The following is a 142,686-nucleotide window of genomic DNA, read 5'->3' on the forward strand; positions in this document are numbered from 1 at the left end:
ATAAAGGAGCATGAAAAGTTTAAAGGCATAGTTGGGTTCAAATTGCTTAATTGAATTTTCATGATTGGAAAATGTGATTTATCTTTGAGCTGAAGAAAACTAATCATAAATCAACATTAGTGCCTAAATCATGTGGGATTATAATCATATTTGGGAACAGTCTTTCTGAAGTATTTATGTACTTTCCCATGCAAGATGTTACTGATGTGGGCCCGGGTTTGTTTATCTTGTTGGGGTTATAAAGAGGACCAAACTTTAACTCTAACAACACAAAGTATCCTGATGCTTTGCACCTCTTTGCTATTTGCCTTCCACGTGTTAATGGGAGAAGGGTGGTCAGGGTGAGACTTAATGAAATTCACAAACTGACCTTTCCAGGTGAACATGTTGTCTCCTTTAACTAAAACCAAAGCAGCATGCCACTTCAACACTGCTGTATAAAGGTATCTGAAAAACATTGATGACAGTTAGACATGGTGTTCATTTGTCAAATCAACTTGGGGTACAACTTTGAAGACATTCCTCCCACACATGAATCTACAAGAAGTAGTGATAATAGCAATGCATCACCATCCCGTGAACAGAAAGGCGCGACTCTTTCACCAGAAGTTCACACAAACACGCTCCTTCTTTCTACTGTTCTCAGTGAAACTGAGGAAAGACTGAAGAATCTGCACAACAATTGGACAAATGCTCTCATTACATCACTCAAAGCTTAACAACCTGGTATCTGTTTTGCCTTTGGAAAGCTGCCAAACAGGTTAATTTGTGCAGCTTTAGGCGAAGTTGAAGTTGACTTTAAACAAGACTTTCAAACAGTTTAAAGAGTAGTGATAACTTGTTGCAGTATGAATACAACTAAAGCAAGAACTCTGTCTCAGTGCATGTGACAGAAATATTATTGTAATTTTATTTAATAAAACTAAACTTTAAAATGTTGAATGCTCTTGAACTCGTACAAGAATTTGTATTACATGCTCCCTGTTGGATTCATTATCCAATTGGTTTTGGTTGTTTAGAGGGGCTTTTCTTTCTTTTCTTGTTTTTATTGTTGTGTTCATTTTTTCCTATGCAGGGATCTTAAAATAAAAACAGTTATCACTCATGTTTAGATTTAATGCAAGACAGAAAGCATTACTGAGGAGACAGCGCCATCTTCTGTTAAAAAAGCACAGACAACACAATGTCTATAGAGAAACCTTGTTGAGCATAATGAGTCAGGATAAAAACGTAATAATAATAACAAAAGTTTGATGTTTTATGCAAATATCTAGTGAAATTAGCGAGGTAACCATTCAAACTGTATACAGCTCTCTGACAAGCACAAATATAATATTCCTGGTTTATTCAGTGTATATTACGACAAAGAAATATGACAACAAACAAGAGAGTACAAAAATGTATTCCAAAAACCTTGTTTCACAGGAATATTGAGATAAAACACATTTTCTTGCTCTTTATGGAGCTAGATCTTGATTTGATCTATTTTTCTGCTTCCTTGATACAAAAAAAGTTCTAGTTTGTCTCTGTTAAAGAAAATAAGATCGATGGTGTTTGTTTTCCCTGCTGGCAGCAGAGCTAAACAGTGACAAAGGGGCAGCAGCGGCTGAGTTTCACATGATGCAGAAGCTCTGGAATGCATTCCCAGGAGGATAACCACCATCCCAGCCAACCACCCTGCTGCACAGAGGACTCAAAGACATGTGGGGAGGCCTTAGAAAACCCCACAGAGTTATCGTGCAAGCGTCCAAAGCCCATCTGTCTGCAAGTTCTAGTCCTGTTGACCTAAAATGAGACTGAGAAATAAAGACACCGGCGTTGGTTGCTAGGACAGACTGTGGGTCAGTCGCTCACCACCTGAGTAGAGCGTGTGCAGGAAAGTGCCAAACAACTGGGCTTGTGTGAAGGGTTTTCCAGTATGATGATATATTATCAATAAACAGATGAATGAACTGACAATATCTTGAATTTTTAAAGGTCATTCAATGGAGAACTACTCGTGTGCTTTCACTGCTTGTCTCCAAAAATGTATGAAATGAAGTGTAGCCTGACATTGATCATATTCATCAAAGACAACTCCTTTAAAGAGCAAAGGGCAGCAAAAGCACACAAATATGTGGATATGTTTTTAAAATTCATGCTTTGTGATCTTCATTGAGAAAGCCCAAGTTTCCTGTGAAGGTGGGTCGATACCTGCCCCCTTTGTTTTTTGTAAAAGACACTGAAGTTCACAAACTGAAAAAGGCAGCAGTGTTAATAAAAGCATGGTTATAGACACAATCCCAAAAGGTGCATTGATATCACAAATACCAGGACTTACAAGGTCTCCTAATGGTTCAATAAAATGTGTAGATTGTGTATGATCACTGTTATTTTTAATAATTTGATACATCACAACGTAAGTAAGTAAAGGGCTCTCCTTATAAATATAACATAATTCCAAATGGGTACAATATCAGTGATTTCATAAGGGGAAGAACTGCGCTAAATATTAGGTTGAAATTTCTACATAAATAGCACCCTCTGCTGGACACTTATTATTTCACTACAGTATTGTGAACTACAGTAATATGAATGAAAAATAATGCAAAAAAGACACAGCTATTGACATTATTGCTGATATTATGAGCTTACATTTTTTTCAAGTTACTTTTCCTCTTCAATGAGCAGTCCTTATCAGTGAGGCTTGGTATGAGTCTAAAGATATTATCCATTCTTTCAATTTAAATGTGCTTGAGAAGTTGAGATTGACACATCTTACATTATGTTTACTGTCCCATTTCTAAACATGACTTTTACATGATTTATTTTTAGAAAAACTACAAAAACAGTTGTAGTCAATATAAATGGCATAAAATCACCACACATTTTCTTGACTGCTTTACCCTTTAAGGTTTACTGATGTGAAGGTTTTGTGTCTGCTGTCACACTCTTATTATATGTGTGTCTGCTGCTATTTAATATACTTATCATGGCTTTTCATAACAATATTAAGATGTAATTAAAAGGTATCCTACTAAGCCACGTTCTGGGATTCTAATCACTGGATTTAATTTATAACTGCCTTTATCATGGCCTTTAAATAAATTGTTTCACATTGATATACTAGACTCATCTTAATCAAAGAAATTTTGTATGATGAGACCAGGGTAAAAAGCCCAGGATGACTTTATATAAAAAAAGACTGAACCATAAGATTGATGGTGGCACTAGAGTTATCTATCTAACAGACAATAAACATTGTGCTTCAAGGACACCAAACCAATGTTGAAGTGCATACAATATCCCAGATACTCCTCTATTCCTTTCTTACCCTGTAAAAACTGCCTTTTAAAAAATTAAACATCCTTCCAACAGAGACTTGTCCTTGAAGCAGGGACATGTGTTCAACTGCAGCTATGGATACCTTCGTGGTATGTGTTTATTAGATTGCTGGGCAACCACTACACCGCTCAAAGCACACCTTCTTGCTTTTCATTCATGCAGTACAGACTAAAAGTCCAAATCTGGGTTAAAAATGTGCTATTTGCCCTCAACGTGTTGATTAATTGAAAATCAACTGACCCTTGCAGGTAAACATGAAAAGGCCAGACACTTTGATCCAAGGAGCATGCCACTGACACACTGACTATGAAGAAGAAGGGAAGGTAAACACTGTAAGCCTATAAACTTTTGGCCAATATGCAGTAAATGTTCTCCATTAGTTGGTAGAAGAGAAAAAAAACAGGTCATGACATCACTTCTTGGCATGTGGCCAAAATAAGCCTACGTCTTGACTGTTGAAGCCCATGTTTAGGAATTTCAAAATAGTCAAACTTTGTCAAATCATCTTTTGTTCATCACATTAGTTACAAAAACAAACGTTTAAATCCATAAAATATACATAGGAATTTTTATAACGACGCTACCTTGTCAATTGTTTGACGTGCAGAGGTGGACCCAGAGTCCCTGCGCGACACAGCAGTCAACGAATCGAACGCACCCTTGACTACTTGGATGAAGGCGGTGCTAGTGGAGCCCAAGAAGCAGGGCCTCGCCTTTGTGGTTGTAGAAAGAGAAGATGGCTCCCGTTCTGGAGAAACAGCTCCCGGGCGCAGCCGGGGCAGGCGACAACGACAACGAGGAGGAAGAAGGACAAAACCTTTGGCAAGTCCTGCTATTCTCTAAACAACTTTATGCTTGTCATGGCCCTCCTTGGAGAAGTATAACAGTAACGGTTCTGCTTTGTCACTGCCGGTTGCCCACAGACACCGGCCCCGGCTAGCATTAGCACTAACTGAAGCTGGGCGCTAGCTAACGTTTAATTAGCAGCCCAGCTAACGTCAGATAGCGGGCTGGGGTACTGTTGTTGGTTGTAAATATTAACATTACAGAGTTTAATTGATACAAAGGAAGTTGTTTTATTATCAACTTAAAGCGAGACAGTCATGCTGTCAGGAGCTTTGCCTGTTAATGTCAAGACAACACCTTAAACACTAGCTTCTTTATGCAGGACACAACAAGCTAACAGTAAACGTTAACAAGCTAACACCATAACCGACTAACCGAAGTATGCATGAAAATAATGTTTGGTTTTTAAGCCAGCACTCCTTAGTAGAGGTTGTGTTGTTATGGGGCTTCAATTTGTTCTTCAAGTCCTTAGCTACTTATTCCTAACGTACCGGTCAGTGGATATGACTTATCATTTCCTGCTTTTTTGTGTTGTCGTGGGCACATACTGGGGCTGACTGACACGGTGGAATCATATTCCCAGTCGTTACATGTAGCATATTGTTAAATTGTGTAACGTCAGCTGACCAAGAACCGTTTTAGTAACAAGTAATGTTTTGAGATTGGGAACTGTCAATATGCTACTTGATTGTCAATCTAACGACTTTTTGTTATCAGTTTTGTTGTTTTCTCATTGTGATTTGCTATTTCTTGTAGGACCTCAATACTGAGTGAAGTATCAAATACATCGAGTTCAAAGTTACCATCAGGAAAAAATATCCTGGTATTTGGTAAGTATTCCTTCAGCCAATTGTGTGACATTGTGTATGCTTCTGCATTTTAAATATGTAGCTTTCATTTGTGTTTCTTCCCACACTCTTAAAAGGAAGGCATAAAAAAACACAAAATAAATAGACTTCTTATGTAGGTTGGCCTTTGAACAATGTGCAAAAATATTTGTATGAGACATTGCATCCTCACGAACGTCGCGAGAACAATAGTGTAGTCATCCCATTTCAATGTGAACGATTGTAAAGGTAGTAATGATTTGGTAAAGACAGTAACATGAAATACTGATTCTTGGTACATCATGTCTATTTTAAACATAATATCAACACTGACATATGTTTTGACATTATTGTACTTATAATAATGAATAAAATACCTCGCAGGTGAGGATGGATCGGGAAAAACATCACTTGTGGCCAAACTTCAAGGAGCTGATCACAACAAGAAAGGGAGGGGACTGGAGTATCTGTACCTTAATGTCCATGATGAGGACAGAGATGGTGAGTTAACCTGCTGAAGCTTGTCTGTGGATTGTTACGCAGCAGTAGCGTTAACAAAACAGCAGTTGTTCAAAACATTTGTTTCGCCGATATTTACCTAGAATATTGTTTTTCTTCTTCAGACCTTACCCGCTGTAATGTGTGGATCCTGGATGGAGACGTATTCCACAAAGGCCTACTTAAGTTTGCTGTTTCAGCTCAGTCACTACCTGACTGTCTAGCTGTGTTTGTTGCGGACATGTCACGGCCCTGGACCATTATGGAGTCACTGCAGAAGTGGGCAAGTGTGCTACGTGACCATCTGGACAAGCTCAAGATCGCACCTGAGGAAATGAGAGAAATGGAGCAGAAGAGTGAGTAGTATTTGACTTTATTTACCTGTTGTGTCTACCTGTCTGTTTAGTAAATCTTCAATGAATTGTTTACTGACAAAAAACACAAAGCTTTCACTCTGAAAATGAATGTTTTTCGGTAAACCTAGCTGGACGCTCAAAACCATGTGCTCTTTTTTTCAAGGTCTTGTTTAGAGCTAAAAATCTCTAAACCTTAATTATATTGTTAATTAGTGCCCTGAAATTTGAATGTTTACATTTTTATCATGTAGTTAGCGCATTCCCTGGTGGTGCATTTGGCTAGCTCACATCATGCACTGAATTACTAACAATGTAAATCGAGCAAACGATGGACACTTTGAGTTAAAGTGTTACTAATTTCAGTCCCAAGTGTACATCTTGGCACTCCTCGTTCATGCCTTTTGTAAAGGTTGTTATAAGGTGGTGGTTTGTCATGAGATAGTCATATTATGTCTCATCATAAAAAAATCTGAGACATAAATACACAATATTACATGCACACATACATACATGTATTCTTTAGGAGAGTGCTGAAAGGAAACGGTACTCAGAATAGTTGCCCGAAGCATCCTAGGTGGAAGCTATGGATGTCTTGCATAATAAGAACCAGACTCCTTGCTGACTGGCTGCCAGAAAAAGGAGAGGTTAGTTGCTGCGTTGCATGGAAGGAAAGCTCTGTATACCATTACACATTGTCAGGGATGTTTCTGGGTCATCATCAGCTGATCCTCAGCTGTGTGCACTGGCTGGAGGCAAGTTCTGCAGATCAATGAGCGTGATGCACTCAGATGTTGTTCTCCTGTTAATTTTAGATCAGATCATCCCTCGCTTATGAACAGTTCTTTTGTGTTTGTAAAGATGCTTTTGGAGATGTTGGTTAGTTCAGCTTGTGTGATTTTACAGAAGGGTCTTGTATGCTTTCACAGCTTGCTTGCTGCTGTTGCTCTTACAAGTCTGAAATGACTTATTGAAACGAAGCCAAACTGTTAAATAATTACGGATGAATTTGACAGAACAGGTCTGTGAATGTTCTCAGCATAACATGCTTATATGGCGACAAGTGGTAACAAGTCGTCTGATCAGTTGTAAAAAGTGTGAAAAAGAAAAGGGAAGCTTGAAGCTAAGTGCTGTCTAAGCACATTGGTAATTACAAACCTTTTAACAGGGTAATGACTTTAAATGGATCCACATTTGAAACCTGTTACTGTATTAGTGTAGTATAGTTAATGGGATTTATACAATATAGTAGAAATGAAATATTGCCTGGAATTTCTACATTATACTTTGTATTAAGTAGATGAAGCTTGAGCAATGATCGCAGTTATAAGTTTGCAATTGTAGTGTTTGTCTGTGTTGTATTAGTAGTTCTTTCTGAGTCTTGTCAATATTTGAGGCTTAACTTTAAATCTGTTTCTTGGATTGCTGCTCTCTGGTTCCTTCTCCTTTCTCTCTTTGGCCAAACATTTTGACCCCACCCGCTGACATGACACAGATTTCCAGTTTAGCAAAGACATGTCATCCTGATGAAGCATCTTCAGCTGGGATGTCAGTAGCAGATTGGTGAGACCTAGTCAGATTACGTATTTGTGGATAAGAGCATGTGAGTGAGGAAGGAAGAGAGACAGGCTGACAGACAGACTGAAAGTCTGTGTGAGTGGCTTTTGTCCAGAGACTCTTGCAGATGTCTTGCATCATGGTTCCCTCCCCTTCAACTACAGCAGCGTCAGGGAAAGGAAGGGACGTAAACTGAGTAGAAAACAGTCAGTGGGCCGGACGTTCTGACTCCTTCTGTGCTGTAACTGAAGTAGGCTGGCTGCACGAGTGTCCTCAAGTCAAATTACAGACTCAACCTATTGCTGCCTGGACCAAACGATGAAAGGAGAAATATTTCACATTTTCTGTTGGAGGATGAGACTGCAAATATTTTGAGCAACAGTGTCAGAAAATAGAGTGAAGACAAACATGTCTGGTATTTTGTTTTGACTCTAGCTTTGTTTCACTTAAGTTAAAGGGTACAAGCAACTTGGCAGCAGTACAGATGTTTTAACCATGAGCAAGTAGCAGTAACCAGCAAACAATAAACATTTAGACATTTAGAAGTTTGCTTATTTGACATTTACCTGCCAGAAAATACACCTTTCTTTGTAGCTAAACATGAGCTTTGGGTTGGCCTAAAATATCTTAAATAACATTTTCAGTATTTAGAGTACAGTATATTTAGTTTATTGAAGGCAGAGCAGTCCTGATGATGTGTGCATATTGACCTCACCTTTGTTTGTGGAACAGATAAAATGGTCTAAGTGGGGCAAAGTCTGTCTGTCTTTGTCTCTTTCACTTTGTACTTTAAAGATACTCCAACCAAAATATTTCCTTGTACAATCCAACACTCACCCCCTGTAGGTTTGAAATCATAGGCTATTGATTGAACGTTTCATGGTAAAAACAAAGTAACAAAACACACGTAGAAATTCCTCAAATCAATTCTTTAGCATAATCATTGCTCACCTTCATTTATCAGGCAGTGTTGCGGTGGAGACAGGGCACCATGATGAATGGATGGCAGTGAAAGTAATGCTCTAGACATGTTTTTATTTTTTGCTAATAGCTATAGTTACGATATTAAAAATGTTATCAGTTACATATGTATTGTTTAAATTGATAAATTCCTAATTGTTATGTTTTCTTGCCTTTGTTTTCTTTGATTAAATCCCCAACTTGTGTGCCGCTTCAAGTCCCAGCAGACCCCCTGTGCAGCTTAAAATGCACTAAAAAAGGTTACGTTATAAAGTGACTTTTTTCAGCAGTCAGTAAGAATAAATGTCAAATTAGCTCTAAATGTCCTCCATAAATAAACTTCAGTGAGGAAAGAGAGCCCATAGATTTTTATGATTTTTTACCTCAGGAAGTTGTAAAATGTGCATCTTAAATTCCTGCTCTTAAGCACTAATGTAAATACTCCAACTTATTTGTACATATGTATTGGATTTGTGTAATCTTGTAGTCAAGAAGGGTTGCATCTTAGATTGCTTGTAACCCCAGTTCTTGCCCCATATACTAAATCCCATGTTTGAAAGTAAAGGAGGCTCAAAACGGCAAGTCAATCTGGCTTTGTGGGCTGTCCCTAACGGCATTCCCGAAGCTCCTGAGGAAGTAGGCCAAAGCTTCCTGAATATAACCCCCCCCCCCCCCCCCCCCCCTTTCACGACCACACACCACAGCTTTGTAAGTGTCTGGACAGCTGGGGCAGCGAAACAGGAAAGCGAAGGAATGCCATTTATGTATTCTTTTACTGCCTTTCACCCAAGACCTATTATGTCACTGTGGATATTTAGCATGATCAACACAATTTCTCGCATTGATCAATTATAGTAAACCATGCCAGTCCTAAAAAAGCATTGACTTTTTTCTGTGCATTTAATTTGCAATTTTCATACCAGTCAGTGGGCAGAGGCGGGGATATTGTAAAACACTGCTTAAATATACCCTAAGTACCCAATGAGACATTTTAAGGACATTGTTTAGCTGCTGTGGACAATAATTACACTGCGCTACAAAACCAGGTTTATAGTTCTGCATTATTGTGTTGCAGAGGCAAGTGGATTTGTAGCTTTACCAAGGGTTCAGCAAAGAAGGCATGCACCTCAAAAATGTATGTTGGGGCTACAGAGATGATAAAGGGAGACCACGAGAACTTGGAAAGCTCAGCTTAATGTTCTTGTGTTTTTAAAGTGTTGAGGATTTGCTCTATGTTGTAAGGAAACGCTCAGTTAAGAGGCGAGATAAAGACTAAGGCTGATTATTAATGAAAAGGGAAATATTGCAAACTGAAGTAAACATTTTTATCCACTCAACCAGAGCTGCATGTTCACCATGGTCTGAATTCCTATGTTTTACTGTCTTTGTCTTTCCACTAGTGGTGAAGGCGTTTCAAGAGTACGCAGAACCAGAGGATGCCACCCAATCCTCCCCACAGAGACGGGCCCCGACAGCAGGGGAAGACGAGACCGTTGTGCTACCACTGGGGGACAACACACTCACACACAACCTGGGCATTCCAGTGCTAATAGTTTGCACAAAGGTAAATAATTCTTGTTCTACTGAAATTCTTATATGTGGAGCCATAGTGTAACTAGAGAAAACTGATGTTTTGATTGGGTTTACCAGTGTTTCAAAACTGTTAAGGGGTGTTTGTGTTTTAGGAGTTCTCCAGAGAAGTTTAGATATATGAGATCACTTGGCAAAGCCTCGAAGTATTGTCTTGCCTATAGGTTCCTCTCTATACTTAGCTCTGAGTTACCAGTGAGTTACTGAGTTCGCAGATACATGAAGTCTTCTTCCTAACCTTAATTTATAAAGCAGCATGATCTAGTAAAAAAGCTGCCTTTAGAGTTGCTTGTTAACCTTTCAGGCAAAGAGTAATGCTGAAAAAAACAGTGTAGTCATCAGCAGAGCTTCACATGCTTGCCTTGACTAAATAAGTGAATGTAAATTTTCTAAATCTCTGAAACCTGTTTAGCTCTGGTCCCATAAAATGTGTTCAGCACAGAAAAATATTTTCTGTTAATCACTTTATGTTCGCAAAAGATACTTGATATATCAGAAAGGTGCTGTCACTGAGGTGATCATCTCAGGAGGCATGCCTGGTTTAGGGCTGTGACGATAACTAAATGTCTCTGTCATTTAGATATTTACCTCTTTCTCCCTCTTTTGTTTTACTCTACAGTGTGACGCGATTAGCGTACTAGAGAAGGAGCATGACTACAGAGAAGAGCACTTCGATTTTATCCAGTCCCACATCAGAAGATTTAGTTTAGAGCGTATCCTTTTGAGTCCAATTCTATTACAATAGTTGTTCATCTGTTATAAATGGACCATAAGTTTTTATTAATTATCAATCTGTTCATCAGTCTACCATGTTACCACATTACCCTAATTTCTGCCTTGACTGAATGGAACAGACGGAGCTGGCCTGATCTATACTTCAGTCAAAGAGGAGAAAAACATGGATCTGCTTTACAAATATATAGTACATAAAATGTATGACTTCCAGTTCACCACATCTGCCTTAGTGGTGGAGAAGGATGCAGTGTTCATGTAAGTTTACTTAGTGTTATAGTTTTCAAAGTTTCTATTTTTCTAAATGTATCATTGTTGAACTGCAATCTTTCTTTCAGTTGTTGTGATCAGTGATGCAACATATAAATGTCCAGTTTGACTGCACAGAAATACTCACATTATTTTCTCTTCCTGTTTCCTTTTTTCCTTTCAGTCCATCTGGATGGGATAATGAGAAGAAAATTGGGATTTTGCATGAAAACTTCACAACAGTCAGACCTGAAGATCCATTTGAAGATTTTATCACAAAGCCACCAGTACGAAAGGTATGGCAATACAAATACTGAAACACAAGCGTTAGGTTCCACATTACAAACCCAAACTTGAATAACCCCATACTTTCTGTTCTTCAAAGCTGGTTCATGACAAAGAGATAAATGCAGAGGATGAGCAGGTATTCCTGATGAAGCAACAGGTATGTTCGTCTTGCATAATTCATAATTCTGTCTTGTGCCAAAACATCTCCTCTGATCAAACTGTGTAATGTTTTGATAGACACCTTTTTTAGTGGTTTTATTTGTAGCATGATATATTTTTCATCCTTGTTACAGACATATCTCAAAATTAAATTAAATTTAGTGAACAGCTGAACTTAAGGTCCTTTAGTTTTTAAGATTTTGGTGGTGATCCTGAACAATGTGTACTCTTTACTTGTAAGCTGTTGAACATTCAAAACGTCCACATGACAAATAACCTCGTCTTCACTTCCTATTTTTTTGGAAATATAAACCAGGAAAGCAATCTATAAAAAAACACTCAACAAAGGCTTCAGTTTTGCACTTTAGGGAAGTGTACAGTGCTTATGGAGGTTTCTTTTTACCCATCACCCTCTGCTTTATCGGCACTGACTGTCCTTCCATTTATGGACATCTTAATAAACGTTTGTAAAGGAGTTGATGCTCTAACGCTACATGTTTTTAAAATGTGATAAATGGTATAATGTCTGTATGTCTGTTTTAAAAATTTCGGTTGATTCTTGGAATCGTAAACCACATCAACATGGAGACATTTACTTAGTATTTTTTTTCTTTACAGTCTTTGTTAGCAAAGCAGCCGGCCACGCCAACAAGGGGTCCATCGGTAAGTGTCTTAACATCCCTCTAATGTTGATACTTAGTAAAGGATGGATTTATTCCTTTTTTACTTTTTAGTGCATCCTTTTTCCTCTTGATAGAGGAAACAAGCTGTTTCTGACCGTAGTGTTGCTCGTGTTTCGTTGTTACAGGAGTCTCCAGGACGGACAGGGTCTCCCAGGCCTGCAGGTCGTGCTGGCCAACCCGCAAGTACCAGCAGCTCACCAATGACTGCGGTCAAAAAGCCTGATCCCAACATGAAGGGTATGCGTGCTTATTTATGTTCAGACCTCATTATTGAGAATCATACTGTGCACTCCACTGCTTCGTAGTCTGTCATTTGTTTTTATTCAGGGTTCTTTTTAATTATCCCCATTTATTGACACCAAAAAAACTGCTTTGATCAGTCATTTCTATTCATCTCTGATCCTTTGGAGTCTTGTTTGAACCACTTTTAGAGCAATGTTGCCCCCCAGAGGTAACCACTCAAATAATTCACATAACAAAGGATTTCTGCACACCTACTGAGCTGGCCACCCTAATGCAGAAATATTGCTTTTCTCTCCGTCATTAAGAACAGTAGGGGGTGGTCGTTTTCCAAATTAAAAGTAATTGAGTGTCGTGTTTAACTTGAGACTTTGAAAAGAGGTCTGCAAAACTTCCTCTGTTGGGGTTTGGAATTGCAATACAATGCAAGATGTTTTTATTTTTACATTTTGTTAAAGCATATCAGATCTAATGAAAAAAAGTTGTCTGAAAAAATTGTCTGGACTATATCATAGTTTGATCACCGCTGCGTCAACACATTTGATTTAGGAAAAACATGCGATTTAAGATAGCCGCACATTCCACAGTGCCCTTTGATAGGGGTTAAAGGTTTGTTTTTTTTACTCAAATTTACATGATGTTGTCAAGAAGTCATGGCCTTGTATTTTATAATGGATATGTATTTGAAAAGAAGTGACTTAAGCTACCCCAGACTGCTTATTTAGAATCACAGATTCATAAGATGTTGTGCATTAAAGCTCCTGTGAGGAGTTTTTCACTTGTTATGAAACACACTGAAATTAATTCTGATTGCTCTTTATGGGCTACAAAAGCAAACCAGACCATCAGTGACAAGATTAATTATTTCTATATAGTTATTTTTAATGGCCGAACCTGCTGGCAGGGGGTAAGTGTCAGACGAAGCAATTAACTGCATGCTGCCTTTGTTTACATTTTCCAGGGCAAACATTTTAAGTGAGTGATACATAAGACTGTTCAAGAAAGCAGGATGAGATTTTTTGTTAATAACCACCACTTAAGCATGTACAGGACAAAATCAGCAAAGAAATAAGAGGTACGGCTTTGTCCACAGGGGGCACCAAAATCAACACAAACCGAAGGTTCCTCACCGTAACTTTAAAGCAAGATAATTCATTCATATTCAGCGTTATTGTCATAAGTCAAAGAGTTTAGAAGGTAACTAGTGACAAATAGCAACTACTGGCTATTATCAAGTAGGAATGTTCAGTCTTTTCAACAATTGTTCCCTTCTTGTTTAAATTGACAGTATTCACAAGAAAATAAGTTTCATGCTTGTTTCTCCTGCAGCGGGGGCTGCCAATGAGGGAGTGCTGGCTAACTTCTTCAACAGTCTGTTGAGTAAAAAAACTGGATCCCCAGGGAGCCCAGGAAGTGGAGCTGTTGGAGCTGGAGTTCAAGGGTCTGCCAAGAAAACAGGTACGGACACCTTTTCCTGCTGTCTCACATCTAATCTTTCCCTGTTTTTAAACCTTTTTTTCCCTGCAGGTTAGCAGTTGTTTATTTGTAAAAACAGTTACAAAGCATTATTGTTGATTATAGTGTCCTGAGGTAAGGTCCATCACAGAGCAGTGGCTGCATGCAATCTTGAGTAAAGACAACAGAGGTTAGGAACAGGGCCTTTTGCTAATAGTGGCAACCATTTTGCTGTCTGGAGTTTTATCTCTGCAGCCTGAGAAAGAAGGTTAAAACAGGAGAAAGAAAAATTGTCCTCTGTGACTGAACTTCTGACATCTGAGGAAACTTGTGACAGGCCTGTATGCACCAAACCTTCAATCATCAGTGCTCTCATGACACTAATGTCTCTCACTCCACGTCATACCCCACTGCTCTCCTGCTCAACTAATGTATCTACCCGGAGTTATGCAGCTGTTTGCATGTTTTTTTTAAAGCTCCCGCTGTTTGTTTTTTTTTACTTTGTTTTATTATTAAAATATAACAAAGTCAAGTACTGTTTGTGAAATGGCTGAATGTACCCAGCGCGGGAAGCGTTGAATAACTCATCTCCCTGTCTGAGATAATGTACTTTTTTCCAGTGCTAAGCAGTGCTAACAATCCAACTGAATGAATATTGCATGAGTACATCTTCCTCTATGTCTGATAATTAGCTTAGCATGTGTGTAAACTGTGGCAGCAAGCCGCCAACCTCCAGCATGGGACAGCATCACCATCCAACCCCCCTCCATCCGCTTGCTGACCATAAAAAACAGTTATTTCTAAACACACACAGACGCTACAGGAGATTACTTTTGGGCTTTGTCTCCTGTTTTTCCCAAGGGCAGAAGCCGGGTTTGACTGACGTCCAGGCTGAGTTGGACAGGATGACTCGCAAAGACTCCATGGTTTCAGCTAACAACATACCACCGCCGACAGAGAACGAAGCGTGAAGGCAACAAAAACAGCTGCATCGTCCACTGCATTAATACTCTGGAAAAATACATGTACATGTGAGCAAAAAAAATTGACCAAATTCCCAAAGTCCATATCAGTCCGCACACGTGGTGGTTTCACCAAACTGAGTTCAGATGCTATCAGATATTTTGGATGGTTCTGGTCAGATGGGCAGAGTGAGAAAAGAGAGGTGGAGGTGTTAATGAGATGATAAGTGCTGAAGGCTTGGCTTTATTTCTGTCCTCTCTTCCACTTTAAGACTGTAAGTGTTATTTTTAAGGGATGTCAGTGAATGGAAACGTGTGCACACTCCCCGGCAGGTAGCCTGATTTGCTGCGCTGCAGGCCCTCCAGTTTCTGGGGTAAAACACTCTCTCCTCATGGGTTTAAAGAGTGAAAATATTACTGGTCCTGTGGTCTCTGGCTCAGCTTATCTCATGGAAGGAATTTGGTTGCGATTGGAAAGGTATTTAAACATATATACTCATTGAGAACAATAATTAAAATACTTGCAAACAGATGTAGTATGTAAAAAATGTTGGATATGATACTGATGTATTTATACAAAGTTCCTCCTTTTTATTTTATTTTGTGCACAATTTATCGGTTCAAGGAAACATTCAACTGTATCGCATAACATGTTAAAATGCCACTGACGTCATGACACTAATATGACCAGTCCAGATAGCTGATAGCATATCATATCATTTACCCTGATCATCTCGAAGGATTCTGTAAATATGAATACAAAAAAAATCTATTCAGGTTAACTTTGATTTTGTATAAAATGCAATTCTGTCCAAATTCTGAAAATAGCTTCTTTGACTAAATGAGACTGGTTGGGAATTGACAGGTTGAGAGGTTGCAACAGAATCGCTTCTTTTGCTACGAGTGTGTATATTTGGGGAGGGGGCTGGGCAGCATCTTTCCTACTATAACTCCTAAGTGCCTCGCACAGTTAGCTGTTTGTGTCATAGTAGAGGTGCTTGTCTACATAAGAGGAAATGCACTGTAGCATCATCGGTTTAAAGGTTTTTGTCCATTTTTTTTTTGTCATCCAAATAATTTATTTCGTTTTACATTTTTGTTAATGTACAACAAGCCTGTGGTCTCTTGTTATTTTCAGAAATAAGATTTCTGTGGCCTAGTTGATCGTGTTCAATAGAACAATAGATTGAATGACTTCATACAAACTGTAAAGGCTGCTTTATATTAAGAAACTAAGAAACCACATGTTGGAACCTTCGAGTCCCCTAGACGAACACTTAACTGTGGTTGAAACCACTCATTGTGCAGCCAAAAGACACGTGATGATTTGCTGTGGTCTGAACAAAAATGAGATATTGTATCCTTCAGTGTTAGACAGCACTGTCCTCCTTTTAGTTTCACGTTTTATTCACACACTGTACTTCACATGTCGGTTTAAACATTCCCAGTTTCTACATGAAGTAGTTGTAGAAACACATCCCTGTAGGTTCGTTCAGTCAGGTCTTTTTGTTCAGTCTCTCTCAGTGCCCATTTAAATGACGACCTTTGCCTTCAATGTACAGCTAACAGTTTGTCACTCTGGGCACCCTGCCTTCACAGGAACGCTCCTAATTAATTTGTGTGTCCTTAAAGGGTTGCTTAATTGTCTTATGTAATTGCTTTTTCTATTATAATTCTGTACCATATCAAAAATCTGTTATAATATTTATGGTTTCATGACACCATAATCTAATCAAATTAAGTAAGTGTACATTATCATAAGTCTGTATGCAAGGCCCTACTTAATCCTATGGATAGTGTTCATCAGTAGCTTTCACAGAAGTAATGGCATAAGTGTTGAAGAGAGCAGCTAATTGCTATTCAAATAATAGCAAGCAAGGAAAACTGGAGTGAATTGGAACAATGAACCAAAGATACATATTAGTCACTATTTTCTGCTTTTCTAGTTGGCAGTCATCCATAAGATTAACCAGCGGCCATGTTTTTTTGTCCTACTCTTGCATGGAGCCCTTGCATTCCAAACTTCAGATCTAACTATGAGCTCTTATTTTGAAATATAACCTATAAAAATGGTAGAAATGCCTTACTCCATTGAACCATATCTGTGGTAAAGAAGTCAAAAGAAAGATTGTGCGGCAGATTATGATCAATTCTGTTAACCTGTCCACGTATAATTTCATGTTTAAAAATTTGCTCTGTGCAGGAATAACCACACAATCATATTTGTGTACAGTCTACTTCATGCATGATTTGATTTGTTGTCAAAATGACGCCACACACCTCTTCTGGATTGACTTTTGATTTCAGAATGAAGCTCTTATTGTTTTTATTTTTCCTTTTATTTGTCCTTTTGTTGTGACTGGGTGGAATGTGCACCTGAGGGTCTGTGGCGGACGAGGATGAAGCACAATTTCTAAGAACAGCCAGGAGCAGTCCCGCCTCATGTTAAAATAAGCACTTTTTCCTTTGACACTCGTATCAATTTCCTGTTGGTACAGTTTAAGATACAGAATGCATATTTTTCTTCTCTTTGCCTTGCCTTTTTTAGAACGTTTAGTAATGAACCTAGAAGTTAACCTTCACAGTAAGACTTAATTATTTATCTGCATTTGCTGCTTAAGTTATGGAAGGTGCCCCTGGTGGTTAACTATGGAATAACCTCTTTCTACTGGTGATATTGTACATTTAATATCATTTAATCTAGAAATAACCTTTGCTAGGAATGTTTTTGGGACATCTTAAAGTAGATAAACCAAATACCATAAACTATTCATTTTCAGGTTTGTCCTTTTTGCCCATGAAACGTCCCCTTGTTTGTGTTTACGTCCTGCTTTTGCTTTTTTTTCCTTGTCAAACATGGCTTCACCCATAAACACTTCCTGTTTAAGAAGAATTTTCACCCTAGTTTGATTGAAATTTCTTCATTAAACATGGCCACACTTATAATTTGACTTTTAGCTGAGTGGAATGAAGTGCTCTCATGCTGCTTGGTTTCAAAGTTGCACATGCTCTTTGAAATGATTCGATGTTGCTCCCAAGATTGATCAATGAACAGATGTTGTTACTTTTCTACTCAGTCGTCAGTTGAAAGCGACTGCCTCCTCACATCCTAACTGAATTGCCTTCGACCACTATTGACAGTCTACATCTGTATGAGACTGAGCTTCTGCTTCCAGCCCTTTTTGTATTCAGGATATCAAGACATTGTAAGCACATGGCTGGCTGCGTTTTTGTGTCCTGATATAATTCAGAAGTTTGATTGTATGACTCTAACACAATTCTGTAGCCTCTAAGCTGCCATGTGGATTCTAGCTTCTTACGCCGACAAAGATAAGGAAAATGTTTATCAGACCCCTGGCTTCAATAAAAACCAAGAATCCAAACTTCACATCTTTGCATGTTTTTATACAGCCATGTGTTTATTGATTCATCATGTGATAAAACACCAAGGTTTGTCAGAAAATAACATTTTACCACTAACTCTGCCACCACTAAATAGCTAAACAACACAAAATAGTCACATTACTGATTATTAACAACTAGGTTGCTCATTGCTTAATTTAGTATAGAAATATACATTTAACAATGCCAGTTACCATTGAATTTAACAGTTAATGTGTGAAATACTGAACTATAATATTTGTCAAGTGTGTAAAATACACATTCATAAATCAAGATGTAACAAAATGTGCACAACTGATTATGTGAGAGCCAGAATAATTAATGACTGAATGAAATGTTTGTAATTCAATGTTCATTTCATGTTCATTCCCATACAGTACACTTTCTACTTTGTTTTCTTGTTTCAGATATCTCAAACCTGACCTGGTTTAATCTTTTATTTTTAACCTGGTCATTCTAGTTTAATTGCACCTTTACTGCTTCTGTCTATCCTACTACTCCAAAGTCCACATTTGTAGCCATACCTGTTTTAAACACTGCATATTATTGGCCGAGGCATTTTGAGGGGAAGCATTTTGTAGTGGTGAATCAGCACATTTGTTTTGTACACTTTGCACTCTTAAGGCTAATATTTGTAAACCTCCCAATTAGGGTAATTTTAAAAATGATAGAAATATAAATTAAATCTCCTGAACTAATAAAGAAATACTTAAAAATCCAGTGGCATCGTAACAAAATACCTGCATCTCTTTATTAAAGTAGATTGAATGCTACATTCAGGTATCAGTCTTTTCCAGCATCTCCATGCAATCACCTTGGTACCCTTGTAATACCTCCTAATACCGTAGGAGGGCAGTAAAGGACAGGAAAGCACAGTTTATTTCATTTAAAGAAAATTTGGCTTTTGCTTGAATTCTGGAAGTTTAGGCTACTTGACCTGATTGATGTGACATCTAATAAAATATATTTTGCTGTCATACCTTCGAAATCAAAAATGTGGCTGTAACCCAACATACAAATTACCCTTCAATGAACTGCTTGCCATCTAAGATAAAAAGTCCCCTATTTTAAGCCATCCTGCCCTACACAAAAGCTGTGACAAACTCTGTGTTTGGGGTTTCAAGGCCAAAAAGAATACGATCTTTATAGTCATGAGCTACCCCGGAAGAAAAAGTACAGTAAATGACAACAAAACTCCATACTGCAGCTACACTGGAACTCTCTAGAATAAAACATTTTTCAGCAGGCTTGGCTGGAGGTAATTTGCTGCTTTGCAGAGTCATATCGACAATGAGAAAAAGGGACCAGTCGAAGAGAAAGAAGAGGCAGAAAAAGTGCAGCACAGCTCTCTCCTGTCGGCGTGGTTCCGGCTGGATTCGTTTTGCAGGCTGTTTGGGAATAAAACGGGCGCAGAGCCTGCACAAGAATGTGCAGTTTTCAGAGGGGCGGAGACAAGCTCGCTTTGCATCCACAGCGAGTGAAGCGGTGCCTCACTGTAGCTGCTGCTGTAGAGAAGAATAGCACAAGTTTACAATAGATACAAAAAGGTTCTCTCTCGGTTCGTCTGGGCCATAATGGTGGATGTTTTTCGGTGGCAGAGGCGAGCCACACAGCCCGGTAGGCATTTTTGTCGGTACTGATGAACTAACCAGAATCGTCCATGGTGAAGTGACACTGGGAATCGAACAAGTGACCCGCCTTACAGAGTTATAAGTGCGGCTTTTTTGAGAGAAACGCAACGTTGTAACCAGGAGGAAGCACTGCAGGGTTACATTAAACGGATAGCAGCCGGATTTTCCTGCGCGTGATGTTAGAGAGCACCCTCCGCGGCTGTTTCCCCGTGGGGTGGCTCTGAAAAGTGGACAGTCTGGTTGGGTTTCTCCATCCACTTCCAGCCTGCATGGAACAAAGTGTGCTTTATGAAACATAACCTGGATCCAGGCGGTTTGTCAGCGTTGGTCTGTATGTGGTAACATTTCTATCCCAGGAGTCCAGCAGCGTAAAATCATCACCATGAGGACCACCGAGGAGCCGGAGGGCTTTGACGGCGAGGCCTCCAACACTTCCATGATCTCCGGGGCCAGCAGTCCCTACCAGCCCACCACCGAGCCCGTCCACGCGAGGAACGTTCTGGGAGGGATAAGGTGCGACCTGGAGTACCTCAAGTCCTACTTTGGGATTTTAAAGGTGGTAGAAGTGGTAAGTTGAGCACGAACACGCATCAGCTTAATGTTCAGAGATGTACAGTCTCTTAAAAGTGCGTAAAACAAACTATGACGCACCATTTACTGAGCAGCAGCTTAACATATGGACTGAGCAGCAACAGCTCTAACTTAACATTGTGAAACTACTGTACTGTTGGTCCGTTCTAAGCATAAATACCCTACTTACTTATATTTCTGTGGTAGTAAAATTGAAATGTTTAATCATAGATGTGCCCGTACAGGTCCTAGTTTACGCTGCACCACATCCCTAATAGTGGTCAGTCAGGTTTCTTGCTAACAGTGTGCCGGCCCAATGACATATGAAGTTACCTTAGTTACTGCTGGGAGGTTGCTTTGACATCCTTCAAGTAAACGTGCATTTTTAAGGGCTCTTATTTTGAAGGAACACCTTGGAAATTCCACACTATTTGCTGATATCATCAACAGTGCCTTTGTAGTGATATTGCTTTGTCTTGTAATTATTTTTTGTGTTGACTTTTATTTCTAAAGGGACTTGATTGGTACTCATGTGTGCTGCTCTCAGACCTTCAAATGTATTATGGGTCTACTCTACAAATCACCTGCAGATGCCTATGTTTTTGATTAGGTCCTGATTGCTCTTAAAGAAAATTATTAACACCTTCTATGTCCTTGTCAGGATGTAGATGTCAGTGAAAAAAAACACACATTCTCTCAGTCCAAAGCACCTAAACCAGATGTCTGAGCTGAGACCCAGGCATCAACAAAGTGAAATGAGGGCTCCCAAAGCGCTGACAATCCACCAGAGGAGGAAATATCTATCGAGCCAGAGACATTTCTCTTCTTCTGGTGCCAAAAAATGCAGACACAGGCCTGCTCACTCACACACATGAATGAGGCAGTGTGTCCACAGCTAGGACAAACCATGGGGTTGAGGAAACTAGCAATTACCTCTAACAGTGTTTGTGGAGAGCACAGGCAACTTTAAAGTTCAAACTGTTGGGAAGACAATACTGCATAGTTCTGGCTTCTCTTAAAACTTAAGTTTTACTGTAGGTGAGCTAGTCTTTGCAAACTATTTTGTGGGTTGCTGATTGTCCCACGAGTTTCACAGAGGAGCACAGTCAGCCTGTGCTGTTACACACACCTGTGATGTTTACCTCGGTGTACGTGGGAAGTCAGGATAAGACTCCATCTGTCATCAGCGTGGGAGAGGTTTGGATCAGGAAGCTTCACATTCAGTCTTCATCTGTTTTGCTGCAAAGGATACAATATTGTCCTTGAATTTAACTTCCGTATTTATTCAACATTCCTTTAACTTCAGAGGCTCCAAGCAGACAAAAATGTAACACAGGAAAAATCACATTCTTATTATTACTGTGTTCAGTCATGCTGGTGCCTGGCCTCATGCTTCTAAGGTGATTGCCCAATTCTTAAGCATGTAGTAAATATATGAGTAGTACGGATTCCTTGCCTGTAACACAATGGTGATATTGACCCACAAGTAGGGCAGGATTCCTTTTTAAAAGCTTGACACCTTAGGTAATACAAAACCTGAAATTCAGCATGTTTTGATACTGTGTAACACTTGTCAAAAAAACACCTTTTTATCACCAAATAAGCCAATATTAAATATTGTCTACAAACAAGCAGCCTTGCAAAATGGGGTTTAATAAAATACAGTTTAGAAATACCAAATAAGTAACTGAGATACTAACATTACAAGCTGATGAGACCTTTGATTCCATCATTCACTGCTTGATCATTTTTCACACTTTGTGCATTTTAGTCAGCACTGAAAAGTGTTTGGTTTAGTAACCAACTCCACAAGTGAGCTTTGGTATCTGAACACTTACCACCAATTCCCACAGGTGCCGAAAAACCCTTCCGACAGTACTGCAAAGACACAAATGTTATCCTACAGAAGTACATTGATATGCAGACAGAAATCCATGGATATGCCTTGAATTTTCTATATGCAGTAAAATATGGTTAATCTAGTGTAAATGCAAAAGTGCTACCATCATCTCACTAATACTTATCCTCTGTTTGTACTTTATATTGACGTGAATAGCTTGTTTAGCCCTGATACTAGCATTCCAGTTAGAGCGAGTCATATCTCCTGCACAGACAAGGACAGGGCTACTGAAAGTCATCCAAGTCAACATTCAGTATCTTAGAGGAGGCCTACATGGCTCGCTGCCAAACATTAATAGCTCCACTGGCTCGCACTTTTGCTGCTCTGTCCTCTAATTGTTTAACTCTGTGCCAGCTGAGTCTGTGTGATGATCTCAGATCTGATCGATGGCCATGCAAAGCTGACTGCGTGTGATGTAGTGCAAAAGTACCTAATGTGTCACAGTTTGTGTTCAATCTGTAAACACTTCTATGCTAAGGGGGAGCTGTAGTCATGTGGTGTAAATCATCGTCTTTGTGCAGGAATCATACGGAGTAATGATTAGCATCAGCGGAACATGGACTGGTACAGTGCAGGACATGCTGCTTGAACTAACTGGTTGACTGAAAAGCTATTTTAATGGTGTCAGTTTTGCCAATCATCACTCACAAGTTAGTGGGCCTGAGTGGACCCCTCCTCCCCCTCCCAGCAATGTCTTACTTCCTTATGACTTTGCCAAGGGAATGTTTATTATATTACCTCCACACCCAGGCCTTGTTTGCACTCATGTAGTAGTTGCAAACCACCAGTCGGACATTTGCGCTGAGCTAATTTATTTCCCTCTGAGTAGACACAGGGTGCTAAGTGGTGATAGACCTGTACAGTAGCTTCACACTGGAGCGCTAAAATGCATTTGCACAGGCTTTAAGAGAGACAGTTAACTGGTCATTGCAGAAACAACCCCCAGTCAGGGTGTAACCTGAGCGAGGTGTGTCCATCCTGAGAGCAGGTTTGTCTTTGTCTCTCTGCTGTGACGGGTCAACAAAGTCCAGCTGATATTCAACTCGCACCCCCTCTACACCGACGGCAATTTGATACCTTGTAGGGCCTGTCAGTGCATCAATCAAACTCTCTTTGTCTCCCAACAAGCCTCATGATGGTGCGTGTTGAAGTTCTCTGCTAACAAGTGGTTGCTAAATATTATTGGAAGGTGTGTTTTTCAGCCTGTTGATGTTGTGTGATGAATTTACCAGATGGTCCAAAATGTCAGCGAGCATTTCCTGTCATATGTTCCATTTTCTCTTCTGGTTGAAACATTAGCTATTCAGAGCTTGTCAGGAGGAATAAAGACAACATGAAGTGTGCATGCATGTGGGGAACCGTACAAAGCTTTGCCTACACACTCTTACCTTATCCTCTCGGGTGAAATATAACATGGGCTGCATTTTCCATCACATTGATGACTGTGGTCTGCTGCTGAAGCATATTAAACCTTTTGGGACCTCATTTTTTTGTGCATTGCATTAAAGTGCAGAATATAATGTTGCATGGTCCCGCAGCAGCGAGGCCTCTTTTCTCCTCCATTAATTTTCTCCCAACAACAGATGGTGTATAAGAAGGGGATCCAAGTCCAAGAGGTCTTTAAAGGCCACTAATAAAGTGCATAATCCCAGAGATAAGGATGTGCATGCATGCAGGAGAGAGAGGGGAAAGAGGGTGCATATTCATGCGCCTCGCACGCAGCATGAACAGGTTGCAGAAGGGTGAAGGTCGACATAAAATCATTACTTACACGATTATCCAGTATGGTGCTTTGTGATCCCCCCGCCTGCCTCCTCCCCTGTGGCTGCCTGCTGACACCTGCTACACAGGGACTCGGGGAAAAGCAATATGCTTTCTACTAGAGACATGACATCATCCCTCAGCTCGAGCAGCCCTGCTCTCCTGTTTGGGTGTAACCTCTTTAGCTGTGTTACAGTCACAGATGGACTGCTATCCAGCTAATGAGGCTTCAGCAGCTACACAGAAATGGAACTTTTGTCTGCATAATAGCTCGCAGAGCGGGTTTCGCTTTTGCTTGTCTTTGCTTTAGTGTGTCACAGTTGGACATGTCGTGTTCACAATGCACTACTTTTGTGTTTCCTTGGAAGTGATGTCTCTGCCAAAGAAGATGAACAAAGAGCGTGTCAGAAACAGGAGAGCTCTCCACCGACAGTTCAGCAGAGGCTGTCATTTCACAAAAACAGCAGTCAGAAGAGTACCTGATTGTTTAACTGCTACACGAGGTTGGCTGTTTAGTTGCTAAGAGCTAGGGGAGAGGAGGAGTAGGAGGAGGGGTCTTTTGCTAATGAGACTGTTTTTGATGGTCGTCACACACATTCGTTCAGTCGTGTCAAGCAAAGAGAGGCAACTAGCTGTGGTGGATTCAAGTCACAAACAATCTCGGTGTTCGGATTTTAAAAATACTTTTTGAAGATTTTTTACATGCACTCTTTGGAGGAAGATCATCTCCTTCAGTAAACAATATTTAAAGTTTAAAAGACAGATGTTTCTGCAAAATAAATATAGATATAGATATTTCTTAATTTCAATTCCAGTTGAATCAGTGATCATTTCTGGGTCTTAAGGCAGACTTGATATGAGTTTGATTGTAAATGTTACTCATCCAAGCTCAAGGTTGCCTGCTTGCCCGGAATAAAAGCTCTTCATATTATAAACCCTCCCTTTGTGCAGACAGAGGTTCTTTTTTATCCAGTGTTATATATGAAAACAAAAATGACTCAACACAATTCTTCCTTGAGGCAGATTAAAACGCAGAGCCACCCCCGTGCAATCCACATGCTGCTCTGCTGACGGCTTTATGAGCTTTATCGGAAAAATCAATATCATCAGAGACAAGATCATTACATCACAACATAGTATCAGATTAACACTGCTAATGAAGCAGCACTTCAGTTCATGGAAAAGTGACTGACTCCTGCAGCTTTTAAGAATATTTACAAGAGCTTTTACTGTTTTAAGTTTGTTCTGCACCTTCAGTGAGTTTAAAGAAAGTGTTACAATTATAATTTATGTTGTTGCACTTACGTTCAATCTTTCCCACACAGGCTGTGATTGCATACCATTTGTTGATTTTGATGTGGTGGCAGTTTTTTTAAATCAGCCAGGAGACTTTAAACGTAACTTTTACATTAACAGAAATGTCATTCTCTTCTAGTTAATTTTTTTTTTTTACAAATGAGAGCGTTAGGGGGAAAAACCTACCCACCATATCCTTTACAGCTGTGTTAACTTTCATCTGCTAATGCAAATCTGGCCCTTGTAGTTTGCATGAACATTTGTAAATCTCATTTAATCACTTTGCAGTGCAGTATCTCAGTTCATTTCTGAGCCCTACTTTAACTTAAAGACCAGCTCCAGTCATGTTTTAAGACATATAAAACGCTCTGCTTGAAATAATAAATTGTATCTGATATTTTTTTTCTGCAAAATATATTTAATAACCTTGTAAAAATCCTTCCAAGGCATGTCCTTCTTCTGTTAAAAATTCCTGAATCTTCATAGTCTCCACCAACAAGCATATTTCCAACCGCCCCCTCCATCACAAAAAACAAAACACGTCTCTGCCATCGTTTAGTGGCGTCTTGTTGAAACTTAGCTAGCTTGAAATGTTGTAATTAGTAGTAGTAACGTTAACGTTTGTAGTCAGTTGTGAGTTTGCAAAAGTTACAATGACCGTTACAGCTGGCTTGCGCATCGCCAAAGTGGTTGCCATAGGTTACACATAATGATATGCATAGCATCCCCCCGTCCATTAACGGGATTGGTTCCTTAGGTTTGTGACGTCTCCAACCTGCCAATCTGAAAACGTGTTGTTCAGCCTGTCCTTGTTACGCTGCAGTTTAAAAGCAGACAGGCCCAGCCATGGAGATGACTGCTTATGTTGTCCCTGATATGTCTTGTAGCACATGAAGAACACCACATGGAGATGTTCACAAGGTTAAACACTGGATTTTCTTGTATTTAAGTTTAAGGAGGACAGAGATACACAGGTAGTCGTACACAGGAGTCAGATAAAGAGTGAAAAGCTTAGCTTAGTAAATGTGGCCTTAAAAGGTTTTCATGGACTTTTTCATAAGGTTTAAGATCCAATCATCCCTCAACTCAAACCCATCATTATACAATTTATTATACCAACATTTAATGCAAAATTTCCAGCCTGGTAGACCAAGCAGAACTGGTCTGAACTGGTTTAAATTCAGCTTCTTCAGGCCTTAATGTGTCACAGAGGTATTCTCTTGGTTCTGTTATGTCTCTGTGTCTTGGACCGCTCCGAGCGCATTGGTAATCTGTGTGTGGTTTTGTTGGGATCTGCATGGCAGGAGAACACCTAAATAGCAGGATTCTTCCCATACTGTGGTTTGCTGATGGATGTTGGCTGGAGGGAGGCATCTTCATAGGCTGCCAGGAGCGGGACTCTTGAGATGGGCTCATGGCCTCGGGTCTATTCATAGGACAATCACTTCATCATCTGCACAGCTCGGAATTAACAAACACTCACATGAAGTTACACACATGGCCTGCCAAATGTTATTCATATTTATTACTGTTATTAGTACTGAAAATTATTGATTTTTTATAGACCAAACTGAAGGATAACTTTAAGATGTATCCAGATTCAAGTCATACAGATCAAATCTGAACGGCTGTTGTGTAAAGGTTTGACTAACAGTTATGTAGAGGCTAAGGCTTTGAATTACACAGTCTGCAGTTTACTAAACATGTCCCTCTACCTTCTTCCTTTCTTCTACTCTCTCTTCAGGTCCTCTCACTTATTAGCTTCATCTGCATAGAGACCATCATGATGTGTTCTCCCTGTGGAGGGGTCTACTTCTTCGAGTTTGTCAGCTGCAGTGCCTTCGTGGTGACGGGAGTCCTCCTCCTGATCTTCAGCCTCAACCTGCACACCAAGGTGCCCCACGTCAACTGGAGCCTCACGGTACGTACAGGGACACAAGTCATAGGACCAGACTTATGATGTTTAAATCAGTTTTTAAATGTGACCAGCGAGGAGACGTGCTCACAGTTGATTGTAGGTTTAAAGACTAGAGAGTGAAAGGCTGGGAAGTGTTAAATTAACTCTATTTACAGATTCTACATAGAAAAGTAGAATCTTTAGGCAGGGACGTGGATTTTAGGGATGGCAAGTGTTCTGGTTTGTGTTTCTAGTACGTTTGTAGTCCGAGTAATATTGACCAATCACGTATACGCAGGCTGCGGCGTATGCAGGAAAAACATTCAGTGGAAAGCAAAAGCAGGCGGAATGTAATCCACCATAACGCCATCCCAGCTCCCATCAGCGCTCAGCTGACGATGATTTGCCTTCTTTTTAATCTCTAGAAACTTTTTCAATTTCAACTTGAGACAAACGGGCTTGGCGCTGTGTCGTCAAAGTCGTTCAGAGTCTAGATTTCCATGACTTCCTCAAATGCATCAGAAATGATCGACCCGACCTTAAAAAGTTGTTTTCTTCTCCTCTTGAGGACAGACCTGACAAAGCTGCATTTTTACTTTTTACTAACCTGCATCATGATGTTGTCATTTCAGCAAACTTAAGACCCTTTAATTCCGTTTCTTTTTTTGGGTTCATAACGCTGAAGTAAGCCAAAATGTAGTCTCTGTCTAACTTAAACAAGAAATGATGCTGTTTATATTGCAGACATATCTGAAGGGGGCGAATTTCGCTTCACTTTGTTGTTAGACTGTAAATAATGCAGCGCACGGAAAAGGAAGTCTCCATCACTCCCAGAGGCTGTATCGTTGTCAGACCGCTGGGTTCCGAGGTTGATAATCTTTTAACATTACTGCACATAAGACAACAATAAGATGGACTCAGGCTCCAAGTATTTTATAAAAATGTTGAAGCGTGTGGAAGCATTTGGTTAAAGCAACAAGACAATTCTTTATGTTGTTTTTATATTGTATCAGAGAGCCATCATTTTCTCACATGTAAATCTAGCAACATGCTTTATCTTATTATAGAAAACTGGAAAGCAGTGGTCCAGCAAATGGTTACTATGGTTTCAAAGACCTTAAGCTTAACTTTGGCTGATATTACTTGAGTGGGTGATGTATAGCTGTATATCTATACCACTTATCCTGTTCAGGGTCACAGGGGAGCTGGAGCCAATCCCAGCTGTCATTGGGCGAGAGGCGGGGTACATCCTGAACTGATCGCCAGTCAATCACAGGGCTGACACAGAGAGACAGACAACCTGTCACGCTCACATTCAGGCAATTTAGAGTCACCAATAAACCTAACGAGCATGACTTTGGTCTGTGGGAGGAAGCCGGAGTACCCGGAGAGAACCCACACATGCAGGGGGAGAACATGTAAACTCCATACAAACCGGGGTTCGAACTAGGAACCTTCTAGCTGTGAGGGCGACAGCACTAACCACTGCACCTCCTTCTCCTTTAGTTATCATATCAATCACAGCAGATATTTCATGCTGTAAGTGTCATGGCAATAATACATATTTAATCTGATACAGTGTTGTGTATCAGACTAATGTTTGGCTGCAGTTCCTCCCTGCAATAAATGGATCCACCTGTACATCTGTACATGTGCTCAGTCCTGCACACAGAAGTATATAGGCCTGTTTTAATTATCAGGGTTACACAATCACATCATTCTAGTGAACCAGAGAAACTTCAGCGAGTCTGGAGCTGGTTAGGAGGGCATGCAGTTTCACTGTTACCACCATGATGTGCATTGTCAGCTGTAACAAACGAGCCGGTGGGTGTTCTCCAGCAGATGCTGGTTGTCTGCAGTATTTGCCTACATACACACGTTGGTGTTATGAGCTGCAGCCAAGTATCCTTTACAGAGAGGGGAGAGGAGAAAATGTGTTTCCACAGGCCACACGGCGTACACATCGTAGTAAAGCTGGTGACGTTAAGCCAGATGTCCAAATCCAACCACAGCTATCAGGTTGCATTATCGTATCCTTGGTGCACATATTCCACCTCAAACATGAAGCGTGGGTGTGTCTTTGGATTCTAGGAGAGGCCGTGCATATAATCTAAAATCCTCCTGTTCGATCTTTTGTCCCTTTCCTCCAGAGGCTCACCGGCCTCCTTATGTCTCATGCCAGCTCAGACTGATTCATCATTTTTTTCCACTCAGGTGATTAATAGTGTAGAAATGCGTAATTCACATTGTTCGTATGTGCAGGCGTGTGTCAGAGTAGGTTTGGCTGTGGGTAGCCATTAGACTCACAGAGGAGGTGGTTCTTCAAAGAATTCAGACTGTGGTGGGCTGTGGTTTGGCTCGTTGGCGTTGCTGGAAACATGCTGCTAGAGCCAAAGATATTGAGCGCTTTTATATCTTTTTAAAAAGAAAAAAAAAGCATATATATGTGGACGATATCAAATTGTGTATTTATGCCACAAAACCCTCTGTTGTTCACATTTGGTGAGTAAACTGCAGCAACGAAAGACGAACAGTAGGTGTTGCTTCCCACATTTCACAGTCTCTCTCTCTCTCTCGCTCTGCTTTGGCTCTAAATGAGCTAAAAAGTCCCATGATGCTCAGTTCCACACAGTCGTAGGCTCGACCCCACGCTGTTTATGTCTATCAAGTTCAAAGCTGCTCCAGTCACACTGAGCCCCTGGGAATTTCACCATGAGTAAGCATTTCAGAGTGTTAAGCAACACTTAACCCTTCGTGCCGCCTTCCTCTGTGTCCGAACTGTAAAGCTGAAGCAGCCGGTCCTCCTCTGCAGAGCGAGCTGTTTAATAACGCGGTTGAGAGTCTCAGAAGGAGGGTTTTGATCCTACAATTATGTGCTATGTGATCCCATCTCCTCCAATTCACCCTGTATGATGACTTTGGCAGTGCAGAGGGGGAAACACAGGCTCTGACCTCCACCCACCCCCCGCCCGTCAGCACGGGAATGAATGCAGTTACGGGACCTACTTTGAAGCCACTCTGGTGACTGTTAGTTTTTAAGTTAAACTCAGATTTAGCCTGCGTGATTGAGCTTGTTTTGCACAGCCTGGTAGAGATAAAGGCCAGGCATTCGGTGTATTGTTTTCCTCATTCACACAGCCAAATCACTGCGGGCCATGCTGAGGGGGTTTGGGGACAGAGATGGGGTGACCCTGAGGACATGCACAGCCCGAAAGGGGAGGGAGAGAGGGAGAAAGGGGGATATCTGTGTTGTTATTCTCCTTTTTAAAAAGAGACAACAGTTTGGGTGCCATGCCAGGGTGCCCAATACATTGTGGTTGTTTTGTTCTGGGGACAGACAGTATCTCATCCCAGTTCATGCATGAATGCACTGGCTGCTTCGGAGGGAAGACCAGTGATGGGTGCTGTTCGGACCTGTCACAGGCTTGCACAGTAGGCGAGGCACGCAGAGCTAATGTTAGTGTCTTTTTAGTAACAGAAATATCTCTGCTGGCTCAAGTTGTGAGAAGATTTAGTTACTTTAGTTAGTTAGATTTAGTTTTACTGTCATTTTACTTTTCCTGTGGAGTTAAATTTCTCCGTCTCCTAACTACGTCGTGTGTTGGTTTACATTTTTTTGGCATGAAAACTGCTTCAGCTTCGGCTTATAGTTCTTCCCATTTTTCTGAACCAGACCAAAATCACTAAGATGACTTTTTATACCGAATAAAAAAGCCAGAATTGGGTGGACAGGAGCTTACATTAGACGTTGTAATGGAGTGCTTGTATTTGTGTGCGATTTCCAATCAGATTGAAGTATAAAAGCATCCCTCTAGGACCACTGTGCACGCTAATGTCACTATAAGTCAACTAATCGATAATATTATAAAAAAAGAATTAAGATTCCAGGCAGTTTTCAGGATTTACCCCATGAACTCCACATCATGCATGTTGTCCACATGTACAGTACCACCGTGTGTTAATCCATCCTTGTTTCTCAGTTTGACCCCGCGACATCCTGCCGGTAATGATCCACATCTCTGTGCTGAGTCTGCACACACAGCTGAGGTTTGCGGTTATTATTAGCTTTAGCCATTAATCTATCATCAGGTCAGACCAGAGACCACTCTGCTCTTGTTTTATTTACTTTACCTGCAAGTGGAATCCAATAAAAGCTTTCTGGGTTTTGACAGCTGAAGTTTGCCACCCAGGCAGACAAGACAGGAACGCTCTCCTGCTATCTTTATTTGTCTTCCAGGAAGAATCGTGCCCGGATGTGAATCCAGGGAGATGTTTTATTCTTGCATGAAGCTTTTCTGGCCGCGTGTGACTCAATGCAAATGTCAGGGGAAGAGATTTTATAATTAGAGTTATGCTTCGTCCTCTAAGGTTTCCATAGCTGCAGTCCAATGAGGATTTCTAGCTCTATTATGAGCGCACAAAAGAAGAACCACGTACAAAACATGGAGCATTATGTGTATACAAAGCATTACCCCCTTTAAAAGCAGCCCCTTTTTGTGCACAAACCTTTTGTTTATTATAAATGTGGCCTGGTCTGTAAGAGAGCTGTAAGTCTTTTTTATTAATCTTATTATTTTCATAGGTATATTTTTACTGGTGTGTTTTGCATGCACTCTCTTCTCACAGGGCTTTGCGCTTTTTAAACGCTGTATCCGTAGTTGATCAAGGATGGACAAAAAACAACTGAATGCCATCCCAAGTTATGTATGTTAATGGTCCAGTGTGTAAGATGGAGAAATCTAATGATTTAATAAAATTTTTAATTTAATGAAAAAGTATATTATATTTCTAAGTATGTTTTCATTAGTGTATGAACACCTGAAAACTTGTCACAACTTGTTGGTCATCCCGGACTCCACCCTCTCATTAGAGTCACACATCAAATCAGCATTTTACCAAAAACAAAAACATTTCCAGACTCCGATCATCACTCATACATGACCCTCATACATGCTGTCATTACCTCCCATCTGGACGACTGCAATGGGGTTCTGTCCGGGATACCCAACAAATCCCCGGACAGACTATGTGCAGCACTGTGCTGTCAGGATTCTGACCTGCACCAAGCCCTGGCAACACATCACCCCCACCCTCATCTACCTTCACCAGCTCCCGGTCAGGTCCCGCATCTCCTATAAAATCCTCCTTCTCACCCACAAATCCCTCCATGCCCTGGCCCCACAGTACCTTTCTGACCTCCTCCACCCCCCATACCCCGTCTCAGAATCTGCGCTCCTCAGACACGGGCCCACTCACCGTTCCCCACATCCGCCTGCAGACTTTTGGGCAGAGAGCCTTCAGTGTGGCAGCCCCCAGCCTCTGGAACTCTCTCCCTGTTGAGATCTGCAACGCAACAACCTTTCAAGTTGTTATTATTATTATTATTATGAAGAGGAAGATCTGTGTTTTCCTCTCTTTAGAATAAGCTCTTTATCTACAGAGACAACAGGTCTGCTTCCACAGACATGTCTCTACAGTAGCCCCATATGGACAAACTAAACACCGGCCCTAGAGAGTGCTTTTTGCTAACATTCGGTTCCTCTTCATGCTTGGACACTAAAACACTATTTAGGTTCATATTTGTGAAAAACATTATATTTTGTTCAGTGCTCTGAGTTTGAGCATATAGAAAGACGGTTGTAAAACAATGATCTGAGCCAATTATAGAGCCAGCGGTTTGGTCCGGCCCCTGCTTGGTTATTTAGGTTTTACAGAGTGCTGGCCTGGTTAAAGTGAGGAATGTGGGAAAGAGTGAAGCGCAGGGACTGAACTGACTGCATGTTGAGAGAATATGGGCGCTGAAAGCTGCAGAAAAGCTTTCCTGCACATGAGCACAGGACACTGCAACATGAATGTGCAGCGTTTCCTGTTTGACCAGTTGGGCGAGATAGATGGGAGTGTGTGTGCATTGTGAGCGATGTTTGTTGTGTGTCCATCTGAGTGTGTATGAGTGTGTGTGTGCTGGTTGAGGTTATCGCTTTGTTTGAAGGTAAGGACTAACACTGGTGCACATTAACTGTGTTAGTTAGCATGAGGTGTTATGGTTCCATATCAGTGCGTTACTGATTAAACTGCAGATTACATTGTCACAGTGTTCATGCCCCCGTCTGCTCCCTCTGTTGTGTCTCTGTGTGTGTACGTGTTTTTCAGTGCTTGTGACAAAGCCATTATATGAGCATCGTGTGTCATATGAGAGACCATGTCAGCCATGATCACAATCACGCATCTGATCACGAGGGCCGTGCCCCAGTCAGGCTGAGAGCCCTTCATTATTAACCCTTCACTTACTGCTGGAAACATGAAAGGGCAGTGTCTCTTTCATTCTCCTCCTGTGTGTGTGTGTGTGTGTGTGTGTGTGTGTGTGTGTGTGTGTGTGTGTGTGTGTGTGTGTGTGTGTGTGTGTGTGTAAAAAGGTGGGGGAGGGTCTGAGATATGTGTGTTTGTGTGTAATATGAGGTGCTGGCTGGCTTTAAAGTTAGTGCTGTTGGCTTCTTTGCCCTCCTGCTGTTTTAAACCTCTAGTGAAGCACTAGGATGCAGTCTGGCTGCTTACATGAGAGTGAGCGCATCTTTGTTTGTTCAACATACAGCATCCAGGATGTCCTTCCTGGATGCGATACCAGCTTGTTGCAAAGAATAATGCAGGTTAAAATGATGTCTCGGGGACATTTATCTGTAGAGATTGTGACAATATTTATTCAGCTTGCCTGAACTTTTGTACTGCATTCATTTTATAATAAACTTCATGGTTACTTTAAAGGTTCCAATTACGTGATTTGGGGAAACAAACATCTTCAGCTGTGAAAATAAATGTTTAACAATTAAAATGCAAAAGACAATAATTGTAGAATTATCCCTTTGAATGCTATTAGTGTGTTTAGTTAAAGTATAGTATAATTAATAAGGGGCTGCACGGTGGCGCAGTGGTTGGCACTGTTGCCTTAGTTTGCCTGGAGTTTGCATGTTCTCCCTGTGCATGTGTGGGTTCCCGCCGGGTACTCCAGCTTCCTCCCAGAGTCCAAAGTTATGCTCGTTGGGTTAATTGGTAACTCTTAATTGCCGTAAGTGTGAGTGTGAGCGTGAAAGATTGTCTCTGTGTGTCAGCCCTGTGATTGACTTGCAATCAGTCCAGGTTGTAGCCTGCCTCTCACCCAATGACAGCTGGGATTGGCTCCAGACTATGATTTCTAATTCAAATCATGTTTTTAAACAATGTGTGTGTACAAAAAGTTTGGTAGGTTTTTTGACAGAAAAGAAAAACACATTAAAAAAACATGTAAATATTCCTTTAAAGCGAGTTGTATTGTTTTATGTTGTGACGTTTAAGTATCACGGCTGTGGTGCTAAGCTCACCATATGCTTTAATGCACAAATAGAATTGATGCACACACGTGTAGTACGCGGAGAAAGCTAGAGCTAAAATGCACCTAGGGAGGCTGGCCAGGTATTCCCAGGTGCACGGAAGCCACGCCTACCAGGAACCTGCAAAACAAGAGAAACAACCGGAAACAAGAAGCCCAAAGCAGGCCCTGCTGAAGCATGACGGCCGCCAAAATAGTTTGTTGGATTTCATGCTCTGCCGCTCAAAACATTATAACTGAAAATGTATAACTGCTGAATTACTGTTACGATTATTTCATACTTAGACCTATAAAAGTAGTATCTGGAGTCTAATGTTATGTTGTTTGTTTTGTGTCTCTCTGTAGGATCTGGTTAACACGGCGGCCAGCACCTTCTTCTTCTTCCTGTCGTCTCTTGTGCTGTCCTGCATCAACCACAACACTGGAGCTGAAATAGCAGCTGTGGTGAGTAGTCAGCCCTCTTTTGCCACAAATACAGACACAAAAAATGGCACACAGCTTCACAAACATCCTCACATTAGTCATCGAGTTTCCTATCGAAGATTCATACTTGTGTATAAATATACTGGTGCAATAGTTCTCATTTAAATACACTTACTGGTATTCTATTCTTCATATGCAGTTTAAAAAACTAAAGCCATTCAGACTCCTTCTGTTTGTCTGCACCGATTTTATAATCTGGTTCACATTTCAAGTCAGACATTGTTATTCTACTTCCTGTTTCCACTCGTCTGCAGATCTTTGGCTTCCTGGTGACAGGTGTGTATGGAGTAAACACCTTCCTGGCGGTGCGGAGGTGGCGCCTCGGAAACGGCTGTCAGGGCGCAGCTCAGACCAGCGAGTACATGCGAGCGCGCACGGCTTCACGTGGAGAGATGGAGGCGAGACCTGAGCTTGCATGAGCGCTGGTAGACAATCAGACAGACTAAGGGAGAGCCGCACTACTGGCAGCTGACTGAGATGGACACTACTCTGCCTTCAGAACAGTTCAACCATCTCAAGCTCACTACATGCTTTTGACTTCTCATCACACCTCAGCTGTGCTTTCTGCTACTCAGCCGAGGAGCGCGTCTTCATTTCACAGCCACGGATGAGCTCCGTGTGGCCCAAGTGACACAAATAGACTCTAAAGTGTAGAGCCGAAGGCTGAAATATTCTCTATTAAACTTTTCATGCACATACGTTTCTATATATTCATGAAGGATGACTTCCATGAAGAGCTCATGAAAATCAAGGCTGACTTCACTCCAACTCCTCTTCTGGTGTAGGTGTTGACTTTTTTAGAACACTTTTAGTGTTCCACTGTGAAAGAAGTCGAGTAAAAGAATGTCAGCTTTTGTACAGCTTGCTCGTTTCACTCCGCTTTCTCTGAATCTGTGGTGATAAAACGTGATCATAGATCGAGAAGGATACCAGACCAGCAACACGAAAACGTTTGATATTTCAATCTAAAGATGACACCTCCTGACAGAAACATTTCTTTCTCCTTTACGACTAACAAACGACCTTTGTGACCTTTAGCCGCTATAATACAGGGTTGTTCTTAACGGCAATAAAGAAGGGCAATCCAAGATATATTTCCACTATCATTCCTAAACTTTTAGCTGTAAGGGTTTACAACACTGTGAGACAGGAGGTCCGAGCAGAACATTATAAAATAACTGATATGTTGTAACTTTTGCACATCACCAAGACTTCATGTAACGCACATTTTGACGTTACATCAGAGAGACACACTTTGAAACTAACATCTGTAAGTAAAGACCAATGCCCCTCATGCCTCTACACTTAATCTCAGGTATTGACACACTCCTTACAATCTTTAAATCTACGAACACATTTGAAATGAAATCACAGGGTGCCTCGACATGAACGCTGTATTTCTTAATGCCTTCCTATTTATTAGACGTGACAGGACGATCATGGAAAACGGAATAAGATGATCATTTAAATAAAAAGAATGAGTCACAGGAAGTGGAGACAGGCGGAAATACGGTACATTTAGCGTCATTATCCCAGCTTTCACTTCTGTATTCTCGGTTGATGTCTGTATATTTATCGACAGTGTATTCTTACACACTACATGTATAACGATGATATCATTCCACATCGCAGCTGTTATAAAGCTTGTTTCCTGTTTGGCCAGTGTAACTGAAGAGGCTTAATCTTGACAGAAACTTAATGTTTGGAGTCTTATGTTGTTTTAATGCATTGAATTTACACTACAGCTGCACATTTGTGTGTTTAAGTTGTTCTTTCAGACCTCTTTATGTATATTAGGCTTGGATGAGTTTGTGCAGGGTCCAAATCGACTCTTTGGCTCCATCTCCTGGTCTACATCTAAAATGTACTTCTTGTGACGTCAGTGGCCTGACTGTACAGCCAGATAACTACAGTAGTGTGTGAGTAGGTGTGTGCGTGCGTGTGTGTGTAAGGGAAGGACCAGAAATGCTTTTGACTACAACATAAAAAAACTGTATGGCTTCTTAAACAGCTGCAGGAGTTTCCACGCTAACAGTACGCTTGGTTAATTTCTTTTTAATGATTTTAGTAACTTATCATGTACACCTGCTTTCTTTCTCCTGCTTCAGTGAACGAAGGAGTGTAAGGACTAGACAATCATATTTGTTGTTCTGTGTGTCGCGTACTTTGATGGATTTGTTTCTGAGTGATGTAATAAATCTCACTTAAACATTTGTACAGCAAAACTTTGCAACACAATCGTGCAGGTGCATCCTAATGACCTATGGTAATATAAACTGACCATCATATTTGTCACAAACTACCAGGCTGTGGCTCTTTTTGTACAACATTATTCTATAATAAGTTACCATCTATTTGTATTTATAGGGAAGAAAAGAAAAGCTCTCCACTGGTTTCCAGCTCTTCTTTTTCCTTTTGATTCTGTGTGCTTACAGGGAGGTCTTTCTTGAGCATCATTAATCCCAACTTGGCTGTAACTTTGTATTTAAAACATTCACAAAAGACAGTTTATAGTTACAGTTTAAATAAAGTGATTCGGACCTTATTGAAAGTAGCTCAGGTTTTTATTCAAACATGTTTTGTACAGATGGACCAAACAATAAAATCTCTTCAGCAGGGAGTCTAATGAATGAAATAATATAACAGTGTTCATCTTCATTTAAAGATGTTTTATCTGCTAAAGGAAATGGTTGTGTTCAGGTTCAGTCAAGTGAAAACCAATGTTGCTTTTTTCCGATTAACTGAAGGATCTAATGTTCCTTCTGGGTGAAATTACTTCAGTTGGATTGTTTGTAAAATACACAATAACAACAACAATTATGTGGCTGTTTTTGTTGGCCTGTAAAAAGTTGACATTTTAAGTGATAAATGGTTTTCACGTGAGGATGAAGACATAGTATAACATCACACAATGTTTGGCATCATTCAAGGCCAGTTCCTTTACTGCAAGGCCGCTTCGCACTGCAGATCGGTGCACACTCGTCTCCCAGCTGGTATAAAACCTTTTCATAATCTCTCAACTCAGTAAAAACATCTGCATAGTTCTGCCTTTAGGATAAACTTAATGTAAATGAAGCCACAGAAATAACAGACTATCAAGGCGCTACCTTAAAGGAACAACGGTTTAAAAATTATTGGATATAAATTTAACTTTAACTGGAAATACTTTCTTAACTTTTAAAACGCCAATTTCTCAGAAATCTTCACATGGAAATTTAAGGCCACTGGTGCACTTAGTCAACTTTTTTTTTTAATTCACAGTGCTGTTGTAACACCCATGTAGTGCAGAGTGTAATGCATCAACAGTCACTGTGGCATTCAAGTGCGTCTGATTTCTCAGTAGTGGCAGTGGAAGAACTGAGAATCAAACACACGTGCAGAAATGACCCCCCCAAAAAACATGAACACATAAATGACAACCAAAATAAGCAAAGACGCTTTTCAATGCACAACAAATATTCACATGTAGGACATAATAAAAATGCCTTTAGTGGCTTCAATGCATTGTGATGCACACACACACACACACACACACAGGTTGTACAGAGCACATACAGCACAAAATGTGAAAGAGGAGTTTGGCAAACTTTGGGTTCATTGAATAGATTTTCTGTTGTTGAGATTCATACAAACACTAAAATATAAAAAATAGTCATGTTAAATGATGTAACAAGCCAGATAAGGTTGTCATGCATTACAGCACACCACATGAACTCTGAAGACCCACACATCAAATTTAAAGGAAGTTAAACAAACACGACCTTCAAAATAAGATGACTTTGTCATAATAGGACAATTGGACAGTGGTTGTAACCAGCCAACCTGCAACCAACTTTGTTTGAGTACTTTGCTACAATACAACTTTATTATAAGTCCTCCAAAACATTTGTTAACTAAGGGCATTACTTTAGTGTTGTAGTTTAATGTCTGTAAATAAGGTCAGGGCACAGGCCCAGGAGTTATATGAGTCATTAATTCATATTTGAACATATCTATGCTCCCTCATAAAAACTTTTTTCACAGCTTTAAGTTTCAGATTTATGTCATTTATATTGTTCCCAAATCATCGAACACACTGGATATGAGTTTGGCGGGAAATAAACAGTTGTGCCTGTGGAGAGAAGGCTGTATGGAGAGTCTATAACCAACATTTCTATGATTTCTACTGCACACAGTATTATTGTGACCTTATGGCTAAACTTGCAGACCTCAGCAGTGGTCATTACTTTCTCCTGCAAAGTTTTGTCTGACCAAACGTATCCGCTGGTGAAGATCCCGGTCGTCTCAGTCTGAATCAGAGTCTGAAAATTCATCTAGAAAACAAAAGGGAATAACACAGCTGGTATCAGAGTGAGTGCTTTCTGCTCTGTTTCACACATCAGTCAAGCTGGGTGGATAAGTGCAAACTTTGACACATTAAACTTTGTTACTGCAAAATGCATTCACTTCCCCTGAGCAGTATCACAGTTTCATTTTCTGTACAGAGGTTTTGACAGGTTCATCACTGCAACTCTGTCACAACAGCAATGTCAAGTGTTCTGTGTGGTCTATGCATGTATATGTAATATATTACTTTTTTTTTTTTTTTTAAGATGGTGTTTTTTGGCTTTTGATGCCTTCATTTTAGAGACAGGACAGTGGATAGTGGGGGAAGAGAGAGTGGGGATGACACGCGGCAAAGGGCCGAGGGCGGGAGTTGAGCCCAGGGCCGCCGCATTGAGGACTGTAGCCTCTGAATATGGTCACCGATTGAACCGCTGAGCTAAACCGGCGCCAATGTAGCAGAATTTACCAGTTTTCTATGACCAATACATTTTTACAGATATACGTACATTAATATGTTTATATTTTCAAACATAAATGTTGATATGTGACAGTTGTGCCATGATTTACTGGGACATTTATCCATCGAGGTGACAGAGATCATTGCTGCACCAAGACATAGTTAAAGTAGACAAATATTCCTCTTTGTGCATTTGTTAAATCTGACATTTTTTACTATTTTTCAAAACAAACTGGGCCAAATTTTTCTAATTTATATCAAACATGCATGAAATGTATAGATTATTATATGTATAACCATATTTAGTTATAAAAGGAACATATAAATATCATATACTGTTTGTGAAATATATCGTTTTCTAGTTGAATATATGGATACAGTATAAAGTCCAGGATATTCAAACATTATACCAACACATGTATGCTTAAATTAATACTGAATTACTATTTATGTACTTAACTTTTTCAGCACATGCACTTTTATAAGTAAAAACAGATATTTGATCAAACATGTCCATGTATAAATACAGTTATTATTTCATGTTCTTGTAGGGTCAAATATCAGGTACTGTTTTGTTGTATTACCTTGCTGTCTCGATGGTTCGTCGTTGGTCTCGCCTCCTTGCTTTAAGAAAGTAGCCAGCTCATTAAAAATGAGGTAAAAATCTAAAGCGAAAACGATGGTGGCAATGAACCCAAACACCTGAGAAGAGAACATTTCATATCAAAACAGTGAAAAACTACATCTGGAATAAGTGGACAGAGGTCCAAGTGTGTTGCATGTAGTCAGTAAAACATAAATGATGGTGAAGTTGGCTTTGAGGAGATTAAAAATCGCCTTTACCCCGGCTGCCTTTGAGGCACCACCCCCATATTTGGACACTGCGATGATGGAGATGATGAAAAAGATGATGGAGGCTGTCACACATCTCATGAAGTCCTTAAAGAGAATATAGCAGTGATTTAGTGGGAAAATCAAACTTTTTATTCACTGCAGAATCAATTTAAAACATGCTCTTACCATAAGCGGCCAGAGGAAGCCTTTAAACCTCTCGTTGAATTTGGTGGAGTAAGCGAACAACAAGAAGAAAACGGCCAGGAACTCCAGCAGGGGGACGGTCACGAAGGCTGCCGCTGTGGACGCCGCGAAACACACGAAGCACACAAAGGACAGAGCCTGAAGAGACGATTAGAAACAGAGAGACAAAAGTAAATGAGCATGTAATGTATGTTTGAATGAAAAGTTTAGGGCAGAAGCCTCAGACAAGAAAGAAAGCACTTCTATCAGTTTCTCCCGTCTTGAACTCATGAATTTATTTTTGTCTGTTTCTCAGCAAAGATGCTTATTAAAGGCAACTGCCAAACATAATGAAGATGATCCCTCTTTTATCTTCTCTCTGTAAGATAATGTGTCACTGCCCTGAAGCTGTAACTCTGTGTGGATCACAGCTTCAGGCCCACTTCCTGTAAGGAGATACAGTTGTTAAAAGACAATGTTTATTCACACAGGCTTACACACAGCTACACTGTATCCCTCTGGTTGTCTCTACCGCACAAACACACTGTGCAAACACCCACAAACACAGAACTGTAATAATGAAAGAAGACGTGAAAGCGTGCTCTCTGTGGTCAACAGAGTCATGAGTGGTTACAACGAGCCTGCCCTGTGTTTGACGCCCTCCATTACACGGGCTGGACACCATATCAGTGCAAAGCAAGTCCAGACAGTGTAATCTCAAACAGGCCCGGCCATCTTGTCTTTGTCTCAGCCAGTCGTCCCACTCTGCCCCGAGGTTAGGAACTCCCCCTGACTGAATCCAGACTGCTGCAGCTGCTGGTCTTTGAAAATTGCTGCTACTGAGCAGTTTCCTGTCAGGAGTCATTAGATGTACCTGAAATAAGATCCGGCTACAGGTAACGCTCTTCTCTGAGATTTTCAACAGACCCTTGGGCATGTTTGGTTAAAGAGAATTAAGTCTGGGATGGTTGAATATTGCACTGAACAATTCAAACAGTACAGGATGAGCCGGCACAGTCACTACATGTCTTTGTGCTGTACAGAATCTGGCAAAAGATCACCTACTAATCAAACTTTGATCTTAAGAGGTATTGAAAGTTGCTCTCATTGCACACGTTTGCTTTTAAACTCACACGGCCACAAACACGTCACACACTGAGTTTAGAATTCTGACATTCTGTGTGGTTTTTCACTTTATACCACCTACAGACGAGGCACACTTTGCACACATTTACTACACCGTGTTTCCTGTATCAACATCTTGTTTGCATTCTGAAAATATTCCAAACTTAACAAGAATTGTGCAGCACTTTGAGTGAGCACGCTGTGATTTCACATTCCTCATCGGGCCTGTTGCTGGCTGCGACTGAGGAGCCTAATGAGAAGTGCACTGTGGTCTGACACACTGTGTATAATAATGCATGCTCAGCAGGATATGTGTCTGACTAATACTAACAGGAATGATGGAGCTATGAGCTGCGCTCTCTTTGGAAGACTCTTTTATAGCAGTTCAGTGACTGAGGGCTGATTTAACAGTCTGCCTGTGAGCTTTAAATTGTGTCCAAGAGACAGCACAGCTATGATACTTTACTACAAGTAGAACAGCTCCCCAGCTACACGAGGAGGTGTCAAAGTTCAAATGGCACATTACAGTTAACACAAGGTATATACTGTATATAAATAATACAAAATGAAAGTACAAAAACATGGCTAAACCTACAGCACGCTCTGGGGCACTTGTTTAGCTCAGTATGTAGAGCAGACACGCCCCATGTGCAGAGGCTACAGTCGCCCTCTGCCCTTTGCTGCATGTCAGTCCCTGCTCTCTTCCCCACATTTCCTGTCTCTCTTCAGCTGTCGGATCGAATGAAGGCAAAATGGCCAAACATGATCTTAAAGCAAAAACCTCCTTCACACTAAAGGCTTAAACCGTATTAATCCTAATTTACTTGTTACCATTCTGCTAGCTTTATAACTTAGACTTTAGTTTCTGAGTGCTCCAGTTAGCATTATAAAGGACCAGTTCACTCACATTTTGAGGTATCTAAACAGCAAGTTAGTCTAAATTCAATTAGTCCAGAATTAGTCCAGACTAGCATGGCTAGATGCAATAGGGAAAAAAACATAAGGTTACATATAGAGAAGTTTAACTTTACAACGCTCATATTATAATGCATCAATTTCATTCTACCTCTCACACACGCAACAGGTTTATTTATTGTCTCTGATTTTAGCAGAGGGGCCCTGCAGTGCATCACAAACATGCTACAGCTTTGACTCTTACCACTCTGTGCAAGTGTAACCCATGTGCACAATCCCCTCCATGCACAAAGCAGGACACACTTCTTCTGTCTACTGTAAGACGAGGCCAGTGGGTTTGTAGTTTAGTTTCAGAAGCGTTTTACCCCGGGGCTGAAGATCACAGTCACATTGTTAAGTAGCAATAAAGAGGCTGTATTGTGTGTGTGTGTGTGTGAGTGCAGCTCTGCATGCACTCAGTGAGGCAGAGTGAGGCAGACTGTGCTCCAGGCTACGTGTTATGGCAGCAGGGTGGAGGATGCGACTCTGAGGAAGATAACTGCTCTCTCTCAGCCTGACATGAGCTGAATGTCACATGATGGCACTTTGTGAGGGTTCATACAAAAGTCTTAACACAGTTACTGCGAGATGACCCCTCCTCCCTCATATCATGCATGATGCTGGTGAGGATGACCACTGACAGTCTTTTAGTTCCTGGTTTGTTGAAACTCAAATGAACAATCGATGAAATATGACCGTCTATTATCTATTACCTTTAATATCAGCTGATTTATACATGATGTATAAAGTGATGTCTTACAGAGATTGGGAGAGATTTAGACCGTTATTTAGCTTTAAAACTGACAGCGCAGAGGACAATGAATGTCTTCGTGCAGTGTGTCTATGATCCAGTAAAAAATACGTTTTCTGGGTTCCAGGAGTTTACCTCATAGTCTATATAAACCCGAACTGCTCCTCCCTTTACAAATGGAAACCTTGTGACGGGAACTGACTGACCCATATCCAAAATGACAGTAAAACAGTCTGCATTTCTAAATGTGGATGCAAGCAACACATTGCTACAGTAACCAAAACTATTTGAAACCGGCAAATAAAAGCACCCAAAACGCATCACGCGTAACTTTCGTGCGCAAACAGTGTTAAAGCAACAGTTTCATTCGTTTCAGAAGTGATTCCTTTGCTCATTTCTTACCACTTCAGCAATAAGCAGCATGCCTTTCCTCGAGGAGACGAACTCTTTGCTCGGAAGAAGCGAGGAGAGGACAGTCTGGCGCGGCCGAGTCGAGCTGGGAGCCTCGATGTCCCCCATGTTTGAAGAAAAAGTTTTAACTCTCCTCAAACTTCAGACAGCACCAAACTAAACGTAACGTAACGGATTCTAGGCAAAACAAGAGTGATATGTGGGGGCGTGAGGCTTCTCGGAGGTGGAAACGGAAACAATGACAGCGCGGAAACGCAGCGCGAGGCCAGCTCCAAAAAAGCGCAACATCTGCTTTCTCCAGATGTGAAATGCGATGCCCCCAGCTGCACAGCACACAGCCCGGAGCCACTCAGCGAAGATATCCCACTCATGATGTCACAGGACAAAGAAAATCTGTACTGATATATCTTGATTCTACGAGATTTATCTCAAATTTTTACAAAACATGTTTCAAATAGTTGCAGCTCAAGTTTGAATCACAGATGAAATCTGAAATATGCAGAAAGCTGGTACAAACTTTGAAAAGTCAAGAAACATACTGTACACGTCAGCCTGGTTATTCAGGTTTAATGGTAGGGGATATTATGTTTTTAATGCTCACGTAAAACAATAATTTTAATGTATTAATTCACTGCAGTTTATTGTTTCATTCAGCGTCTGGATTCACGGTTCCACGTCTTGGCCTGTTGAATGTGATGTTCTTGAAAAGCATGTAGCTGTCCGCACACAGCAGCCCAACCGTCAGGAAACCGACTATCTGCAAACAGAGAGCAAATTTCAAAATAAATACATCACAGTATATGACAGCACATCCGGTTTCCAGTGTGGAAGAGAGAGGGAGAGGGAGAGAGATGCTAAATCTTCCACAGGAATTTATATTGTTGGGTTACAGCACATAAAAGCAATGTTTAGATATTTAATTTCACTGACAGGAAAACACAACCAAGATGCAATTATAGATTAAAGAAGTTCTTCTCACCCCTCCGACCAGCACGCCTGTGACTGTGTATGTAGTCAGAGCCAGCAGGCTCAAGACAATAAAGTAGACCGCTGCAAACACTGAATTGAAAACATCCTGAGGAGATAAAAGAGAAGAGCTTGAGAACAAATATGCAGCATGTGAAGAAGGACTTTTTTTATCCCAGCACAAGGGCTGCTGTGGAAACATGTAGGACGTAATAATGTTGTGCTGTGAAACATCACTCACAACGAGAGGCCAGCAGAAGAAAGTCAGCCTCTTGTTGAGTTTGAGCATGTAGAGCAGGAGTAGAAATAAAGTGATCAGAAACTCCAACACCGTGGCTGTGATGTACGCTGGCGTGGATGCTACACTGAAGCACACGAATGCCACAAACAGAGTCCCCTGGAACAGAAAAACAGAAAATAAATATCTAAACAAATGACTAAATGCTGGCACTACTTGAGGATTTCACTCGACTTCCAGCACAGGACTTATTCTGATTCACTCATTGCCTTGAAATAAACATGCAGCACACTGCAGTTTTGTAAAGAAAGAGGAACTGAGTTTTTACTGTTTCTTCATCACTTTTTTTTTTTTTACACAAACAACTGATCCTGTTAGTCTTCAGCTTCTAAAATGCATGTTTATGCAAGTGCGGTTACTGCTATCAACAAAAGTAAACACTGTTAACTACAGTACATGACAGACATTTGATGCTTCTTTGTTATTTCCTCAAATGCTGTATCTGTAACACAGAGGGAACTGCCAGCTCGTCTCAGCAGCCGCAATACTTCTGCAAACTCAAAAGCTTTTGGTGATGTTCAAAGTTGTCTCACCATCTCTGCTACTTTCAGGATGCCCCTCCTGGATTTGAGAAAAGCCGTGTCCACCTCCATGTTAGTGTTCTTACTTTGATCTTCTGACATGACGATTTCATTCGCAAAAGAGAGCTCACTCTGTCTGCTTCCTGTTTTGTCTAATTTCCTTTTAAGTATAAAGGAAATGACTGCAAGTAAGAAAATACGCAATTTTTTCACACCAGCAGCTTCTGCTTAAACAAAACAAGTAAGTGCTCTGACTGTAACAGGAAATACACAGAGGCAAAGAAGAGGGCCTGTCAGGACGCCGTCAAACTGGATCAAAAGATTAATCTTATATATAAAACAGGGACTGAGGTGCACATATTCAGGATAATGTAAGTATTTCTATTACAGCACGATTAATAAAACAGCTGCAGCAGTGTCACTATGTATTAGACAACATAAACAATAAAGATAAGATAAATTAGATTTATTGTCATTGCACAAGTACAAATACTGAACAATGAAATGCAGCTTAGCATCCAACCAGAAGTGCATAAAAGCTTTAAAATGAGCAGTAACAGGCGTCTTCATATTGCACATGCAGCAGTGTAACAGTCCCTGAAGAGTTGTAATACAATGTCATAAAAATCACTTTGTAATGTAATCAACATGTTTTGCAGTTTGTTTAAGGGGACAGCATGAATCCCATAATCCAACATGGCACACTTTATTATTTAAGATATAACAGACATAAATACATTTCCCTTTTCTTTATCACTAAAATGAGATGAGACTAAAATCACTGTAAACAGGTAGATCATGTGTCGGCTCATTAAAATCACAACTGTAAAAGCTATTTGCATAATCAAAATATTTTTTTATACCAAGATAATTCCCCTAGTTTTACCCATCATCCTTCTCTTCAACATGGTACATAAACCGTTTTACAAAGAATTTAAAAAAACACTTCCTCTGAAATAAGAAGTTTGATTGTTGTTGTGCAGGCACATCTCCAGGTTTTCCTTCCTCTCCATCACGTCTGGCGTCTGGTGCAGCAGTTCTGCTCTCAGTGTGGCCAGTCGCACTTCATGGGCTTAGACTTTGGCACTTTGAGACACTTTCCTAGCTTCTCGCACCCAGCAGGAGCCCAGTTCTATAAAAGAGCAGCATCACAGTAATGTCAAGAATATGAAGTTATTAAAGATATTACAGGCATTTGTCTTGTAAGAGTTTAGCTGTTTGTCAGAGGGGGAAAGAGCACCAGGTCATTTTGTGTCCTGTCCTGTGCCATGAGGGTCTCGGGCTGTTAGATGGCCACAGTTTCCTGTCCTGTGTCTTTAATATTTGGTTCTTATCCTGTCCTATTATACCTAGATGCCTAATGGATGGGTACCTTTTCAAATTATGTAATAATAACATATTAAGCATATTTTTTTTTGTAAAACACTAATTGAGATGTTATTTTGAAGACCCATGTAATCCCACTAAATTTCAGTTGCTTCTTAGACACGTAGGTTAAAGTAACAATCTCGAAAATGTTAATTTATGTGCTCTTGAGCGCCTCCCACTGGTGATAATCAGTAATTACAAGAGCACTTTTCCCAATTCTGGTTGTAACGGTCCAAACTTTTGATTTTCCTCGCTGACGGTCGCTTTACTTTTTAGACTGTTTGCCTTCATCTGAGCGTCAAATTTGTTTCTTTGTCTTCGGATTTTCACTTACTTTTGAAGTTGTATCTGTAGTCATCGATCTTTTCTTTGTTTGTTCAGCCATAGTAGATTACTGTTTACTCGCAACACTTGCAGAGACCGGAAAAGTAGGCGCTTAGCTCCGCCTACTCTCTCTGGCAGACCAACCACTGCTGGGTGAAGGAAACGCGTCAATAACTGGGCACCGCTTGTGACTTCTTCTGCGAATGTCGCCACAGACACCCAGTCCATAAAAATACTATATACTGCAAATGCAAAGGCTTTCATCAGTCGGCCATAGGCTCCATCACCATTGTGTTAACTCATTCGGTGATAGGTAGTGACTTAAAAGACATTTATTTAAATGAAAAAGTTTGATTGTTACTTTAAAATAATGTAACTGCAATTTAAAGATATTGCTTGCTTGAGATATGAGAAATCAAATGTCAATAGATCCTAATTAGAATGACATGTAGACCATTATTTAAGCACATCACAGCTCCCTACTTTAACCCTACTTAAAATTGTGTTTACTTCTTTCACCACAAGGGGGCAGTGCAACGCCACAAATGAATCCACAGCTGTGTAATTCACAATCTCTGCTGCTTGAGGTGACAGTGCTACTGCTGTATTGAGCTGCTTTAGTTCATTTTAACAGACAGTGTTTTTTCACATAAGAGAGACAGGCAGACATTCAAAGAGGAGAGGCCCTGATTCAGGTCAGAACAAGATACACAAGCTGGGACGAGGGAGTTACAAATGTGCAAGTGAAACATTCTGAGGCTCTAAGTTGACCGAAAACAGAAATTGATGAAGATTGCTACTGAGAGACTTTTGTTATCTTTGTGTATCTTTTTATGTTTTAATCGATCAGATGTACAAGTGTGATGGAGAGAGCAGAGCGATATAAACACACAGTATCAGCTGAGTTTGGTCCACTGCCTCTGGATACAGTGGGAAATCAGTGAGCTGCTACGCACACTAATGTCTGTTTACAACATATATTGTTTTTCCAGATATTTCACTGATAAAGTAAAGATATATTTATTTATTATATGTAAATCTTACCATCACGGCAACGTCACACATGTTGAGCTGGGGATATCCTGGCACCAGTTCCTTCTTATGCTGCTCCACAACCGGGGAGATCCGGCTCAGCACGTCCTGGTACTCCTCAGTTGAAACACTGCCAAAGCACACACACACAAGACCGAAGGCTGAAACTAATAATTTGTGTCATTATCTTTGATATGACAACTTTGGACTAATAGATATGAAAAGACAAAAAGAGGTCCATCTCAACTTCTGACAGCCAATAAATCCTGTCATTTCAGACGCTACAACCAGAGGGCGTTTACAAAACTGCTTTACTTTGAATTAAACAGCTTAAAGATGACACTAAGTCTGAAATGTACAGGTTACACATATGTTATCTATACATACACACACACACACACACACACACACACACACACACACACACTTCCATATGTGTTTTTGTTCCCATTGATGAATAACCCACAAACAGTGTAAACACACAGTCGGTTTTCGTCTGAATTTGTTTTACTTTGAGTTGGGAGTCAGACATACAAGCACACACATAAACACACACACATGAACCTAATCCCTACAATTGTGCTTTTTGCGTGGATTGCACACAAGCTTTACTCATTATATCAGAAGGGGGACATGCTGTCAACAACAAAACACACACACACACACTAACACGCTGTCCACTCGTGCACCCTTTGGAAAGGCGCACTCAGCAGGGTGAACCATGTAACCCCTCTCCCATCCCCTGTCTCTCAATTACTGCTGTTGGACACCAGTGAGCCGAGCACCTCTGTGCATTATTATATTCAGTGTGTAAAACACAGGGGCCCCGAAGGCTTTCAAAGGAACGCTGCTCTCAATAGGACCTGTAGGGTTAATGGGCTGTGTGTGCACGCATGTGTGTGTGTGTGTGTTGGGGGAGTGGGCGTCTGGTGGCGTGACACACGGACAGACAAATATCAGCAGTGCAATTACACCCCTGATACACTCGCAGGCAGCACCTGTGCCAGCCTTCCATCCTCCCTCCGCCGCAGAGCCAGCCCTCTGATTGGCCCCCGGGGAACATGTGCATGTGTGTGAGGTGAAGTGTCAATTAGAGTAATAACCCCAGGCCCTGTCCAGCTCACACCCACCCTCCCTCTTAGATCTCCCACAGGGCAGCAAGGCTTCCTCCATCAGCCAGCACCTGCTCCTTTCCTCGATGCTCTCAGTCTTTACTTTGCCCTACAATTACTCGACTGGTAGTGAGTGCACTGGCTGCAATTAGTCTCTCTCCTGGTGTGCCACATTCGTCATAAGCTAACTATCCACGCTTTGTGACCCAAGCTGATAGAGGAAAACCAGATTACTCCCCTCGGTTAAAAATCACACATTCAGATTAAATTGCTTCGGCTATCTGGCATCACGAGTCGCGCTTTCGCCCGATCCCAATCAGCGAGAGGGATATTTCATTCCCCTGCTATCTGTGCCCACTGCTCGTGGTTGTGATTCATTTTGTGATAAGTGATGAAGCGACTTAATAAGAAGCAAATGTAAGGGAGGTTTATCAGAGTGCTTTAAGCATCCAGTTTCTCCGTACAACTCTGCAAGCAAAGCATGCATGTGCTGAGAAAATGCAGAAAGTTTACATTGTTTTGTCGATGCGCCGAGAATCTTACAGTGCAGACCTCTAAATCAAAAACTAATAATATCATTTGTTTATGCCCCCTCTGCAAACAAATAATAAAAAGGCCACAGTCAGCACAGCTCATTATCATGATTATAACCCTTAGCCTACTGGTGTACAGGCAAATTCTGGAATAATAAGCAGCCTGTATGCAAATCCAGCCTTTTGATTTATAATGTATGGCACCCAAGGGGGACGGGGGCATTGCTCAGGTGTGTCACCACTCTGATTACTGATTCATAACACTATTGCTGGAACACACACGCACACACACACACAGACAAACACACAGTAGCAGAAGGTGGGGGAATTGAGGAGACAATCAAATACATCTGTCCTGCCTGCCCCTCCCCTCCACCATCCTTCTCCACCCGGGTGGAAATTGAGCACTTCAGTAAGGACTATTGATTGGGGACACAAGAGGCTGGTGGCAGGCAGCAGATGAGGCCACACCGTGCGGCGCTGCCTGCAGTGTGAGGGCTGGGACTACACTCTGGATGACCGGGGGGGCTCTGGGGATGTGAGCGGTGGTGGGTGGTGAGGAAAGTAGGATGTGTTAACCTCAGGGCCCGGGGTCACAGAGGTGGAGGGAGAAGTGGAAGGCAGGGAAAGGCTGTGAACCAATGGGGATCCAAACTCACTGAGTGAGGTGGAGGCAGACCTGGGTGGGTCTGTGTTCTTTCCTGGACCACCTTTACAGGCCTTTTCATCCTCCGACTCCAATCAAATTTGTCGAAAACTACGGAAACAATCTGTATTTTTGTTCCCAACTCTCTCCTAAATTTCAAAATAATAACCCGTACTGTTTTCCTGTGATTGTGTTTATGTGTGTGCGCTATTTGCTTTATCACAGGCTGCGACAGTAGTGAAGGTATGTGTGCAGACAGGCCCTACATCATCTTAAGTGGCTCTTTAGGTGCAGACAGAGATTAATGACAGCCAGGCAGCCAGTCCAGCTGGGGGAGCGAGGAGCACACGGACAAAATGCACACATACACACGTGTACACACACACATACACACACACACACTTTACAAGGATGGAGGAGACTGGTCCCAGAGGATGCAGAGGGACAGCAGCTGAGTGGTGAGAAGTGAGGAGAGGAGAGAAGTAACAAGAAAAAAGAGACAAAAGTTTGGAGAGGAGGAGGGATTAAAGAGGATAGAAGAGGAGCAGTGCATGAACAGAGAAGAGGTCGTGCAGATGGGTGTCCAGGGGGTGACCTTAAAGACGAACTCAGTGACCCAACTGAAGACAAAGTGTGTCATTTTGATTCTTGTGCACTCAGCACAAGGCTGCGTATTGATCGCTTTTTTAATTCTTCCAATGGAATAGCAAGGCTAAAAAGGTGAGCAATTGAAAAACAACATAAATGTTTTATCATCCAATCTCACTCCAGAACTGAAGGAGCTCGAGGAGGCAGGAGGCAAAGAGGAGACGAGCACAGAGAGAAATACGAGAGGAAGAGCTGCAGAAGGCAGAAAGGAAAAGGTCAATCCAGGAGGTTTCATAGCAGCGGGGAGCCGGAGCGAACACAAAGGAAAATTCTCTCATCAAAGCGATTTAGAGATGATCTAAATGTATTAGTTATGGTGTCAGCCTGCGAGAAGTATCACAGAAACATTCTGCATCGACTGTAAAAGAGGACGCTCGTCTATCTTTGCATCCATATTTAGTCATAGTTTTAGTTCAGCCTTGGCAGCCTGTGTCCTCTGGCGTCACTCTCTCCTCTGGGCGATTCTTAACTCTCCGGCAGAGACACGCAAAACTCCATTAAACAGCACTCGCTCTCGATTTAGACCCGAACAATTTATCTTGCAATTTTAACCTGCAGCGGTGCACTGGAGGGCTCGGGTCCAGATAGCGATCTTTAAGGAGCTGTTTGCAATCACAAAGAGGAGGGTGTAATCAGGCGCGCTCTGGCTGAGCGGATCAATCCTTCGCCTTCTTTTTCATGCCACTGAATCAGCATTGATCTCATACACAGACTGTGCTAGCAACAGGCAAACTGCCTTCCTATTTACACCACTCACTCTACAGTTCATTTTCTAACACCTCTTCACCTGGTCCTGGCTGACTGCCCTCTTCTGCTGCTTTACTTTTCTTCCCCTCTTCTCCCTATTTGAAATTAGTTGTAAGAATTTGTAATTTAAGATCTTTTTTTTGGCTTTTGCCTTTATTTGATAGGACAGCTGAAGTGAGACAGGAAATGTGGGGAACAGAGAGTGCGGGATGACATGCACCAAATGATCACAGACTGGGAGTCCAACCTGCGATCAGTGCGTCGAGGACTGCAGCATGGGGCACCTGCTCTAAGTTTTTGTCAGAGAACTAACCTGATTGGGTACTTTTCTCCAGGATCCCGTCCCAGGTGGAAAATGAGTGGCTGCATTGTGTGCTCTGTCTGCTTGTGAGTAGTCACATTAGGGATCTCTTGACCTACACAGAAGTTGATGCCCTGGCAGAGAAAAGACACAAAAAGACACAAACCGTTTTTTACTTCAACAGGTTCATATTAATGTGAATATATTTTGGCACATAATGATGTCAACAAACGGAGGCAGAAAAGTCGAGGGCTCTAAGTTTGATTTATCGAAGCACACTTCTAATCCAACATCAGTTTAGAGCCTTCGTCGTGTTATTGACCTATCCTGGATTGCTGGAGAGTAAGATCTTTGTATATGCATACTGATGTCACTGAAGGAGAGTAGGGATTAGATTTGTGGCTGATAATAAAGGTATCATTTTGTTAGACATTTAGACATTCACACATTTAAAGTTGTAATCTTGAAGATCTCAGTTCTGTTCTCTTTGGTGGCAGCTATGGTGATAAACGGTAATTGCAGGAGCACACTTCCCAGATATCCAGACAGTGTTGCATGTGTAGCGTCCACGCTCCGGTAGTAACTCTTGATTTTCCTCGCTGACACTCGCTTTCCTTTTTAGACTGTTTGCCTTCATCTGAGTGTTGAATTTGTTTCTTTTTCTTTGGATTTTCACTTATTTTTGAAGTTGTATCTGTAGTCATCGATCTTTTCTTTGTTTGTTCAGCCATAGTAGATTACTGTCTTACTCGCAACATTTACAGAAACCGGAAATGCATCCGCATAGCTCCACCTACCCTCTCTGGCAGACCAACCACTGCTGGGTGATAGAAAACACGTCACTAACTGGGCGCAGCTTGGGATTTACCATGAAAGTCGCCACAGACACCCAGTCTGTAATACTGCAAATGCAAAGGCTTTAATCAGTGGGCCATCGGCTCAATCACCATTTGGCGATAGATAGTGACTTGACAGACATTTGCATGAAAATCTTCAAGATTGTTACTTTAAGGAGAAAACAAATGGACCAGCTCAATGGATCAGATAGGAGGGTTTGTATCTCTGTGTTTCAAATGTATATGATATTATTCTACATGGATTATTTTTTTCATTGTTAAACCACTGAGAACACTTCACCATTCAGCCAAGTCCCATGTGACCCAGACATCTGTATATACGCTGGAATAAGACGAATGGCCAACATAGGAAAGCATAGAACAGCCGTTACAGCTCAAACAATCATCGATTTCAGTCCAACGATTTGGAAAAAGGAATATGCTTTTTCTCTTTATGCACCACATAAGTAAAATGTAAGTGAAAAATGAAATGAAAAGTCCTTTCATCTTCCTCTCTCTGATACTTGATTTTATTTTGCTAATCATCGTGACTTTCTTTTTAACTTCCTGTTGTGTTGTTCCTTGGTGTGTCCAGTTTGGTCATGTTCGATGGTGTAACATTTAAGTTGAGACACATGTAGATAAGAACATTTCATTTTGTGTTTTTTACAATGTAGAATTTTAAAATTGTACTGAAGTCAGCGGACGTTCAAATTTAAGCTGTTAGCCGCCTGCAAGTCTGATCTCCGTGTGTACTCTTGTTAGTATGACCGATATCCACTCTGTCCTGTAGTCCATTGTGTTATTTATGCAGCTACTGTCGGTGCATCACAGAGAGGTTCAAGTAACAAGAAAAATAAAGGACTTTCTATCCTTGAGCTGCCTTCCCCTTCATCTCTCCACGCCTCTGCTCCTGCTCCCTGACTCCATTCTCATGAGGCTGGCAGCGACCGCAGCCTGATTGAGTCACTCACACTCTTCCAGAACCCCCCTGGAGATTTGCCCCCTTCTTCATACACACACACACACACACTAACACACACTTTTTGATGAGCACAACTAATATTGAGAAAGCATTCATCTGAAAGGCCCTGTTGCTGCCCCCCCTCTGAGACCGCTCAACAGAGCACCTCAAAATACATATAGAAGAGAGAGAAAGAGAGAAGGATAGATCCCCCCAACCCCCCCCCCCCCCCGCCCCGCCCTGCAGAGCCTCCTCTCATCCAGTCTTGTCCTGTCGTTTGAAGCCAACAGCTTAGAAATGCAGAAAAGAATGAGAAAAAAAAAAACTCATCCCAGAGGAGCAGCCAGTGACGCCTGCTGTGTGTATCTCTCTGACTCTGTCTCTTGTACCAAAGACAGAACAGCAAGAAGTCCATATCTCCCCTGACATTAATGCTATGGATACAACCAGGCTGCTTTCAAAGTGGAGCAGAGGAGTCGCTATTACAAGATAAGGTGCAGGAGCACCTGGGGGGGCGGGGAGGAAAATGATGGTGTCTATTTTGATTTATTGGAAATTCTTGAAAGAGAACAATCACTTTATGTTGATTCTGGCTCAAAGCTCCTGTGAGGAGTTTTTCGCTGGTTATGAAACAGACTGAAATTAATTCTGATGACTCTATATGAGCTACAAAAGCAAACCAGACCATCAGCGACAACATTGACTATTTCTATATAGTTATTTTTAATGCCTGAAACTGCTGATGGGTGGTGTCAGAGGAAGCGTGCATGCTGACATTTTACAACTATTTAAAGTGAGCAATACATATGACTGTTAAAGAAAGCAGGATGAGATTTTTTGTTAACAAGACTAGGTCAAACCCTAGTATGTGTCTGACCACATCAGGTCAATGTGCGCTTTTGTGGGCAATGTGTTACAAGGACTGTCCTTATGAGGCTGATGACAACGTGTTTGAAAGCAGGTGCGCACTGCGGACATAGGTGAGGACAGCGGACGAGTAGTGGAGGAGCAGCCCCGCCTACTCCCCGAACAAAGTATCGAGAGCCGTATAAACAGAGAGTCGCGTCAGTGGAGGTCCAATATGCTCCACGATCCGCCATTGCAATGTCGCAACTCTCTCTCTGTACGGCTGTGAAAGTACCGTCACTCACTAAAAATGTGCTGTAAATAAATCGTCTTTGTACTTCTATATCTGTTTTCAGTTTCTGCAAAGAAAATTGGTGCTAAAACTGTTACAATAAGTAACTAGAGAAGGACTAACAGCAGTCTGGGAAACAAGTCATCTTCCACTTTCATTCCCTGCCTGGTCATGTATTCAACTAGGTTAAAAAAGCTATTACGCCTGCCACAGAGCTCCTAATGTAGCTTAGGTTACTCAGCAATCCAGATACAAAGGAGCCACAGTCACGACAAACTGTATTTCGCAATATTAACATCAGCACTCTGCCTCGAGAGAGTTTGATGAGAACCATTTAAGCCTGTGAAATTTCTCATTTTCCTCATGGCTGAGCTGCATGAACGCAGCCAGAACAGAGCGACACGTCTCTCAGCTATTAACCTGTAATTTCGTTCTTCTTCATAGACACACATCTTCCCTTGTTTATGTTTTCACCATGGGCCAAGAAACTCAAATTATATTCTTAAGTGTTTATTTAGTGGGGGTTTTTTTTAGGTTTGATTGTGAATTTCTGCTGCAAGACGAGTTCAAATGAAGCTTATTAATGGATTTTAAGGGTCAAAATAGTCTGGAAATGATCAATAATCAATGTTATTCCTACCACAGAAGGCTTAAATAAAGACCTGAAAACATATTTTCCATCTAAAAGGTAATTTTCAGAATATTTCATGCATAGTCTGACTGTGTGAAACAGCTCAATTTGAGCTTATAAGTCACTTTATTCACATTAAATGCACTATGGGTAACGAGAGATGGTCAGTTTATAGATGCAGCCATATGCTATGAAGCATAAAGGGGATTTAACTTGTAGGAGCTCCATAAAACACACAGACACGCACGTATATTTGAACATCACATACATGTTCATGTTTTCTCTTGTCCTCTCTCTCTTTCTCATGTACACGCACACACATACACACCAATCGATAGGCAACTCACAGGCAATCAGACGCCATTATTTGTGAAGTTCCACTTCAGTTCACATGAGTTGATAAAGGAGGCTGCTATTGATTCAGCAGCCCTGAAGGAGAGAGCAATTTAAGCGACCGATGGGGCATAAAACAAACTGGATCACAGGGAAAGCAGAGCCACGCAGGGAGGACAGGCGGACATGTTTTTGTGGACAGAGAGACAGAAGGGCCGCACCATCCTGCTTCTTAAGTGTCAGATTTCACATCTCTCCTCATGCATTTAATCAGAATAGAGTTGATGTAATTACGACAGAGAGATACTGCTGGCATCTCTCTTCTTTTAGAGCCCCGTGATGCCGAAAGAACGAGTGTACAGCAGGAAATGTCGGTATGTAAATGGGGAGGAAGAAATCTCCACTGGAGTTAGAACAAACAAGTCAAGCGGCTGATGAATGATGTAAGTTCGTGATGTGGGGGCTCTTCATTAATATTCATTACGCGCTGATGTACACAGCAGTCAACTGATGAGCCATTTTCAAGATAACACCAACAGTGAAAGTGTTTGTGTGTTTGAGTTAGATTAGAGAGACAAAGAGGGAGGATGTGGCAGCGCGGAACAAGAGCAGAGTCGCTGTGTTTAAAAGGCAGTGTTACCGTGTTGAACTGCTTCCATGAGTTGCTCCAGGTCCAGTAGTGAGCCTTGTATTGTCCCAGCCTCACAGCCATCAGCTCATTGCCTCGGTAAAAGAAGATGGGCCTGTGGAAGAAGTGGAAGAAATGTGACTTACATTTGTTTCTTCCCAGGTGACACGCTCACACTTGTGGGATGGGTGATAGGCGGGATAGATCGAGAGATAGATTGAGAGAAAAGAATGAAATGTAATAAATTAATCCAATCATTTCATTGAGACTGAAATAGCCTACGAGTCCATCTATGTAACTACCTTCCTACCTTTGCACAACCAGCCCATGTACGCACTAAACATGAGCAAAGTCTTCAGTCCTCAGGCGAGAGCTAGCAAAAGTTGCTAAAGAAAGGCAGAGAAAGTACGTTTTTACAATGTTAGTGATGACATCGACGCACTGCGTTCCTTCTCCCCAACGCTGTCTGAGGAATCATCCTGCACCGCAAGTGAGGCAGAGAACATCCATGTGTTTGGGGAGAGTGTCTTTCTGGGATTAAATATTTTATTATTCAAATACTTTTGAAAACAAAATCTTGCATTCTCTGGCTGTTTATTTTTCACAGATGCCTATCCCAGCTTTAAAGTTACTATTTTTGCTCATTCTCACAATGTATTCACCTAAAAATCATCTAAAATTTGGAAACTTATCCATCCATTATCTATATCACTTATCCTGTTCAGGGTCGCAGAGGGGGCTGGGCCTATCCCAGCTGTCTGAGCGAGAGGTCGCCAGTCAATCACAGGGCTGACACATAGAGACAGACAACCTTTCACGCTCACATTCACAACTACAGCCAATTTAGAGTCACCAGTCAACCTAACGAGCATGTCTTTGGACTGTGGAAGGAAGACTATCGGAGGGAACCTACGCATGCACGGGGAGAACATGTAAACTCCACACAGAAAGGTCCTCTTTGTCCTAACTGGGATTCGAACCATGAACCTGCTGGCGACTGCACCACCCTTCCCCAAATATACCCCTTTCCCATGTAAATGTAACGTGTTGACACATGTTTTTCAGACCCTAGAAGATTTGCTTATACATGCTGATTGTCTCTTTTCCCATTGCCAGTGGAGTATACTCCTGTCGGTCTCTTTTCTGCTGCGTCACTGTCTGACATCACAAACGCGCCCGAAACAGGGTTAGTAAACAGTGAAGATGTTACGGTGGTTAGGTCTTTATTGTATCTATTACTCATTCAGTCTATTCCTCAAACATGGCGCTGACAAATTTGGGACGATGTTCGTGCGTTGCTCGGACGGAGACGGGCAGAATTTGTAGCTGAGATGACAAGGAGTCGCAGAAGTTACCGATGGAGCATAGAGTCATGCGGGAGAGGGGGGAGGAGATTAGTGTGTCCGCACGGGTTTTGTGTTCCCATCAATGCCGATCAGAGCCGAGGCGATAATTACCCGGGTCTGAATGCTGATTGTAACCTTTCCCATTAAGCAAAAAAGCTGGGTTTTTTTGGACCAGTGGGAAAGCGGCTTTATATGAAACGAGTCTACAGCCATAGTAGTTGCTCTGTGAGGTTCTGCTCAGCAGCGCCTTAAGCTACATTCTAACATCACAGTAACATGCTAACCTTTAACGTGCTAACATGCTGATGTTTAAGAGGTTTGTTTATAATCTTTGACTAATGTGTTATTAACTATTAATTTGATAATATGTGTTGTATGTTGTACATTTTGCAATTTAATGGTGATAAATGAAAAGTTTTACTGATGGAAAAAGTCATGGGATCGTGCAAGTTGAAACAAATCATCCTAATAGAGACATGAAGTCATAAAAAATAACGGTCTTATCCATCCAAATGTTTTACTCAAAACCACAAATGGCGACCTCATCATGGAACAAGAGAAAAAGTCTTTACCGGCTGGGAAACATGAAAGTCTTTACAAAGTTTCACAGCACTCCTTCCTGAAGTTGTTAAGATTGTTCAGACTGAACCAAAGTGCTGGACCAACTAATCTTGGAACATGCCACGTGCATGTTTTCACTGCTCACTTACACTGCTCTCCCGCTCAGGGGTGTAATCACACACCTAAAATGGGATTCTGTAACAGCCGGTGTGTGAACTCACCTGTTCTGAAGCTTCTGTGAGCCATTCAGCAGGACAGGAGTCAGGTCCAGTCCGTCAAGGGTTCTGTCATCAGGAGGACTGATGCCGGCCAGAGCCAGACTGGTGGTGAACAGGTCCATCACGTTGGCCAACTGGAAACTTATCTGCGAAAGGACGGAGACATTTAAACACACATTCACTCCCTGCAGAATGAGACGCTATTTCACACAACCTGTGAGAAGTGATTAGAGAAAGTGAAGAGCTATGAAGAAATTAGGACTGGCAAAGTGTCCTCTCGGTGATTAGAACACTAATTGGTCCTTGGCAGGTGCGTGCTACACACACAGACACACACTTTTTCCTAGCAAAATCTCTGCATCATTTTGCTCCACGATTTGTTGCTACTGGTGGGTAGTTGGTTGGCATAGTTCACATGAGTTCACAACGATTGAATGCAGCAGGAATACCACGAACTTGCTCTTTTTATGCCGTATTTCTGTATGAATGTAAACAAGGTAACAATGCACAGTCATGATAGGACGTTTGTATGTGCGGTTCTGTGTACATATGTAGGAAATAGGTGCATTTCTTCAGTCTCCTCTCTAATCTCTGCTTCCAGGTTGTTCTATAAAAAAACTCCAAAATGCCTCTCGTTCTAAATGAGATTTTTTAGCGGGGGAAAGCAAAAAGGAGGAGCGGAGGAAAAGAGGAGAGGAAGTAGGGAAAGGACAAGGCCCGGGCAAGCAGGCGGCTGGAGCTGGAGCGAGCTGGTGTTTTATCTCCTTCTCCCAGTCCCAGTGAAAAGCTTTATTTTATTTATAAACTTTGAACTATTTTCAGATAAAATGCCATTTTTTCGCTGTCATCCTTGATCTTCCGTTCCATTCTCTCCTGAGCGAGCCTTAGAGGGAGACGGCACGCTCACAATCAGATAGCGCTATCAGGCCTCTGCAGCTGCACCGCCATGTGCCGCTGTGCTCCTATCGGCAGCCAGCACGCATACACACACACACACACACACACTCACACACATACACACAAGCTCTTCCTAAGCACTGAAATGAATTCCCTTTTCTTCTGTATCCACAGAACTAGCCACAGAAAAGGCTTTGCAATGCATTCCATGATCTATCTGCACATCCAGACACTCTCTCGCACACACACACAAACACTAACAGATTTAGACCATCACTTCATTTTTTTTTAAGGCCCCCTCACACAGACACACACAAACCACTAAATAAGACAGGACAAAAGGACACAAGAGGAAGCAAAACTGACATTTAGTTGGTAATAACTTGCGGGAGCAAAACTTTCCCACTCAGACTTCTGCCCTCTTTTCACAGTCGTCACTGAACTTCATTCTCCCTTCACCCTTTGTTCTCTCCTTTCTTTCGACTGACTCATCACTCTCTATTAATGTCACATTCTCTTTCCCTCCTTTCCTCTCATTTCTTTCTTTGTTGTGAGTGCTGATGTTGGTTATCTGAGGAGGCAGTGCTTCCATCCCTGTCTCTGCCACTCTGCCTGTGTGTCTGCCGCCTGATAAAACCCAACAAAAGGGATTGTGACGCTCGACAACATTGTGGGGCAGACAAACCCCCACCCTGCCCAGCTCCCCATCTTTGTTCCTACAGCCACCAACCACCCCTCATCACCATGCTTGCCCCTCGCCCCCCTGCAGCACCGGGAGAATGCTGAATGTGCACCTGCTTCAGCATGCAACCACGCTCCTTCATTCCTGCACACCTTCTATCTGCCGGACTGTTTCACAACTTCCTGCGCGTTCACACGTAAAATTCGTAGTTTCATCACGCAGACAACGGACTTTTGGTCTGCTTAAGGTATGTTGAAACACAGGCTCAAGTTATCTTTCTATCACCAGTCCCTTACAAAACTTGTCTCCTCATCTTTACATTGTAAAGAAGCATCAGTTGCTAGAATACGCCTGCAGAAATCCCTCTATAACAAAGGCTTGAATGCCTGTTTGTTGTCTCGAAGAGCTTATGGACTTTCAATGCACAGATCAACAGAGATTTCAGAAGAATACAAACAAGTGAGGGGGGCGACCCCGTGTATGGTCTGTCCCCCCCTCCCAAGCAGCATAGAGATAAATCCAGAGCTGGAGAGTACAGTAGCTCCAACAATGCAGCTTTGTCATCACAACCCCAGAGAGCTTCAGGGAGGATCTATTGACCCTCGGTCTCACAGCTGCACATGGAAATACAGACACACATGTAGGTGTTTTATGACGTTCTGCAGTGGTAGAGCTGAGAGAGATCTGTGCAACACAAACCTCATCCAACATACGTATAAAAAGCATGCATATACACGTAGAATCAAACAAAAAGGACACATGTATACACAGACACACTGGTCAATTATAATGTGTTGCAGGTGCAGCAAAGCCTCCTGGCAGCGTGGCAGTGCCAAAGTCTTTAGCACTCCTCTTCCTCCTTTTCTCTTTTCTACACCAGGCACCTCTTTTTTTTTTTACTTCTTCCTTGCTTCCTTCCCTGTGCCCCCCTCCTCTCCATCCATCCTCCACCCCTCCGTTCCTTTATCCTGAGCGCCTGGCATATTCAGATACTGAAGTCCTCATTACAGCTCAATCCAACCTCAGCAAACACACAAACAGATTAGCCGCTTAAGACGCTCCCAATCCCCCTCTCCCTCGCTGCTCCGCTGTGCTATCAGGCCCCAGCACACCCCTGTGAGATGAGCCAGGGGCAAGGCTTACTGCCGACTGCAGCCTCCGCTCGCTCCTCCACCAAATCCCTCTGCGTCACAGCCCCGTGTCACAGCTGCCCCTAATACAATTAAAAGTCATTTGCAGAACGCACAGGCTTAGAGGATCACGGTGTGGGTGGGGGGTTAAATTGGGGAGGGGGTGCGAGGAAAAAAGAGAGAGAGAGAGTTTGGGGTGCTAATTCCAGCCAAAAGTATTTGAGGAAACAGAGGAATAAGCGCCCACACGCTTCGTGGCCGCAATCAGTTTATCTTTGCTGTGTGGGGAGTTCAATCACTCGACAGAAGTTAGTGGAGATTATCTGGTTACAGCGACAGCAGATCAGAGTGTGCGCATGTAAAGTGGAAAATGATACACAAATGAAACAAAAAAGCAACAATCGTTCAAAAGAGAGGATTAGCGCAATAATTATTCCTTCACTTTCAACCTGCTTTACAGTCCTGTGTGGTGCCGGGAGCTTTACAGAGAACGTGTCGGCTCCTGGTACCTGTTGATAGGCTGAACATCAGGGAGCAACAATGCTCAGAAGAAAGGAAAAACACTGGCTCTGGATTTAACTCTTGCTTGCAGGGATTATGATGTTGATCATCAATGATTGTTTTTGGAGGTTTAACTTAGCAAAAGCTTTAAATCACAGGGGTATTCTCACCGTGCCCTCTTTGATGTGTCCAGGCCACCAGGCAATGCCAGGCTCCCTCATGCCCCCTTCAAAGGTGGTCTGCTTCCCGCAGAGGAACGGCCCGTTGCTGCCACCTGAGGAGTCAGAAGCACAAGATCACACAGGTGTCTTTGAATTCAACCACACACACAGGATAGAAAATGAGAAAGACTAAGACGGATCAAGAAAAAAGTGTGTGTGTGTGCATTTGAAGTGCCTACTTTGGCCTGGGCCAGACGACACAGCCGCTCCATTATCAGAGGTGAAGAAGACAAAGGTATTTTTTGCCACACCAAGACTCTTCAGCCCCGACAAGATCAGACCAACGCTGTCGTCTAGCTCCATCACTGCATCTCCATACCTACAGAACACAGACAATAACAGCTTGTACCATTCCCCGTGAGAAAAACATCTCAACCGTTTGCATCTGCTGGATTGTGTGTTGATAACGGAGCCGGTCAGGAGCATGTACTGTACCGGCCTCGCTGGCTCTTCCCTAAGAAGCGTTTGGAGGCATAGACAGGGGCGTGAGTGGCATCGGGAGCCCAATAGAGGAAGAAGGGCTGCTGGGCCTCAGTCTGACGTTGGATGAATTCAAGAGCTTCCTGTAGAGGTGGGAGGTGTGAGAGAGTTACAACACTGTCAGTGCAGATGTCAAAAGACTTGAGTATGAAGTAAACTTAGTTTCTAGTTTATTGGGTGAGGACAGCGGACGAGCAGCGGAGGAGCAGCCCCGCCTACTCCCCGAACAAAGTATCCAGAGCTGTATAGACAGAGAGTCGCGTCAGTGGAGGTCCATGAGCCACCTTTGCGATGCTACGACTCTCTCTGTCTGTATGGCTCTGAAAGTACTGTCACTCACTCACTCAGTCAGTCAGTCACATACAGACCCGTTTGTAGGGCTGCCCCGGCGGTCAGCCAAAAATATAATTAAGTTTACTTTGAAGAGTAATTTATATACTGAGAAATTTCTTACAGATTGTATGTTTTAGGAAAGTGCACACCTTAAACCTAGCACGGCTAGTTCAAATGACCTCACTTTAAGTAATGGATAGAAGACTGAACTGTGATACAGTTTTTTTTGCAAAGGCAACAAAAAATGTTGGCTGTGTTGGCGTGAGATTACGTCAGGAGTCCTAATGTAAGAACCACAGGAGAACCAAGGTCCCAATTGTGGGGAACATTGTCATGCATGTTCGCACATACAATTTATCTCTCACAAGCACATCTTAGGAAGTGAGCAGCAGAGATAATCAAGACGAGTGTGCGCAAACGTTGACAGTCGACTTCTGCTGGTGAAACGCTCAACAATGATCAAAGGCCAAAATCTGGCTCACTGTATTTTTAATATCTTCATTAACGGATTTATGATTTGGGGCTTTAATGTTCAACACTCCGAAAGTTGATTTATTTAACGAATTGCTTTACAAAAGGACACTCTGAAACTAGACTGCTGTTGCTTTGACACGGTTAAATCCTGTGATATAGGGAGCATTAGGTTACCTTCGTGTAGAGCTGTGTGAGGTTGGACTCTCCTGTCTTCTTGTCAATACTGAACTCCTCATAGTATCTGGAAAACATGATTCATGAAACAAAGCTTCATTATCAGTTCACACTTATCGTCCTTTCTGAATACCAGCTGAGGCTACAACATAACATTTCCCGGTTGCATATTCAACTACCTGAAATGATTCATGCAATGAGACCTGCTCGTATTATCAGGGCCTTCAATCTGCCTGTAAACTGAAAGAACAACTGCAGACGATTCTATCAAAACAATAGATTTCAGCTCATTCCCCTCTTGTGGCATTTGTTTGCAGATTTCGGTGAAAGGCGTATTTGGGAAGTCTCAGGCGAGCTGAGCAGAGGGAACTGTTATGAGGCGTTGCTGAAGCGTGGCGCGGCGAGCAGAGAAGCACTGACAGGCATCTCTCTTTCCTACGCTTCACTTCCTCCAGGTGTCTTCGCACACAGCCAACGCAACCTGCCGTCTCTGGAGGGCGTGTGTGTGTCTGTGTGTATACGTGTCTATGCGTGTGTGTATGTCTGTCCAGGGCCCAGGTATGCAGCGCTGATTAAACCCACGGCTAAGCGAAAAACACGCCCGGCTGCTAGTTCCAATGACCCTGAATACACATATGGCTGTTTTGGGGAAAACAAATGGGCGGAAAATGGAAAACACAAGCACAGCTGGTACAGAGAAGAAGAAGAAGGAGGGGAGACACTCAGCTCATCCAGAGGAGCAGCCAGCCAAAGTATTCCACTGAGTCATGAAGGGAGAAGGATTTTATAGATTTTTAGCCTTTTTTTTTCTGTCCGCTATCATGTATATGTGAGTGCTGGTGTGTGATAGTACCTGCCAACCATCTCAGAGTTGTTGTAGACAGGGATGTTTGGTTCGCTGCGGTCGTTGTAGGGGCCAAAGTGGCAGTTTGGTGCACCAAACCATTCATCAAAACCTTTCTCCAGTGGAAGGTACTGAGGTCTGTGGCCCAGATGCCTGCAGTGACAAACAATCAATGTGACTACAGGATTATTCTACAGGTTTAAACTCATAACATTACCACAAATTATACCTACTTTGCTTTTATAGACCATTTCTAAAAACACAACAATATTATTTTGATTTCTGTTGATTTTAGTATGTTTACAGTGTCAGTGTTCTCCATTCACTTCAGTAATGTATTTAAATGAACTTGCAGCGGCTTGAAATATTTAGATAGGTAGTTGATCTTTACAGGAAAGTTATGCGTTGGGTAAACTCCATTTACAGTTTCTACATAGAAATGTACAATCTGTAGGCAGGGACGTGGATTTCCGGGAAGGTAAGTGTTCTGTTTGAACTGCGCTTGTATTCTGAGGAATATTGACCAATGACATTTCAGCAAGCTGCGGTGTGTGCAGGACAAGCAGTCCGTGAGGAGAGCAAAACCAGGCGGAACATAATCCGCCGCAATCACATCTCGGCTCCTATCAGCGTCATCTGACGATGATTTAGCTTCTCATTAATCTCTATAAACAGACATCTGCAGTAAGTTCAGCTAACAATCTGCTCTAGATCTAAAATTCAACTTGACATAAATTCCCTCGACGCTGTGTCACAAAAGCCGTTCAGCGTTCAGATTTTCCGACTTCCTCGAAGGAATCAGATCGATCGGACCTCCGTTCAACAAACGAGCATTTTAAGTTTTCTTCTCCTCTTGAGGACAGACCTGACAAAACTTGCATTTTTACGTCTTACAAATCTGCATCATGTTGTTGACATTTCGGCGAAGGTAAGACCCATAAATAACAAGTTAATCACAAGAAAACTTTTTCTCTTTCTGTAACAATGCAGCACGTGGAAAAGGAAGTCTTGACGAGCAGTCGATTATCGCTTACTGCCTGGCACGTTCACTTGTGTCCCCAGAGGCTGTATCGTCTCAGACTATAGCTGATGGGATCTGAGATTGTGCGTTGGGTAATAACATTTAAACATTTTAGAGATAAGAATGTACGCACTTCTGAAGCAAAAAGGGGAAGGTGTTGTGCAAATCATGAAACAGCCACTAGTTTATTGCATCAAGGTGAAGTTTTGAGCTCAGCTGCTCTTCATCACATTCAGTTCCTATGTATTTATTTCAAAATGTTAAAAGTAAGCATTCCTGGGTACATTACTAAAGAGCAAAAACAAAAGGCACATAATATTGTGTGTGACAAATGAGCCCTCTCTAACAAGTTTCAAATTGAAAGGAATTCAAATCAATAAATACCTCAGGGAAAGGAAAAAAGGCATAGAAAAATATATTATCAGATTATTGTAAACAATAACTTGGAGAGCTTTTCGACATATAAGCTATTTATTACATATTTATAAAAATCTATCTACTCTCGTACACACGCAGGGCACGGGCCTGTCCATCAGGAGTAACTCAGGGTTAGTCATCTTGCTCAAGAACACTTCAGTATGTGAACAAGCTCAACTTCCTGAGCCACAGCCGCCATCAGCAGTCAACACCACCTCTTAAACTTCTGCACCTTTAAAAAACTGGGATTATAGAAACATAAAGAGCTCACCACTTTCCAACTATCTTGCTGACGTAGCCCTGTTTTTTCAGCATCTGGGGTATCACAATCTCATCCCTCGGAATTCCTCCCACTATCTCCTGCGGTGTGTATGCTGTAAAAAGGTTAAAAAATAGTGTCATAAACCCTCCATGAATTTACTGCACAATGTAAATTCTTAACTAAGTAATGAGAAAACCTGCAAGAAATTGTTTGCAGCTGGATTATTAGCATTGTAAAGATATAAGTAAGAGTTTACAGTTTCTGGCGTGGGCATTAGTCGTGTAGAAGCCGTTTCTGATAGGCAGCCTCCCGGTGAGAAGTGAAGCTCTGGCTGTTTTAAAGGAAAATTACAGGGGGGAAAAAAGTCATTAGGATGTCTGCAAGTTGGTGTTCCACATGAATTTTTACAAGCAAACAAATAAAGTCAAGTGTATTCGTGTCTTTTTTTCTGGCATCAGTACCACATACATTAATTTAATACATTACATACATGACTTATTGTTGTTTTCAGAACACATATGGCTTGCTCTGGCATCAGTTCTTCGGTTGTTATGTGTGCATCATTAACTGCTGATATCAGTAACAATTTAATGAACTTTTTGGGAATATAATAAATTAATTAATTTACATTAATCTCTGCTATCAGCTGAAAAACTGTACATCTAAATTTCAAGGTAGTCATGCTGAAAAGCAGCTTGTATACCGAGCATTTCTAAAAATGTATCTGCAGGGTTTTTATTCCTATTCAAGAACAAAAAAGCAAACAAACTCTGAATCCACCAAAAAAATATCAAACTGGGAATTAAAACTCTCACTACAGTGGAGTTACAGTACCTGCTTTTCTGCACAAAATTGGTTCTGTATGAGGTCAATTATGTTTATTTTTCCATTAATCGCCTACATTTTATATGATTTTTGCATGAAAACAGAAGGCTGCAACTGTGAATTAATCGAACATCTTGAGGAAGAGGAACTGCTGGTTCAGGTTGTGTTTTACAACCTTTTAAGCTGACTCACATGGGGAACACAGTGGGTTAGCAGTGTAGAAATTTGGTAAGAGCATGCCCTGAGCAGCCATGGCATCCAGCTTGGGGGTTTCTTTAGACGGCTGCCCAAACACCCCCAAGTCCCCCCAACCCATCTGAAAAGCAAAGGGAAAAGAATTTGGACCCTGTTAACAAGTCATGCCTATACAAACAGGGAGCAAGCACTGACATTCAATGAGATGTTAAATGATGGGCTGTGCTCCGCCAGAACCCACAGAAACAGAAAAAGCACACACGGTGAAGTAAAGAGGAAAGTAATAGTTAGGGCTGTCAAACTCATTGATCTAACAGAGCTGTGAAACTTAACAAGAAATCAGAGAAAACAGAGAAAACAGGGGAAATAACTTACGTCATCCATCAGCATGATGATAATGTTTGGAGATGAAACTTTTGATGGCTTCTCTGTCCAAGAATAACATATTACTCCACATAAAAGAGCCAGAGTTAAAGAAAACATCCCTCGCCTTGCCATTGCTGTAAGTTAGTCATATGAGCATCAACTTCGAGGAAGTGCTTTTGTTTATCTTCGTGCGGTTCTTCAGCGCAACCCTTGCGCATACACAGTTGAGCAATTGTTTTGAGCTGAGCAGTTCAATTATTTAATATTTCAAATTAATTTCAGTTTTATTGAGTTTTTTTTACGTTTAAGTATTCATATGGTAGCATTATAAATTCGCAATAAATAGTTAAACTGTAAATAAAAACCGCAAAAGTATTACTATTACTAGTGTGGTGCGTTCATGGACTCCGGATCTATGTTTGATTATCAATTCAAAAATGGCCGAAAATAACATTAAAAATTCACCATGTTACAAAGCATTTTGCTGATTAAGATTTAATACTTATAGTATAAATAAACAACTCAGGTAAAACACACGGTTTCTTAACTATATATTAAAATCAGGTATGCCTCGGTGTACCCACTTTTCCAACAACATTGAACGAACCACATCACGTGACAGCATCTGACAGCTCAGAGGAAGATAACATGGCGGTGTGCATAGCAGTGATCGCGAAAGAGGTAATAATTGCTGTTGTTAAATGTCACAGGCTTTATCTACTGCCTCTTTTTAAATGTTAATGTATATTTCTTATTCTTATGTGTGTTCTCTAAGTAAATGTCAGCTTCTTGCGTATGCCTGATGGTTGAAACATCCAAACAGAGCTAATAGCTAACAGCATTAGCAGTGTCTTAGGCTGGCTTCTGTACAGTTTGCCACAAAATTAGTCCTTTTAACAGGATGATGATGATGTGTGTCTGTGTTCTTAATATCATTTCCCAGAACTACCCGCTGTATATCCGCAGTGTGCCCACTCAAAATGAGCTGAAGTTTCATTACACAGTGCACACCTCTCTGGATGTGGTGGAGGAGAAGATCTCAGCTGTGGGCAAATCTTTGGGAGACCAGAGAGAGCTGTACCTGGGTCTGCTCTATCCCACTGAAGACTACAAAGTGTATCCTTGTTGTTTAAGGCTTAGTTAGGAAACCCAAAAGACGTGATCCACGCGACAGTTATCTTCGACTTGGATCATCTTCATATTACAAGGTTTAGACTGTGCAAGATTGTTAACATATGTCTATAACATATGAAAAACAACTAAATGTACAAACCTCTACTAATCAAGAACGTTACATTTCAGCTATTGGAGCTGTAGAATGGTTTTAATCTCGATGTTAAGGGTACGAGAATGAATCGTATTTGTACAAAGAAAGGGTATGTCAGTGTATCCCTGCACCTACTGTAAAATAGTCTTTTACTAGGGATAGCATATTATTGCACAATGAAGAGATGTGGTATTTTAAGTACATATAAATGTGACATATGAACTGAAAAACTAGTTAAGAAAAACAAACATCTTAAATATCTTTAACTGATGAACTAGATATGGGTATGTTACCAACTCCAAGGTGAAATTTGTCATCGTCGTGGACTCATCAAATACATCATTACGGGACAATGAAATTAGAAGTGTAAGTTGAGACTACGTTTATTGCTTGTTTAATTATAAACAAATGCAGCCTAAAAAGCATAATTCTCCGAAGCTATTTGTGTTTTGTTCGTTACACAACTAGAAGCTATACTCCTTTTGTGGCACAGTATTTTTTGTGTTTTTACTGAATGATATTGTGTTGCCCTGAGCCTCATCTCTACTTGCGTTGGCCACAGTGACTTTAATAAATTTATGGATACAATCATGTAAGCTAATTAAAGCATAGCTGCTCAAATATCACTTTTTTTCTCTATATACAAAGAGCTTTTCTGCCCCTTTTCAGTGCACTTATCTGAGCAGAATTAAGGAGGAGTATGCACACAACAACACAAGCTGTGACATGCTGGTTAACATTGTTAGAGCTTAAAGATTTTTTCTGTTACAGATGTTCAGAAAATTACACAACTCTTTTACGGACGTGATGTGCAACCCGTTCCACAATCCTGGGGACTCTATTCAGTCTAAGTGAGTTAATTTATGAAACTTATTTACAAATATTTACCTGAATTAGTGATGTTTTTAATCATTTCTGACCAATCATTTTGCAGGGCCTTTGATGGCATCGTATCTGGAATGATGGTGCAAACCGGCTGACATTGCTTCCTCTGAACATCCACTGTACAGAACACCCTTAATCCACAGTTTGTTTTTTTACATGTTGCCTTGATTAATGTAATAAATAAGAAATAAAACGTTATTGTTTCATGTCACTGCATTTTCGTTATTTTACCGGTCATTGTTTTATTTATTCATTCACTTACATAGCAAAGAACTTATAAGTTATACATAGGGAGGATTTATACATTACATTGCAGGCAGAAACAATACATTCGCATCAATTTGTAAAAACGGTAAGAGACGCAAACTGCTTAACAATTTGAGAATTGTCCCATGCATTCACAGCAACAGAAGCTCAAAATGCAACACCTCGGACCCCAGTCTTCATTGTTCAACTGTCAAATACTTGAAGGACTGATGCAGGGATGCAACTTAAAAAGTCATGTCTTCGATCCTGCCTCTCTCACATGATGCTCAATTCAGTAATGCCTGGAAACACTTCTTTAAAATCATCAGTTCTTTTCACCCACTGTGGTATGACTGCTGTGGGTGGTGCTAGCGCTGTTGAGGGTAGTGCTGTCCACTCGCCCCTGCCCCCAGCTCCTCTGAAGGCGGGGTGATGAGAAGAAGACATGGGTAACGTTTAGGCATCTGTTCGTGGTAGTCCATGTGTCCCCACTGTCTCTTTCCCACTGTGGGGCCTCCGTAATAAGGGTGGGGAGTTTGATGTTGTGGCCTGGTTGACTGGTACCTGAACCTGCCTCGAGAGCTGCTCTGGTATCGGGGTGGACGGTAACCCCCTCTGCCTCTGCCCCCTCTGGAGTGGCCGCCTCTGTGTCCTCCCCTGTCTGTAGTGCTGATGCCTGGCATGTTGGTCCTCTTGGGCATTACCTGCAAGCCACAAAACACTGACTTTTACTGTAATGTTTCGGGTTACTGATCTGTTTAAATTAATGTTTGCTGTTCAACACTGATAGAATAGCCGAAGAGTCTCGAGCAGTTTTTATTTACATTAAAAAGTCCAGCAAAAAGCATGGAAAAAGAAACTAAAAAGGGTGCCGTGACTGGTTTGTTTTAAACAGCAACAAAGAGGAGTGAAAATTAAGTCAACATCAAATTCATGTCCTTTTAGGTTTGATTGTACTTTCACCAAACAATGAGTAAGATTATCTGCAGTGCACAGGACAACAGGGGGGGGAATTATGAATCATGATAAGAGGAAGCGGCCTAATTTCAGTCCATATATGGGCATCACTTGAACTCTAACATTTGAAATCTCCATTTAAAAACAGTTTCCCTGTAAAATCAAACTAATACCTCTTTCCCACCAAAATTAGCATGTTGACGCAGGTTTTGCAGACCCAGGAAGACCCGTTTATAAATGCAGATTGTCTCTTTTCCCATTGCCAGTGAAGTATATGTCGGTCTCTTTTCTGCTGGGTCACCGTCTAACATTACAAACGCGCCTGAAACAGGGTTAGTAAACAGTGAAGATGTTACGATGGTTAGGTCTTTATTGTATCTATTACTCATTCAGTCGGTTTCTAAAACTCGGTGCTGACAAACTTGGAACGACGTTCGAGCGCCGCTTCGACGGAGACGGGCGAAATTTGTAGCTGAGATGACAAGGAGTTGAAGAAGTTACCGACAGAGCATAGCATCGTGCAGGAAAGGGGTAGGAGATTAGCGTGTTGACATCAATGCCCATTGGAGCTGTTAGCGGATTTTTTTGACCAGTGGGAAAGCGGCTTAAGCTGTCAATCTCTGTGTACCCGAAAATATAGTGTTGTCAGTACCCAGGGTTCTGTAGGCTGTGTGTGTGCAACCAATGCACTCTCATGTGACTAACATTAAATGTAATGCTCCTCACCTTAAGGACTCTTCCTCTGAACAAGGTCTCATGTAAACCAATGGCACTGTGTACAGAGTCCCGATCAGAGAACTCAATGTAGGCAAAGCTGAGAAAGGGAAAGAGAAACAACATATAACCTTTAATCACAGCATGCTTTTATATGTACTCTATGTCAACCAGCGTCATGTATCAAACCAAATGTATACAGAACTGACCCTTTCGGATGGCCTGAGAACCTGTCACACAAGATGGTAACTCGGTTAACGGGACCACAGCCGTTGAAATGGATCTCCAGCTCATCTGCTGTAGCTCCATAGTCTACCTGGAAAATTAGTTTAACAGTGTGTCAGATAAGATGTGTGAAAGAACATATGCTCAGTATAAAGAAAAGACAGATATACAAGTCTTACATTTCCCACGTAGACTGATCTGTTGTCTGCATCTATCCTCTCCTCGGGGGTCATGTTGTAGAAAGGTCCTGTGGAGAAAAAAAATATTTGTATAGACTCCTTTTGCATACTGGATAAAAAGGAAGGAACTGGCTAGACAGGCTGAAATACACACTGATTACTTCTCCTATTTATCCTATTTCTTTCATATTCTTGGACAACACATATGTTCAAAGAATCTGGTTCCCCCTCTAATTACATCCATGTTCTGAGGAGGAACCAAGAGGGGGGTTGAAAGGGATGAGGAGACGCACAGAGGCAGAAAATAGCCACAGGCAGCAAGGAGGACCCTTCTGGTTCTGTGGGGCTTGCTGCTTCGTCTCATTGGGCAGTGATGAGGCACATGTGAAGTGTCCCAGGTGTTGGCCAGATGGTGAAGGATGCGTTTACCTCACCTGCCTGGAGGCTGCGATGCTACACACCTGGCCAGTAATACGCTGTCGAGGCTCCCCAAATGCATAATCAGTATTTAGCCATACAACAATATGACACAATAACAAACCATGGGGCGGATAAGAACCCCGGGCTGTCTCACCAGGTCGGGGGCTGCTCGTCAGGAGCTGCATCTCCCCTACATCACACCTCTCCTCCTCCTCCTTCAGTCTCTCCGACTCTTCTTCCATCTCCAGCTCCTGAACCCTGGCCTTGATGGCCGCCAGCTCCTGTGACAAACAGGCACAGAAAGAAGAACATAAGGGTACTGTGACATGAGGCAAAAAACTACACTGGAGGCCAGTCTTGATAAAAGGAAACCAGAAAGAATGTGTAGGGACAAATAATTGCTTAAAATGCTTCCAAGGGCAGAAGGGATAACTTAATGCTTCATGCTGTTACCTTCAAAGACATCAGATCTAAAGTTGATTAAAAGTTCTTCACTGGTTATGACAAAGACTGAAATTACTTCTGATAACTCTATATGACCTACAAAAGCAAAACACACCATCAGTGACAAGATTGATTATATAGTTATTTTCAATATCTGAAACTGCTGGCGGGGGGTAGGTGTCAGCATGCAGTTAATCGCGTCTATTAACTGCATGCTGCCTTTGTTTACATTTTCCAGGGCAATAAAATAAAGCGAGTGATACCTATGACTTTTAAATGAAAGCAGGATGTGATTTTTTTATTAAAAATCACCTCTTAAGCATGTACAGAACAAAATCAGCAAAGAGATGAGAGGTACAGCTTTGTCCACAGGGGGGGCCAAAATCAACATAAACCGAAAGTTCCTCACAGGAGCTTTAAACACTTATTATGCATAATCAGATCTCCAACTAAGGAAACATTTTCTTAAGAATTGTTTTTTCCTGTGGAGTTCATGATCAGGAGCATTGAAGTTGCTCTGTTAGCTTGTGGTCACCCTTTATCATAATATACTGCAAGCTTTACTGTAACCAATTTGTGTACCGGTTGTTACCTTAAAAGAAAGAGTTATGCCTCCTTCTTATGGATATGCATAGAAAGAATAAAAATCTGAAGGTATAGGTTTAATATCTGAAAATGAAATGACCATGAGGACGTTGTATTGTTTGATATCTAATGAAAGCACAAAGTGCTCTCAAGGATGTTGACATAGACGGTAATGAATGAATGAACACTGATATTTGATCATGTATCATGGACTTACATGTAGCTGGCCTAAGGTTTGAGGACAATATACCCATACCTTTAAAAAAAGGCTTGTACAATCGCTTATTTCAGTGCTTAACCCACAATGCAGTGCACCTGACTGGCTCCATGCATCCAGCATGTTATCCTGGATGTGGCTCAGTGATGTCGTCCCCTGCACATAGCGTTTATAAACGAATGATACTACATAGCATATACTTGCGATTGCTGGTCCAACGCAACAATATTCATTTTGTCGCCCTACGTATGTGTCTGTGCATGAACACACGCGACAGGAGCATCCTTTACATTCACTGCTAACACAATGCTACCCACCGGGTCCTCGGCGAAATGCTCCCCCATGGACTCGCCCTCCAGGTAGCCGTACTCCAGATGATTTTCCGCCATGCTTATTAGCTCACTGCTCCAACATGGCATCTGCAAAGCCGACTGCAACTCGCCAAAGCCTCCTCATGAAATATCTTTCACAGTAAGAAAACGGTTTGATGGTCCGCAGACTCGACACCTGATAGCATATGAGGTAAGCTAATAGATATCACCTGTGAATGAGACTCATGACGCGCTGGATTGATTGACACTGGCGCGCACGTGAGAGAGACGCGGTGGGAGGGTTTCTGCAGCCCAGTGGCGCAGCTACAAGGGGCCCTCCTCCTCTCATCCAATCCCTCCACACCTCGCCACTGCAATTTACAGCTGTAAAATAACAAATAGTGAGACCTACATTCAGTGGCTGTAAATGCTCTAATTCTTTCTTTGATAAATGTGGTACTATTTGTGTGTCATTTGGTCATTTCAACTCACTCTTAATTACTCTTAATTAACTCTTTATTCTTAAGAAATATTACAAGACTGTCAAATTAAAAAACGTCACGTAGGCGCACGTCAAGGAATAGATAATACGCTTTTACTAAGCAGCCATTTTGACTTGTTCTTGCAGCAAAAGCACAGGTGTTACTGATTGTATTAATTAAGGCTTGGTTTAAACGCCCCAATTAGCCATGACAGTAAGCAAGCACATTAGCACTCTAAAATGTCATAGCTAAAATTTCTAATAGAAAAGGTACAGTATGTTTTATTTCTGGCTTAAATAATGTTCACAAGCTGTGCATTGATATTTTAGAATGAACTGATACTTTGCTTTTGTTTTGGGTCACACTATCAAATGGTAAACTTAGCCAATGCTAGCATTAGCTGTTGTCTAATATGAGCTAATGGGTTATCAAATGTGTTGTTTACCTTTGAAATATGGCTTAAAGCCCCGCTGGATTCTCACTATACATTGTCTTGTTGTTGATCAGTCTTGAAGTTACATATATTCACTTTTTCTAAGTCTTCAGTGAACCTATATTGTATATTACATGTTACTCAAATACCACCACATCTTTATGGCTGCTCAATTCCATCAAATGGAAATATTCTAGATGTCTTAGTTTCTCTAAAACCAACTTTGGGATCTCCATTATTATTTAAAATAAATAAATAATGGTTATGTTTGAGTGTAGAGTGTTTGAATATAGTTTTACAAAGATGCATCATAATTATACTGGTTTTTCAGTATGGTATTTAGATGTATAGATCACATGTCTGTAGACATGAATGGATGTAATCATATGGTGTCTGAAGTTTTCATAATTCCTTTGTGTTAGTGATGATTCAGTAACAATAGATACTTTTCCTGTTTTGAGGTTGTCATCTCAGAGTGTGAAGAAGAAAAGCAACAAGAGTGATGAATACTTCATTTCATGTTTTAATTACACAGTTACATTGTTCAACACAGACAATAACCTGAATTAGAATGTTTTACAGCTTCACACATCCAACAGAGCGAACAGTTAAAGAGCGGTATTAGCAACAGGGAGGAAAGCATGCAAGAAATAAATACAAATCAGAATTTAATTCTTCTGGCACAGTTAACTTCATCTAAAAACGGCAACAGGACCTTTTGAAGAGGGAAATAAAACAAACGGAAAAAGATCTTCAAAGCGCCAACCTTTCCTACAGAAACATGTTTTTTCTGTAATAATGTATTGCACAATACAGTATAGAATGCTTCCCTACACATATAAAACCATAAACCTTTTTTCAATTCATGTAAAGGTAAAAACAGGACCATCCTGAGCCATGGCTTTTGGGAAAACAAGTGCTGTATCCACTGTTTGCCTCTTTAGCTTTCTCCTGTAGCTGTTCATCAGTGCCTGTTTCACAGGAAGGACGTGGCCCCGTCACATCAGACGAGCCTCCAAACTTCATTGGTAGAGTTACTGGTCGGGGTAGGGAGAGACAAATGCCAACCTGCTAATATTTGCCTTTTCTAAACATGCGTTTTGCCCATATCATGTACATAGTTAAACAAATAGAAAAGTGGCTGATGTAAAGTATTCAGAGACCCTCGGATGGTATTCACAACAGCAGAGCCCTTATGCGTTTGCCATCTATAATATCTGCACAGAGAAAGTATACGACACCTCGGCACGAATCTCATTTGTTTCATGACTTTATGAACAAACATAAAAACCTTAACCAAAGTGAAATCTGCAGATGAAACGTGTAGCTTTTGGTTGTATTTTGGTCTTTTATAACAGGTCTATTGGGTTTGGTTTTGTTTAGTTTTTCTGAGGGCTGAGTTGCAGACAAGGAGGCACGCACAAAAAAACTTAGAGTAGAAAGGAACTGCCATCACAACGTTGTTTTATAGTGTACGCAAATGTGATATTTTACTGCACAAAGCTGTTGCTACATATTGTGAATTGATCTGCCACTATAGTCTGTCTGGGATGTTTCATTAAAGCTCTGAAGGTTTCAAGTAGTTTGTACAGAGACATGAAAAAAAAGGATATTTTTTTTTATACAAAAACACACACACCAACATTCACACTCACACACACACCCAGCATGTAGTCGTTTTATCTCTGCAAGGCTTTGTAACTGTAAGAACACGCAATCAGCAGGCTTTTCCAAAAGGAAATGCTTCTATTATTTTTACAGAAGCACAAATTCAATGTGTAGACAACAAGCGCTTTGATTGCTTGAATAAGGAGTCTACACAATTGAAACTCAGCCGGTTAATTCAGCGCGCTCTCCGCTCTCGTGCCCTGATTGTGTATATTTCAGACACTTTGGTTAAGTGGTGTAGTGGAGCTCTAACCTTATTATTTCTGGTCTGTCGATACACACTGTGTCAAAGCCACACTATGGCAATGCAGGAGTACTTTGGTCTGTGCTTTTATTGGTTTTGGACAACAAATGGCATGTCATGGTTGAGTCTGTGTTCAGTTTGGTAACATGCAGGTCTGACTGCATGTGTACCTAATAATAAATTCCAGCTGTATCAGTTTGGTTAGTGGATGTGATCCGATAAGGTGAAGTCTGGTGATATTAAATATTCCTCTACATTATGACTAATGGCAATTCCTTTCAACTCTTCTTTTTCAGATCCATGCGTTTGCTTTTGAACGTGCGTTTCCATGTCTGCTCTCAGCCCAGCTTTTCAAAGTCCAGGTCAACCTCTCCTGGTGGTTAGCTGTATGGTCACAGGAGGTAGCTAGTGCGAGGGGGGTATGAAGAGTGGTCTGTGGTCGTAGTGGAGGAATTACACATCGGGGGGAAAAGGACACGAAAAGGCTGAGGTCAACACCAAATCAAGGTAATCATAACACACATACATAGATGCTACACGCAGACGCAGGGTACCTTGTAGCTTATTCCATTTGAATTATATGTCTCAGATAGTCACAAAAAAAGATCAACTTTATCCATCTGTTGATGAACAAAAAGCAGAAAAAGCTGAATTTTAGTTTTTTTTCTAGTTTGGTCCATGTGTGTATGAGGCCAGCCATGTAGGTTTTACACTGATCAATATTACATGTGTGGATGCTACAGGCCTTCTGTTGCTAACAGTAAAGGCCTTGACACTGTTTAACATACAGGTGTTTAGCAGAGGTTATGGGAGGGGCTTAAAAACAAAACAAATCCGAAAGAAAATCTAAAAATAAAAACCTGTCTCAGATTTTTAGCTTATGCCCAAATAGCATCATAACAAATAAATAATAATCAGTGGTGGAAAAAAAAGCAACATTTCAAAGATTGTGTATCAAAATTAGGTTGTAAGTTTTGTGTAGCTTAACACTGGCGGATCACTTAATGCTACTGTCATGGTTTGGCGTGCACCTCGGGGGAAACAAACACTCCTAACACACACACACACACACACACACACACACACACACACACAGGTTGATGAGGACCAAGAGAGAGGGTCACTGCAGTGGCTGAGAAGACAAACAGAACACTTGACATGATACATCAGATTTGGGATGAAACTCAGTATCGATTATATTTGGGCCTATCTGTGATTACAAACTGTTGAGTCCCCTCATGCAGGATGTAAACTGACCTGGGGTGAATGAAGCACATAACAATAACATCATTAAGTCCCAAATTTACCATCCAATCCAAATTTAGAGGATTAAAGTAAAACATAAACAAACTGTATTAATTTAGAAAATGTTGTAAAAGTGTCCATTCACCCTGAATCTGTTTTCATCCACATTCAGCTACATGCATTGTGGTCCTGTATGGAGCCACTTTAGGATCAACTCAGGGTCACGTGACACTTTGATTCAACGGAAAATTTAACGTTTTTTTTTGTGTAAGAGAAACAAGAAAAATTGATCAATTTGAGAAACAGATGTACTGTGAGAAAATCATATCGTGGACATTAAACTTTAAAGGTTTCTGTTATTTGGCAAACACATTTTTGGACCTCTTTAAATACTATGTACATTCACATTAAGTTACTGATGTTACTTTAAATATATTTATATGTATCTATATTATATGACACCCTATGGGCAGTTGCTGAGGTTCCATTCAGTAGCTGAATTCTCTTCATATTGCACCTCCGTCCTCTCACTGTCTTACAATGCGAGCAATACAAAATATTCTACAAGAGGGGTTTCATCTCATTAATATAGATACAACAAATCAAACAATAATGTGGGGCTTCCTCTCACAGACTTCACTGCTCGGCCCAAACTTAAAGGAGGAAACTGAAAGGTAACAAAACCAAAACAAAGTCCATCTTTCTGGATATACACAAGGGCAGCACATATGGACATCAGCGACAAGAGACATTATTGAAATTTGAAAGAGGAACAATATCTACAAGCAGGTTTGAACCCTTCCCAAGTGACTGCTCTGAGGCTCTGTCCAAAGCAGGCCGGGATGGGGGACAGACTTGAGTCAAGTAGTCGGGGGAAGAGCTTAGAAGGGAGGTGTGGGGCGAGGGGAGGTAGAAAGAGAGAGGAGAACCAAGTCTACGCCGCCCTCCACTAGGCTCTTTAATCTGTTTATCATGCTTTGGAAAAGGAGGAAGTGAATGTAAAGGTAACAGCAATTCCTTGAAATATCTCCCCCGTTGTGGAGCTTTAAAAAAAACGACTTACAAACAATCTTCCCATACGTCTCTGTAGTATGCAAAGCCTTCTTGGACAATGTTTTCAAGCTTGTTTTGAGGTTTTTTGGCAGCTCCTTTGCCAGTTTTGTATCTTCATCTCCTTTGAGGCTGTGTAGCTTTTCCTTTCCTCTTCTTTCTCTTTGTCCTCTCTGTAACCATTCACAATAAAATCACACTGTGGCAGGGTTTCCATCCATTTCCTTTAGTCCTTCTTTTAGGCAAGTTCACAGCATCGTCCATATTCACTAGTCTGGGCCATCGCCGAGGACTGGCTGTAGTTTTGTCCAGACTGCAGGAGGCGGCTGCAGATCAAAGCAGGTCACAGTTTTGTTATTTTTTTGAATGTCTGACTATCTCTGGGTCCCGTTCTGCAGCCTCTCTGCAGCCCCGTCCTCTCAGGGCTGGCTTATCTGCTGAGGAGGTGATGTTGCTTTGCGTTTGGTTATAAGATGAGTGCTTCTCCTTATCGCTTACTTACTCACTTTGGCAGTGTAATACAAAGGTTTGGATCATGTTATTTTTCATCTTTGAATTCATTTGGGTTCACAATGGTGCAGAGAGGTGAGTCCGGTGTAGATTTTCTTGGCTCGCTAGCAAGGTAGTTAGCAGTTTAAAGTTAATTTATTTTCATATTATTAATGTTATCATCATCAGCATCATCATCACTATTATTCTTTATTTAGAATATTTGGACTTTCTTTATTTTCCCTTAAAGCCAGAAAGAAACATTTCATAAATACTAAGCTGTGTTTCTGAGGAATTTATCACATCACAGGTTTTTCCCCTTCCCTCATGCATTTGAAAAAAGGTATGGTGTTCATTTTCTGTCTCCTTTCGGACACTGTAGAATAAGTGCCACATCAGTGAACTGGTTTAACTGGTAGTGCACATCTCAGGGCTGCTTTCTCATTGGTGCTAAATTAAAGGGAAATCCAATCCAAGTGCTAATCGGTCTACTCATCCCCCTCATCAATGTTTCCTTCCCACAGCCCTTGTCTCGTGTCCTCATGCGGACAGCATTTAACGCGCTAACATTACTGAGGGAACATCTAAGTCACATCTTCAAGTCAAAGCTCATGTTCTGATATGTTTCTGTGACTGAACACAGCAAGAGGAGACACTTTGCATGCTTTCCACTACACTGAACCCCAGGCTGAAATCTTTGTATTTGTGGCTGTAAAAGAGACAAAGACAGAACAAGTACTTTTGGGGGAGGGCGACAGTCTATCATCAGGTAGTGAGAAGATTTTTTAAAAGAGCTTAGAATAAGAGGGACATAAGGAGTGAAGTAAGGGAGGAGGAAAGGGAGCAGTGTGCGATGAAGATTCCTCAGTTTGGTTTTGTGTGGAGTGTGAGCACTGTCGCATCAGTATGCAGGGAGGCGACGACGTCAGCGAGAGGTGGCGTCCAGCAGGGCGGGGGTAGCTGGAGTCGTGGAGCGAGAGGCACTGCTGGAACTGCTCTCCTTGGGGCTGGCAGAGACACTTCCACTGCCGCTGCCGGCCCCTCCCGCAATACTGCTCTGGCCCACCAAGGACAGGGGTCCTGGAGGAGTGCTCTCTGAGTGGGTGGGGGGCGCACTGGAGGACGCTGAGGAGGAGGAGGGCGTGCCTAGAGGGACACTGCTGCCCCCCGGCAGCCCCTGCAGGCCCTGACCACAGACGTGGTGGTGCTTCTCCCAGTCTTTGTGTTGGCAGAAGGAGCCGCAGTAGCGCGCCGTGTTGCAGCCGCTGCACGTCTCGCTGGCTTTCCTCCCGCAGTTCCAGCAGCTCTGTTGAGACAGTGGGGAGAGAGTGGGTTGATAAAAATAAGTCTCTTTTTGTCCCAGAGATAAAAAGTCTCTCATTCTAACATAAATTTATATTGAAACATTAAATAAGCCATTTTTATAATCTAGTTTATTTGTCCTCTCCTTAATGTTTTGCTTCTCTTTGCAGAAGGATTTGATTTAAAATCTTAAACGCCACTGGTCTGTGTTACCAGCAGGTGGTGGTCAACTGCTCTGTAATGGCCTCAGCCTGGCACTCTGCTCCAACCATCTGGCCCTGTCTACTTTAATGTGCTCAGACAACTGGACTGCTTTTGCAATAATGATGACTACATGATGCAGCACCAACCCACGAGCAACCAGCTGTATGGATAAGAGAATATAGTAGAACTTATGGGATGAGGGGAATAAAGTAAAGTGTAACGTAAGGACCAAAAGAGCATTGAAAAGGAAGCTAAAGAGTGATTGACTGAGTCGAGAGTTAGAGAACAATTTCGGAAATATCAGGCAAAATGGTGGTGGGGGGTCTGTGATACTCACTTCACTGGAGTCCTCCTGCTGGTTGATGACTGTTAGTGCGTCTTCAGAGGCTTGTCTCTTGGCTTCGGCGAGCGCCCGCTCCATTTTAGAGCGCTCTGCTGAAATCATCTCATGAGCTTTCCTCTCTGCGTCTGACACCGCCTTCTGCAGCTCTGACATCGCCTGTCGCTTCACCTCGTTCACGGCCTCCTCTGAGAAAGAGAGAGAGAAAGAGCGAGAGAGGTGTTAGTGCATGTGACCGTCGTCCCATCTCGCCCGCTCCGTCATTCTTTATTGAAGCTCTTTAAGCTGCCATCTTGTTGTATCTCAGCGAACAGATGTACATCATCCAAGATTTAAAACTTTCTGCCAGAAAAGGGAAACAGCCAGACTTCAATAATTAATTCAGACACGTCTGGCCACAATCATTTCCAGTGCTGAGAACAGCAGATGTCTGCAAAGTTTTTGTCACCAACTTTGCTGTTCATCCAACATCCTAGGATTCCCTGTTTGCTCGATTGTAAGCTTGTCATGTGAATAATTTTAATAGAAATTGCCAAACAGCGATCACAGTGAGTAATTTCCCCAGTCATGAGCATTCAAATCACCACAGCAGCGCCTCCTAGGAAGTAGATTTTATCATGTTGTCCTCTTGTTCTTCCAGCACAAGCACAAACTGTTTGAGTGAGGAGGATGTGCTTTTACAACAGGCAGGTGTGTAGACTGCTTTCCAGATGGCAGTCTGAAATAGCAACTTCCTGCATTCCCTCCGCCTTGAGAGGCGCAAATGATTACATTTTTCCATCTTTCATTATTGGCCTCAACGTGCACTACAACCGTACAGTGCATTATTTCTCATACTGCATTACACACCGGAGAAATAGGTTGCCATATATACGTATATACATATTTCACGTTCTTCTGCCGTCATAGACAGAATCATTTTTAAAGATTAAACGATTTTTCTCCCTCCTGCTCCACCTCCTCTCGATGTAGGCGCACACACACACACTTAGGCACAAATGACACACATACAAGTGGCTCTCCAGGTGTGTTAGGCCAACCAAGTAGGAGGTGAGACTGATATTGTTCTCTCCACTGCTCCCTATTTCCTCCAGTCAGTGTTTGTTTGAGAGGGAACTCATAAATAACTGTCACTTTTCCTCGCCGCTCCACTCCAGTTGTTTCAAACTACTGTGCAAAAAGATAGGCAGCGGGGGGAGCCTTTACACACTTTGCTGTGTTTATGTGCATGGCTGTGTGTGCACATATGTGTGTGTGCATATCTGAGTTGATTCCTACGCTTATATGCTAAAAAGTTAGTCAATCCTGTCAACATATAGTCACACTCAGACACACGTCTCAATGCTTTGCCTCATCCCGTCTCTACCTTTATCCTTCGTTTCATTCCGAGTTCATTTTTCTTTCGCTTCTACCCCTCCTCCCCCTCTTCTTTCTTCTCTCCCTTGCAAACACTATCTGCATTCTCAATTATCTGGCCTAATGCATGCACCACTAAGATTAGTTTGCAAATTTAATTAATTCTTATCAAGGAGACTGCATAGCAGATGCTGGGGCAATTAGCACTTAATGGAAAACACGGGGGCAGCAATATTAACGTTTTAATTCCACAGGGATTTGGCGAGTCCCTGAGACGTGTTATTTCTGTCTGCTTTTTCACACTTCAGATCTTATTTTTCAAAAGCGCTGCAGTCTCTCAACCTGAACCAGACCAGAGAATACGTGTCTGGTTTTAATTAAAACCAAGAGGTGCTGCTGCTACAGCAGGCAGACTACCTGGCCGCTGAGAGAGAGAGAGAGAGAGAGGTGGCACACACACACACACACACAAGCACACACACACATACACACTGGAGGTGAGATGTTGTGAGTGAGGTATTTTACTCACCCTGCCTGTTTTGGAGGTGCTTTAGTGCTGGGGAGAGGGGGATGCTTGTAGTACCTGTATGAAAAACAACTGCAATTAAAAGAGATTTTTTTCTGCTGGTGAAAATGCAGCACAGTATTTTGCCGACCGCAGCAGCATCTTCCCTCCACAGGGCTTTGGAGTATGACTGCAATATAATAGTGCTGGGACTGTGGAGGAACCAGGGCTGAGCCGGATGACTCCTGGGATGGGCTCCGTCTAACATGCAGTATACTGTACAAGAAGGCCCATGCAATGCAACGCTCCCACCTGCTTCCCTTTGGCCAAAAATAACAACAATGATCAAGACTTGTGTGTTCTGTGCGTGAGGAAACAATCACAATGAAAAGAAGGGCGAATGTGTGGTTCTTAACACAATGGGGACCAGTTAGGCTCCAACCTGTGCTGCTCTGCTGCGACCTGTCTCAGGCCAGGTCAGGACAGCATTTTCACTGCAGCTTTAACTGCAGTGGCCTTTCATAGCGGTGACAGATGGAGGGCATTTAGCCCTAATGACACAAAAGACCTCCAATCGTCTGCCCTGATGGACCTGCGGCTGTAAGGCCTCTGCTCTGTCTGCCTCTGTGGCCAGGGCGAGGTAGCCCTGAAGACTGATGGTGGCGATTGTGTGTGTGTTTTGTTAGAGTGTGTGAGGTCAATCATGAAGACAATAGAGAGAAAAAGGAAGATGCTCGGCTCTTACCGGCTTTCCTCCAGATTTCTTCAGGCAGGTATCCTGAGGGAGGCCGGTGTAAGAAGTCTCTGTGGATCTCTGAAACACACGAGCAGAGGCACACACTCAGTCTCAAATACGCGCACACTGTGATGGACTCTCTACACAAACAGACATCCAACAGTCTCCCTTATAGTTTAAATTCTATCTTTGAAACAGTACGAGTGTGCCAACATTTGCAATTAAGCTGTCATCAACTTTGTCAGCCGTGTCTGGGAGGGAACGGCAATACAGGAGTTAGAAGTGAATACGAATCTTAATTATGAAAGAGCATGCCTGCAGCATGAGGGCGCACTCAGGTGGTTAAAGATCTAGATTTGTATTGCCTCACAGTATGAGCTAAATTTGTACATTTGCTGAAAATATGAGTTTATGTGTGTAAATTGGCATTTCCAGCATTTCAAATAAGCCCACCTTGCTACAAGTGTTTTGCTTCACCAAACATACCCTGCGTGTGTTTGTCTACCTGTCTGTCTGCCTGTCTGCCTTTCAGCAGCCGAGGAAGTTCCTATGGGCAGTGCCTCGCTGCTGCTAGCTGTGTTGGAGGAGGAGTTGTGGTGAGGAGTAGGAAGAGGAGGAGGAGGAGGAGGAGGAAGGCAGTGCTGTCCGTTGCTCCCACCTTTTTTCATCTCCTCCACGTCGCTGTAGCGCCGAATCCAGTGATTCATCTCCTCCCGGTCGGCCTCCTGACAGCGGCGCAGCACCGTCAGAGAGCGGCGCGTCTTCTCCACCATGTCCATGATGCAGTTCAAGAGCTGCAGTGGAGCAACGTGAGTATAAGTTAAAGGATTTACTTCATTCATAATGAGGAAGAGAGGTTTTAAAGCGCTCCATCTAAATCCTTTTATCTCCTGAAAAGAAACCAGCCATCTGCATTAAACTACAAAAAAGCAGTTGAGTTTTTTTAATTGAATTCATAAGTCAATAAAAAACTCCACAGACCGTAAGAACAAAGACAATTCAAAAGGAAAGGGTTACGTCTGCTGTAAATCTACACACTGTTTGACGTACACCACCTAGCAGATGTGTGTGTTTGCGAGGGACCGTGTGTTTCTGTCTCTGCCTATCTGTTCATGGATTGTGTGCTTGTCAGTGAATTTCAATGTCTAAGAGCATTACAGCAACCATAATGTAACAGCTGGGCTGCTGATGAAAAAGTTGAGCCAATTCCTTCCACCCTTCTGCTCCGTTCTCTGCCAGCTCAACAGATTTCCTCTCTTTCCCCCCCCTCAGTTGTAAACAGTGTCACTTTTTTCACAGTGGCCCGTGTTTCCAAACCCGGTCCCGTCCTGCTAAATGAGTTAAGCATGTTTGACATTCAATCCATATCGTTATTCCCATTCATCTTTCCCTCTCTCTGTGTCTCTGCCTCCTTTCCTCCTCCCTCCCTCCCTCCCCTCTGAGTAAGCTATATTTATTTCACTGAAGTGTTTCTAATTTGGCAGGGGTCCAGGCCTGGCCGGTTCTCTCCATGACTGCAGCTCTTGTCTCAGCTGCTCTCCCCAGCTGGAGCTGCTCTCTGCTGGGTCTCGAGCTCCATCTGGGGCCTAGTTTCTGTGTGTGCGTGTCTATCTGTGTGTATATGTGTGTGTGTGTGTATCTGTGTCTAGTGTACATGATTTTGTCTTTATGGAGTTGGGTGCAAGGAAGCCTGAAAGGTGTCTGTCTGTTGTTAATGCACCGCAGTGACACAGACCTCCTAAGGTCAGCTGTCTGTTAAATGCTAACTCAGCTTGGACAGAGGCTGTTCTCTCTGTCAACAGTTCCTCTCCAGGTCATCTGGATCTTATCCTTTTAATCACCTGCTTGCATTTGAGCTAGTAAGTTTTTCCTCTGCTATGTTATGTTTATGAATGAAACAAATAGATGTTTAAATTATGGATAGCTAACACGCTGATACGTACGTTATCAAGGTGCTTCCACTCCTCCGCCCACTCTCGATCTGTCAGACGGTGGTCGATCACCTCCTCTTGGCGGGCGCCATGTACTGCTAAAAGATAAGCACATAGGTTTTGTCAGATATATAACATATGCAGTTTGTTTCAGACCCCAAACAGACAGGCACACGTCGGCCTATGCCAAAGCTTCATGTCTAAATCAGTGACACATTTTGGCTAAGAAAGCAGAGGACAGGCATATATGGTGGCCACAGTTGTAGCACATGGGCATGTATGGCTGTGGTCTTTATATAGACGCACTGCCACAAGGATTATCACACTGGACTGACAACTGGCCTTTGTTCCCCACATATACCCCATTTACATCTACACACATGCCCACAGGCTTGACCACATAACTGAGGACTGAAGATCTATAGGTTTATCTGACCCCGTGAATGCATCGCAGCTGTCCTACCTGTCTGCCGGTGCCTGTCTCTGGCTTCACGGTGTTCATTGTGTCTGTAAGCGTCTCTGTATTGGTGCGCCAGAGCCATGTCTTCTAAGCGGTAGTGCTGGGGTCCCATTTGGGGGTTGGGCGGGTGGGAGAGGCCGTTTGGAGGGTGTGTGGAGAGGCCGTTGGGAGGCGGGTGAGCAGGAAGACCCGTGCTGGGGCTGAAGCGTTGGCTGGGGCTGATGGTGCAGGGTCTCTTAGCGAGGTGCTCCGGGTGCAGGCCATCTCTGTCTGAGCTGTCTTTGGTCCTGTGGAGGAGGACATGGAGTGGGTTAAAGCATGATTGAATGAACTGTAAATCAGTAGACCCGGAGTAAATTACTGCGTTAACAAATACATGAAACAGCCGTAGAGAAATTATATCGTGGGATGAAAGTTGAAATGGTTAGAGGCAAATTAAGGCCTGCAGCATTTCTCAAGCAGTGGGACGTGTGGGATGTTTGGTACATTATGACCTACAACAAACCAGATTTTAGTTGTTAAATTCAGTGTTTATTTGCCAATATGCAACAGCCTCACACCAGACACACAGCCAGACTACACCTCATAAACTCGGTTTCCACTACCACATTAACCATTATTCCACTAATGTCCACCCAGTAATGGATTCTTCTGCTTCATATTAAAGTTACACCAGTCAGAAATTGTTTTGACGCTTACATGACTACACTTATTTACAAAAAAATCTGGTTTTATTCAGACACAGAAATTTGACATAATAATAACAATGTATAAAGCAAGAGAATTCACTTTTTCACTGCCAACTTCAGCTTCTCCCAGCTCCCAGCTCGTCCATCTACGGCCTCGCCAGACCACAGTGAGTAATGCGAAAACTGTGGGATGGCTCTGCCAGGCCGGACATGCAGTGCCAGAGCATTACTTCATAGTTCAGGAAAACATGCACAAGCAAGGAACTTTGAATGACTTTCAAGACCCCCTCCAGTATAAAAAAAGGTTTTTGTAAACATCTCCATGTGGTGTTCCTCATGTGCTACACGACATATCAGGAACAACATGAGCAGTCATCACCATGGCTGGGCCTGTCTGCTTTTAAACTGCAGTGTACCAAGGACAGGCTGAACAACACGTTTTCAGATTGGCAGGTTTGAGACGTCACAAACCTAAGGAGCCAATCCCGTTAATGAACGGGGTGGCGCTATGCATATCATTATGTGTAACCTATGGCAACCACTTCAGCGATGCGCGAGCCATCTGTAACCGTCATCGTAAGCTTTGCAAACTCACTACTGATTAATGACGTTAACGTTACTGCTACTAATTATTACATTTCAAGCTGGCTAAGTTTCGACAAGTTGCCGCTAAACGATGGCAGGAGGCGGTTGGAACTTTGCATAGTGGGCGGGGCCTATGCAGATTCAGGACTTTTAAATGAGGGAGAAGGAGGAGATACATTGGGAGGATTTTTACAAGGCAATTAAATGTATTTTGCAGAAAAAACATATCAGACACAATTTATTATTTCAAGCAGAGTGTTTTATATGTCTTAAAACATGACTGGAGCTGGTCTTTAAAAATTAGATCAAGGCACACGTAAAACGCCCACCGTAAAACATGTCAAACAAATAAACAGATATGATTAATTTCCTGATGCCCAATTGTGTTTGCGTCTGTTATGAGTTATTATTGCTATATTACTAGTGCACAGTGTTATTGTAGACTACATGTGTACAAGGAGGCTCAAGCTAGAAACAGAAACATGTTTTCTTCAAACTCCCACATGGTGTATTCAAACACACACATTTCCCTGCTGAGAGCTGCTTGTTGTTCAGTTTCAGCGAGGCAGCGGCTCTCCAAAGCTTTAGCACAGCTGTACGCCATATGTATCAAACAAAGCCAAGTCCAACTGTACACCATGCGTCTCAAGCTCTTAATCTGAATATCCCTCAGCCTACTCTTAGATTGCAAGTATTTCTCCCTCTCTCTGTCTCTCTGTCTCTCACTCTCTCTCTCTCTCCCTCCCACCCTGCTCTCGGGCTTAAGGGGCAATATGGGCTGAATGCTGTGTGTTTGGCAGATGTTTAGTGACACTCATTTGTGTCTGTGTACTTCAAGTGTGTGTGTGTGTGTGTGTGTGTGTGTGAGAGAGAGAGAGAGAGAGAGCGTTTGCAAGCCATCTGGACAGTTTAAATGGGAGTGTTGATATTAATCTGTTTAGCTGGATGGCAATAGGCAGGCATTCAGATAGAAATCACTTTTTATCATCCTGGGGATCAAAGGCGAATAAATGCAGGGCTGCCCCATGTAGATGATGTGTGCTGTGTGTGTGTGTTTGTGTGTGTGTGTGTAATCATATTTATCCTTGTGTATATTTGTGCACGCCAGCCACACTCGTACACATCCCGTGCTCTAGTATCTGAAAAATCAGAGGAACAGCTGGCACGATGTAGGCCCTGCCCCAGCCGGATAACCTCCACCCCCCCACCCCCCCTCCACGAGCTCCGCCTGCTGTGTATAAACCACAGGTCGGGAGGCGGAGGTGTGCGGATTACAGTGGGATTGCACGTTCCAGCTCCAACCTCTAGTCCTATCCAAACCACCACACACCCACCCACCCTCCCCACACCCCCTCGCTCAGGATGTGCTCAGTGTTACGGTCAGCACATCGCCATCTGGACACATCCCTGACATATGGACAGCTGCTGGGAGCCCGCAGGTCAGGCAGTCAGAGAGAAAGTGAGAGAGGTGAGGAAGTGGACGGCACCAGAAAGAGACAAAGGAAGAAAAGAAAAAGGCTGTCAATTCTCTCTTGCGGGGTAAATAAAGCTGAGCGTCGGGGAGAAATTTGGACAAAGCCAAAGCTCACTGCTGGTCTTTGGGTTGTGCTGAGGACGTCTACTGTACTTCACCCTCTCTTCCCTGTCTCAGACAATTTCTGTGTTTTCCTGCTCTGCATTTACCCCCCTCCTCCCTCCCAGACAGCTGGCAGATTCATCCTGGCATCAGGGCCGTCCAGACTTCCGCCTCCCGCACAGAGGATTTATAGACTCCTCTTGTCACTTGGCATTCTGAAATACCCTCAAATAATTCATACAGTCCATCTGAAGTCTGTGAGTGTGCGTTTTCTTTGTGTGTGTGTTTAATAGAGAGATGCTTGTTACCTGTCAGGGGTCCTCCTCTTGCCGTGCTCGTTCATCTCCAGCATGATCTCGGAGGAGTCGAGGGGCGAGCTGGCGTTGGCGTCCAGGAGAAGCTGCTCGTGTTGGGCGAGATACTGAGCCGGAGTCTGCTTGGCCAACCGCGCACAGTGGAGCAACTCTCGCTGCAGCAGGGGCAGGTTTGCCTATGGAGGTAAAAAAGAAGGCAGATGGACATCTTTGGATTAGGAATTATAAACGTTTTTTCAGGGAGGATATAGATTTATTGAACAGATGTACATTTGGAGAAGTGTTGAGCTACAAACTCAAGCTGGGATAAAGACCAGATAGACCTGGATGGAGTGAAAAAACGCCAGATTAGGACGTGATAGATGGAGAGACAGGATGAGATAAGACAGGTCCCTTGACACCTTCCTCTGCCATGTGTCTCCCTCCCTCTCTGGGGTGGGCTGATGTGTATATCGTGAGCGCGCGTGTGTGTGTCAGCGCTGTCAAAGAGCTCTCTCAGACCTGTCTGCTTGATATAACACAGCCATTGCTGCAATGTCCCAGATGTGGAGGATCATCGCACGCCAGGGGGTCTGACACATTCACTCACGCTGCTTTCGATGGACATTCACAAGCACATCCCCCCCATTTCCTTCATATTACTGCATGTGCTGTATGCACCAATGAAGACGTGGTTTTTCGACTTGCCTTTATATAAACCAATTGTGTTAGGATATAATAGGATGAAGAGAGGATAAATACAGTATCTGCACAAACACAGACCTGAATGCTGACCATATGGACAGCAGCAGTGCGCTCTGAGCTTGTCAACTGAAGACCTGATTTATCCTTCAGAAGAATCTGTGCACAAGTATTTACCTTCAGGAAGGGAATGACGAACGGCCTCAGAGGGAAGTTGGTGGCCTCGTGAAGTTTTGAGTGAAACTCTTCGATGGTGAGGGTGGAGTTCTGCACAAGACAGCAGGGAGAGAGAACATGAGAGTCACTCACAAACAAACTTTATTCTCTTACAGATGTTCACACTTAGATACAAAGTAAGAGAAAAGATAACAAAGTAATGGATAGATGTGCAGTAGTGTAACTTAAAAGAATCATCAAATTAATTCCACATGAAAAAGATGACAACGTACCACCAGCCCCAGCACCAGGCTGCGCACCCTCTCCCCGATCTCAGGCGATATGTCGTTGCCAAACTGCTGCAGTGTGGTCAGGAAGCGCTTCAGTTTGCAGAGTTGCCGCGCGCCACAAGCCGGCGGGAGCTGCTGGTTGGAAAGCGAGGCCGTCGAGGACATGGCCGGCCCATTGCTGAAGCCGTTAGGAGTGGAGGGAGCACCGTTCAGCGATGTAGGAGAGTGGCTGCTCCCGTTCAGCACTGCAGAGACAGAAGGGAAGAGACAACGTGAATTAGGTCAGTAGTTTTTAGGGGGCCTGGGGGGGAGGCTATTTGATGGATCCAGGGGGCATGATGAGGGCAGAAGCGGTTATATCCTGTTGATGGAGGAGCGTGTGGTTAAGATTAAATATAAGTAAAGCACACATCAGCCTTAAAATTTGACATGATGCACAACGTAACTTCAGCGGTGTTTCTGCCGGGTTGACTGAGCGCGGTGTTTGTGTGTCTGTTTGCAGTAACTTCAGCTGTCTCACAAGTGGTACCATTTGACACCCCCACTCACCCTCGTATCAGCCTATTCCACCCCCGATCCTCACCCTCTCCCCCTCACTCACTAGGACACAACTATAAGGGGAACTTGTTAAAGAGGTGCCAAAAATAGTCCTGCGGCCTGTGTTACTTTTATTCCAATAGCAGGTGTGTAGCTAAATCTGGCCCTACACATGTCCACCAGCTGAAAGTAGATTTGCAGCTTTAAGGTTCAGAATAGACGCAGCATTCATACACACGTATATAATTGCTTGCATATTCTTCCGTATGCAGGCATAAACAAACTCACAAATACACAGGAGCTTACAAACACACATTTGACCTTTGACCTGTTTTTCTGTTTTCATATATTAACTCAACTGTTTATTACCTCTCCTGTCTCTCATTACTGGATCATGTTTTATTTACACTTACATCTGTTATATCTGTGCGTGAATTAAGACAAAAATAACTAATAACATAGTGTATTAAAAGTCTGAACCTGCAATCTATTAACATCATTTCTTAATAATAGCATATGCAAGCACTGAAGCTGAGCATGGCATCCAAACTATGAAACTCCCGCTGTTCAAAATGCATTTACAGTGAGCCATTGTGCCCTGTCACCTTATACCTACTCATACTTGAAAACAAGACTATATCCAGTTTTGTTGTTCAGCTTTCCCGTTCCCGTGTTTCCTCTCAGGCATGCTTGTTGCTGGGTCGCAGGCCTGAACACATATGGACTAGCCCATGTGATCCCAACAGGCAGCACTTGTGTTCTGGTTTTAGAGCGAGGGAGAGGTGCAAGGAGAGAGCTGCACTGCTGACCGCCCGCCACAACAGGTGAAACAACATGGCCTGTCATTGCTATATAGGGAAGAAAGTAGTCTACACACACTGCATCGCCACCCTGACTGATGTCCCCCTGAACACACCACCACCACCGACACCACCACCGCCACCCAACCGGCCAGCTGGTAAACAACATGCACACACACAATGCCACAGCCGCGCTCGCACATGCGCTCAGAGACACTTGTCCCAATAGCAAGGGCATTCTGCACACCAAACACTCACACACGCACAGATATACGCTTGCTGAGAAACACACCTGACACACAAGTGACTTCAACACTTGCTCACTAGAACAGGGAAGACACACATATTTGGAATTTCTTTCCCTTTACGCAAGTGTATAAAGTGTTCATGTCAGTCGACCCTAAAAGAGACAAATGGCTGCTGCACATTGGAGATGGCTTCTGAGGTACCGCAGACGTGTGTTTACTTTGTGTAATTTATTACCGATTAATGAAATATTAAATAGTTTTTTTTTGCATGTTGTAAGTGATAGCAAAACACTGAAACATAGCCGGTTAAATACGGTTAAAAATACAGTTTAATGTAACCTTGAGTTCCGGTATTTTTGCTTTTATTTGACAGAATTGACAGGAAATAAAGCAGGGATAAAATAGGTCCTTTAGACGAATCAAACTGTGGACACTGCAGTCACAGTTTATCAAATGCATCTTCACCTGTAGGCCACTGGGTGCCCCAGTTTAGTACAGTGTTAACCTGGAAGACAGAATGGCCTTTGACCTAGAACTGTCAGCTCTTTAGAGAAGCATTGTTTGCAATGGTGCAGATACCAGCTCACATAACAATGGTTATCCTCTCCAGTGCTTAATGTTCCAGCACGCTGGTCCAGCACGCCTACAAGCTCACTGTTTTTCTCACACCTGCCTGGTTAGCTGCCTGCTGACATGACTCTTCACTATAAAAGGATCATCTTAAAGTCAAAGATAAAATGCATGTTGAACTGTTGGTACATCTAAATCAGATAAACTGTGCTTGTGGTAAATGCTACTTCACCATATACTGTAGAGTGTGTAAGTGATGTTATTGAGAAATACAAAGTCAGAAATAGAAAGTGTCCTTACTTGATTTACTGGTAGTAGGTGTGAATGAAGCATTGCGATTGGTTGCTTGGCTGACAGCCGGGGGTGGAGGAGGCATGGTGGGTGGGGTGGACCTGGGCTGGGTTTTCACATCCGCAGGTGAATCTGGCATTGTTCCAACCTTCTGCACTCTGCTACCTGCGATATAAAAGGAGAGAGAAAACAGAGACGGTCATCAGGATGGAGCTCCTGCATGGGTGAAAAAAAAATCATACTTTCAAAGAGGAGACAGCTGGTTAAGGAGCAGAGCACTGACATTTTCACCTGGGAACTATCGATTGTTTCCCTTAAACCAAAAGCCCCATAAAAAGAAGCAAAACAAATCAATGCAGGGAGTGGAAATGAATCCAAACTTGTATTGTGTCTCTCTTGTTGGAGATTCATGGGCCTGGGAGACATACAGTAACACCTGCTCACCCGCTCAGCTGCTGCTGACTGAGGCCCCCCCTTCTCCTCCCTCTCTCTCCCTCTCTCTCTCCCCTTCACGCACACATACTCCATGTAGCTCTGACATCCCAATCAGTGCCTCCACTGTAACCTCCAACCCCCAGACTCACACTCACACACACACACATATTCCCATGCACACACTCCTCCCCACCTGTCCCCTTCCGTCCCCTAGTTCAGACAGCCGGCTTGACAGCCAGTGACAAGTGCAGCTGGATCTGCTGCTGTCCGTCACCGCGTGGACCGGCTTTCAGCAGAGCTCCGTCCTGCTACCAGAAGCCTCACTGTCCTCTGCCAGACGCCCTGCCAGGACCAAACAAGGCAAGGCCGAGCTGTGTAGCATGAAGGGAATGGATGGTACAGCGCGGGGCATGAGAAGAAAACATGACACGCGTGGATGTAGGACGACCACAAGCATGTGTGAGGACTGCTGCCTTACATTCTGTATCTGTGGCAGAGAGCCTCGTGCACTCTATACATGCAGCGCGAGCAGGAAAACATTGTCATGCACAAAACTGCATACACTAAGTCAGACTAGATACATATAGTTTTTAAATGTGCTGCAGTTCTATTATTTAGTGAGCTGTTGACTGTGTTTCTGTGTATGTGTCCGTCTGTCGGTGCAGCTGCTGGAACCAGATCTTTCTGCAGTGTAAACCTGAGCTGAGGGTGTGATTACTTTTGCAGCCTGTCGGAAGATAGAGTCTGTGTACATGTGCATACCTGAAAGTGTGCAATTATGTGCACTATGCAATGAAAAACAATGTAATCAATACGCCGCACAGTTACATACACATCCTGGAAAAAGCCGCCGTCAGTCAAAGCTGGTGTTCTCTGTAATCGATAGAAGCAATAATATTTGAAATTGGCGCCATAGCTGTGGAGAAAGTTGTACAAGCAGCTCGTGGTTTCGCCCATTCTACACCCAGCGTGCATTGCGCACCTCCTTCTGAAAGGAACGGCCCAGCGAGAGACGCTGGAGTGAAATACTACCGTTTTCGCTGCAGGCAACGGCTCAGAGCGGTACAGAATCTGAAATATGACGAGAACATACCAGTGGATCATCTAAAAAATCTTCTGGTCTGCAGTCTACATTTCAAACCTGACGATTTTAAACGAGACATCTGAGGCCTAGATTAGGGAGTGTAGTTTAGTGAGCTCGCTGACGCGTGTTACGTAATCTGGCGGAGATTTTCCAGAGCTCATTGGAGAAGCGGATAGTGTCCTCCAAAGGTACAGAGCAAAATGCTTTTTTTTCCCTACCATAATGTCACTAGCTCCCCGTAATAGCATGATAGGAATGAGGTTGAAAATCGGCGAACTGGCCCTTTAAGCTTTCTAAAACTCTATCTTCATAATGAGAGAGTACAGAGTGAGTGAAGCAGATGTAAACACATTGTAGACTTTATGTCGCATTTACTGATTCTCTTTTCTTTCCCTCTCTTTCAGCTGCCTCTTAATGTGTTACAGGACAAAATGAGAAAATAATTAACTCTGTTTTGTTTTGTCAGACATGGAACAAAAACAAAGGCCATACCCACAGAGAAGAGGTCACTGCATGAGGGGCTCTGTCATGAGACCACACTTCTGCAAACACATTGTTATTAGTCGTCAGTTATCACAACTTGTTTTACTACCACAACCACTCTTGAAATGAAACTTCCAGAGCTTTAAAAACATCTGAACATTGTTAAGAAACCGTCTTCATAGCTAACATATTAAATCACTTTCAAACAATCTGTTTTTCATTTCGTGCTCCTTCTATGAATCCAGTGTTTTCCTCCACAAAACTCCTGCCTCAGTTGGCCCGCGTGCGTTCGCCTATTTCTGAGAGAGCTCATGTTAGACGCGTTCAACAGCTGGTGTCTGTATTTAAAGAGTGCCACTCTGGAGTGTGCTGCACGAGGGCCATTGACACAGTGATCCTCGAGAACACGAGGGGCACTCCGCTGTTTGCCCCATGCCAGACGCTCTGAACACAAACACACAAGGTTGTGGATAGAGGCAGATGGGGAAGGTTGGTATAAATAGATGCAGCTATTCTCTTCTAAAGAATCCTAAACACACAAACAAGCTCTCCGTGCTGCTGAACTGGTGGGCTGCTTCCTGTAGGGAGGCAGCCATATGTTTCAGTAAAACCGCCTCTTTGATCAAACATACATGAGCCACTGTAAGCAGATTGCGCTATAGGACTTTAACACGTTATACATCCTAGCATCGCAGTCCCGACATGCACTTTAATGGCCAATTGATTCAGTAAAAATGGAGACTGTAGTTGAGCTGTTTGTCTCCATATTGAAGCTACATTAAAAAGAACCAAAGTGTGATGAAAACATCAGGGGAGTGACATGAAATCAAAGTGCTTCCACGACTTTCTCTGTTTACAAAACAGCTATTTTTATCGCTTCTTCAAGAGGAGAGAAGAGGAGGGGAGGAGAGGAGCGTCCGGCCTGTGTGTCTGCTCCCACCGTGGGATTATAGACAGCTGTTTAATCTGACCAGCTACAGGGACCGGGCACACACATACACACTCGGCTCTGGATTTTACTTTTAATACATTAGGAAGTCTGCTACCCCATCTGTGGCCATTTGTGCTCCTACTGTGCTTTGTGCTGAAACATTCACAATGAAAGAAGTAGAAATAGAGACCGGCTAAGGTCTCGACCACGCTCATGCTCGTGTCTGCAAGCTGAGAGGAGCCACTTTGTGATCAATACGACCAAGAATAGCTCTGCAAAAGATAGACCTATGTTGCTTCTTGTCCCAAACACTAACTATTAAATGTCATGCAGAAAATAAAACAATTTGCTGCAATCATTGCCTACCTTCTGCTCCTCTCTGTGCCTGCCTGTGCTTCTCCGACTCTCTGAACAGCTGTATGTCTGCACATTTGACGTAATTGGGGCTAAAAGATTGCTCACCAAAGAAACAGTATGCAGCCTGAGTTCTAAAAATGTTCCCTGTCTTCGACTCTCCCCTTGTGCCATGATGAAACAAGATGAAAAACAATTCACTGAGAGACACACCAAACCACAGATCATGTGCTGCGCGACTGTGCGCACACACTCGGCGGTTTGTGTAACTTTCTAAAACCATTTTGGGGTCTCATTATAGACTTAAAGACACATGCCTCCTCTCAAGCACTTAAAAATAAACACACACACTCATACGCAAATAAATAGCATCATGTAATGACACACCATTAGAAGGCCATTCAGATGCATTTTGGTCTCATTTCACATTGGCATACATCCATGTGTTGACTGTATGCATATCTGTGTGTGTAAGTGTGTGCGTGCTTTCACTGGAAATACAGCTGCAACTTATTAGCTTTAGCTAACCGCTGCAGAACAGTCCCCTTAAATCCCCCCCTGTCTATTCAATCTCTCGTACTCCACAGAGACTCTCGTCAGTGACCACATAGCCCTAAAACTCTCCCTCTGTCTCTCGCTCCTTACATCCCTCCCTCCCTCCCGCGCACTGTAATTCCCCCAGTCTCCAGGAATGCTGTTGTTTTTAATTTCTCCCAGCTGCTCTGGCTGGCTGCCCGGCCGCCTGCCTTCCCACATCTGTTCCCTATCAGGCCGCTGAGGAGTCCACACAAACAGAGCCTGAGCCCCTGGCCCCCAGCCTCCCACCAGGCCCTCGTATCAAAACATGGGGATTGCAGCCCTGTGCCCTGGACCTGAGACTTGAGGATACAGCACCCATAGCAACCTCCGCTCTCATCCTGGAGCCCAAATGCCATTTCAATAGAAACAGACTGCTGACATCAGTGGACCAATCTGCCTGTGACCTGGACCATCTACAAAAACATCATATTTTCTTTCTGCGCGCCTGATAGTTCTATATTTTTCTGTAAGCCTTGTTATCAGTGTGCAGTCTGAACTTGGTCACAGGTAAAATGGGATTGTGTGTGTGTGTGCGTGTATTTGTGTGTCGGCACACAGGCTGCTTCTGCAGACAGATCGCAGACTCCGCTTCATCTTGAGCTGATTTAGAGTTCAGAGGCTTTAAAGCTCTCACTAATGACAGGGTGGGAGACAGGCCTGTACAGCGCGCGCACACACACACACACACACACAAATACACATGTATGCACATGCTTACAAATTTTGCTGGATGCATATGCTCACGCTGTGGACACAAACACATATTCTCCCCTATGTTACTTGAGAATCCCTGTGATAGTACACATGCAGGGCCGGCTGAACAAACATGTGGAACAAAAAAACACAAACAGGGGACGGGGGGGGGGAGGCGGAGGAGGAGTTCTCCTTATTAAGCACCGACAAAAGCCGTGCTGTCTTTGATCAGATTACCATCAGCAAATCAATGACAAGTCGCTGGTTTTAAACTGTCAAGAAAAACAAGGCTAACTCGAGGACAGGCAGGCAGAGAGGATGGATTAAAGACAACGTATGCCGAGCCAGAGGTGCTAAGGGTAGAGGAGTTGTACTTGTGCCTCTGAGCTGCAGGGATCCTGTCACACAGTGCTTATATCTGTGAAAGCTGTTATTGATGTAATTGTATTGAAGTTCTAGCGACCATCTGTTCTCCTCTGGGAGGGCCTGGCTCCTCTCGTCGGCAGTGAAGTGGTTATGTGCAGCATATCACTGCTGCCGACGTGCTCGCAGAGAAAAAACTTCCTTTTCAGATTTTCCCAACGGCTGCTAATAAAATCCAGATGCTAGACTGGAGCTGCTCGCCTCGCTCTCTCGTCGCTCCCTCCTCCTCCTCCTTCTCTCCTCCCTCTCAATCTTCTGTCCTTCTACATCTCTTCTCTTAATCCCCCCATCCTCCTCCCTCTCCCCTGTCTTTCTACATTGCTAATCGTTTATTTTGCTCTTTTCATCTAACTCTCCCTCCCTCCTTCCCCCCGCAGTCCATCCATCCTCGCCTCCTTCCTTCTCTGCAGCCACTAACCGAGAGCCATTCCTAAATAAAGGAAAGTATTTGTGACATTCAGCCGAGGCGGCGGTGCCAAGAACAACTCCCTGGCTAGCCAGACACATCTGGAGTGTGTTAGGACTGCACCGGGCACTGGTACCAGCACTGGCTATCCCACCACACACACACACACACACACATACACACACATACACACACAAACACACACAAACACACACAAACACAGAAAAGGGTCAAAATTCTGGATACTACAAATTAGATTGCATACTTTTCACAATGAAAAGCTTGTTGCTTGTTGTTTCCACTCAGCCCTGCAGCTGTATGCATGAATCCTCTCTTGTACTTCCCCAGCAGTTACAGAGGAATACACCGTTTATGTGCATAATTGTGCAAACACATGACAACATGCATGTTTTTTTGGAGTGCATGTGTTTCGTGCATCTACACGAGTCTGTTTCTGTAACTGTGTGTGTGTGTGTGCGTGTTTGTGTGTGTGTGTGGCTCCAGGGTCTCTGTGTGAGAGGAGTTGAACACCTGAACATCAATAACTGTCATGTGGGCCACCTGGGACCCCACAGCCAGCTTGCACCATGGGCACACAGCCATCACCAGCACAGCTGCCACAGAGAGGGAGAGAGAGAGGGGGGAGGGAGGGAGAGAGATAGAGAGAGAGGGAGGAAGTAGAAGACAAGAAAGAGACACACACACACGCGGATATACGAGGAGGTGACTGCGCATATACATCTGGGAGTGGGTCATAGAGACAGAGACGCAGACAGACTGGAGCAGAGAGAAGGATTTACATGTAGCTTCTGCTCGGCGTGATAACTCCCCTTTGTTCCCTCTCGTCTACATCTTCTCTCCCTCGTCCTGTCAGCCATGTGCCTCATTTCGCCAGCTGAGAGCTGAGCCTCAGGCTGCCACGTTTCTACCTCACATCAGACTTTCTTCCTCTTTCAGACGAGCTCAGCGAGTGGGCTCCATCAGACATGTCATAATCTATCTTAATATCCAGAGCAGTGGTGATACACTGGTACGAAATATAGCTCTGCACCAGCCTTAAACTTTACCTTTGGCTGTGTCTGAAATCACACAGCTCTCTTTTCAATCCAGTTTGACACTTTGTGCTGTTCTCCAGCCATTATTATACCCTCCATCGTGGACTCAAAGTATCCCAGAATGCATCATGACAAGTAGGGTTCAACTGATGATCACTAACCGAGCACAATAAACCATCATGAATTGTGCTGAAAGAAAAACTGCCATTTTTAGCGGCACAGAGATGAGCCGGGCAGTATCATTTTGAAGATGAGCTCACAGAATGCAGTCCTCCCTATAGAAGAAGGGAGTAGTGAATGATTTGGACACAGTCTTTAAGATCTGACCTGACCAAACCTTACTGGTATTGCTACATTAGAAACCCGAGCCAAACCTGAGACGTGAGACCGAAGCTGTGTTTAATCACTGACTGTTAGCTCGCCAGGTATTGCAATTTATTGGCCACATTTCTGATTCCTTCTTCAAACTGATAATTAAGTATCCTCTTGCAATACTTAGCATGCATGCATGCACACATGATTGGCACAGTAAGAGAGAGAAAGAGGCATTTCTTAATGAAGAACATTTTAAAGCAGCCGCACCTGTTTGGTTTAAGAGATCTGCTGCACGACCGCAGTATGACAGATCCCAATAAAACATCTGGTTTCTCTTCAGGTAGCTGAACTCTGCTATTAAACCAATGTCTAAAGTGTGCATGAGTCTGCTATAAATCGGGGTCACCAGGAATAAGTGCATCTATCTCATGTCCTCTCCCACTGACTGTTTTTCTCAACACATAAACACGTCTATTTAAAAAGCAATAAAATGAATAAAGCATGTTTGGATCCTCTTTCTGTCAGAGGATGTTTACAATAAATGCACTTCCATAAATACACTCTCTGATCCAAACACCTGCAGCCTCACCCAGCACCAATTAGCTCATCAGGCTTTTAATTACTCCGTTAATTGCATACAGGCAGCATGAAGGGCAGCCTGGGAATAGGGCAAGGGGGGCCTCTGGAGGACCCAGCCTGACAAGCCTGACAAACAAAGAAGAGCTTTTCTACCGACGGCAGCCGCGACTTGAGCGAGCGGCTCTGGAGGCTGGGAGGAGAAGAAGCAAGATGGGAGACAACAGCTCCGAGCGTCTCATCGGCAGCAGCAGCACCGAGTGACATCACTTCCTGTTCGAGGAGACTGTGAGCTGAGTGATGAGAGAGGCTGGGGGGGGGAGCAGAAACACTGAGGAGGGGGAAAACCATGTGAAGAGAGTTATGCGTACATCTGTGAGCGGCTACACTACATCTGGATTAGTTCATATTGGTCATAGGAGGGGAGCGGTGGGGGGGGCGGGGTGCGATGGGGTTGGAGGGGCGGGTGAGAGGAGAAAGCGTGGGAATGTCCCGCTGTTAAGTTTAGGGCATGTGGGCTTATTGTATTTGTGGGAGAGTTAGGCTGGAGTCTCCACAGAGTGACCTGTCTGTCATGGAGCTCTGCGATAACACAAACATCCTCTTTATCGCGACACACACACACACACACACACACACACACACACACACAATCAGCTGAGAACAGGCATGAGAAACTCAGTTTCCAGGTCTTGTTATTCGACATTTATCCCTCATATTTAGCAAATCTCTTTATCTATTGATCATCGCAGGCTGTCCACCTGTCCCTCTCTCCCCTGCAGCAGATGTCCTCCCTCCGTTTCTTCCAGGAGCGCTGTTTGAGGAGGTGTATCCAGGAAACAGTGGCCGGCGCTCACTTCCTGTGTGACAGGTGTGCGATGGAGGCCTGACAGCTGCTGTCCTGCTCTCTCTTTCCCCTCTCTGTATTCCTGTTTCTCCCTCTTTCCAGCCAGCTGCAGCCAGAGAGCAGCTCTGTTTGTTCTTACGTCACCGCTGCTGCTGCTGCTGCCTGCTGATTTATGGAGCACAAAAGACTTAGATTTGACCCTGGCAACACACACATACACACACTTCAGTAACAGCAGCATCTCTTGTCTTCCCTCATCATGAACCCTGACTCTTTACATGTGGATGAGTTGTAGCTGCCTATTTCCTTCCCTCGCTCCTATGCTTTGTGCACCGTTAAAAAGTTGACACTGAGCTGTCACTGCTACTCAGATAGGAAAACAAACAGCAGATTAGTCATTCTCCTGCTTGTTGTCATGTATTTCATTTCATTTCAGTGTTAAATGTCTGCTCTGTCACTATGGAGCTGTCAGCGCTGACAACACTGTCTGTAGCCTGAACTGCTCCCCACAGCCTGCCAGCGCTCTCATGCCTCTTCATTTGGCCCGCAGGCACGGCAACAATAGCTCCTGACATTAGCCAGGCATGGGTAGGGTGTTCTGTATTATCCTGCAGGACCCCATAGGTTTCACACGTACACACACACACAAAGCACTGAGAGAAGAGAGAGAGAAGGGGGGGGCATTCATGTGACAGGTTAGAGAGAAGCTTTGACAGTTTCTCCATTTAGCCCACAGCCAGCTCATGCTGGAAGCTGCTGAAATAAATACCAGCTCCTCCTCTGGGACACGAGCCGACTACGGGACGCCGCAACACAAACAGAGCGAGCGGGCGAAGAAAGAGAGCGGCTGCGGTGCCAATAACATGGTGATTATGTGAGCTAATTGGCAAATTAAGATGACCCGCTGTCATGTGAAGTAAGTGGACGGCAAACAGTGGCGCTAGAAAGAAATAGCTCTTTTGTGAATCCTTCAAAGTTTCCTATTGGAACATGTCAACGGAGGAGGGCGGAATCGTTTCGAAGTTTACAATTGCACTAATTAAAAAGGTCAAATAGTGACCGCAGCTGAAAACTACATCACACCAAGTCCTCTCATCTCTCTCGCCACGCAGCACGTTTACACTTTAAGGTTAAAAGTCTGAGCTGGAGCGATAATAATCCCTGCACATGATCTCAGCGAACGCTCGGAGGATTAAAGTTTCCAAACAAAACATGTATTTGTGTTTCTGTGAAGTTCAGAAGATTAATTGTCGGATTTAATCCTTGTTTTTATCTTTTGAATTTTCCTCACAATCCTGATATGTTTTTGTTTGTCGGCTGATCTGGGCTTAATGTTTAAAGCATAGTTTTTGACCACTAATTTACGCTGCATTAGCCTCATTAAGAAATGTATAAATGGGAAGTCCAAGACAAGCCTGTGATGGTACAACAGCTTTCAGAAGGTGAGATGTAAGCCTACAGTCTGATCACAACACTCCTGTTTACGTCGAGACCTCCCTGTAAGTGGGTCTCACAGAGGTCAGAGTGACTCCAAATGCCAGGTGATAACGCGCCCGCCGCCCTCTGACACACCAAGCCCATCTCTGACCTTCCTCTCTCTGCACTTCACAAGCTACATTGTCCATCTTCTGCTGAAATGAGCCCTTTACACATGCAAATCTTCTATCTGAAGGGGCTAGAGTTTGTCTGCGTGTGTGTGTGTGTGTGTGTGTGTGTAGACAGAGAGGCAGAGGAAGGAAGGCTGGAGCCGAGATTAAGGTCTGTGCAGCTAAACTGGTAACACAACGGCACTCAGTGGCTCAGCCTCCCATTTGAAGAGAGACGGAACCATCTGTGTGGCACAGGATCTGTTTCCAGGAGATAACGGCTTTTTTAATTTCACAAATACTGTACGCGGAGAGAGAGTGTGTGTGTGTGTGTGTGTGTGTGTGTGTGTGTGTGTGTGTGTGAGAGAGAGCGGTGCCTTCCTTCCCAATCTCTGCCTGCGTGCTCCTCGCCGGCAGCACTTCCCCAGACGTCCAGAGAGGACTGATTCAGAGTGGAGGCCTTAATAACGTCAATCTGTGTTCCCTTTTACTTGTTTACTCCCCGCCTGTGATAAAAGCCTCGATGTGGGGCGCGAGGAAAGGGAGGGATTCATTATATCAGGTAGCGGTGGCCATATGAACTTCCCATTTTCTCTGTTTGCCTGTCCATGCGGCTTGATTAACACCGAGCCCAGCGCTACTGTAGATTAGCCCAGCTGTTTCCTGTGTCTGACTCGGATCCGAACACACTTCCTACCGTGAAGAAGGAGGAAGGTGCCGCTGGGAGAATGGGACGAGGAGGGGTCGGAAAGGGGGTCAAAGGTCAGCGGGCAAGTGGGGAAGTAAAAGGTGAGGAGGGAGAGCGGGAGGTGAACCAGGCACAAGACAAGGAAGGGAGGAGGAGGAAGTGTGTTTTCGTGTGATGTAGCTGTCAGCAATTCAGCGATGTTGTGACATTTTGTTTGCAGGGAGCGTTTCGGTGCAAAGGAAGACGTGTTTCCCTTTTGAAATGCATAATTGAGGATGCAATTTGTCAGAGCTGTATATGTTGAAGTAATGAAGAGTCAATTCAACAAATAATTTGCTGGAATGCTCACTTATAAATGGGGACACTTGAATGTCAGGTAGATAAGGCAGCAAGGAGCACTTCACCTGCTCGGCGTGCATGGATATCTGCAGGAACAAAACAGAACTTATAGCAGTGACAAAGAAGTGAGTGTGTGTGTGTGTGTTTTCAAATGTTTTTCTTGGGAATGAGCGGCTATGTGCTCATGTAGGGAAGCAAACGGGGAAACGAGAGAAAGAGTGATATTTCACACACACATTTGGGGTTTTACTTGGCCTCCACCCTGCGCTCTGCTCCCACGCTGTGGCGTCAGCAGGCCGGGCCATGCGAGCGAGTGTGTTTCTCATTCCATCAGATGTTGGGAAGCTGTTCGCTTCTCCGCTCTAGTCTCTGACATTCTCCATCTCCCCCGAGAGGCTGGGCAGCCTTGTCACAGTAATGTCAAACACATGTGGAACAGACCAGGGCAGAGCAGACCAACACACACACACACACACACACAGGACGGAGGACGGAGCAGGAGGCGGCCAGAACCACACTGGTCTTTCCCACTGTGTATCAGGATAAACAGCAGTGAAACCATAGAGATTCAGCGCCGGGAAAGTCGCTTCATCACTCTCTCCATCACTCTCGCTCCCATATTTACACAAAAACACACACTTTGAACCCACTCTGACTGTACAGAGTTCACTATGTTTCCGCTGTGAGCATCACTCCTACAAGTAACAGGAGGTAATCTGTCGTCCTGATCTTAGAACAGCAAAGAACAACTACCACCAATAACCTTTGTGACTTTAACACCTCACTTTCTCTTTTTTAGAGACCATCACAGTTGAATCTTCCTGAACATACACACACTCAGAAGGGCCACAAGGACACAAACGCATCTTACCGACAATTACAGCTGCCTCAGCTTCAGCAGTTCACCCTATTGTATCCATTTGCTTCTGCTTGTCGCTCTTATTTTAATCTATTAGGGCGACTATATCGCTGTACACATGTCCACATAAACTAATCTGAAAAAGTGAGAGTGACAACCTGCGTCACAAACTAACAGCTGATTTTTAGCACAGCAACAGCTCTTTGAACTGATACCTTAAACACCTTCACACATGTGTTGTCTCACACATGGTTTTAAATGTGTTTTTAAAGGGTGACACGAGGTTCACTCTTTAATATAATACCAACAAAGAGCAAACACTTAGGACCATAGGACAGTGAGGGAGTCTCTTACACGCAAACATGGATATAAATAGGCTTCACACACGCTGCCTGACTGTAAATACGGAACAAAGCAATGGGTTCTAACTTGGGGTTTGGGTTCTCCAAAGCGGTCGCCAATAAATCAGAAGACGCCCGTATAGAGAGAAGACAAAAGCTACACAACTTGTATATTTTTCTTCAAACTTCCTCTTCTCTCTCTCTCTCTCTCTCTCTCTCTTCCCTGTTTGGTTTAACATCTTTAACCACTTTGGCTCGGCAGTGCACAGCTAACAGATGTCCAACATATGATGACGGCTTACATGATACCAGATATAACACTCTGTACATTTGTTTGCTGACTTACAGGAAGTCCACACACACACACACACACACGGTCCCGGTGTCTCGTCTGTGATGCTCCAGGTGTCTGCGCTGTGCTGACCACCTGACCGGCTCGCTGTGCACTCGCAGCTCCTGCCGCCCACCCGAGGCCATCTGCTCCGCTCATTAATTAGGAGGCAGCCAGTTTCACCTGCACTGCCCGCATTTAGATCACAATAATTACCACACACACAAACACACTCAACAAGCCCACACACTCACACAGTAAGCTGCATCCACATCTAGTGTGGACGTGTTTTTGAACCTGCACCAGGTGACACAGACACTGTCAGACTGAGAGGAGGAAAAACAGCAGGGCCTCTCACCATCTCCTGTATTTCTGCTGACATATTACTCACTGATTAGCTATCTTGTTAACATTGGCACATGCAGCAGAACAAAAAATATTGTGTCTTTGATACCTTGATGGTAACACATTAGTCACTGTGAGCCTGGAGGAGCAGCAATGAATCACAGATTGATAAAAGAAGAAGAAAAGGGGAGTAAACTAAGTGTTTCTTCTATTTGTCATGGAAAAAATTTTCATACATTGCACATAAAATCCTTTTCTGATGGTCGAAGAGAAGAGGAACGGTGGTAGCTGGTTTAATGTGTTTGCTATTAAGTAAAAAGAACTGCAATGAATCATAAAATGTGTGTACGGAATCGATTTTGAGATGTAGAAAAGAGGTAGAAATAAGTATCCTTCGTCCTACTCCTTTTTGAACACGTACTGTTCACTTTGCAGTTGAAATGGTTGTATAGGTTACCTTCTCATACCTTTATTCTTATTCTAATGTTTACTTTATTTACATGTCTGATATAAAGATACCATCACTGACTCTCCACTGACTCTCTGATGCTGATCTTAAGAAGCACTCCTGCTCTCCTGCTCTCCTAAAGTCCTGCGGTATGTTTCCTTCCATATATAAAACACAAGACATCCCATTCATGCACCTGTGGTCTACAGGAGCCGAATAAACACTCTGGGGTCATAATGAATGGCCTGCCTTTTAAGAGAGAGCTACTTAATGATGAAGAGGGGGACATCTGCCCGAGCGTGCGGACGCCCGGGCCCCGGCTGAGCGAGGGAGGCAGAGATGCTCGCTCTTGTGGTGGCGGTGATGGAGGTATAATGTGCGGTGAGGCAGGGGTGTGTGTGCACTGCGGTTTCACCTCTGCAACCTCCCCGTCCATTGTTCGAGACTATTATCAACTGTTCAATTATTCAGATGATATTTACCAGGGCCAATTATACAGGGCCGCGTCCTGCAGAGAAAATGGCCTGAGTGTTTTACTGTTGCACTCACAGGCGGAAGAGAGCGCTGCTGAGGCTGTTCAAGTAGGGGGGGAGAGAAGAACCTCTGGCTGGACGTGCTTCTTCTCAGGGAGTGTCCCCCCCACAGTCACCAGGGTCGCTGTAAATTATCCACCATGAACTCAGCTTTTTAAAGTCTCTTGTCCTCTTGTTGCCATAGTATTCCTGTTAAACACTTCCTCTGCCTCATCCTTCTGCAAAGTCTCTATAAGTATAATACCACCCCCTGCACTCTCCTCCTAAAACGCATTGAAGGTTCTGCACTCGAGTAAACACACACACAAAAAAGGTGGAGGGCTTTTGGAGTTCAGTCCAGGTGAAATGTCTAAATTGTTCACTTCACACACACGCTGCTCCTCCACCAAGTCCAGGTGGACACCAAGATCACAGAGAGCAAAGATTTAGTGTCATCACTTTGTCTCAGCATCACTTTGATGTGCAGCTCGGACTGATGGGGCAAACAACACATCAGCCCCCTGAGTATCTCTCTCTCTCACTCTGTCTCTTTCCTCCTGTGCTTCCTCACCACATATAAAGGAACAAAAAAGGTCAATAAAAGGATATCATTGCAAATATGTTTATAATAATTAAAGCCTTCTTATTGATAAGGTTATAGACTTGTTGTTTCTATCATCACTTCCAGAGATCAGTGCCTTGGTAATGTCACAAGCAGGGTAATATGCTACAGTCCCCAGTGCAGCCTGCATGTCTATACGTCTATGCAATAATTAATAGGAATTGTGTTTTTCCCCTTGCAGGAGATGCAGTGTTTGTCCTATATGTAATACCCCTCAGCCCTTCAGACAACTTAAAATGCTAAATGATGAATTACGGGTGGATACAATGACGAAAAATAAGGGGTATAAAGGGTATAGAAAAAGCACGTGCTAGAATGCATTATTTCCCATAAGCCTTTGCAGAGATTTTTTAACAAAAGTAGACTATATTAGAGTGGTTAGAATAAAACAAAAGATCATTTTAAAGAGTAAACAAGAAGCAGGTCTGAGTAGCCTGGTTTGTCTTCACCTTCACATTAAGACGTCCCTCTAACAGACCTGCAAACATCATGTTCACCATAATGCGAGTTTAAACTTAAGATATCAGCAGCATTAAAATATGAAACGCTTCCTCTATTATAACAAATGTTCCGTAAAGAATATATATGTAGTCTATGGCAAGCCCTCGGTGCATTTACAGGCAATCCCCACCAATAACAAATAAGCTGTCCCCCCATGCTTTGGTCTTTGAGTTTGCAGGTTGTACTCACTTTGTGAAGGTCGAGGTCAGGCTGAGGTAATTGTAGCGGTGATAATCCACACCGAAGAGTTTCTAACACAGCTTTTATATCTGCTCAATCCTCATCATTTGGAAAAAACAAAAAAAGTTAAAGCCTTTGCTAAGTATTGCGGGGATCTATTCAGGTGTTCTCCTCCGGTTTTTATTTGTTTTTTTTTTGTAATATTGAGAAGGAAGAGGGACAGAAGCCACAGTCTGACACAAAAGAAAATGTTTAACTTTCCTTTGGGAGTTCAAAAGGGCTCTTGACTTTCCAGGTTTAATAAATTATGAGGTATTTCTTTTCTAAGTTGTATCGAAAAAGGAAGAAATGGAGTCAAAGCCAGGGCTCTTGGATCCTTTAACACATTGATGTCTTTGGTTTTGCAGTTTTTTTAAAGAAAGCGAGAAAAAGAAAATCACAACTCGTCCCGGTCATGTAAATCCGCTCTTTTGCTCATGTTAACCGTCCCAGACTGAAGAAACACGAGAAGAAAATACAGTTCACACTGCAAAATCGTCCTTTCTGTTCTGTTCAAGCAGGAAAAACTACAAGCAGGCTTCTTTCTCTTCTGTAAAGTCCACAAATCCTCGCGTAAAAACGCAAAATATTAAGATGCGGATCCTCTTGTCTGCAGGGTGCGTCTATTATTCCTCCTGTGGCAACTTTAAACACCTCTTCTTTACTTCACACTTCAGCCACAGTCCGTGCTGTCAGGAACAAGTCATTATACATCCGCTGAGATAATTTCGGTTCCCTTTTTCTGTGTGAAAACACAGTTTGTGTTCAGCCTCTGGACTAACACCACGCTTCTCTGTACGCTCCTTCTTCTCCTCCGCTTCCTCCGACGCGCCGCCGATCCTCCGCCGACCTGCCTCCTTCACAGGCTGTTAGGAAACATTGACTTCTCCGGAAAACAAAATCTCAGTCAGAACAGCTTATTTTAAGCTTCCCTTTTTCCTCTCAAGTGACAATGTCGACTTGTTGTTTTGTCTTCAGTGATGAGTGGTGCGTACGGGCCCACTGTGCGCAGTAACCGCGGCTCTCTCCTCCTCCTCCTCTCTGTCCTCGCTGTAGCCTTCTGTCTGCGTTTAAACACCATCTGGAGCTCCTAACCTCTCTCTCTCTCTCTCTCTCTCTCTCTCTCTCTGTCTCTCTCTCTCGCTCGCTCTCTCTCTCCCTCCCTCTCTCTACCCCTCTCCCTCTCTCTCTCTCGGGTACCATCAGAAGCAGGAGCTGGCAGCTATTGTACAGGAATCCTCTCTAAATTGAAGAAGATCCAAAAATACTGAAAAAAATGAAGCCTCTGGTAAATAAAGACACTTCCCTATTTTACAGAGCGATTCCTGCATAAGCTATATTTGTGATATGAGCTAAAATAGTTAAAATGCACAGAAAACATCAAAACAATTACAATTCTGTTTTTGTATGACATGCAAAGTGCATCCAAGATCATATTTTATCCTGTCTTATAATTCCAGGTGCCTAAACCGTCAAATCAGAAAGCAATGAGGACTGAGACCGTGCTGCAGTACCGCTGTCTGCCCGTGGGGGCCGCTGTTTCCTCATATCAGGACGACGACAACAAGGATTGAGTCCATGAGACGGCAGACTTTATTTGCCTTATTTAGCGTTTGATAAAAAAAAGAAAACAAGAAAACACAAACACAGCAGTAAATATTGCATTACTTGTAAAATTTGTAAAGGTTTTTTTGTGTGTTGTCATAAATATTCAAGTGAATAGATGGAAGAATGCATCGCTGTAATGTAATGTATAGTAAACAGCACTTTTATCACTATCATTAATGTTCCCTTTTTATTGCTCTGCATATATTTAATGCTTCTGTATTCATTTTTATTGCTACCTGATAATGTAGCATAGTGTTATAGCACACATAATCTTGGACACAATTATATGTATTATTTTTACATGTTTATATCCTATTAAATTGACTGTTAAATAGTTTATCGCTTTTAAGGTGACTTAAATGGCATCTTTATTTTTTGATTAATCTCTGGAACAAATCAGAATTTTTTCCCATTACCAGATTTACAATGATGTCATTGCTTCGTTGGCTTGTATAACAGTCCATAACCTAAAAGTATTCATTTAATAGTGTTATAAAAGCAGCAGATCCTCACTGTTTTGTGACTGCTTTGATTTTATTTCTTTATTTCACACTTGAACAATCAATAAATGTTTCCTCAATCAACTCTTTGTTTCAGCACTTAGACGGATGAAAGACTTTTGTCCAACTTTCATGCATTTACAGTTTATGTAGTGAAGTCTACTACCACTAAATACATGAGCAAATATATCATATAAGCAGAGAGAGACAGAGAAAACGTCAGGTACATCTGGCTCCTCTATAGTGAGAATCCTCCACCTGTCCACACTGGTCTGTTAGTCCCTTTACCCCACCCACCTGCCCTCTCTCTCTCTCTCTCCCTTTGGCGGACACACACACACACACATAGCCATAGAGGGGGGGACAGAAGACAAAGCTGACACCCTCCTGACCCCTCCTGTGTCTACAGAACAAACAGAACCAGCTTGTAAAGTACACACAGACAGCTGCTCTGCCCTGACTCGAGTCTCACCAGCCTCGCCATGCAGCCTCAACACAAACACCGCCTACACATGCAGCCAGGGAGGCTTGCAGAATACACTGCTGTACCGATTAAATAATATGAAGGGGGAAGCCCGGAGTAACTTCGGGTAACCTTATGTCCAGAGCGGATGATGCTCCAACCACAACATGCTGAAGCGACGCACTCACACACACATGAGATGCACAGGCCATTACAAGGTGGGTCTGTCAGAGGCAGCGTGTGTAGTGGTGGAAGTACGATTGTCAAGGAGATGGATGGAGTGTTTATGAAGCTCGCTCTCTATATTTCTCTCCTTCAGAGTTATGGTCCTAGGTGTACACATGCAGCTGTGTGTGTGTGTCTCCTTAGTATGTTGCTATTGCAGGCTCATTTGTTCCCTGTGCAGAATACTTAAAAGCAAAGAGGTGTGCACGTGTGTGTGTGTAAGTGTGTGTGTGGCCTTGAGTGACAGAAAGGTTGGGCGATGGGGGTTGCATTCAAAGAAAGGATTCCTGTCAAGGTGACAGCTCGGAGACTGACAGGATGCTATTCTCCTCGGGAGCGGCGTCAGTCAACCTGTCAGCCTCCCTGTACGACAGCCCCTCAGTCCTCTTAATTTGGCCTTTTGCCGCGCGGTCACTGGGTGAGCCGTGACACCCCGGTGTGGCCATCCTGATAAACCGCAACAAAAGGAAACGCACGCATAAGGTGGGAACTCGGCTCGATGAAGTCTCTGTGCCACTGAGGCTTGGAGTGTGTTTGATGGCATTAAAACAGCTTTGTCTCCTCTTTTTATATCACTCCGCTATCTCTCTGTCGCCTCCCAAACACACACCCCCATCACCACCACCACCTGGATGTGACCTCTGATATGTTGACAGCAGCTCCTGGATGGTTGAGCACTCACTCAGATACAAGGTTTGGTCATTGTGCTGGTATGGAAATGACTGTTTCTGAGTAAGGGTGTGTGTGTCTGAGAGAGAAGTTTGCAGCATTTCCTCCACACACACACACACACACACACACACACACGCACACACACACATTGTAAATCCTTTCCTATAGTGGCAGTCACAGGCTAGTGTGTTGAAATGAGATAAGGCCCTGAGCCGACTGAAAGAAACGCCAGACCCATTGTGTTCCCGCGCTCTCTCCTCTTCTTCTTCTCCTATCCTCTCGTCTCTTATGCACCTTTAACAGACCGCGCTCTTCTGGAGGTGTCATTAAAGTCTGCAGTGCAGCTTCCAGGCTGTCATGAAAGAGGAAGGAGGACATCTCACTCGATCAAAAACGGTGTTATTCTGATGGAAACGATTGGGTTTGTGTTAGGAACTTTCTGCACAGACACTCCTTCCTCTAAGCGTGCTTAAGAGGATGTTTTCCTCTCCCCTTTTTATGTTAACATCTTCAACGTGTGCTTGTCCTAACGCTGCTCCATAATGTTATGAAAGAGGATGAGACAGAGAGTCTCTCTGTAATACGCCGTGCTGTAACGGATCACTGACCCACCCACTCAAGCACGTACGCTGGAATGCTGCTTTTACAAATTGCACCCATAGACCCCCTGACATTTTGTTTGCAATCGAGCAGCAAAGTGTCGGTTGTCTGAATCATCCAGACATGATGGGAATTCAAAATTCAATCGGTGCTCTTTGGGAGAAATAATGTCCTTTGAAACACTTGACTACCAGGGTTGTTTCTGCCACAGAACGGGTTTGATGAGAGCACTACACATTGTGTTTCTGTGGCTGTTCCAGCAGATCTGACTATCCGTATGGTTCATTTACTTTTCTACTGTTTTATCCTAGCTGTTTTTCAGTTAAGCAGATACAAAACTATGGCTAAATGAACGCATAAGTTATTTGTTAAATGTCTTAAATATGTCATAACCTTAAGGGCTTTTATTTTGTAGCCAAGCAAAACATCTCTTATGTTCTGAGAGATGAAAGAGAACAGCATATGAGAGTGAAATTTCACCTAAATTCCTTTATTATATATAAAGATTCATGGTCCTACTAACAAAAACTAAGTGAAGCAAATATGAGACCTTTGAAGAATGTGGTTATCAGAGTTGTACCACATGTAAGGCAAAATAGGAGGCCGAGATAGAGATCGGTATCTGCCTCTGATACTTCCTAAAATGCAGTAAAGAATATCTGCCAGCATGCAGTCAGTGTTAAAATCCTTACCACTATTATTTTCCCCTAAAAAAATCGGGTAAACAGGTCATCGTTACAGTTCAGCAACTAAAGCGCACCCCATGTACAAAGGCAGAGTCCTCGACGCAGCGGCCTCAGGTTCGACTCCCACTCTCTGCCCTTTGCTGCATGTCATCCCCACTCTCTTCTCCCAACTCTATACATTGTCCTGCTGAATAAAGGCACAAAGGCAAAAAAATAATCTGATGTTGATGTAACAATACCAAAAATCAAAAGCGTGTTGTTGGTAGAGAGTGTGACGTTAGTCAAACCTAGCAAAATGTCAGCATCAGTGTTTTTCCACTAAAAATATGGTCGCTGCATCTGTGGGGGTTTTGTCTATAAGGGTTTTAGAATGACCCATATATGATGGAGGGGACTTTAACCTCTACATGCATGCAGTTACGGTAAGTAAGTGGTAAATGGACTGCACTTATATAGCACTTCTCTAGTCTTCCGACCACTCAAAGCGCCGTTACAATCCATGTCACATTAACCCTTTCATACACGTAAGGCAGAGGCTGACAGGGCCAATCTGCCCATCAGGATCTAACAAACCATTCACGTACATTCACACACTGAAGGCTTCAGGAGCAATTTCTTCAGCAGGTTAGACACATCAACATGTAGACTGCGGGAGCCGGGGGATCAAACCGTCGACCTTACAATTAAGAGACGACCCGCTCTACCGCTGAGCCACAGCTGCCCCGCACACGCATGTGTCTGTGTGTTTTCTTTGGCTGGATTTCCCCGCTGAGCAGATTGCTCGAGCGCCGGGTCACAGCTGACCGACAGAAGTGCAAACTGACAAAGCAGGAAGTGACACCTGATTGTATCAAGTGTTGACTCAAGAACAGGACACGCAGGCTGCTCGCAGAGGGAAACAGACAATAAAAAAAGTCCTCAGTATGCAGGTGAAAACTCCCCCATACACTCACAAGAAGAACTCACTGCTATATATGTATGCCTTTCCCAAGAGACAATGTGTGTGTGTGTGCGTGTTTGTGTGAGCGTGTGTGCAGACAGTTGGTGGTGCTGGCACTGGAGATAGGGAGGAGAGGGGGATGAGGCACTGTATCAAGTTGTGAACATCTGTTCCTCATAGAAACCACAAAGCTGGTGCTGAGGAAATAGAGAGGGTAACTTCTCTCTCTCCTTCTCCCTCAAACACACACACACACACCTCTCACCAACACCTTGCCTCTCCTCCCACACGTTCTCTTTTTTCACTGCCACACTGGATCAGTAATAAGGTGGATGCTACGTTCATGAATGTACAGAAAGGTTGTTGATTTATATCTCAGATGTGTCTAATTTTTGGTTGTGACACCGTTGTGTGTCAGCGTAGTGTCTGAGATATTGTGACAGGACGAAACAAGAAGGCTAACCACTTGTGATGACTGGGTGAAAAGATAAAATCATTCACAAAACTACAGAAAAGTTGGATTTAAAACTTCACGTAGAAAAAAAGACATCAGATTTTTACATTTTAGTGCGATTGTAAAGCTCAGAATTGATTAAAAAAATGGGAACAAAGAGACAGATTGATTGGATATTAGGGGACGATTTTCTGGGCGCTCTACTTATAGAGTTATTTAAAAGTTATTTCTCCTTTGTAAGAGAAAACTATAAGTAATAGCCTCTTCATAGCCACGGAGGATTAGGATTGGGACTAAATTATAAAGTCTATGATACAGCAGACGTGAGCCGAGGCTTTGTGAGGTATTCAGCGCACCTTCTCCCTCAAAGTCCATTGATTTAGTCCTTGCTCCTTTTCTTCCTCTCTCATTGCCTCCCTCCCTCTATCCTGGCCCGCTGTGACGATGTGCTACTGCTGGGTGGCAGTTCCTTATTGCAGAGTGTCTGTATGAGTGTGCGTCCATGTGTGTGTCTGTATGCTGTGTGCGGCTGATAAGACCCAGGGAGAAGAGCCAGCGTGCCGACATATTCTTGCCACCGCGGTTATCGCCCGTCGCAGCTGTGCCTGAGCTCTGCGACATCTGCTCCCTCACAGGAAGCCTATGCTGCAGCTCACAACACCTCACACACACACACACACGTACACACACACGCACGCGCACGGACACACATTTCTAATGCTACCCATGCAGACTAGCATATCACTGGACTGTGCGCCCACACACACACACACACACACACACACACACACACACACACATATGCATATTTACATCAGGTAAACTACATGAGACAAAGAGCTGTGTTTACAGTTCACATTGACTCATTTTGATTTCCTCGTTGCATGTGTGTGTGTGTGTGTGTGTGTGTGTTTGTGTGATGAATGGGTTGGAGCAGCGACACCAGAGTTCTACTGGGTTTTTATCACAGAATTACAGGGGGGATGCTTATGACTAAGCCTAATTATAGAGGCCTTATCGCCGCGACGTTCACAAAGCTCATTACTGCCAAGAGACGGCAGGCGCTGCAGGTAATTCACTCCGTTGGGTATTAGTCCTCGCTCTGGCTTACACTTTCTACATATTTAGAGTCTATAAAATTGGTCCCTTTAATGTCTGATTCTTAATGCATCTCTCTCTCTCCTCAAACCCTCGGCTGATTTAAGTGAAGGTTTTCATTCTTTACCTAAAGGCACTACTTCACTGTTTTCAATGCTTTAAGAATCAATTACAATTTTCCTTTCTTTGCTTCCTTTTCACTCCTGGATGCCTTTCAAGTATCCCTCATCCTTCTGTAAAAATCCCCCCACTCAAAAGTTACTCAAGTCACACGCTGTCGTGCACCCTCGTGACCTGCATCGTGCTGCTGTTGAAGCTGAGCAGCGAAACTCCCGAATCTGGTTCTGTTCCCTGCAGCTGCGTGGGGAAGCCCAGAGGAAGACCCCCTCCACCCTCCTAGTGCTCTAAAAACCTGTTTCTCTTCCCTTTCCAGTCCCACAGGACAAATAAACTCCGCTGGGCTTGTTAACAACAATGACATGTGCTTGATAACTCACATAACTCACAATACAAGACAATCAGAGAAAACATGCACTTGATGGCCAATTTAGTCGTTATCTATGACTCAAAATGCCCCAAACACTTGCGCAAGGAAGCAAACCAGATTACTTAACACACCACAGTTTTGAATAAAGGTGGAAATGTCTGACGTCATTCTAACCTTGAAACCACAGCTTCAATCATCAACTAACAGGTCTACAAGCGAGATGAAGAAACCTCACATTGTCCTTAAAGCACGCGCCGCTAAGTCAACACAAACTGATTATCCGTCAATCACTCCGACTTAATGAGCAGACCCGACAGCTGCGGGACCCTCCATCACTCATCGCCGTAACACACTGCCAGAAGATTTCATTAAAGTAAAAACAGGTCCTTTAGGATGACAAGCTCCTACCTTCACTACATATGTAGAAGCCGCTGGTCACCAGGTTTGGATCGAGGCTCGCAGGCAGGAGTCTGCGGGCTGCCTGCTTCTGCCTCAGCTCCCTGTGGCTGATCAGAGTCACCGTGGGGACACGTGGAGAGAACGCCGGAGCGGAGGAAGCGGCCTCTCTCAGGTCGGCCTTTTTCTGCCGTTCCAGGTGGACCTCGGCAGACATGTTGGGACCTTTGAAACACCACTAAGATTTCAACTTTGAGATTGTTTCTTTTTGAGGTTTGTTGCTTTAAGGTGAGGTAGCACACGGCTAGTTTTCAAGCTCTCGCAGGTCTGGGTCCAAGACAGATACAAGGAAAGGAGAGGCTCTCCTGCTGGACGTTCTCTTCCAAATGTTCTTCAGCCAGCTCGTCTTTGAGGCCCTAGTAGATCATTGCATGACCCACTGAACTGCCTTCCAAGGATGAGGACGTACTTGTAGCTCCAAACAGAAGAAAAACAAGACACAGACAGATGTTGCTTCCTCTTCTTCCTTTCATCTCCTCATAAAAGAAGTAGATCCATGTTGTATATTTCCTGGATTCTTCTGGTGTTTGTTCTTTGCTTCATGTCTGCAAACAACCTCAGAAAGATGCATGGAAGTTGCTTGTTAATACCCACGATAGACTTCAGCTGAAAGTCTTTTCCGTCCCGAGCACATCCTGTTTGTGCAAACACCGTTCTTTCTGCTTTCCCCTTCACCCAAGTCCCTCGATCTCTCTTCATTCTCTTCCGGCAGAGTGCATAAGAACGTGAGCGTTTGTATGTCAGCAGCAGGTCAGCGTGTCTCGTCGCTCCGGCTTAGGGGCTGTGCTCTGATCTGAACCCTCCTCCTGCCCTGCCTGCCTGCCTGCTTGCTGCAGCGGCTAAATAGAGAAGTGTGAGTAAGTATGTAACAGTTGTGTGTCTGTTCCTGCGTGTTGCAGGGCTGCAACCCCCTGGGGAGGCCCGGCAGCAGAGCTGGCTGTGGTGATAGCAGCAGACAGCAGCAGGCAGCAGGACCTGGGCCTCCGTCTGGGTTTCCTCTGTCAGGAACCAGCTGTGTCTGCGGACGGCAGCCACTCCTTCCTACTTGCATCCTCTGCTCGAAGTCAGCCCTGCCATCCTTCCCAGGATGCATTGCTTCTGTACTTCTGTGTACCTTGCTCATTTGCTATAATCACTTTCTGCTGTCCCTGATCCAAAAACTAATCTGATCATTGTCAGGATGTGCAACTCAAGCTAGCTGCTTCAGCTTATTCTGTCGTTTCATCTTGATTTGTACAATCAGCTCATCTGTGCATTTTTGTGTTTTTTATTTTCTTTTATTAAGATTCTGTGTCCATGAAGTACAAGGAAGTCCAACCATGGCTAAATGATGGTGTTATTTTAATGGATGAAGCTAATAAGATGTCAACCTTCACCAAAAGTGAACTTTAGATTAAATCTGATGCCAACAATTCCATGGAAACTAACTTATTTTGGTAAGTGCTGATGTGACCAGGAACCTCCACTATTTTTAATATAGTTTTATCATCTACATCTTTATATGTATAGACCATGGCAGGAAGTTGGCAGGAGCGGGGTTTTGCTTTTCAGCAAGGTTTGTTCAACCAACAACTGAGAAAGAGACTTTGGCTATAAGCTTGGAGGATAACCAACCTTTTTCACTGACTGGTTTTGTGCTGCACAGAGAAGCTCGTTGAAGGCCTGAAGTTAAAAATGGCATGAAGGATGAGAACTACGAGATTCCACCTGTATTACTTGGATACTATTAGTTACCATTGATTGGATGGATGGATGGATGGATATTAGCAGCTCTATGGTACAGACGAAACACAGCAATATTAAGACAAAACAAAACATGATACAAACATATTAAGAACACGCTTAAAAAAAGCACCGTGATCATTAGGAACAGTTGTATGAATAACAATGGGGCAAAACAGGTCTCGGTAAACAGTTGTCCAAATTAAATCGTGAATAGGGGTCAGGCTTATGTCTATAAATATATATATATATATATATATATATAAATATAAAATCTTTTTTTTAATCAGCTTTGACATATCGCACTTCATAGATGGAGACCTCCTCTGAATTTGTGTGGCCTCTTTAGTCAAACATTACCATATTTAAATGTGATTATCAGCCACCACACCACATTACATCCTGACAATACGTTCTCACCACTAAACAGAGCGAACACACGAAGTCCTCGCTCGTTCTGGAGACACATGCTGAAATACTGCCGTCTCGCATTTAGAATCAAAGACGCCAAAGTAAACTAACTACAGCTCAGACAGCTGAAAGGGGCTCTCATGTGAAACTCAAGCAACATCGTAGCTGTCACCTCCTTGACCTCTGACCCCCCCAGGACTCATTAACCCCCGAACCAAGACGGAGTGGCCTGTGAGAATAACAGTGGTACTCCTCCCTGCCTTACACACACACACAAACACATATTTGTTTCTGGATCAAGTAGTGTGCTGATGAGAGAAGTGAGAGGGGATGTGAGAACACAGATGTGCCAAGTGCCTGCTGAAACCATCGCACATATGGTCAACAGCAGAGAGGAAGTGAGAGAAACTCATGTTGCTTTCTGTCTTTGGGCGTGAGGGGGTGGGAAGGGAGAGACACACACACACACACACACACACACACACACACACACAGAGGTGATTTCTATATAAACCCACAGTGTTTACAGCTAAAGAAAGGTGTTTTCTGTTTATTTCCAGCAGCTAAACCAATGGGATTTCCCACATTGAAGTGTTTTTTAATCAGAAATTCTCATGTAAACTTAAAGAGCAACTTGCAGTTTGGAGACCCCAGTGACTCAATGTGTAGAAAAATGATTTAGTAATTATATTTTCAATGAAATATATTGATTAATACACAACAGTGGCTTCTGGAGTCATTTTTTGTACATTTTCTTCTATTTCGGCATCAAAATAGACAACTGGCTGTGACGTAACAAAAGGGAGTCCCGCCGATTAATGGCGGTTTAACGTGAATAAATATGGCTCTAAATGCCAGTCTTGTCATTGATCAATGAAGAAACTGTTAATTCATATGCGTACAATGGACCACAGGCTTATTATTATGAGCCTGTTGGGCGTCACAGAGACCAGGAACAGGCCAGGATGAGGAGAAATAACGGCTACAGGAGGGACATGGAGCCGAATACGACGAGAACCAGTGGATAACTGGGCAGGTGTCGTGATGAGTGAGCGGCGTTAGCTAGCGATATCTAACGCTGTGCTCACATCACAACATTGTAAAGTTTATCACATACCAACGGCTATAACAAATCATGAGCAGTAGCAAGTGGGAGCGTTAATACTTACCCATCACAGTTACTAACGGGCGAGTGTCAGCTTGTATCAGTTGTATTTAGTACTGCCTTCTATAAAGGTAAATCCATACTACGTTTTACGTTACCACAGTGATGTGAGAGAGAGAGAGAGAGACAGAGACACTTTGTTTGATAGGTGCTTGAGTGTCCCGTCCCCAAGTCCCGTCTCTTAACCCAGGTACGAAAGCTAGCTCTGTTCCTCTTCCTGTCTGGTGAACGGTGGGCTCGATGTCCTGTCAAGCTACAATTTGAGAAAAATTAACCATCATAAGAATTGGTGAAATGCAATGTTAGACTATCAAAATAATATGCTCAGACTCACTACACTCTACTTCTACAGGTCGAGCTAAGGCAGAGTCGGAAACCACGAGTCCCTCTTGTTACATAATATGACGGGATGTTGAAAAAAAGCTGTTTAGCAGCTTTACTGAAAACGGCCACTTTGTGTCCTTATGTCTTCCACAGCCATGTGCGGACAAGATTAAGTATTAATATGGTAAAACATTTATCCTGCAAGTTGCTCTTTAAAGTATATCTAAATAATAAAGTGTATCTTTGGGGGTTGGGTTGAAGAGCCATCAAACTACAACTACCGTAAAAAGCACCATAAAAGAAACACACATCGATGGCGGGATATGAACTTCCATAAGAAAAGGTGAAAGCAGCAGTTAGGAACGTACAACAGAAAACAGAAGTAGTTAAATGGGTAGGTGAAGGGGGAAGTAGTTAAACTCATTAAAGGGAGTAAAAGCAACAGATTTCTGAATGAAGTGATTGAATGCATTAAGCCCCATATAAACTACAGATTCTTACACTTTAATCCAACGCCATGAAGCAGAGGAACATATTTTCTCCAGCAACATCTGATCTTATTCAAGAGTTGGTTGACCCTCACAAGACTATGATGTAACCTGTCCATAAACCATCTCCATTCTGCTCACATGGGGTTATATGTACATTTAATGCAATGACAGGATAAAAAAGATGAGCAGCCATCATCACATATAATCTTAAATCTTATCAAATTCAAATCCCACATGGCAGAATGTGAAAGATGTTTTGCTGCTCCGATGTACCTCATCCCACTCTGCTGGTACACACACACACACACACACACACACACACACGTTTCCCTGTGTTACCTGCTATAGAAGCCTCTGCTCCTTTGCCCCCCTCCCCTCAGATGTTGGCAGGTATAAAATGAGTTTTTGGGGGGAGAGAGATAATGATTCCCCCATAATCACCAGAGGCCAGCTCTGGTTCTGGCAGGTGCTATCACAGCAGCGACCCAGTGGTGCCTTCTCCCCTGAGATAAGGTCAGGGGGGGGGGGGGTGGCGGGAGGGAGGATGGGTGGAGAGAGGAGCAGGGGAGGAGAGGAGAACAGGGCAGAGGGAGGCAAAACGTGTGTTACAGGCGAGCGGCTAGCCTCGCCTTATCTCCCCCCAGCGGCTGCCGCTACTGGCTCCCAGATGCGGCGGGCCGGAGCAGCCGTGTCAGAGAGATCCCTCTATCAGCGACACACAGGCACCCCTCGCCAAATACAAACCCAGCAGGAGGACACACCAGGACTTCATTACCTCTTTAAAGCTCAAATCAGCATGCAGGAGAGAGAGGCAAAAATCATCTGCAACTTTGTTGCTGTGTCAGAAATGTAGAGGAAAAGCATCAAATCTGTCTTTACTAGCTGGATTATTAATCAAAATATAACAATTTCCTATCATCCAAAGAATCGTTTTTCAGAATAAAACAAACAGAACTCTTTCCGCATGTCGGTCAGGGTTTAGACGAGACTTAACTTTCACCTTGCACAGCAAAAGTAAAGCATGTGAAAGTCAGCGGAGGGGACGGCTGGCGTCTGGTGGCGAGAAGCAGACATATGGTGAAGCTCCTTGCCTGCCTGTGAGACACCTGGCCACCACTAACCGGCTGAACTTTTCAACTCGCCAGACGTCCTGACGGCACTTTGGGCCAACACACTCTCCCTTGTTCATGACATTTAGAAGGTTCTGAAAGGTTTTGTTTTTCGATTCAGCTGGAGTGATTGCTTGCATATTTTCATGGACTGTGCACTTTTAGGCCGATAGAAACACAGCTGTAGAATAGCTTGAACATTGCCTCAATAACCATGAATGTGAATTACTTTTTATAACAGTTTATTTTACAAATGTTACAACCTAATTAAACACAAGAACTTGATTATTTGATCTCACATTTGGGATTATATTTATACTAAAATAAGACTCTACAGAGAAGGGAGACGGTTGTAAAAACCTTACAAAAATGAAGCTTAAACTCTGCATTATGTTTCTTTTTACTTGGCTTTAAACTATTTTCGGTTGTCTCATTTTAAGCATCAGCAACAGGTCAGGCCCTCAGTGGTACAGGATGAGAAGACTAGATGGTAGAGTCTCATCCAAAGGGACTAACTGCAACAAATTTGACCCCAAACACAGAAAAAAAACAGCTCTAACTGGCAACCTGCTATCAGTAGAAACACTGTGCCAGACAAATAAGCCAGTGGAGGCTCGTTCCCCTCTTCCCTCTGTGGTGTTTTTAAAATACACACCTGTTTGGCACAGGCAGCGCCAGAAAAACCTCCAGATCTTAACAGAAGTGTATAAGTTAAACCGTCCTCATCTGTCACAGTCGAGCTGCACACAGATGCACATTGAGCGCCTCCTCTCTCTTATCCTTCGTACAGCAGACTTGGCACCCGTTCAAGAACTGTCAAAGCACACCTGCTAAATTAAGCCCCGCTCTCATACTGGCAAACACACAGACACAAGTGCAGGGTTACACAGTGTATACACACATGCACATATGGACACATGCACGCAAACACACGCAGATGCTGATATGTGCTCACAGTAATATTAAACTGATATGAACTGATTGGGTTACTGGTGATGTTTTTCAAAATAAAACTTGCAATTTAAGGAATATTTAAAGCTCTGCAAATGCCTGAAACTAATTTTATTCATTTTTTTCAAATCAAATAGGTAAAAAAAAACATTTTAAAAATGTGATTTAAAGTGTTACTCTTTAATATAAAACAAATAATGTTTAAAACTTTTACAGTGTGTTTTTACATGTTCTTTAGACTCTACTTGACTGCAGAAAAGCAGTAAAAAATATACATTAAGTCATATATGACATTATTATGCCTCTGTCAAATATATCCCTCCAATCTCAATGCCCACCCTTCTTGACCCCCCACCCCCAAACCAGCCCCTCCCCACTCTCATGGCTCGTGGCATACACAGCCGCTGAGCTGCTCTAAATAGGTGCCACTGTGAATTGGAGACAGATGGAAACGAAGGTTCCCTGCAGAGTGGTTCCCCTGCAGCTGTGCTGTGTACCCGGTGCCAGGGAGTGATGACAGCTCAGCAAGGGGGCACCCAGAGACATCGAAGACAGCACCATCTCCGTCTCACTCTCTCCCACACACACACACACACACTCACAGGCTGTGCAAAGGTGCCAAGAGGAGGGGTGTTAGCTCCAATAGCAGCCTCCAGGAATGTGAAAGTAGAGATTTAAGTGAGGAGACAAGCGATAGACTGCTATAAGACAACACATTTCCACTGCGCTGTGGCAACCAAACAAACAGACACGCTAACACATACCCAGAGAGTCATACATTAAACATGAGCCCGCTGCCCTCGAGCAAAATAATTACATGAGAAATGAAGAGAGGTGTACAGTGCTGTTGTGTTCGCCCACTGTGACTATACAGTACTAATATTAGCATAAGTAGCATTAACAATAGTTTCCGACAATGATTCTCAAGGTTACAAGTTAAAATATTCGTCTTACCGAGCGTTTTAAGAAATCGTTACTATTTTGGGTGCTTAAACTTCTAACAAAACTCTCTTGCAGATAGCTGGACTGGACAAAATGATTTATGGTTCCATTATTTATGAAACTGCAGCCAGTTGCCAGCTTAGCTAATTTATTTTTGTTGGCTTTTTGCCTTTATTAGATACAGCTGAAGATAGACAGGAAAATGTGGGGAGGAGAGAGTGGGGGACGACAACGAGGACTGTAGCCTCTGTTCACGGAGGGCCTGCTCTACCAACTGAGCTAAACCAGCGCCCCCCCCAGCTTAGCTTTGCGTAAAGACTAGAAACAAGAAAATAACCAGCTAACTCTTAAGCCCTGTCATTAACCTGCTGGTTACAGGTTTGTTGAAGTCCTAAAATGTTCCTCTAGTCCTTGTATCTAGTCTAGGACACCTAAAGTCTGCAAGTCTAATCTCCAGCCGTCAAATACCTACGTTTTTTCTTTGTTAACCTTTGCGTTACATATAGACTCACATGGTAGCGCCTCTTTTGCATCAGTTTCAAAGTACCCTATAGTGTCTTTTAAAAGGGTTAGGGTTATTTCCTTTTAACACATGGTCAGCTCTGTTGTAAGGTACCTTTTAGTGTCTTTTTTCTTCCTCTGAAACGCAATCTGAAACATTCTGTTTGGTGAGGTTAACGGTTCAGTCATTTACTACCTTTGTGTTGCTCACTTCCTGCCTGTGTGATTGTGCGCCCCAGTCTTATTGTTTTCACTTAATGAAGTTAAAGACTGATAACTGACTGGATGTTCTTGGTGGCTCTTCCTGTGTTTTTACACCTTTTTGTTGGATCTTAAGTTGGATCTTTTTGTTGAATCTTTTGTCTTTGTTTCTCTGTTTTTGTCTCCTGTATTACATCCCTTTGCTTTAGCTAAGACCTCCAAATCTGCCAATAGGTTATGCATGATTTATAGTGCATAACTTTTCATAGTTATAAGTGCAAACTGTGAACAAGAACAGCCTTGGCGAAGTCAACACTTCCGAACCAGCGTATGCATACTATATGCACGTATGTGTCTGTGTGTGTGCATGTGTGAGGGAGCGGAAGAGAGAGCGAGGCCTTCACAATTTACCTGCAGCTAATTAGCCTTGTCTAGCTGTCTGACATATTGTGTTCAGGGTCATGTATATTTCATGAGAGGAGGCTTCCTGTAAAGGTCATTGTGGATTTTAAAGAGACACCTTCTTTATTCATTACATATAATTGTATGAATTATCAACTCTTTGCCCAAGTTTCAACTCTCTCCGGGGGAGAAATAATACAGAGGATGGTTTGGAGCCATGAACACAATAATTCTTTTCCATTACAGTGAACTGAAGATCATCAAAAGGGTTTCTTACAATAATTACTGCTGCTGATACATTGAAGTGTGTGTTCAGGTGTGTGTGCGCTCAGAAAAAAACACGGGGAGAATGGGGTGAGATGCAGAAAGTGTTAGGGTGCTCCTGCTCATTAGAGCTGTATTTTACACATAGAAGGGAGTCCAGGGACTACTTCTGTTTGATCTGCTTTGCATAAACCAATCCAATCCAACCCAGCTTGTGAAGAAAAATCAATTAAATTCTCCGTAATTGGACTGACAGTGCACTCCAAAGTAGAACAGCAATCAATATTAAAGATGAAAAATGAAGCCAAAGGCCATCTCACTCCATTGATTTGCACTGAGAGGAGGCGGGATCGAGATATTATTGCCACGTAGGAATATGAGCTATTGAGCTCCATAATGTTGTTATTGTCTCAGTACTGAAATGGATATGCTGGAAGTGAGCACGGGCTGACAGCGCCAATTAAGGTTCACTGATCTGTAAACAGACCTGGGTCAGAAAGCATTTGCAAGTACTTTCTCTGCTTTGTTTATTCTTCTTGAGAACCATATGGTGGGCTTTGTGTAGTCCAACAAATTACAGTAGCATGGTCAGACACGCTAATACAGCCACAGTGTCATCACTCAGCTGAAGTGTTTGCAAGTTACACAAATGTTTTTTTGTATTTCTATTTAATAAACACTTTAAAAGTCATCAGGCTGCATGACTTTGCTCATTTACTCTACAGGGAGGGCCGTACGGAGGAGGCCCACGAAAGGAACAGGCCCAAGGAGTGCAGGGCTGAAAATCGTATGCCCATCGAGGCAGAAGTTTCAAGGGGCACTCACTCCACAAATCCTTAAGCGAGCTGGGCATCAGAGGACTGGCAAGGAGCAGAGCCATCAGGAACATCACAGAAGCAGCTGAAAAAGCCTCAAGGTGGCTCTGGATCCGGAGAGGAGGCCCATGGGGATTAGTGAGCGCTACATGAACACAAGCCGTGGCCTGATCAACCACGGCTGGGTCACCTGGGCGAGGGTGTCTGATGTTTGAAAGACCCGAACCACCATATGACCTCAGGATACATCGCTGAAGACATGTTCATGTGCATCAGATGTACGCTATGAATATAGGTTACATCATTTTACTTTACATCGAATAGCAGAGCAGTCATTGGTTAGAGCACCAGTTCAGCTCACACTGAAATATCTCAATATGTATAAGATGGATTGTCCTTAATTATATAACTGTGTACTTGGTGAATCCAGATTTTATTACTGAAAAAAATAGTAATTTACTGATGATAAACACAATAAGTTTGTATTTATTAAGTGCTGGCAGGTTATCAATCTGTCCTGTTTGATTAAGACTGTTGAACAAACTGTGTTACTGCTTTTACTCACTCGTTGTCTCCCCCTCTTCCTCCCCCTCTGTCCCTCTCTCCTCATTGCTGTACATCAGTACAGTTGTGTTGCTCGGGTCCTCCTCATGTTGGCTCCAAAACCTGGCAGATGGATAGACAGACAGATGTGAACTAATCAGCAGACAGATGGATTGACCAAACATCAGAAGACAGGCAGATGTGCAGATAGTTAGACAGTGAGAGGAAAATACACTTTTGGGTTGTGGTGGACCCAAAACATTAAACATGAACATGTCCAGTAACATTCACGGGGGGAACACTTCATGATGCATTACTGGTCATGGCCGGAGTCTTGCAAAGATTCATGTCTACATAAAATGAGAGACAAAAAAGGTAAAGGTAGCAGACACAACGAGTTTGTGGTTGGGTGGTCAGTGAGTTTTTATTTTGTAGCAATAAAGAATTTTACATTTAGTAAGAGAATCTTGTTTTTTATGTCCTTCTCTTGTAGGTGATTATAAAAGTCAAGGAGTTGAGAGGAGAATGAAAGGAGAGATATGATTGAATGCAAAGACAATGACAATTGTCATGGCCGCATGGTTGTCATCGTTTGTTGCTGAACTTCAAGAAGGTGGGTCTTACCCAAAATGATATGCTGGAGGCAGATGGCAAGAGAGGAGGAACAAAGCACCAAGGCAAAGAGTGTTGGACAATAGCCTTGTCCTTCAACTCTTTTGGTTTAGTATCTGTCTGAGTTTATAGTATTACCCAACTACACTAAACCAATTGGCAAACAGTGAACCGCCAATGGGTGATTCGTGATGCAAGAAGATGCTGGCCCCACCAATCAGTCAGGGAAGGCAAAATCATGGAGGATAAATCAAGCTTACCGGGATGCAGGTACAGCCCACATCCTTTCATTGATATTGGCAATATAGCACCAATGGCGCTGAGTTCTCAGCACCTCCCAGCTTAAACAGCCTGTTCTCATTCCCAAGACGTATAAATAACAACACTTTGTCACAGCCCTTGGCCTCTCATGCAGACGCACATGGTACCCTTCAGCATCTGCATTTCATGTAAACCCAACGGTGGTGATGTGAGACGCTCAGAGAAACTGCTCCTAGTAACATGGCGGAAAGGCCGACAAAGACTGGTTGGGGTGTTTGTCAGGGTCGATGGATTGGCCCCAAACACAGGACCTTCACTAACACAGCAATGAGTTTACCTAACAAAACAGACTATCTATCTATATGACACGGAATAGAGATACCTTGCACGTCCAATGACTACCTTGAGAGTCTGAATGAGACGCCAAATGGTTGTTACAGTGCGTCCATATTTGACAGTCTGGGATGAGGACAGATTGGTTTGAAATATTCTTCTTTGGGGCCACCATGAAATTCATTACCACTACTGCTCAGAAAGGGAAAGTACCCTCCAATGTCAGCAGCCGTACATCCTCACAACCGCAGCCCATTCCTCCACCTCTCGCTGTCCTCTCCTGCCTGTCAGCTTATCAGGACCCTGGCAGACACTCTGATCAGGGTTGCTAAGCGCTGCCCGTGTGTTTGTTTGCTCCTTATCCCACCTCGTGGCGTGGCATGCGGCTCAGTGTGCCTCAAGCCCCTCAGTGCACCCTGCATGGAGAGGAGAGATAAAACAAAAAAAAAACTGCCATGAAGATCGCAGTCAGAGAGAGGCAGTCATCACTGGAGGAATCTGAGTGCCCTTCCCCCAGGAGAGGACACTGCGAGACACTTGAATGTCATACACAAAAGTTGCGTTTAGCTACGTTACTGGTCTTCCTGTCACAGGTGTGCTGCTTAATTGTCTGAAAGCTTTAACTGAGTGATTGGCTGCCAAACACACAGCCTCTCTGTTGTTAGTTGTATTTGCCTGCAGGTTGTGATGCAGTTGAAAGCTGGTGCACACAGCTGTCTGGTGATATTAACGTACGGTAGACGGAGGAAGAGTAACTTGTTTAAAGGGAATCATCACTTCAGGGCTGGTACCGCATCTGGTGCCTTTTGGTGGGTAAAATTTTTGTAATATGATTTCTCTTAAATTTTAATTGCCTGATGTTGTGCTGGATGGTTAAAGCGCTTTACAAAGAAACTAATAACACTAAGTGCTTTAAAACAGGTGTTTAAAGCTGTTCAACATGAGACAGCTGAGCATTAAGCTAAGCATTCATAAGTTGTTCAACATTTGTGAGACTGTAAACAAAATAGTTATTGAATTAACCAAAATTACCCCCCCCCCCCCCCCCCCCCCCAAAAATAATAATAACCAATCATGTTAAATCTTTTATAAATTCTGCTTTGATGTAAAGTTTCCATCCTTACACTGATATTACTGTTATATATATTTATATGATATAAATCATCACCTATGGGCCTCTATACATGTGTGTTGGTGAGTGTGTGTGCAGACCCTTGTGAGACCCTCCCCTCTGCATCTATTCTGTTGTTTTGCTTTGTACGGGACGTTTTCAGGAGGGGCGCTGTCGTGGTTCCCTGAGCCAATCACAGCGTATTGGTGAGTGTGGGAGTGGTTCAAATTAGCCCCCATTCAGAGTGGTGAACATGGTTAAAGAGCGATGCAGAGTTGGCCTTTTTTCTGTTGGACAGGTAGGTGCCTCTAACCGGGTAGGACAAGCTAACCGGCGGTTAGCTTGCTGGCGCAACGGTAACTGGAGGTTAGAATGCTAGCACAAAGGTAACCGTGATGCTGTCGGTGCTGTCTCACACGAGAGAGTGAGAGTGAGCTTCTGGTGACGAGGAGCCCAAAAGGAGGGGCCCAGTTTGAATGTGTTGTTGACAAAATGCAAGGAAAAATCCAACTTATTATACCTTTAAGTTATAACAAAGTATTTTTATGTCATTACAACATACAACCTATCACCTTATAAATGCACGGCACTTATATAGCGCTTTTCTAGTCTTGCCACCACCCAAAGCAGCATTTACACTACATTTCACATTCAACCATTCACAAACTGATGGCTATGCCACCGGGAGCAATTCGAGGTTCAGTGTCTTGCCCAAGGACACTTCGAGATGTAGCCTGAGGGAGCTGGGGTTCGAACCACCAACCTTACGATTGAAAGATGACCGACTCTACCACTAAGTCACAGCCGCCCCAATATAAAATAACAAAATATAACAATTTGTTTTAACAAAATCCTATTTATCTTGTTATTATGTGAAAGGTTTCACACTATAATGATTCTTTATCCCATGTGATATCTGAAAGGCTACATGAATCTGACTTTCTAACAAGAATAATAATTCTATTTCTAGTTTCTTCCAAAAAGATTTATATGATGTTTTTCTGCAACATCTATGGTCGACATTTGGTTACATTAAGGCAACAACACCACTCTATCAAGGACAGAAAAATCTGTGTCTCATGGTTAAAAGAAAAAATGTCCCCTGCTGGTATGAGATTGGACACGAGGTGCAAACACACATGTTTAAGTCACAGACTTAATAGCTTGGTAAGTGTTTGAAGCCACGACCAATGTTGTCCTTTCTCTGCTGAGGACAGTTTCCTGCTGTGCACGGTGTCAAGCAATCTGCCTCATTATGAATGTCATGTCTGCATAAAAGTAGTCCCTCACTTCTTAGCTATTTACTTCTTGTCAGGCAAAACTGGGCCCTGAACTTTATGTCTTGGTGAAGGTCAGAGGCAGAAGCGGGACAAAAAGATATCCAGTGAAGAGACAAACAGTAAAAGCAAGATAGGCAGAGAGAGAAAGGGAGAGAGAGAGGGAAGCAGAAAGAGGAAGAGATGAGAGACAGAACAGTGCCCAGTGGAGGGAGAGGAGGAGGAGGAGGAGGAGGAGGAGGAGGCAGTGAGTAAATAGTCAGCGGCTCTAATAGGAATATCAAGCCAGTGAAAGGTAAACAGGCTTCTCCAGGCAGATACAAAGGGAATGTGGCGGCTTTGAGAGCGCTGGAGTGCCGGCACGCCACTGTGGCACGGCGATAACGGCCCCAGGCCCGCCTGCATCCCAGAGATAAGGCCAAGCACTGGCATGTGTCGCCCCTGATCCCAATTTCACAGTCAATATTCATCCAGCCCGACAAACAAGCAACATTTAAGATAAAAAATAAATATAGAGTCCTTCTGCTATTACCTCCTGTTTATTAATCTGCACACAGCACCCACTGCCTTTTAAACAGTAGTAAACACCCGACCGTCCCCGCCACACCCCCTCCCTGCATCCTCCCTCTATCAGACACCCCCTCCTCCCTCCTCCCCTCCTTCCAGGCACTCCACTCCTCCTCACAATCCTCTCTTCCTCATCTTCCCCCTGTCTTCCTGCACATCTGGGGATTTGCATGGCTCCGCTTATTCTTCTACGATCGCCGCAGGCTTGTGTGTGTGTGTGTGTGTGTGTGTGTCTTTGTGGGTCTCTGCACTTGTGTGTGACTTGAGAACACCTGTGTTTGCATGTGTACAAGATATTGTTCCCAGATATGTTTCAGATTTCAGCACGCCTAGATGTGCATCGACACTTCTTTCTTTGATTGCTGCAATAGATCGGTTTCTGTGTGCGTTTGAGCATCTTTGAGAGCGGGGTTTTTGTACTTGCATGTTAACACATGGAGTCAGGCCCCAGCTGTAAACTTGAAACCCTCTCTGTCTTCCTCTTAACATCCTCCTTCCCTCACCTGGTACCCACACTGCAAGAAAAAGTAATTGATCCTGCTTCTCAGTCACCAAATCAGTCAAAGGAAGAAGAAGGGATTTTAAGGCACTCTTGAAACCAGTTGAATGGAGGCACAGATTTGTGAATTTATCTTTCTGGACATTTTCCCGCTAAAAATAAGTTAAACACTGGATTAAATGAGTTGCTAAGACTGATATTATTTTGAAATGCAGGCCTTAAGCTGCAGCCGACAGGCCAGCTGGGCTCTGATCACCATCTGCAACAATCACAGAGAGGACTACACCACGAGCTAAGAGGAGCTACTTGGCCTGCAGCTTGTGTTATTTCTTTTGCTGGAGTAAGCACAGAGCACTCTCTTCAATTAGCTGCATTAGTTTTGTGACACAGAGAAGCGAGAAAAGGCAACAGAGGGGTGAGATATAGCCTTACATAAGCTGGACACAGGTACATGTTGGTCACATTACTTCAGCCACCACAGACCCATTGTAGTTTCCCAGTTAAAGGCAGGGACATTACATTCAGTCTGTCCCGTTATTTGCTGGCAGCTGGACCATAATCATTCTTATAAGCGCTCTTTATTGCTCCCAGACCACCAATTCTCAGCTCCCCTATCTTCCTCGCCATTACACCTGACCCGCTTCATCACAGCTCACTCACTCATCCCCTCCCTTCTTTGTGGCCTTCTCCTGCCCTTCCTTTCTCTCCCTGGTACAGACCTGTCCATGCCTGGCCAGCTGGCCGTATCCCTTTAAATCTGGCCTGGGCTGAGCCGCTGTCTCCAGGAGATTACTGCACACTCTCCTAGGCTCCACAGATGGGAGAGACAGGCTGCCAGCTGGCACAGGGACACCCACTATCCCCACTGGAGACTGGCCAACAGGCCTGGCTCTCCGCTCTAAACTCTGCCCATTCACACTGCTGATAGCCAGGCCTCCGACTTCCTGCTTACGACTCTCTTCTCTCTCTTCCTCAATCTCATGCTCTTGTGTCCCATCTTCGGTCTCTTTTCTTCCACTGATGGAGGAAGTAATCACATGACATAATAACTGTAAGTTAAAGTATGAATACTGCCACAAAAAGAATACTTTTACTTTTAATTAGGTCTTCTTTATGTAATTTCAGCCATCATTCTTACTGATTAGGATAACATTAAACTCCCCAAAGTTTACATTAAGATTTGAAAACAGTGCAATGTTGCTACAACTAATTTTAACAGAGCAGAAATAAGTAATAGATCATTGTTGTAATGGTTTCTACATACACCTATAGATGCAAGCTTGGACACATCATCAGTGATGTTACCTGGGGTCATAGGGTGTTTCGGGTCCCTCTCCCAGGCGACCCAGTCGGGGTTGATCAGGCTCCAGCTCGTGTCCTAGCAGCTTGTGTCGACGGATCACACCGCTTGATCTACAGCCATCTCATGCTTTATCTGCAGCGTCAGATGTCTTCTTTACTTCTGCTGTGCAGTCCCGTAATCCCGAGCCGCTTGAGGACACTGCAGCGCGAGTGGCCAGCGAAACCTCTGCACCTGACCTCAAATGGGTTCACACCTGGCCCTTCATAATTGTTGTGACATTAATTTATAAGCATCTTTTTAAATTTGTCAAGGTTCAGAAGATCATGTGTTTTTCACGCAAAATCTTAGGCTGAAAAGTTATTGACAGGAGTGTGGGATAAATGTTCCAATTGTTTCCAATCTCTTTCTCTCCCTCTTCATTCTCTGTCAGGCACACAATTTCTTTCACACCCACTACTGCCCCCCTCCCACACACATAGCCTACAGTACATACCCTCACACACATAAAAACACACACTCTTTATCTCTCAGGCCTCCTTTTATAGAGCGCACAGGACAGAAAGGTGGGGACTGAGGGTTATTGAAAGGTGTCACATGTGCAGATGTGATAAGGGTGCCAGGTAGAGATAGCCAAGCGCCCTTCATCACTATGTAACAACAGACGGGCTGCCCTCTTGAGTTAAAACAGAGCACGCGCACACACACACACACACACACAGTGACATGTATATAATGTACCAGGGTAGGACAAGTTCATTATCCCAGTGTGTGGTGGCATGATAAGGCTGAGATCTCCTGAAATAGCTTTGCTATTGAGCTCAGACCTTCCACTGCTAAATAGAAAAAAGAACCTGAGGTAGAATATATATCATTATCCTCTCAGCTCTGTTATCTGTCACCTTCTATTACAGGAGAATAAGGCGCTTTTGTCCCCAAGGTAAACGGCCATCGAGAAATATGTTTTCTGATGTAGTGAGGATATAGTGGTGTATCCTGAGTCATAATAATGCCTTTGTCCCTGCCTACATCCACCTACAGCTATGAATGCAACTGAATGCACTACTAATATGTAGATCTGAAATGTGTCAACAGCACCAATTGACCATATTCACACAGCGGCCATTTTCCTCTGAAATCATGCTCTGAAGCTTAAATTCTGTTAAAAATGTCATAGTGCTGTGTTACACAAGTTTAGGGTATCTGACACATTCTTTTCATTTCACTGCTTCTTTGTTGTTTAGCAACTGAAAATAAAATGGATAGTGTAAATCCAGAAGACCATATGTAAGAACCTATTAGCTCAGTCACACAACTGCTAATGTTAGCATTCAGCAACTTAGAAGCTAATATTACTGTTAGCTAGGATGTAGCTGAGCTGATAACCTCTTAGCTACAGTCTCACAACCACTAATGTTGGCATTCAGCAACTTAGAAGCGTATTACTGTCAGCTAGGAAGTAGCTGGAAGCTGATAACCTCTTAGCTACAGTCACACAACCACTAATGTTAGCATTCAGCAACTTAGAAGCTAATATTACTGTCAGCTAGGATGTAGCTGGAAGCTGATAACCTCTTAGCTACAGTCACACAACCACTAATGTTAGCATTCAGCAACTTAGAAGCTAATATTACTGTTAGCTAGGATGTAGCTGGAAGCTGATAACCTATTAGCTACAGTCACACAACTGCTAATGTTAGCATTCAGCAACTTAGAAGCTAATATTACTGTTAGCTAGGATGTAGGTGGAAGCTGATAACCTCTTAGCTACAGTCACACAACCACTAATGTTAGCATTCAGCATCTTAGAAGCTAATATTACTGTTAGCTAGGATGTAGCTGGAAGCTGATAACCTATTAGCTACAGTCACACAACTGCTAATGTTAGCATTCAGCAACTTAGAAGCTAATATTACTGTTAGCTAGGATGTAGCTGAAAGCCGATAACCTATTAGCTACAGTCACACAACTGCTAATGTTAGCATTCAGCCACTTCTTTGATAATATTACTATTCGCTCAGAAGTGGCTCAAAGCTAATATTACTGTTTGGTAGAGTTACAGGATATAATATAAAAGGGCATTTTACTAGTAAATTCATTGTAAAAGTAAGCTAGGAATTTACTTCATCCTGTGTGGGAAGCTGGAGTTGATTTCCTAGCTTACTTAATGTTAGCTAGGAGTTGGTTGAATGCTAAAATAAGTTGTTACAATAATCCTTGGGTTATCAGACATGTTGTTTTACTTTGAAATATGGCCAGTGTCCCTCCTGATTTTCACTATTCATTGTCTTTCAGTTGCTCATTTAACGGGGAGCAGAGAAATGATAACGATTGATAAATACCCTGCATACAACTTACAACCTGGAACACAGCAATCAAACATTATAACAGCATTTGAGCTTCCCATACGGGGCAGTAGTGGGGAGACTGGGGATGGTTGTCACACTTTTTACTCGTGTGAATTACTCATGATCAATACACCTTACAGTAGTCGTTCCTAAATTATACGTAAGGCCAAGTTCTTGCATTGAAATGGGTCTCCTTTTCATTCTTTATGATTTTAACAGAAGTTATTAACCATTAAAGACACACCAGTTTACTCTTGTTAAACCTCTTTAAGATTTTGATTTACTTTATCTGCCTCACACACACACTCACACACACAGTTCAGTTTCATTTAACACTGAGCCACATAATGCATACTATCATGTGTTATGTTCACTGTTCATGCCAATAGTTCTATATATCAGTACGGTCTGAGCTGGCTGAGAGAGAATGTGCAGAAACTTTTCTCCCCAGCCGTCTGCCGGACCACCTGCTGAGCACTGAGATGATTACAGTGCGAGATTGCTGTGCCAGATTACTGTGACCCCGAGGACCCGTCCAGATGGACACACACACAAATACATACACGACAGATACACACACACACACAAACACCTGGCATCTCATTTTAGGACACTATCTTGCCACCATAGATGCTTGTGTTGATTACACACACATTGCATACAGTACAAATACTCAATCATCTGTCAGAGCCACTAGCCATGTGCATGAGCAGAGGGCGATGTGTCGGCAGTAGGACTAGTCCTACAGAGAACTAATGCTGGTAGGACCATTAGGTTATAGGGAAAATGTGTGTGAGTGAAGGACAGGAGGTATTGCTTGACCCTAAAGGATATTTCCAGATTAATGTCATCATTTCTATCAGTTACAACTTCCTGCTCCGTAAAATAACAATCAGATAAGAGATGATGGAGGAATGTGAAATGGGCCACTCTGATATGCAATCTGAAGCTTGACATCTAGGAATGTAGAGAGCCTAACAGAGGAAACATGAGAAATCAGAGGACGACATCGGAGGTAGCAACAGAGGCAGGGCGGACAGCGGCGTGCGTGCATGAGAAGTTTGCACTTTTTGTTTACATGGCGCGCTCCTTTTGCTTTCGCAATGCCAGAACACAATGTAAAAACACACATTGGGGTGGCTTTATGCCGGCATAGCCTGCTTAATTGTAAAATTGCAAAGGGGACATAACTGCAGAGCTTCATTAGAGCACTGTGGTTGAACGAAATGTGGAAAGAACGTAAAAAGTTACACCAAGGACCTCTACAAACTGTTTAGGATGTATACAACAGTAAGTTAGGTTCCTCCTCCTTGTCTTCCTTGCCAAGATCTATTTTTCTTGTTTGATAATGCTGAATTAGTTTCACAGCAGACTTTTGTGAAAGTGTTGAGTGTTTGTGCCAACGCTACAAAGAGATGAGGCACACAAACAGCAGCTGATTCATATCAAAAGGCTTGTTAAATGAATAGAGGCAGAAGAGGAGAGAAAGTGAGGAGAAGATCTATGTTGACATGACAGAGCATCACTTTGCATCATAGGTGACGGACTGTCATTGCTCCTCACATCCAGCCGCACATCTCTCTTTACCAGACTGTGGACGTCACATGATATCAGTGAAACGGAGAAGTTAACTTGAGGCTGTGTCCGCTTCCCCTCGCATCCATACATGCTGCCCCTCCACCTCCCCCCACCCATCTCTCCACCCTCACCCGACAAATCACCCCCCCCTCCCCTCCTCTCCTGCCATGTTTGCAGGAGCGAGGGCTTTGGAGGGTGGCACTCTGATGGCGTGAAGCCAGATGGCAGCCACAAGGCAGGCGACGTGGCGCAGAGCAACGAAGGGTGCACACATACACACACACCCATACTCAATCACTCACTCACACTTTCTCTCCTTAATGAACAGCCATGAATTATTCATCACACACACTTGCACACACGCGCGCCCGCCTCTCGCAGGGCGCACACACACAGCTCCTGTCAGCAACAGAAGGCTCTGCGACTTCTCTCTATTTTATTATCATTTCTCTAGGCATTTTCCTCGGTTGTAAAGGAATACCAGGTGGTGCTCGACCCCTCAAACTATCAACTCCTCCTCCTTCCTCCCTCCCATTTCCTCCTCCGTCCCTCTCCCTCTCCGTCTGAGTCCTCGTCGTCCTCCCTCAGCTTGTTTTTCAGTTTCTCTCGTGGCCTCTTCCCTCCATCCTGCTCTGACTTCCCCTCTTTCAGCTCATCACAAGTGGGGTGCATTTACAGGTCTGTGCAGAGAGAGGAAGTTTTCTGAGAGATTTAAGGGTTTATATTTTTTAAAATGACTCAGTCTACTGTTTGAACAACTCAAGAAAATCAAGGAAATTTGAACAGTTTATTTAGTTTATTGTCACACAAATAAGTATCCTGTAGACATAGTAAAACCACAACTCGATACCTAATAACCCTATGCCTTTTTCTTTTGCAGAAGGGGAAACATGGGCTCAATTCACCAATTTTTACATCGCTCAGTGTGCAGATTAATACGTAAATATGCCAAATACAATAAATCAAATGATTTATTGATTTATTTATCAAAATAAACTTGCACTGAGGTAAAACTGCCTTGAAAAAGTTACCAATTAGTCTGAATAAATCTTGTTTACTCAACATTTTCTAAAGCAAAGTGTTTTTTTTTTATATTTGATGAATATATTTTTTTAATCTTACATGCGTCAACTGATTTTCATCTTTTTCAGTAGAACTGAACTTGAACAGACTTGAAACCTTTGTGAACCAGGTGTACCACTTTAAATATATACAGCTTTATATTTACTTTCTTTATCATGTTATTTCTTATTTTTTACGACCATGTCAGTTACTCCTGGAAGTTGCATTCCCGCAAATTCATTATATCCATTATATTTCCCCGTGTGCGTGAGGTCATTCACGTCACAAAAATTACTTCTTTCAGGTCAAAGTATGTTTTTGCCGTGAAGCAGAACGCTGATCGGTGTGATCTTCTGTCTTTCATTGGCTTCCTAATCCGGCCTCGAACTACAGTGTCATTATGGAGACTCTATCCAGAGATTTAAGCAATATCACATGAGAGGGAGTGATGTTGTACTGAATATCATCACGGCTGCGATCATATGCAACCTGATCACAGCCGTGATGATGTTCAGTACAACATCACGACCTTGAGTGTGATATTGCTTTTATACAACAGTTATATAAGCTGTGAATTAGAAGTAAAAAGTAATTAATTATTTTTTTGCACCATCAACTCAACTTGTTCCACAACTTAACTGAAACTGGACTTTTGTTGCCGAGCAACCCAAACATTCTCCTGCACTCAGTGTCTACAGGTCATCACAGATCAGCTACTTTGTATGGTGTATATTTTAGGGATGCACGATACTGGATCCGATATGGCGATATTTTCCAACCCTTTTTGACGATTTTGTACCGATACATTAGGCACATGTTTTTTTTCCACCTAATTGCATTGAACATCAAGTCTCCCCTGTAGTGGAATTGATATCATGGCTACTCTTATTGTAGTGGCTCTCTGGCAGATGCAGAAATAAAAGAATACAGTGCTTTTTAAAATGTACACATTCACTGGGCAATATAAGAAAACTATTCAAATAAAACTGTAATATTCATACAACTTGGAAGACAGGCTTGGATGATGCGATTTGGCCCCTCCTCACATGACTGAGTAACTGACTTGTTAAGCAACCATTGCAAATAGCAACCCTGATGTCCGTTTTGTAAACATTGAAAAACTGCTATACCGCATACATCTTTCACCCTTCATGCTTGATGGAAGACGCATGGTGCAGGCAGTGCGCGCGCACACTCACGCCGAATTAATGTCGTAGCATTACGTCAAGCTTTTTTAGGGAATCATCGAGCATTTAGGCATAATTAAAGCGCTGTTTTATCGGCGGAAAATGCCGATATGTCATTGTCAAGCCATAATCTGCAGATACTGATAACGTGCAGATAATATCGTGCATCCCTAGTATATTTATCTGTTTGTTTTGAGTCTGCTGTGTGATTCAGAGGAACCAGCTTGATGAATGTAGACATACACGGTCTGCTGTAACGTTCACTAGCAGTATTCAGAACACCTGGCTGAAAAGAGTGACAGAGTGAAAAGTCTCAGTGACGTTGTTCTCTATATCAACACTTATAGAATGCCTCTTGTCCAATCAGATTATTTGGTCGGAACTAACTGTTGTATAATCCACAATAATAAGTACAACATTCAATGTCTTCTTGTGATTATTTATCCATGTTTCTGTGCTGAAACTTAGCAGTCCATTTAGCCACTTTGGAAAAGTCTGTGTACAGCGCAATGCAAAATGAGCATTTCATGCCTTTTGACTTTTTTCAGTTTTTCTATATATTATTAGGCGTCCAGATTGAAGGATTCCACCACATGATCCAAAAAGCTTTTTGCATCAAAGTCATGCTCAATTTCAAGACTCGACTCTGTATCAATGTTGTTTGTCTTGCTTTATTGTTGCTGTTGTAGAATATATAGAATGTTTTTTTTGTTCAGCCTCTCTTTTCCTCCACGTGGGGGGTGGTGGGTGTAAAGACACTGTGACAGATATGACGGATGGATAGATGAAAACTCGCCCTTGCTGTCAGAAAGGTTCAAGGTATTAAAGGGAGATGTGAAGGAGAAGGGGCGGGTTCAGTGGAACAGAAGGAGGAGCAGAGCTCTCTGGGGAGAGAGCGAGGGATGAGGGAGTGTGATAAGGTGTACGTGGATGAGAGGAGTGATGGAGGAATAAGTAAAAAAAAGGGGGGGAAGGAGCGATAGAGTGACGGGAGGAAAGGGACAGGCTGTGCGTCTGTGCTAAAGGTCAGCAGCCTCCCCTGTGAGGTTGAGTGGTATTTGAACCTCACTTTTGTTGTTACAATGTCTATTCACTGACGCTTGTGTGTGTCTGTGTGTGTGCGAGTGCGTGTGTGTAGGTGGATTGTGCGCATCTGGGCAAGTGTGTGTGTTTGTCTGGCAGGGGGCACAGACCAGAGCTGAGTTTAATTGTCTGTAACAAAGAGCTGACTCCTTCAGGATCCATCGCTGTGCTGAGCATCATTTGGGACACCACAATATAAAACACACACACACACACGCACACGCATAGACAGACACTGTGCAGCAAAAAGGGCATGCTTCCAAGCCTCATCATTAACACTTTGGGAGCTATAGTCTCAGTGAGTAAACTGGAAAAGTTGGGAGTTGCACACATACAAACACGCTGACACAGTAAGAGACAGAATGGTGATGGGCACATGGGGACAGGTAGAAGCAGAAAAAGCCTAAATATTCAGCTGAATGAACCCAGAGAGGAACTGCTACCCCACGCTCTTCCTGTCATGTTAATTATACAAAATTCATAATGAAAAGCTGCCCATTCATAAATGTTTCTAGATCATACATTTTCTAGATTCAGAGTATCCTCTATGTCCACCACTTCCTCCTGTTTTCTGCAGCAGGAGATTCCAGGGATAGTGTAGAATCCCTCCAGTGTGCTTTGGTCTAACTCGGGGTCTTCTGGGCGTCCTGATCTGATACAAACACAAAAACCTGAACTGGCTATGTTTGATTTATTTATTAGTCTGACAAATTTTTCCTCCTAATTTAAGCAATTAATCGCTTGGTCTGTTAGAATAGTTTAAAAGAAACCTATAAAGCCCAGGTTGACATGTTCAGACTGCTCGTTTTTACGGTCACAAAATTACTCAGCAACTTTTTTGATAATTTTTAAATCCTTTAAGTTATTTCTCAAGTAAAAATGATCAAACTCCATAAATCCAGCTTCCCAGTTCAGTCAGACAACTCATGTTTGTAATAGTTTAAATGTTTTTTTGCAGCAGCAGAACGTAGCTTGTGTTTGGTGTCTAGGCTCCGACCTCATCACTCCTCGCAGATTTATTTTACATGCAGAAATTTGAGGAGTGACAAATAAATAGACAAATAAAATAACACTAAAAAAGTTAATATTGCACTATCCCGAGGTAAATCTGCATAGTATGAGAGAAGTACTGGTGCAGGGCAGCGGTGGCATTGACAGAGCAGATGGAGAGAGTGGAAATGTTGCAGCTTAAATAGACCGCCACATCAGGAGGAAGTGTTGTCAGGTGATTGTGGAGAATGACGCATTTCAAGTGTGAAATCAGCGCAGCTCGAGCCTGAACTAGAAGATTTTCTGCCGTTCTTTCTCTTATGTTATAGTCATTGGAATATATTTGGGTTTTTGACAACTGGTCAGAACAAACAAGCAATTTGAAGATGACGCCGACTCTTAGAAAAGCGTATTTAAATACTTTTTCCAACACTTCCTGACTTTCCATAGAAGAAATGATCAATGCTGACTGATAAAAATGATAAATTGGTAAGAAGAAGAATCCATAGTTGCATCCCTACTCAATTTTACAGTTTAACTATACTTAACTCTTTTCATATTGGTGTAATCAGGAACAACATCTTGTTGGTTAACCGAGAGCTTCTTTCTTTATTCACTTCCTTAATCTGCCTTTCAAGCCATCAAACTTTACACGAGTTGTTCTACATCACCAGTCTAAGTAGTTTCTGCTTGTTAACATCAAACTTTAAAATATTTTCCAAAATAATCTTTAAAAAGAAAAGTCCAGAGAGAGAACATGTCGTTTAAACTCATCTGTTGTGGCTTTTTTAATGCAAACTCATCTGGCACGCAGTGACAGAAACAAGCAAAAGCTTTTCCCCGGCAAAAGACGGGCAGTGAAGGTGATGTGTGCTGTTGTGAGCAATAGCCAAAGTGTCAGCTAATATTAAGAACGTCTCTGGATGTGGGTTAATGTTTAATACAGTACTTGTGTTACATAAAAAAAACATGAGAGCATTCTATCAAAGTTTGGAGGTCAATTCCTTTTGTAACTTTTCATGAACGCAGATGTTACTTCAGTCTGTGTCTGTTAATTCCATTCTCACTGAGACTCTGCTGGAGGTCCTGATCTGATCTGAAAACACAGCTATCTGATTACAGAGGAGGCGGCCGCCATTGTTCTTGGTGCTTTATTTCTGTGAATGTAAGTGTGACTAATTTTGAGAGACATAAAGAACGTGGCTCGTGTGTGTGTGCGTGCATGTGTGTTTATCTTAGGTGATGGAGTGCGAGAGCAGCAGGAGGCCTGCAGAAGAAGAGAAAGACCAGCGTGATTGTGATGAAGCCAGACAAGGAGGGAGGGCAGAGGAGGCCACAATCATTATCACCTGGGCTCTGTTCCTGCGAGGCGTCGCGCCGCACACGACTCAACACCAGCACCTCATTTTCTTACCCCGCTAATCAATAGATCTTTGCTCTGATTGGTTACCATTGAGTCCTCAAGAGGAGCAGGCAGCTGTGAAGGAGTTGATGACCGGCTCGTTTCATCAACTGACTTAACATCAATACCCTGCTTTTGCACGCGTGCACATATGCATAAAGGGTTGAGTGTGTGTGAGGAAAACGGGGGGGAAGAGAAGCATGATTGAGATGCCAAATTTGATCTGTTAATCTCTGAACTCGCTTTAATTCTTTTGATTGTGTTGTGATCATTAAAACAGTCTTTCTTTCAGTAGCAGCAGATCTTATATCACCTCATCCACACGAGTTATAACTGTAGCTGTGTCTCAACTGAAGGGCAGCATCCTTCGAAGGACACAGGAGACAAAGGATGAGTCATTTGTAG

The 142,686-nt window shown here is 42.9% G+C and overlaps 8 protein-coding genes across 11 annotated transcripts; 3 read left to right on the forward strand and 5 right to left on the reverse strand.

Moving 5' to 3' along the window:
* The first annotated feature begins 4,034 nt into the window (after positions 1-4,034).
* Positions 4,035-18,433, forward strand: dync1li2 (dynein, cytoplasmic 1, light intermediate chain 2). 2 transcript variants are annotated; one of them, XM_069657880.1, is made up of 13 exons: positions 4,035-4,146; positions 4,927-5,000; positions 5,382-5,498; positions 5,621-5,851; positions 9,766-9,929; positions 10,575-10,668; positions 10,810-10,945; positions 11,121-11,232; positions 11,322-11,381; positions 12,002-12,046; positions 12,192-12,303; positions 13,636-13,764; positions 14,623-18,433. In XM_069657880.1, exons 1-13 carry the CDS (start codon positions 4,061-4,063, stop codon positions 14,730-14,732), a joined length of 1,470 nt encoding a protein of 489 aa, XP_069513981.1. In that variant the 5' UTR covers positions 4,035-4,060; the 3' UTR covers positions 14,733-18,433. The 2 variants fall into 2 exon arrangements, with proteins under 2 accessions (XP_069513981.1, XP_069513982.1); XM_069657881.1 differs by having other exon boundaries at positions 14,628-14,733.
* A 1,175-nt stretch (positions 18,434-19,608) lies between these two features.
* cmtm4 (CKLF-like MARVEL transmembrane domain containing 4) lies at positions 19,609-37,322 on the forward strand. The gene is made up of 4 exons (XM_069657884.1): positions 19,609-20,324; positions 27,028-27,204; positions 34,886-34,984; positions 35,278-37,322. The coding sequence occupies exons 1-4, from the start codon at positions 20,139-20,141 to the stop codon at positions 35,440-35,442; spliced, it is 627 nt and encodes a 208-aa protein (XP_069513985.1). The 5' UTR covers positions 19,609-20,138; the 3' UTR covers positions 35,443-37,322.
* A 243-nt stretch (positions 37,323-37,565) lies between these two features.
* On the reverse strand, positions 37,566-44,256 carry cmtm3 (CKLF-like MARVEL transmembrane domain containing 3). Its single transcript, XM_069657885.1, has 5 exons — positions 44,056-44,256; positions 40,827-40,982; positions 40,650-40,745; positions 40,391-40,508; positions 37,566-39,336 (listed from the first exon to the last, which is right to left on the reverse strand). Exons 1-5 carry the CDS (start codon positions 44,170-44,172, stop codon positions 39,308-39,310), a joined length of 516 nt encoding a protein of 171 aa, XP_069513986.1. The 5' UTR covers positions 44,173-44,256; the 3' UTR covers positions 37,566-39,307.
* Positions 44,257-44,585: 329 nt separating this feature from the next.
* On the reverse strand, positions 44,586-45,987 carry LOC138586428 (CKLF-like MARVEL transmembrane domain-containing protein 3). The gene is made up of 4 exons (XM_069657886.1): positions 45,862-45,987; positions 45,272-45,427; positions 45,044-45,139; positions 44,586-44,821 (listed from the first exon to the last, which is right to left on the reverse strand). The coding sequence occupies exons 1-4, from the start codon at positions 45,949-45,951 to the stop codon at positions 44,711-44,713; spliced, it is 453 nt and encodes a 150-aa protein (XP_069513987.1). The 5' UTR covers positions 45,952-45,987; the 3' UTR covers positions 44,586-44,710.
* A 374-nt stretch (positions 45,988-46,361) lies between these two features.
* On the reverse strand, positions 46,362-68,166 carry galns (galactosamine (N-acetyl)-6-sulfatase). Its single transcript, XM_069657879.1, has 14 exons — positions 68,047-68,166; positions 67,669-67,792; positions 66,908-66,982; positions 66,661-66,763; positions 64,961-65,104; positions 64,108-64,174; positions 63,082-63,209; positions 62,826-62,965; positions 62,596-62,699; positions 59,219-59,361; positions 57,103-57,205; positions 52,573-52,694; positions 48,586-48,703; positions 46,362-46,981 (listed from the first exon to the last, which is right to left on the reverse strand). The coding sequence occupies exons 1-14, from the start codon at positions 68,152-68,154 to the stop codon at positions 46,895-46,897; spliced, it is 1,566 nt and encodes a 521-aa protein (XP_069513980.1). The 5' UTR covers positions 68,155-68,166; the 3' UTR covers positions 46,362-46,894.
* A 498-nt stretch (positions 68,167-68,664) lies between these two features.
* trappc2l (trafficking protein particle complex subunit 2L) lies at positions 68,665-70,400 on the forward strand. The gene is made up of 5 exons (XM_069657887.1): positions 68,665-68,718; positions 68,981-69,153; positions 69,583-69,670; positions 70,076-70,155; positions 70,239-70,400. The coding sequence occupies exons 1-5, from the start codon at positions 68,686-68,688 to the stop codon at positions 70,282-70,284; spliced, it is 420 nt and encodes a 139-aa protein (XP_069513988.1). The 5' UTR covers positions 68,665-68,685; the 3' UTR covers positions 70,285-70,400.
* A 5-nt stretch (positions 70,401-70,405) lies between these two features.
* pabpn1l (PABPN1 like, cytoplasmic) lies at positions 70,406-74,726 on the reverse strand. The gene is made up of 6 exons (XM_069657882.1): positions 74,494-74,726; positions 73,085-73,211; positions 72,511-72,578; positions 72,316-72,422; positions 72,119-72,206; positions 70,406-71,139 (listed from the first exon to the last, which is right to left on the reverse strand). Exons 1-6 carry the CDS (start codon positions 74,593-74,595, stop codon positions 70,804-70,806), a joined length of 828 nt encoding a protein of 275 aa, XP_069513983.1. The 5' UTR covers positions 74,596-74,726; the 3' UTR covers positions 70,406-70,803.
* A 1,193-nt stretch (positions 74,727-75,919) lies between these two features.
* Positions 75,920-116,987, reverse strand: cbfa2t3 (CBFA2/RUNX1 partner transcriptional co-repressor 3). Of its 3 annotated transcripts, none has more exons than XM_069657871.1 (12): positions 116,783-116,987; positions 93,679-93,834; positions 91,227-91,468; positions 90,955-91,044; positions 90,091-90,272; positions 86,936-87,219; positions 86,485-86,570; positions 85,047-85,335; positions 84,551-84,619; positions 83,830-83,883; positions 81,942-82,132; positions 75,920-81,404 (listed from the first exon to the last, which is right to left on the reverse strand). In XM_069657871.1, the coding sequence occupies exons 1-12, from the start codon at positions 116,985-116,987 to the stop codon at positions 81,024-81,026; spliced, it is 2,229 nt and encodes a 742-aa protein (XP_069513972.1). In that variant the 3' UTR covers positions 75,920-81,023. The 3 variants fall into 3 exon arrangements, with proteins under 3 accessions (XP_069513972.1, XP_069513974.1, XP_069513973.1); XM_069657873.1 differs by lacking the exon at positions 116,783-116,987 and adding an exon at positions 108,612-109,780 and having other exon boundaries at positions 86,485-86,567; XM_069657872.1 differs by lacking the exon at positions 116,783-116,987 and adding an exon at positions 108,612-109,780.
* Positions 116,988-142,686: the final 25,699 nt, after the last annotated feature.

This window comes from Semicossyphus pulcher, unplaced genomic scaffold (assembly GCF_022749685.1).
Source record: "Semicossyphus pulcher isolate SPU_LCO1_2020_fin unplaced genomic scaffold, fSemPul1.0.p SCAF_1, whole genome shotgun sequence".
In the NCBI taxonomy this organism is placed as follows: Eukaryota; Metazoa; Chordata; class Actinopteri; order Labriformes; family Labridae; genus Semicossyphus; species Semicossyphus pulcher.

What these genes read in the sequence shown, in the direction of transcription:
- cmtm3 (XM_069657885.1), bottom strand. Translation starts at nt 44,172, where the DNA reads ATGGGGGACATCGAGGCTCCCAGCTCGACTCGGCCGCGCCAGACTGTC. An exon ending in GCTTCCTCTGGCCGCTTATG is followed by an intron (nt 40,746 to 40,826) that starts GTAAGAGCATGT and finishes ATTCTCTTTAAG; the next exon opens with GACTTCATGAGATGTGTGAC. An exon ending in GTGCCTCAAAGGCAGCCGGG is followed by an intron (nt 40,509 to 40,649) that starts GTAAAGGCGATT and finishes TTCTCTTCTCAG; the next exon opens with GTGTTTGGGTTCATTGCCAC.
- galns (XM_069657879.1), bottom strand. Translation starts at nt 68,154, where the DNA reads ATGTTTTCTTTAACTCTGGCTCTTTTATGTGGAGTAATATGTTATTCT. An exon ending in TAACCCACTGTGTTCCCCAT is followed by an intron (nt 66,983 to 67,668) that starts GTGAGTCAGCTT and finishes CCTTTAAAACAG; the next exon opens with CCAGAGCTTCACTTCTCACC. An exon ending in TCACACAGCTCTACACGAAG is followed by an intron (nt 63,210 to 64,107) that starts GTAACCTAATGC and finishes CCACCTCTACAG; the next exon opens with GAAGCTCTTGAATTCATCCA.
- trappc2l (XM_069657887.1), top strand. Translation starts at nt 68,686, where the DNA reads ATGGCGGTGTGCATAGCAGTGATCGCGAAAGAG. An exon ending in GGGACAATGAAATTAGAAGT is followed by an intron (nt 69,671 to 70,075) that starts GTAAGTTGAGAC and finishes TTTCTGTTACAG; the next exon opens with ATGTTCAGAAAATTACACAA. An exon ending in GGGGACTCTATTCAGTCTAA is followed by an intron (nt 70,156 to 70,238) that starts GTGAGTTAATTT and finishes ATCATTTTGCAG; the next exon opens with GGCCTTTGATGGCATCGTAT.
- cmtm4 (XM_069657884.1), top strand. Translation starts at nt 20,139, where the DNA reads ATGAGGACCACCGAGGAGCCGGAGGGCTTTGACGGCGAGGCCTCCAAC. An exon ending in TTTTAAAGGTGGTAGAAGTG is followed by an intron (nt 20,325 to 27,027) that starts GTAAGTTGAGCA and finishes CTCTCTCTTCAG; the next exon opens with GTCCTCTCACTTATTAGCTT. An exon ending in ACGTCAACTGGAGCCTCACG is followed by an intron (nt 27,205 to 34,885) that starts GTACGTACAGGG and finishes GTCTCTCTGTAG; the next exon opens with GATCTGGTTAACACGGCGGC.
- cbfa2t3 (XM_069657871.1), bottom strand. Translation starts at nt 116,987, where the DNA reads ATGTCTGCCGAGGTCCACCTGGAACGGCAGAAAAAGGCCGACCTGAGA. An exon ending in CTTCTACATATGTAGTGAAG is followed by an intron (nt 93,835 to 116,782) that starts GTAGGAGCTTGT and finishes TTTATATCGCAG; the next exon opens with GTAGCAGAGTGCAGAAGGTT. An exon ending in GCACCTCCAAAACAGGCAGG is followed by an intron (nt 82,133 to 83,829) that starts GTGAGTAAAATA and finishes TCTCTTTCTCAG; the next exon opens with AGGAGGCCGTGAACGAGGTG.
- dync1li2 (XM_069657880.1), top strand. Translation starts at nt 4,061, where the DNA reads ATGGCTCCCGTTCTGGAGAAACAGCTCCCGGGCGCAGCCGGGGCAGGC. An exon ending in AAAAAATATCCTGGTATTTG is followed by an intron (nt 5,001 to 5,381) that starts GTAAGTATTCCT and finishes AATACCTCGCAG; the next exon opens with GTGAGGATGGATCGGGAAAA. An exon ending in TGCTAATAGTTTGCACAAAG is followed by an intron (nt 9,930 to 10,574) that starts GTAAATAATTCT and finishes TTTACTCTACAG; the next exon opens with TGTGACGCGATTAGCGTACT.
- LOC138586428 (XM_069657886.1), bottom strand. Translation starts at nt 45,951, where the DNA reads ATGTCAGAAGATCAAAGTAAGAACACTAACATGGAGGTGGACACGGCT. An exon ending in TCTTCTGCTGGCCTCTCGTT is followed by an intron (nt 45,140 to 45,271) that starts GTGAGTGATGTT and finishes TTATCTCCTCAG; the next exon opens with GATGTTTTCAATTCAGTGTT. An exon ending in CAGGCGTGCTGGTCGGAGGG is followed by an intron (nt 44,822 to 45,043) that starts GTGAGAAGAACT and finishes CTCTGTTTGCAG; the next exon opens with ATAGTCGGTTTCCTGACGGT.
- pabpn1l (XM_069657882.1), bottom strand. Translation starts at nt 74,595, where the DNA reads ATGCCATGTTGGAGCAGTGAGCTAATAAGCATGGCGGAAAATCATCTG. An exon ending in TTCTCAGGCCATCCGAAAGG is followed by an intron (nt 72,207 to 72,315) that starts GTCAGTTCTGTA and finishes TCCCTTTCTCAG; the next exon opens with CTTTGCCTACATTGAGTTCT. An exon ending in TCAGAGGAAGAGTCCTTAAG is followed by an intron (nt 71,140 to 72,118) that starts GTGAGGAGCATT and finishes TGTGGCTTGCAG; the next exon opens with GTAATGCCCAAGAGGACCAA.